Consider the following 144,179-nt stretch of genomic DNA (forward strand, 5'->3'; position numbering starts at 1 on the left):
GTCTCTTCTTTTCAGTTTGATATGGAAAAGCAGATTATACCGAGGACACGGGTAAATCTTCAAAGGGAACAGTGTACTTTATAACTTCATTCACATCACCCTGGCTTCGTTGTTTCACTTTCTCAACAATAAAATGTAAACATGATTTAAGTAACTGCCTATTTTCATTTTAATATTAGCAACTTAGACAGCAGACATGTTGAGGCGTCGTGCTGCATAAGATGAGCGTCATTTTCACTGTGTGGATATTTATAACAAAACGGAGCCGATAACAACTGCCTCCTTTCAATTTCAGTGAAAATACGAAACACACCCTCTCTTTTGCTGAGTATCAGTTTTAAGAATCGATAATGGCCATTATAAAAGTATAACATACAATAAGTTTATACATTATAGGAAATAAAGGCAAGCGATCAGTCAATATACAGAATGTACGTGGTTACATTAATCATTAACTTATCTTTGCGCTCAGCCAAAACACGTTACCTGAGAACAAGTAATAGATTCCAATGCCCAAAGTCAGGGAATATGTCGTTAGATAAAGACAACAAGATAAATGAAATATCCCGTTTAATAAATATAGTGAGATTAGATCCAGCGGGAGATGCTTGATGAGAAGTCCGACTAGCAGAGCTCTCATCTGGGTAGATGGGCTGAGTGTGATTAAATGTTGAATGTGATGAGTTTTCAACAATACTAAATTGAAACTTTATTTTTTTACATGGTTTAATAATTTTTTGTTATTAAAATTGAAGTTCCTGTTTCAAAGCTTACAGATAGATGGCTAATTTGTATGTCATTGACACTTTTGGCACTTTTTTGGAGTATTTTCATAAGTTTTGTTTTTTCCTGTAAATGATTCAATAAATACCGTACCGTGACATTCATACCGAGGTATTACCGTACCGTGAAATTCTGATACCGTTACATCCCTAATATATATATATATATATATATATATATATATATATATATATATTTATATACACACACAACAGTTCTGTCTGGTTCTTGAATCTGATTGACTAATGCAATATCTAGTCAGTAACAGCACTCGTACAGCCTCTTCACCCTTCACGCTGGTGTATTACTCCACCCACATACAGCGAAAAGCATTACATTATTACGGTCTGCAGTATTTCTCTGTTGCTATTAGGATATCACAATAATCAACTTCGAAAAAAGCAACGCAATCACCAGCACACTGCTTTTGTGTTTGCGATAAGGAAAAACGCTAAACACGTGCGGACTTTGCTTCTTTCTTTATGCCAACACAACACTCATTCCTGATATGCGAGTAAATCCGTGTAAATACAGCACTTTAACATACAAAAGAGAGAGGTCAGCTTAGAATATCACTTACCAGGATACCTGCTAACATGTCTCTGAAAATCAGGGAAACCGGGTGTTTGGGGGTGAGGTCTCTGAATAACTATGTTGAGAACCAGGATAGAATGTAACGGGTTTTGGGCAGGCGCTACAATCAGGTACAGTACCAAAGTTGGCGATCCGGGGGTGTTTACAGACTGTACCAAAAAAAAAAAAGTGTGTGGGGTGAAATTACGGGAGTTTTCCGGAAGAAATAAACAACGTGATGGTTGCAGTAGATTGGTCTGAAATATGGGATATTCCCAGGAACAATGGGAGTGTTTGCAGGTATGCTTACCAGTTTAATAATGATTTGATCAGCTGTAGTTGGAAATCAGACTGTTATAATCTTCTAAACGTAAGGGCTTATTATGCAGTTCTTTCGCCTTCTTGTGGATAGAAATTGTCAACCGCCTTTCATCTACTACACTATGGCCGACTAATGGCCGCTAACGAGCTCTCTCACAAATTGTAAATATTTTAAAATAGGCACTATTCTTAGAAATGAACTGCATAGTTGTAATCTAAACAACTACATTCTCAACAAAAAATCCTCAAAAGAGCATTTTGTTTACATTTACATTTTGTTGTCTAACAGCAGTAACATTTGTCAAACTGTAGTGTCTCTCTGCTTGTTGCTGGCTGTGTGTGGGCGGAGTAATACACAGATGGTAAAGAGGCTGTACGGGTGCTTAAATATCTCATGGCTATCAGCCAATCAGATTACAGTACCAGACAGAACTGTTATATATTATATTAGGGTTGCAACAATACAGTTAGCCCACGGTTCAATACATACCTCGGTTTTTCAACACTGTTTTCGTTTCGGTTCTCATGGCTTGACATGTTTTTTATTTATTTATTTTTATTTATTTCATAGGTAATAGGAACAGTAAAAGGTTTAGAAGAAAAAAATAATAAAAACGATTTATTGCAATAATCATTTTGTTTTACTTAAAAGCCAAGAAAAGTACACTAGTTGCTAGTGTATTGAATAAAAAAAAAATAACAACAGTGAAATCTCACAGCTGCTGTTAGCCCATGTACAAACTGGGGAACACATAAAATCCTACATTTTTGAAAATAAACACATGTGAAGTTAATAAAGATAAATTTGCCATTTCAAATAAACATATTTGTACTTAAGTAAACATAAATAAACCATCTTAATTATGTCGGTGCTGAAAAATGTGAGACTGTAGTCTGTAACGCGGATCGAGTGCTTTTATAAGATGACAAAAGTCCACATCTTTAATCACAGAAAATAATAATACATCTTTAGCAATAAACACCCGCACTGCCTTTGTTATTTTTATGTGTCTTTCGGAACCAGTTGGGTAGGTTTGCTTTAAAGATTCTGGGTGATGGTGCTACAGATGTGCAGTCATGGTTATACGTGTGAAACAATGCTTGCTGTTTTGTCCACCGTTTTTTTTTTCTTTTATTGGCATTATGCTTACCGGCAAAACCTAAAATGTCCTCACACCGCAGATTTGAAAGACACCGGCCTTCCCCGTACTGTTGCCTCACTTTGCTGGCGCTTCCTTGTACTGTTGCCTCAAGGATCATCAATCCATAGATTTTCAATGATGTTCAGGTCTGGGGACTGGGATGGCATTCTAGAACATTTGTATTGTGTCTGAGCATGAATTCCTTGGTAGATATGGAACTGTGCTTTGCGTCATTAGCCCCTTTCACACAGTGATACCGGTAAATATCCGGAAAATTTCCGGAACGACTTTACCGGTATATTCAAAAAAGCGCTGTTTACACAGGCGAGGACGTTACGGAAATTGTCCGGAAAAGAGCATTCACACATCCATTCCAAAATACCGGTAAATTCTGACATCATTCACCAGAAATGAGCTTTAAACGGCTGCGCTTGTATTTGTAAACATTTGACTAAATTACAAACTCTGTGGATGATCAATATTGTGAACAACTTTCTCAGGATCACTTTCGCATGTCGAGATGTTCATAATAAGTGCGTGTGCAGGCGCTCACAGGCTGTTTCACAGGCACACGCAAAGCTTGAAGGTAAACAAACAACGGCTTATCATAAGCATTTCATCGATGATTATTTATACAGTTGGCATTAAGAAGAACATATAAACGTGATCTGACTAACTTCTAGCAGCTAAATGTGTCTGGAAAAATATTCAAAGGCTTTTATTCTCATAAACCGCGCGGACGTAAATGCGTCTGACTGTTGTGATTGGCTAAAGCAGACGTCTCACGTCAGCACGTTCTAGACGTGCACGCGCTTATTACGGCAATCTTCCTTCTGCATTCACACAGCGCAGCATTCCGGCAAATTGCCGGTAATGTTACAACTTCTCTTTCCGGAAAATAGCCAGAACGAATTTACCGGTATTTTCAAAAAGGACCTTTTCACACATACAACCTTTCCGGAAAATTGCCGGTAATTTTCCGGAAAGGTCTGTATGTGTGAAAGGGGCTAAAGTCTTGCTGAAGCATCCAATCCTGCTGTAATTTCAATCTCTAGACCTAAGAATCTGCCGATACTGTGTTGAAATCAATGCCACTTTCATGACAAGATTTCCAGTACCTGTGTTTGCCACACATCCCATTATATCAGATTTGCTATGAGAGCATTATTAAAGAGCTGATTAACTTGAACTAATGTTCTATTGATGTTAGTTCATAATGCTGAGAGACTCTCACCTGAATGTTAATCAAACCTTTCTCCTGTTCCCTTTCAGCAGCAATTACTGTTGGAGCATATTTATGTATATCTCAAGCCACGAAATGTCAAGTAAATGTGTGGGTTCATACATTTAATAAACAGCTGCCACTACAGCAACTATTAAGGTCAAGAGTATGAATCCTAGCTAAAGGGAGAAAAAAAAAGAATCATTTGTGCTTGACATATTTATTCTTTGGATAAAGCAAAATGTGTTGCTGTTGCTCAATCACTATAGAAATGGCCTCGCAATATCAAGGTCAAGAGTTTGAATCCCTGGTAATGAACTGATGAAATGCATGCCTTGTGTTCAATATGTGTAAAATAATCTCATGTTATGAGAGCCTCCTTTGCACTAGCAGCGACTTAAATATGTAAAAATATGCGTAAATTAGCAGTTTTCCATATTTTGTGATTCATTTTTATTTTATTTTCCCCCCATATATTTATGCGTTTGAATTACATCATGAGCTCTTGATGTTTCTTTCAAAAACTTAACCTTGACTTTTATGTACATTTTTAATAGATTAAAGTAATACATTGTCAGTGTTGGTGTTTTATATTATGCTACAAAAAGCTTAAGCTGCCATTTACTGCACTGTTATTGTACAGATTTATTTCTCTATATATTATTTATTAGACATTCTATTATTTAAAACTACTAAATAGTCAATTGAAATCACATTGTTACATTCTACAGTGTAATTTTCAACATCAAAAGTCAATGAGAGGCCAATCAAGGTCCCATGATGCAATACACAACCGTAAATAAACAGAAAACACAAAACAATGAAAACTGATAACTAACACATTGTTTACGGCGCACCTTGAGGTTGGTTAGGATGTTTATGATAATATTCAGTGAGCGAATGAGTTTCAGGAGTTTACACTTAGCTGATGATTGGTTATCATCTTTATTAATTTAACACAAGTAAATTCTCACAAGACATGTAAATACAGAAACGCCCTGCGAATAATGCAAGCCAAAACAGAAGTGTGTCCGAATGTTGATGAAAATGGAAATTTTGAAAGATTCTCAACTTATAACAATAAATTGTTTTGAATTTACAAATTGGATTTGAGCATTTATGAATTGTTTTGAACTTACGAATTGGATTTGCGCATTTATTAATTGTTTTGAATTTACAAATTGGATTTGAGCATTTATGAATTGTTTTGAACTTACGAATTGGATTTGCGTATTGAAGAATTGCTTTGAATTTATGAATTGGAGTTGCATATTTATGAATTGTATTTTGAATTTACCAATTGGATTTGCATATTTATGTACAGTGTTTTGAACTTACGAATTGGATTTGCACATTTATGAATTCTGTTTTTGAAATTTCTGAATTGGATTTGCATATTTATGAATGGTGTTTTGCTTCTAGGAATTGAATTTGCGTATTTTTGATTTGTAATTTGTATTTACAACTTTGATTTGAGCATTTATGAATTTTGTTTTGAATTTATGAATTGGATTTGAGCATTTATGAATTGTATTTTGAATTTACGAATTAAGATTTGTTTTGAATTTATGAATTGGATTTGCATATTTTCGATTTGTATTTTAAATTTACAAAATGGAATTGCGTATATACAAATTATGTTTTAAATTTACGAATCACATTTGCATATTTACAAATGGTGTTTTAAATTTACAAATTTGATTTGCATATTTATGAATAGTGTTTTGATTTTACAAATTGAATTTGCGTATTTATGAATTGTATTTTGAATTGATGAATTGCATTTGGCCATTTATGAATTGTTTTGAATTTCCGAATTGGAATTGAGTATTTATGAATTGTTTTGAACTTACGAATTGGAATTGCATATTTATAAATTGTTTTGAATTTATAAATTGAATTTGCATATTTATAAATTGTGTTTTGAATTTACGAATTGGAATTGCGTATATACAAATTGTGTTTTAAATTTACGAAATTGATTTACATATTGATGAATTGTATTTTGAATTTACGAATAGGATTTGCGCATTTAAAAATTGTGTTTTTTAGAATTTCTGAATTGAATTTGCATATTTATGAATAGTGTTTTGATTTTTCAAATTGAATTTGCGTATTTATGAATTGTATTTTGAATTTATTAATTGGGTTTGACCATTTATTCATTGTTTTGTATTTCCGAATTGGAATTGAGCATTTATAAATTGTTTGGAATTTATGAATTGGAATTGAGCATTTATGAATTGTTTGGAATTTATGAATTGGAATTGCGTATTTACAAATTGATTTGAATTTACAAATTGGATTTGCGTATTTATGGATTGTATTTTGAATTTATAAATCGGATTTGCATATTTACGAATTGTTTTAAAGTTACAAATTTGATTTGCATATTTATGAATGGTGTTTTGATTTTAACATTTTAATTTGCATATTTATGTTTTATATTTTGAATTTACGAATTGGAATTGCATATTTATGAATTGTATTTCGAATTTCTGAATTGAATTTGCATATTTATGAATGGTGTTTTGAATTTACAAATTGGAATTGCGTATTTATGAATTGTTTTGAATTTATAAATTGTAATTGTGTATTTATGGATTGTATTTTTAACTTACGAATTGGATTTGCATATTTATTAATCCTGTTTTGAATTTTCAAATTGGATTTGCGCGTTTATAAATTGTTTTGAATTTACAAATTAGCTTTACCTATTTATGACTTGTGGTTTAAATTTACTAATTTGATTAGCATGTTTATGAATTGTGTTTTGAAATATGAATTGCGCATTTATGAATTGTGTTTTTGGAATTTCTGAATTGGATTTGCGTATTTAAGAATGTGTTTTGACATTTTTACAAACTGGATTTGAAAAAAAATTTTTTTTGAATTAACGAATTGGAATTGTGTATTTATGAATTGTGTTTTCAATTTTTTCAGCCCAAATAATCCACCAAAAACAATTAGTGATAATTAATGGTTCATAATTTCTGTTGGTCTGCACAATTTGCAGTGCATTTCTGTACTTGTATGATGTTTTCTCAATTTGTTCATTTTTTTATTTCCATATGTACATTTAAGCTCTCAGATACAGAATAAATATAAAGTTTGCAAAAATGTACAATTCTATTCATTTCCTTGACAGATTAGTTCACTGCCACAAAAACTCTTTCAGTGCATTAGTATCTCTTCCCATTCTATTCTGCCGTTGAACCATAGTCTGTGACAGGCACTTTTTTTGTGGGTGAGATGTCCAGATGACATTCTGCCCGAATAGACTGACGAATGTCAGAGCGACAGCACCTCTCATTCTCCATCTCTGCCTCCAGACGCTCACATGATCATATTAAAGTCAATATCTCAGGAATCGTCCTCTGTCAAAGCTTCACAAGGTTTATGGCAGACAGTTTGATTTTCTTTCATATGAAATGTTTGTCTGATTGTGTAAGTTTTGCACTTTCAGATTCATTTGTTATAATCCAGCAAGTAATTTTGTGTGTTTTAAAAAAAAAAGTTGTATATTTTAAAGGGCACCTATTTTACCCCCTTTTCAAGATTTAAGATAAGTCTTTTGTGTTTCCAGGATGTGTCTGTAAACAGTTTCAGCTCAAAACACCCATCAGATTATTTATTAAATCTTTCTGAAGTTTGTAATTTTCAGCTTTGAGCATCTTGTAGCTGTTGTTGTTGCCTGTGCCTGTGCCTCTCCAGCCACCGTTAAGGAATTGACATTGAATTAATTCGCTAATAATGCCTTTTACAAACCAACTTTTTTTGCATGTTCAAAAGATATCTAATAGACATTCAAACATAGACATCTTGGCTAAAACAAGTGAACCTGTGCTGTCTGTAAAAATGACGGCACAGTGGCTCAGCGGTCGCCTCTCAGCAGGAAGTTTGCTGGTTCGAGTCCCAGCTGGGTCAGTTGGCATTTCTGTGTGGAGTTTGCATGTTCTCTTCATGGTGGTCTGGGTTTGCTTTGGGTGTTTTGCTTTCCCCCCACAGTTCAAACACGTGCTATAGGTGAATTATTCATTCATTCATTCATTCATTTTATTTTCAGCTTAGTCCCTTTATTTATTCAAGGTCGCCACAGCAGAATGAACCACCAACTTATTCAGCACATGTTTTACGTAGTGGATGCCCCTCCAATTGCAACCCATGTCTGAGAAACATCCATACACACTCACTCACACTCATACACTATGGATAATTTAGCCTACCCAGTTCACCTGTGCAGCATGTGTCTGGATTGTTGGGGAAACAGGAGCAACCGTAGGAAACCCACGCAAATTCAGGGAGAGCATGCAAACTCCACACAGAAACGCCAACTGACCCAGCTGAGGCTTGAACCAGCGACCTTCTTCCTGTGAGGCGACAGCACAACCTACTGCACCACTACGTCGCCTATATATGAATTAAATAAACTAAATTGGCTTCAGTGTATGAGTGTGTAAGTGAATATTAGAGTGTATAGGTGTTTCCCAGCACTAGGTTGTGGCTGAAAAGGCATCTGCTGTGTAAAACATATGCTGAAATAGTTCATTCTACTGTGGCAACTCCTAATAAATGGAGTAAGCTGATAATAGGGACTAAGCTGAAGGAAAATGATTGAATGATTGTCTAGTCACCCAATATTTTACTTCACGTGTCATTCATTCGTCTACTGGATGATGTTTTTGTTTTTAGACTAAATAAATGCAAGCAAATGCAAGAATGACAAGCAAACCGCTAACAGAGAGCAAGTCCAGCAAATTGCATTGCGATTTTCTTCACGTGTACTTTACTTTTAAAAACCTACGTCTTTACATTGACCTATTAGGAACTTTGATTAGTTTTCATGTTTTATCTTTGCTTTTTTAATCTCTTTTTGTAGCTCTTGTTTTTATTATGCTGTATTACACTGCAAAAAAAAAGCTTGAAAAAAGAGTTTTTGTCTTGTTTCTAGCCCAAATATCCATTCATTCATTTTCTTTTCGGCTTTGTCCTTTTGTTATTCAAGGGTCGCCACAGCGGAATGAACCGCTAACTTATCCAGTATATGTTCTACGCAGTGGATGCCCTTCCAGCTGCAAAATCCCAGAGGAATGTTTCCAGTACCTTGTTGAATCTATACCACGAAGGATTAAGGTAGTTCTGAATGCAACAGGGGGGGTCCAACCCTGTACTAATAAGGTGTACCTAATAAAGTGGCCGGTAAGTAAATTTATGTACATAGCAAATGTAAACACTTAAATATGTCACAACAAACTGTATTTTGGATGCGATTTTTAACAAATGTGTTTATAAACAAACAGATGCAGCATTGGTGAGCATAGCAGATGTTAAAAGTTCTGAATGAATAGCTTGTGCATATATTTTGGTAAACTTCATCAAAGCTATTATAAGATAGCGCTGCAAGTTCTTAAAGGTCACTGCAAATATAGCAGCGTGATTCAGTCGTGAGTCAAGCCTTGCTGAGATGAATAGTCTATGAATGTTATCAGTATAAGAGCAGCAGAAACACTGTGTTCCTGCTTAAACCTTCACACCCTGGTCTGCTCAGGTCAGCTACGCCTCAAGACAAACTCCTTCACATTCACTTCAGTCCGCAAGAGGAAAGAAAGAGAGAAGCGTACAGTATACAGGATTTCAGACTAGATCATTTACAGATGCTCTGAAAGTTCTATTCAAGTGCGTACTTTATTTTTACTTTAAAGTGAATAAATACTCTCTTAAGCGATGTAAACATTCAAGTTTACTTTATTTACATTCTCCAACCACTTTATTGGGTACGCCTTACCAGTACCGAGTTGCACCCACTTTTGCCTTCAGAGCTGCTTTAATCCTTCATGGCATGGATTCAATAAGATACTGGAGATATTCCTCAGAGATTTTGCTCCATATTGACATGATAGCATCACGCAGTTGCTGCAGATTTGTCGGCTGCACATCCATGACGTGAATCTCCTGTTCCAGCACATCCCAAAGGTGCTCTATTGGATTGAGAACTGGTGACTGTGGAGGCCACTTTAGTACAGTAAACTCATTGTCATGTTTAAGAAACCAGTCTGAGATGATTCACGCTTTATGACATGGTGTGTTATCCTGCTGGAAGTAGCCATCAGAAGATGGGTACACTGTGGTCATAAAGGGATGGACATGGTCAGCAACAATACTCGGGTAGGCTGTGGCATTCACGCGATGCTCAATTGGTACTAATGGGCCCAAAATGTGCCAAGAAATCCCCAACACAATTAGACCACCACCAGCACACAAGGCATAATAAATCCATGCTTTCATGGTGTTGATGGCAAATTCTGAACCGACCGTCTGAATGTCGCAGCAGAAATCGAGACTCATTAGACCAGGCAACGTTTTTCCAATCTTCTATTGTCCAGTTTTGACCATGTCTACATGCCTAAATGCATTGAGCTGCTGCTATGTGATTGGCTGATTAGAAATGTTATATTTTCTTAAATTATCAAAAAGTTAAAAAAAATCATGTTTTTACCAAAATGTACTCTTATTATTATATCTATGCACCTAATTATTTTGTACAAACTCAATCACCCTTTCGATGTTTAATTAATCAAATAACAAATCCTTCCCTTCCCCCTCGAAAGAAACTTTCTTCACTTCTGGTCACATGGAGTCCTGGGACAATCTGTCTTTGAGGGCGGGGCTTAAATCCTTTAGGTTAGAGCAATCAGTAATTTGGGGCGGGGCTATACCTTCTTTGGCTCGAAGCAATCAGTCCTTTTAGGGCATAACTATAAGTTTTTCTAGCGCGTGGCTATCTTTTATTTGGGGTGGGGCTATAAGTGATGTAGTGTGGAGCTTTAAAATCTTTAGGTTAGAGCTATTAGTCATTTAGAATGGAGCTATCTGTAATTTGGGGCGAGGGTATACATTCTTTAGGTAGGAGCTATCGATCTCTTTAGGGTGTGGCTATCAGTTAATTAGGGCGTAGTTATCAGTCATTTAGGGCAGGGCTATCAGTGATTTAGGGCGGGACCATCAATTGTTTAGGATGGGACTATCAGTGATTTAGGGCAGGGCTATACAAATGATTTATGTTGAAACTATCAGTCATTTAGGAGGTGGCTATCAGTCATTTAGAGCAAGGGTATCAATATTTTAGGGTGAGGCTATTAGTATTTTAGGGTGTAGTAAAATGTAGCTCCTTGTTGTCATAGAGTATCTAAAAACATCCAACGTGATTCTGGTGGGCAGTAATCCTCCACAACTGAGTACAAACTGTCATTCAAATCTTCCTCCATTTTGTTAGCAGCACCCATCTTTCAACGAAACGATGAGTTTGCGTGCACCGTCGCTTACATTTTTTTATTACTTCAAAAACTGTTTAAATCAGTTTCTGAAAAAGGACAATGGATTATATGGATGATTTCTCCAGGCTCCACCTACTCTTCCTCCATCAGTGTAAAGACACAAACAGTCAGTAAGGCTTAGAGTAGCTGGTTGTTTTCTGTGGTTTTGTTATCTGTTTGTCAGGACTCAGCGGTGGCTGTGTAACCTTGAAGTTATTCTTCCTCTTAAATCCCTATGTATATGGTAATCTCATTTTTCCTTGCTTGATCTCCCACCTCTTCTGTGGGTTTTGTGTTTTTTGAGTTCGGGCTCCTCAGTAGGTGTTGCTCCACAGAAACTTTAATCTTTTTTTCTTTAAAAAAAAATCGCTATTTTATTGAGTAATGCTACCTTGTTTGCCCACCTTATTTAGTCTACTGGAGAGACCAAAGTGCAGGTTTCATTAAAATTGTTTCATGAGGTTCTGTTTGATTTTCTTTTAAACACCAGGATAGCCATGCACACAAAGGATTCAATGATTTGTGAACGATAAAGAAAACATTTTAAAAGCAAATGCATTCAGAATACAAGCGGTGTATTTGGAACAGCAGTAAAGCAAACAAAGCAAAGTTGTGTATATATATATATATATATATATATATATATATATATATATATATATATATATATATATATATATATATAGTGCTGTCAATAAATAAAAAAAAATCACTAATCACACTTTTTTTGAAAATTAATCACATTTAAAAGACTGAAACTTGTAATTTTGGCTATTCAAATGTAAAATTAATGTGAACGCAAGACAAAAACTATTTAAATTTAAAATATAATTGTTTATTTAAATTTTTGGTTTACTTGTAACACAGATTTCTTCATGTAAACAACATACCCACAATAAACCATCAAGATCCTGGCTTGACAGCCATATTTATTACAGAAATTAAAACACAGGCATGTTAATGCCATTTGAATTCCAAAACAATCAATGCCAATAAAGAAAAAAAATATATATTTCCAAGTTGGATTCTAAGTGGACTGCAAAAAATTCCAAAATACAGGCATTACAGATATGGAAAATGGAAAATTGTAATAATAATAAAGTATTGAATACAAACAATTGTACTCATTGTAAAGTTGTATTGCTGTGAGTTGAGAACATTAATTATAAAGTAGAAACAATTTAGCTTAGTCCTCCTTTACATTCATCCAGTTGCTAAGACAGTCCAGTCATTGACATTATTGGCGGACAATGTGGACCTTTTCTTTTGAATGATGTGAGCTGAGAGTGCAATACAATCTCAAGCCAATTCAAAACTTTTTGATTTAGTAGCTATGGACAACCACGTTTAGACAGGTTTGTTGCTAAGAAACCCACACACGCATGCACGCGCACACACAGTCACACAGACCAGGGCCGTGCACAGGGGGGTGGCCCAGTGGCTATGCACTCATTTTCTGAGGTGCCCCTCTCAGGAGGTACTGAGAAAGGTCTGTGCTCTGTGCACGGGATTGACACACACACACAATGCGCGTAATGACAGTGCAGCCGGAGCGACTCCATCAGATTCAACACCCATGATCACGTTCATCAAATTTGCTTAAACTAAGCGTTCTTAAGTATGGCTGTATTTCACAAGGATTCTGACACAATAACGAGAAGCATACGCTTTCGTTGCGTTTAAGGAGGAAACACGTCAAACATAATGAAACATGGAGGAAGGCATGGGAATGCCCTGTCTTTGACAGTTCGCGACTTCATCTTACACTTTCTGAGTACATTTACATAGACAAAATACTTTGATTTTTTATTATTATTTTATTATTAAGATAATACTCTTATTAGGAGTCTACCATGTCAGCAGCAATTTTTGATTACAAAAGGACCACCGAGTCACGAAATGCGGAGGTATTTCTCTCAGTTCACCATGCGGTATCAAATTCCATTAAATCAGAAGTCGAAAGTTAAAAATGAAACACCCAAAATTGCATGAAACTCTGGAGAGCCTGGTGAAGCACCATTAATTTTTTATACTGAAACTTGCCTTCAAAAAGTGCTTCCTTGGTCTTACCCATATTTCTTTGCATATTAAATACACGTCGACCACAACAGGAAATGAAAAAAACCTGCAACTGCACTAATTGCGTAATTTTTTTATTGCGTTAATTATTTCAAATTAATCACATACGTTAATGCACTAATTTTGACAGCAATAAACTTTATTCATTCATTCATTTTCTTGTCGGCTTAGTCCCTATTTATTCTTTCGGGGTCGCCACAGCAGAATGAACCGCCAACTTATACAGCACGTTTTTACACAGCGGATGCCCTTCCAGCCGCAACCCATCTCTGGGAAACACTCACACACACCCATTAACACACACGCTTATACACTACGGACAATTTAGCCTACCCAATTCACCTGTACCACATGTCTTTGGACTTTGAGGGAAACCGGAGCACCCAGAGGAAACCCACATGAATGCAGGGAGAACATGCAAACTCTGTCAATTGAGCCGAGTTCAAACCAGCGACCCAACGACCTTCTTGTTGTGCGACCCACTACCTACTGCGCCACTGCGTCGCCATATATATATATACATATACACGCAATCTCACGGCAATTCGTAACTTTTTGATTTAGTGGCTATTTCGTATGAATACATACAATCTAATTAGTACAATTTAGTACGAATTGCTCATCACCTAATGACGGTTGTGGTTAGGGGTGGGGTTGGGTGCCACGCCTACTTTTTAAAATCGTTCATTTTCGTATAACTGAACTGAATTAGCCACTAAACTGACAACATGTAAAATACTTACGTTTCCTCGTGAGATTAGGCTGGTTACAGCTTTACTTTGAGCAAGAATGACTTCAACTGAACTTTTATGTCGTACACGATACCCTTGGTACCCTTTAGGCAATGGAAACACAAGCCTGATAAAGTTGACCCATACCAGCCCATATCGTACCGTTCTGTACAAGTCAGTAGAAATGGGCCAATAGTGGTAACGTCCACACAACGTCAAGCTGTAACATGATGAGACGTTGATTAAGTTTGAATGTTGTACACTGACGTCGACCTGACGTTGGGTTCTGACATCAATCCGATTTTCATTTCCAAACAAAATGCAATGTCCCACGACGTTTGGGTACATGGTCTGATATCATGTTGACGCCTGTGCCTGCTGGGTACAGTTGAATTTAGAATTTTTTGCCCCCCTGTATATAGTTTTCCCCTAATTTCTGTTTAATTTCTGAAATTTTTAAGCATAGTTTTGATAACTCTTTCTTATAACTGATTTATTTTATCTTTGCCATGATGACAGTACATAATATTTGCCTAGATATTTTTCATGACACTAGTATTCAGCTTAAAGTGACATTTAAAAGCTTAACTCGGTTAATTAGTCAAGTTAGGGTAACTAGGCAAGTTAATGATAGTTTGTTCTGTAGACAATCGAAAACAAATATAGCCTACAGAGGCTTATAATTTTGACCTTAAAATGGTTTTAAAAAAATTAAAACTGCTTTTATTCTAGCCGAAAAAAATAAAACTAAGACTTTCTCCAGTAGAAAAAATATTATCGGAAATACTGTGAAAAAAATTCTTAATCTGTTACACATCATTTAGAAAATATTTGAAAAAAGAAATGTATCTGGGCTAATAACTTTAACTGTATATGCAAAATTTTAATACATTAGTATGTTTTCATTATTCTGACAGCATCTCTGCTTTTGTAGCACCTTTCTGAGGACTTAAAAAAAAACGTTAGCTTTTTTTGCTTTCCTTAGATGAACGACTTTGTGAATTGATGCTGTAATGAGCTCAGAAATGTGTATGTGTGTGTGCGTGTGTGCATACAGTAAGTGTGTCATATACCGTGTTTTAGTGCAGTATTGGATTTCTTGCTGCAGTCTTGTTCATTTCTTCAGGTGTTCTGCTGACTCCTGTTTTGCGTTCCCACAGGAGACACACATACACACACAAACACACACACAGCTGTATATTGAGTGAAAGCCGGCAGCGTCCATCACAGTTAAACAGCACATCTAATGAGGCGTGAAAAGCAATTGAGACAGAGCTGTGCTTTAAATGTGTCCACGTCTGACTCACTTCAGGCCGAAAACACAGCATTTCACAGCGCTTCATTCTGAAACAACCTTGGCTCAGGCGTCCTTTCACAAAACAAGGCTTGCATCCGGCTTGTTTACTGTGTGTTTCTGACAGGCATGTGTTCTTGGGTTATTACTTTTTGCATGTTTGAGTCATTTGCGTTCATGCAGGGTTGTTTTTTAAGGATTAAAAGCAGCAAGTGCTGGAAGCACCATGTGTTGATTTGATTTGTAATGTTTTATTTAATGCATGTCAAGGCAACAACAGTATAGTGGTAGTGAAAAATCGTACTCAAGTGAAAGTATTACTTGTTAAATAAATGGAGTGTAGGTAGAGTAAAAGTATCTGTTGTGCACTGTTAGAAATTTTTTGTATAACTTATTAGCAGCACTGTTTCCAGCAAATTACCACAACTGCCTGTTTACAGTAACTTACCTGTAAATGTGTTTTACAGTGGCAGATCCCTACTGCCATTTAATTTTACAGTGAAATAGCCGTACTGCAAGATCTTTTTATGGTAAAGTCAAGCAGCAACATCAAACTCTCCCACGTGAAGCCAATACAGAAGTAAATGAAACCGCAATTCATTGACTGGCCTCTGGGGGCTGGCTCCAGGAACTCCAGATGTCCAGTGACTGCAATGCTAAATTGGCCAATTTTGCTGCTGATAAAAACATGTTTACAGGCTGATTTTGGTGTATATATTTAATATTACTCATCATGACAACAGTTTTGAGTTGTTTTATAACTCAATTTCGTTTTCATTTAGTTATTCTAGGTCTGCATAATTAAGGGTCACTTAGGTCAAGCTGATTTTGGCTGATTCCGGCTGATTAGCCGCTGAACTTGGCATATTCATAATATTTTTGTTTTGTTTTATGTGGCTTTAAACAGTCAGTCGCTTTTTTGAATTATTTCCTGCAATTAACAGATCATATGGCATGCTGTGTGCACTTAATTGTACTCACAAACCATTCAAGTTGTTTTCATTTCCCAGGTGAGTAAAATTATACACTTATACACAATCTCTATAAATGTATTTGCTTTATTTATGATCATTTATGATTTATATTTTTCTTTAGACCTGTAATGCACTCCAGAATCTGACAGATTGATTAGCTGTAGGCTCTAGAACAGTCATCTGAAGCGTTGGAAAAGCCTGTCTAAATTAAATGCTAGCAGCCGTCTGTAGCTCACGCTCTGCCTCTTTACCCTCTTTTGATCACCCCCAGTCAGTGCGATGACACACAAACAAAATGGCGACGGCTGGCCACGCCTACTTGTAGATTCATTTGCACTCACAGATACTACGTACATATTTTTTTTACAGTCTATGATTTACACCAGGGGTCACCAATCTCGGTCCTGGAGGGTCGGTGTCCCTGCAGGGTTTAGCTCCAACTTGCCTCAACACACCTGCCTGGATGTTTCAGGTATACTTTGTAAGACCTTGATTAGCTTGTTCAGGTGTGTTTGATTAGGGTTGGAGCTAAAATCTGCAGGACACCGGCCCTCCAGGAACAAGTTTGGTGACCACTGGTTTACACAAAAATAATGTTGGGTTCCACACAATTCCTGGAAGTTGTCCCAACACAAATCGTTTAAGTTAATTTAGATGTTTTTACAAATTTAAGTCGACTGAACATAAAACAATTGTGTTATCTCCACAAAAATCAAGAATTGTGTTGATTCAGCTCGTTATAAATAAGTAGTTTGAACAAGCAGCAAAACGTTTTTTTTTTTTTTTTTTTTGAGTGTACTCAAAGTACAAAAGTAGCCCTTTTAAAAGTAGTTAAGAGTATTATGCTGTGAAATTAATTCCACTGCAGATGAAAACTTTTTCTCAGAAAACATCTTTCTAAAGGTGCCGTTGACTTTAAACTTTCCCTGGGTATTGATACCAACCAAAGAAATCCATATATGCAAATAAAACAAATCTAATTAGTTTACAAATTAAGCTATGTGTAATAAAACGAAATGACGCAAGGAAAAGATATTGAACACACGAAGAAAGGAAGATGTTGAAAGGCAGTGAAAGCCCAGACAGCAGCTGAAATGTCTCAGTAGTTCTTCAGCAACCCTCTGCCTTTCTGCAAGACAATGATCCAAAACACAGCCAAGGAAATGCTCAAATGTTTTCAGAGAAAAAAAAATCAAGCTGTAGAATGGCCCAGCCAATCACCTGACTTGAATCCAATATAAAATATAAAGTAAAGCACATATTTGATATACGAGACCCACAGAACCATCAAGATTTTTACACTCTGTTGAAGTCTTTGAAAAACTCACCTGAACAATGCATCAGACTTCATTCTCCATATGAGAGCCGTCTTTAAGCTGCCGTCACTAAAAAAGCCTTTAATATAAAGTATTAAATACATTTTAGTAGTTCAGCACTTTCTCCTTCTGTCATTCCATTATTATTACACTCACTTTTCAGATTTGTTTGTTTTCTTTGTTTTTATGTTTGTATTATTTGGTTATCATCAAACTCTGGTTCCAATCCATGTCAACAGCTCCTTTAGAAACATTATTTCCAGGAAAAAAAAAACACGTCGAATGAAGTGTTCAATAATTAATTCCCCCACTGTTTATTAAACTCTGTGTTGCCACACTGGAATCCACTGCAATTTGCAGAGTAAACATCATATATGAGAAAGCATGATTTATGAATGCACCATTCTCAGCAATGACATCAGCAGCTTTGTTTCATTAATAAACAGCAAATGCCTCGTCTTCATATTCTCCTAATGACGGATGCTCTTGAACAGCAATCATATGTCTGTCGGATCCTCCTGGATGAAGCTTTTCACTGCGCAAGCTTTAGACATGCAGCGTTTCAGCGACAGGCCATCAATACTTAGTTTACGAGTAGCAGCGTTTGAGCTGAATGACCTTTTTCTGCACCCAATGGAGATGAGTGAGAGAGAGAGGGAGTAGATGGGTATAAATGGATCATTGTAAATATACTGATTATTATTAGTTATTTGTACCATTGTAGTATTTATTCTAAAATGTACAGTTTATTCTGATAATTTTTTCTGCAGCTCCGCTCTTTATTTATTTTCTCGTAGCCCCGTGAGCAAAATACAGGTTAACGATGACGTAATTATCATTTGACCTCAAACAGCGGCACCATAGTGAATATAATAATTCAAATAATTAATATTAATGAATATTACTCTTGCTCAATGAAAATCAGATGATTTACTACATTAATAAAGCTGACATAACTTGATCAGAAATCTAAAAAGGGGAGAAAAAGAGCCATCAATAGAAAGTAATACTGTGCAACACTTATTCTTCATTGCAAATGCTCTGGCATGACAGCGCCATTGTGGTCCAGTGGTCAGCACGTTGTGATGCCACTGACCTGAGTTCGAACCTCTACTGAGTAATTATTATTACATTTTTTTTAAATATAATATATATTAAATCTAATATATATTTACTATATATACATTTAAAGTCGGGGCTTATAATTCCAACTTTAACTGTATATATAGATCTCCTCTCCCTCAGTCATCTTTCCATCAAGCAAATTTCTCATTTTAGCCTAATTGGTTGGTGACGTCACTGACCAGAGCGAGAGGTGGCAGTAAAAAAGTTAGTGGTCGACCACTGAAAAGCAGGAAAAAATCATCATTCTGCCCATCATATGGATTTACTTTCATCTCCTAGACACCTGCCTCAGCTCTGTGACTGTCAGTGCCGTCACTTACTGATCAGCGTTCGGTAAATGTAGCTTGTGTGGAAGCTACTGCGCTACTCGAGTAATAAAATAGCTTCACTTGTGAAAAACCATTTTATTTGGCAAGTTACAACTCTACCGCCACGCTACTGAGAAATGTAGTTAAGCTAGTAGTGATGTTACTGTCCAACACTGTTTTTGCACTGAACTTATATTTGTGGCCTTCTCGGATTTCAGGGTGAATTTATTTTGAAAATTTTCAAAACAGAAAACCAATCAAAAGCATCAGAATAGCACCACTTTAATAAATGATACACATCATGCATATCAAAAACAGGTGTTACGCCCCGTCTAGGGGTAAGGACGTAACATGAAAGGGAAGACTACAAACACAATGCTGCTTAAGAAAATATATAAAGATTTTTATTTTCACAATGATTTTTTTTTTCAAACAAAATGAATCTCTTTTTTTTTTTTTTTTTTTTTTACTTCAGGAGCTGACCAGGCCAAAACAATAAACAAAATCTAAATTTAAATCCCCGCTAAACTCCCTATTTTCAGCAAAAAGAAAGAAAATAAAATACACTCTCTTACCTTACTCCCTTGTCCACAAAAACAATCAATTAAAGAAGGTACAAAAGAAAATGGCGTCAAGCTCCCTACTTACTATGTACAAATATTTACAATCAGCAAACAACAAATCCAAAAGGGGGCAAAACAGCAAAGTAGTCATTTAACAGGCAGAGGTCAGATTTTCAACACCAACAATGCAAGAACTAAAGCACTTAATACTTTCACAGATCTTTCTCAAACACTTAGACAAACTCCAATTCAACAAATCTTACAAACAAACACACACTTTCTTTCTGTAACCATAAACACACCACTACCAACCACAAGTGAGCTCAAACAGCTAAACAGGAAGTGACAGAGGAAGAATTTATAGGCAACCAGGAGTCAGCTGACAAGGCATGGTGTGGCATCAATTGGAGCAGGGACAGGACCAAACAAAGGAGCAAGCAGCTACTTGCTGCAGAGAGACACAGAACACTTCCCAAAAATAAAAAAAGAGCAGAATTAATACATAAAGGGACATAACACAGGCAAAGCAACAGATTAATATTATTCAACATATTTAGATGTAACCCCATTATAAATCTTTAACATTTTCAAAAGTAACTGTAATTTAATTACACATTTTTTCTCAGTAACTGTAACGAAATACTGTTACTTTTATTTTGTAATTACATTACGTAATGCCGTTACATGTAACTAGTGACTCCCCAACACTGCTTATTCTACAATACACTATTTATACATTATACATATGCTGTAGTAATTTCTAAAGCAGTGGTTCCCAAACTTTTTGCCTGCACACCCCTTTCTAATAACTGACACCTGTCAAGCACCCTTTTTTATGATTTTTAACTACAATAACTAAATACACGTAGTTTCTGAATACGTGAATATGTGATTAAAATAAAAATAATACATACGTGAATTTAATGGACAAGCTTTTATGAAATTGACAATTTTCATGGCGTCATTAAGTACAGACAAATTTCATCTGGCATGTTTTTCAGGCATCTGGCATGTTTTCCTAAGGTGTGTGTAAGATTTTTTTTTTATTGACGTTTTTTTGTTTTTAGGAAAACAGTACCTCCAGCAGAAAAGCATTTTAAATTGTCAAGAAATCTGTGTTTTTGAAACTAATGAAGACAGCAGGAGTCAACAAAGAACATATTTTAGAGCAGTAATCACAACGCCTAACCATATTTTTATCCAAGGTTATCATACAGTCAGAATCTTGTACAGGCCCATGCCTACATTGCAGATTTTGCATCTCCAATCCATGTAAACCCGAAACCAATGTAATTGTCGCTATATTTGCGCTTCTTATTTCAAAATTTTTCCCTCTCTAGCATAGGCCTAATTATCTTCATCAATACATCTCTGCTGGATTTCTCTGTTCCCGCCTGCGCCTCTTCACCGCGTTCGTTATCCTCCGAGGCCATATATTCAAGGCCTCTGCTCATCTCTATAGAAGAGGTCGATGCAGATGGTTCATCCCTACTGTCACTTGATTTCTTTAAAGTGCCAGTTTTTAATTAGGTGTCTATTATGATAATTATATAGTAAGCAAAAAAAAATTACAAATGTACTATCACTATGCTACTGTGATGCAGACGTGAAACAGCAATTTACAATTTATTATGTTATTTTTTTTTCTCTCTCTTTCAGTGAATTTTTTTTCTCTCAAAAATATGACATGTGAAGTTTACCCAAGTAAAATGCATAAAAATAATAGATTATATTTTCCGCCATTACAAACATTGTCTCGCGCACCCCTGGTGTTCAGACTGCGCACCCCTAGGTGCACGCACCCCAGTTTGGGAACCTCTGGTCTAAAGTATACTACAGTATTTAGCAGTTTACTTATTAGTTCTAATAGTTAATTCTACAGTATGCAGATGCATTCATGGAAATGTTTTGTAATGTAGACATACAGTATAATACACTTTACTATAGCATGGTTCAAGCACACTGTAGTATTTAATATAAATTACTATATTTTAAGCTGGGCATTTGCTCTGTCATCTTTAAAATATATATATATATATATATATATATATATATATATATATATATATATATATATATATATATATATATATATATATATATATATATATATATATATAAATGATATAAAGTGTGGAAACCATAAAGCTACATGGTGAACATAAAATTTAGGCTCACAAAACTGGTATAATGTATTTTTAGTTTATTTTTTTGCTAAAAGAGCGCATCAAAAAACATGAAATATAGAAAAAAAAGTGGGCTCATACTGTTAGTGTCTTTGGATTTGAACACAAAAAAAGATACTTAAAAAAATTTTTGAAACTCATTTACTTCCACAGTATTTATTTTGGATGGACTGTAAGAGTCTACCAGTTTCCAACATTCTTCAAGATATCCTCTTTTATGTTGAAATAATGATGAAATAAACAGGTTTGGAATTACGCGTGTAAATGGTGGGTAAATGTTAATTTTTTGGGTGAACTGTCACCTTAATTGACTCGCATCCCCCTGAAACTCCTCATCATGAGTTAATGAGTGTGTTAAACTCTGAGGTGTTTGTCTGGAGGCTTTTCTCTTCGCTCTTCTGGTTTAATCAGAGCAGAAACTCGCTTTGGATCAGATTGACTGCAGGGCCAGAAAGTAAACAAGCTCCTTTTGTTGCTTATTTACTCCGTTTGTCCTCGTGTTTGGGATGTGATTTTCTGGCTCCTGATGCCCTGTGGGGTTTTTCTACTGGCCCCAAAATGTGATTTTACTGATTATTTTCTAATGCGACTATCATACGTCAGTCTTCATTTGAATGTATTAGATATACCTCTACTTGAACTGTGGTGAAAAATAGTTTGAGAAATCAATTCTGAGATTTTCAGAATTCATTACTATTCTCTCTTGAATCATCTCATACAACTTTCATACACCAGGCATGTCCAAACTAGGTCCTGGAGGGCCGGTGTCCTGCGAAGTTTAGTTCCAACACCTGGACTAGCTAATCAAGCTCTTACTAGGTTTTCTAGAAACATCCTGCAGGTGTGTTGAGGCTAAAATCTCGAGAACACCGGCACTTCAGGACTGAATTTGGGAACCCATGACTATCAGCAACCATCCACCGTTAAAAACAGTAGCTTAGAGCGCCATCTGCTGTTGAAAACTAGCCTTGAGCGGCGTCTGCTGTTAAAAAATAGCCAAGAGCACCATCTGCTTTGAAAAACTAGCCTAGAATGTCGTCTGCTGCTAAAAACTAGCCTTGAGCCCCCTCTGCTGTTAAAAACTAACCTAGAAGGTCATCTGCTGTTAAAAATCTCTATCCTAGTGTAGGGATGTCCAAACTCGGTCCTGGAGGGCCGGTGTCCAGGAGAGTTTAGCTCCAACCCTAATCAAACACACCTAAACCAGCTAATCAAGCTCTTACTAGATATACTAGATACTTCCTGGCAGGTGTGTTGAAGTAAGCTGGAGCTAAACTCAGCAGAAAACAGCCCTGTCCTATAGCATTGTCTGTGGTAAAGAAAATAGATTAGAACTTTGTCTGTTTAAAAACAAGCCTAGTATGTCATTAGCTGTGAAAAACTAGCCTAGAGCACCATCTGCTGTTAAAAACTATCCTAGAGCACCATCTACTGTTTAAAACTAGCCTAGAGCACCATCTGCTGTTAATAACTACCCTAGAGCACCATCTGCTGTTTAAAACTAGCCTAGAGCGCCATCTGCTGTTAATAACTACCCTAGAGCACCATATCCTGTTTAAAACTAGCCTAGAGCACCATCTGCTGTTAAAAACTAGCCTAGAGCACCATCTGCTGTTAATGACTAGCCTAGAGCGACATCTGCTGTTTAAAACTAGCCAAAAGCGCCACCTGCTGTTTAAAACTAGCCTAGAGCGCCATCTGCTGTTTAAAACTAGCCTAGAGCAGTTTAAAACTGGCCTAGAGGGACATCTGCTGTTTAAAACTAGCCTAGAGCACCATCTGCTGTAAAAAACTAGCCCAAAGCGCCGTCTGCAATTTTATAACTAGCCTAGAGCGCCATCTGCTGTTAAAAACAAACCTGAAGCACCATCTTCTTTTAAAAACTAGCCTAGAGCACCATCTGCTGTTAAAAACTAGCCTAGAGCGCCATCTGCTGTTAAAAACTAGCCTGGACACCATCTGCTGTTAAAAACAAACCTAAAGCACCATCTTCTTTTAAAAACTAGCCTAGAGCACCATCTGCTGTTTAAAACTAGCCTAGAGCGCCATCTGCTGTTAAAAACTAGCCTAGAGCGCCATCTGCTGTTAAAAACTAGCCTAGAGCGCCATCTGCTGTTAAAAACTAGCCTAGACACCATCTGCTGTTAAAAACAAACCTAAAGCACCATCTTCTTTTAAAAACTAGCCTAGAGCACCATCTGCTGTTAATAACTAGCCTAGAGCACCATCTGCTGTTAAAAACTAGCCTAGAGCACCATCTGCTGTTAATAACTAGCCTAGAGCACCATCTGCTGTTAAAAACTAGCCCAAAGCGCCATCTGCTGTTTAAAACTAGCCTAGAGCACCATCTGCTGTTAAAAACTAGCCTAGAGCACCATCTGCTGTTAATAACTAGCCTAGAGCACCATCTGCTGTTAAAAACTAGCCCAAAGCACCATCTGCTGTTTAAAACTAGCCTAGAGCTACATCTGCTGTTAAAAACCAGCCTACTGCACCATCTGCTGTTTAAAACTAGCCTAGAGCACCATCTGCTGTTAAAAACTAGCCTAGAGCACCATCTGCTGTTAAAAACGAGCCCAAAGCGACATCTGCTGTTTAAAACTAGCCTAGAGTGCCATTTGCTATTAAAAACTAGCCTAGAGCACCATCTGCTGTTTAAAACTAGCCTAGAGCACCATCTGCTGTTTAAAACTAGCCTGGAGCACCATCTGCTGTAAAAAACAAACCTAAAGCACCATCTGGTTTTAAAAACTAGCCTAGAGCAGCACCTGCTGTTTAAAGTAGCCTATAGTACTTCATATATTTAAAAAACACATAACTTAAGCTTGCATATAAGTAGCCAAATAGTACAAAAGTGTACATATTGTAATGGAACCACTGACAGCCAGCTTTCTGAGGCCCATTGGAGTTCCCGCAGCAGTGTCGTATCTTTGCTTATAGGTGGATTCCGACTTGTGCCGAGTTCAGACTTCATGATTTTCAAAGTACACTGCAAGATGGATAGGCGACAAGGGGGTTTCACACTGCATGACTTCACAATAGGAAGAATCGCCAACAACTTTGTCCAATCTACGTCTCACAGCCAAGAACACCTAGTATATCTTTTGTTATTAACTACATGAGAAAGAAGCCTTTAGTAGGGTAGAAAATGTACATATTTGCTCACCTGTGTTTAAAGGGAATTAGCAAATTTTTATCGACTGTTTTTTTATCGACCCTGTTGTGATATCGCTCTGATGACACGTCAGACAGACACGGGTGCTCCTGACAAATTTACGCTAGTTTTTCCTCCATTTCTTGGGTCCAAATAAACTGAAAATGAGCGCTTTTACCCCCCCCCCCCCCCAACCTCCCACTGGCCTGCAGATACTCATACTAGTGGATGCTGTTCTCTGATTGGCTGTAGGTGATCACAGATGTTATTTTCAGTCAAAACTCATTTCAAACGCCATGATTTCAACTGCTGACTGCTTTAGATATTTAGCATGCCAAATATCTTACGGGCATAGGTGACTCGTCAGCAATTTTCTCAGATCATGTCTTTGATTGTTCACACTGTGTGATCCTTTACTCGTGTGAACGAACACCAATTTGCTTGTAATTTCGGGAATTTGTCTGTGATTTTTGTTTTTAAAATCTGCCTGCGAGTCAAAATCGGGGCTTGAATCATGCAGTCTGAACTCAGCATATGCAGTCAGTCATAATCCCGCAGATGGTGGCTTTGTGCCAGTGTATCCTCAGCCAAGCAAATGAAACAAATGTCTGAACCGGTGGATCCTTGAGTACTAATAAGATTACTAATGCAACAACGCCCAACATCAGTAGGGCAAAGTTCTCAGTAGGGTAAATTTTATTCTCTTTTGGGAATATTGTATTTATGTTAATGCATTGGACAGACATTTTAGCAAAATGTGTATTCGAATTGCAATATTTAATTAACATTTGACCCTTATTTTCATACTTAGCCTTTTGTTTATAAAAAATATAGATTCTTGTTCTTTTTCATATAAAACACAACAGTGGTATTATGTAAACAAGCTGTGATTAAAAGGTTTATTATTGTTAAAATCAACATATTTTTAGAAAGTTAACATCAGGACTGATGCTAATGTCAAGAAACCTGCATGTGTTTGCGTGTGTGTGTGAGAATGTGGGTGGGGGAGGTTGAAGTTCAGATTGTTGCCGTGGTAAATAGATCGCATGACCTCATCATTTCTTTGCAAATCATTAAGAGAAATTAATTACATCCTTTGGTCTTTCTCTCCTGCTCTTTCCTCTCCCACTCAGACAGTGAATGTGACCTTGGAGATTTCCAATATGATAAGTTTTACAAGCGTTTAATAAACCACTGAAGTTGGGTTCTTAAAACAAAAATCTATTTTCCTTTCTTAAAAGATTTGATCTTGGTTCAAACGAAATTATTAAGGGATTTAGAATGTTTTGTTAAACAAACCCTATGTAAAAAAAAAGCATCACAGAAATACTTGACCAACTAGAAACACTTAGAATTAACTTTCATAAGTAAACCCTTTTTATTATTTTAGACAGGTATTTTGTGTCTCCAGAATGTGTCTGTAAAGAGTTTCAGCTCAAAACACCCTTCAGGTTGTTTATTATACCTTTCAAAATATTAAATTGTCTGCTCTGAACAACCATGTAGCTTTTTTGTTATCTGTGCCTTTAATGCTAGATCTTTCTGCCCACCATTCCCATCCTATCAGAGTGTGCCTCAATTTCCATCTCGGCTGTGTCTGATAAATGAAGTATGAAGAAAGTACATGGGGGTGGGACTATAAGTACATGAAGTACATGAAGTAAGCAGATCTCACGTAACGTTTGTGAAAAATACTACAGTAAGAACTTTCCCAATGATTATTTGATGTATTTGTTGTGGTTAATTCATGCCTTTTGATGAGTCATACACAATGTCATTACAAAGATCACACACAGACACACACACACAGCACATGTGTTTAAATTTGCACTGTTTTGCTCAGCAAATGTGACAGGATACACATTAATATTCACTGCTGTATGGATATTCTAAAATAAATCTGATTTAACGTCCACAAACCGGGATTGAAGCGTCTTCTTTTATAATTGTACTGATATGCGTCCGTTGTATTAAAGATGGTAAAATCGATGTAGTTAATTACAAAGATGCACTGATTTAAAAATGTGTCACTTAAGTGATGATGATGATGATGATGGTGGTGAAAAATTAGACAAAAAATTGGACCTGCACCCCCCAAGACTTGACTATTGCAAATCTCTTTATGTGGGTATTAGTTAAAACGCCCTGAATAGATCGTAATTAGCACAAAAAACGTGGCTGCAAGACTTCTGACAGGGACTCGCAAGTACGAGCACATATCCCCAGTTCTTTCCTCTCTGGGCTGGCTGCCTGTTAGGTCACGGATTGATTTTCAACTATTAATCTTTGTTTTTAAAACCTTAAGTGATCTGGCACCATCTTACTTTTCAGACATGCTACATGTATATAATCCTGGTAGGTCACTGAGGTCTTCTGATGAATTTATTCTTTCTGTACCAAGGTCCCGGTGTAAGCGAAGTAAAAATAATTATTCATTTTATTTGTAAATGGCGCCTTTCTAGACACCCAAGGTCGCCTTACAATAAGCATCAGCAGACATGCTAAACAAATTAAACATTACTAAAAACAATCATTGACCAAACAAGTTAAAACACAATAGCGAATATAAAAGAACATGATTAAAAAAATTGTTAAGTAAAAGCCAGCTTAAAAAGATGGGTCTTTAGACGTGATTTAAAATTGTGAAGACTACACAAATTATTCAAAGATAATTCTTTGGATTTACTCAATTTTTTACATTAAGTGGTTGTAAACAATTTATTTGGGCTGAATTTATACAAAGAAATTAAGTTGAACATTATTAAATTTGTTTGTTTAAATTCAACACAAATAAATTGTTTGCACCAGTTCTGTAAGCAATTTTTTTTCAGTGTTGGGATCGCGCTTTTGCTGTTATCGCCCCAAAACTCTGTTTTTAAAAAGCGTTTGAAACTCCATCTTTATTCCTTAGTATTTGAGCCTGTTTAATGTTGAGGGGTTTGCCTTATGTTTTAATTGTTATGTATGTGATGGAGATTTTATTTTAAGTATTGACTGTGTTCAGCACTTTGGGCAATGTTGTGATGTAAAAAATGTGCTATATAAATAAACTAACTAACTAACTAACTAACTAACTAACTAACTAACTAACTAGTGTAAACAGGGCCTTAGACAAGCCTCTTCCATTACTGCTTTTAAATCTCTTCTTAAAACCCACTTGTTCAATTTGGCTATTAGCACTGTGTAAGATGTTTACATTTTATGTTTATTTATTTGTATTTTAAAGTATGTGCTACGCTTTGTTTTAGTCTCTATTGTCAGCACTTTGGTCAACGGTGTTGTTTTTAAGTGCATTATAAATAAAATTGAAGTGAATTAAGCCTGTGGAGACTCAACAGGTTTCCTTGGGACAGGGAGGAGGAAATTCAGAGTGTCTCGCTATCTTGTCCTTCAGGGAAAGTTGTTTGTCTCCAGGAGCGGTCTTGTCCGAGGAGTGTCAGGGGGAAGCTAAAAGAGAAATTGGTTTTCAAATTTGGGTCAATATATGCCAATTTCGCAGATATCTAACGTCTATCACTGTTTTCCAGCTCTTGCAATGCCGCTAGTTTCTCTGCGATGTTTCTAATTATGCCAGGGTCACACTTTACAATAAGGTTCATTAGTTAATGTTACTTAATGCATTTACTAACATGAACAAACAAAGAACAATACATTTACTGCTGTATTTATTCATGTTAGTAAATGTTAGTTAATTAAAATACAGTAGTTCATTGTGAGTTCATGTTAACTCACAGTGCATTAACTAATGTTAACAAGCATGAGTTTGGATGTTAATAATGCAATAGTAAGTGTTCAATTATGATTAATAAATGTTGTACATGTGTTGTTCATGATTAGTTCATGTTAGTAAATGCATTAACTAATAAACCTTATTGTAAAGTGTTACCGTTGTCAGCATATGACTTGCTGTATTTTCATCTTCATTGTAAAACATTTATCCATTTTTCATGTGCCTGGTTTAACACTTGTAATGTTTCTAAAAGATAATAACACCAAAAATTAAAGAAACAAAAAGCTGAATGAGCAGTTCAGGTCTTTGTTAAATTACAGGCATGTAGTATTGGCAACACTGGAATCAGTCTCAAAGGAAACAATGGCAGCTCAAGTGTGAGAGCGTGAGGTTAAAGAAACTTCGACTCTTATCTGAAAGCCACACACGTCTTTTTTCCAGACTGTGTGCTACTCGTTCATGCATTTCAAATGAAAAGCTCCTAAATTCACCTGATTACCTGAGTGTTCCTGCACGCTGACGCCATCAGCGCTTGACATTTCAATTACTGCACTGGTGGAAATCATAATCAATTAAAGATGCATTTTAATGAGCTGCCGAAGCACCTGAGCTCAAATGCAAAAACAAAACCTGAGATTTACCAGAGATTACATGAGCATCTCCTCCGAGCACAACAGCTGCTTTACTGTCAGATGTAATCACCATTTTGCAATCCCATTTCCGCCAGTTCTGATTCCTGAGATATGAGGGAAAAGTGGTTTCACCTGCCTGACGTTTTGAAAAATTAAAAAAACATTTCCACTTTAAAGTCGGCTTTAAATTGAAGTTGAAATTTTCCTTCTTTTTTTTTTTTTTACCATATTGTGATGTACATGAGGACAGTGCATGATTTCATCCTTTGGTAACCGATTGGATCATTAGAAGATGGGAGTTTGTAACAAAATGATGGAAGAGTGATGAATGGATAAAAGCAGGGTAGAAACTGACACCACTTTAAAGGACTAAAAGCTGCACCCTAAAACACCAATAGCCCCTCCCTAAAGGACTGATAGACCCGCTCTGAAGCACATATAGCCCCTCCCTAAAGCACTGATAGCCCCGCCCTGAATGCCTGATAGCCCTTCCCTGAACCACTGATAGCCCCACCCAAAAGCACTGATAGCTCCACCCTAAAGTACGTTTAATCCCACACTAAAACACTAAAAGCCAGACCCTAAAGAACTAATAGCTCCATACTAAGACTGATAGCCCCACCCTACTTGACTAATAGCTCCACCCTAAATGACTGATAGACCCCCTCCAAAGGACTAAAAGCTCAACCTTAAAGCAGTGATAGCCCAACCTTAAATGACTGATAGCCCTGCCCAAATTTATTGATAGTCCCACCCTAAAGGACTTATAGCCCCACCCTAAAGGACTGATAGCCTTACACTAAAGGAGTGATAGCTACACCCTAAAATACTGATAGCCCCACCCTACATGACTGATAGTTCCCACCCTAAATGACTGATAGCTCCACCCTAAAATGCTGATAACCCTGCCCTAAATGACTGATAGCCCCACCCTAAATTACTGATAGTTCAACCCTAAATGACTGATAGTTCCACCCTAAATGACTGATAGTTCCACCCTAAAATACTGATAGCCCCACCCTAAATTACTGATAGTTCAACCCTAAATGACTGATAGTTCCACCCTAAAATACTGATAGCCCCACCCTAAATGAATGATAGTTCCGCCCTAAATTACTTAAAGCTCCTACCTAAACCACTGAAAGCCCCGCCCTAAAGGACTAATTGCTCCACTTTAAATTACTGATACCCCTGCTCTAAAAGACTGAAAGCTCCACCTTAAATAACTGATAGTCCCACTCTAAAAGACTGATAGCTAACTGATAACCACTGATAGCCCAGCTCTAAAGGACTAAGCTTTACCTTAAATGACTGATAGCTCTATCCTAAAGCACTGATAGCCCAACCCTAAATGACTGATAGCCTCACCCTAAATGACTTATAGCCCTGCCCTAAATGACTGATTGCCCCTAAAGCACTAATAGTCCTATCCTAAAGGACTAATATCCACCTCTTAAAGCACTGATAGCCCAACCCTAAATGATTAATAGCCCCGCACTAAGTAACTGATTGCCCTGCCCTAAATGACTGATAGTCCCATCCTAAATAGCTGATGACTCTACACTAAAGCACTGATAGCCCCTAAAGCACTGCAGTCCCTTCCTAAAGGACTGATAGCCACCTCTTAAAGTACTTATAGCCCCGCCCTAAATCTCTGATAGCCCCACCCTAAATGACTTATAGTCCCACCCTAAATGATTGATAACTCCACCCTAAATCTCTGATAGCCCCGCCCTAAATGAATGATAGTCCCATCCTAAATGACTTATAGCTCCACGCGAAATCTCTGATAACCCCGCCCCAAAACACTGATAGTCCCACCCTAAATGACTAATAGTCCGACCCTAAATAGCTGATAACTCTACCCTTAAGCACTGATAGCCCCTAAAGCACTGATAGTCCCATCCTAAAAGACTGATAGCCCCGCCTTAAATATATGATAGCTCCACCCTAAATGACTAATAGTTACACCCTAAATGACTGATGGCCCCGCCCTAAATGACTGATAGCCCTACCCTAAATGACTGATAATCCCTCCCTAAATGACTAATAGCCCCACCCTGAATGATTGATAGTCCCACCCTAAATGATTGATAACTCCACCCTAAATCTCTGATAGCCCCGCCCTAAATGAATGATAGTCCCATCCTAAATGACTTATAGCTCCACGCGAAATCTCTGATAACCCCGCCCCAAAACACTGATAGTCCCACCCTAAATGACTAATAGTCCGACCCTAAGTAGCTGATAACTCTACCCTTAAGCACTGATAGCCCCTAAAGCACTGATAGTCCCATCCTAATAGACTGATAGCCCCGCCCTAAATATACGATAGCTCCACCCTAAATGACTAATAGATACACCCTAAATGACTGATGGCCCCGCCCTAAATGACTGATAGCCCTACCCTAAATGACTGATAATCCCTCCCTAAATGACTAATAGCCCCACCCTGAATGACTGATAGTCCCACCCTAAATGACTGATAGCCCCGCCCTAAATGACTGATAATTCCTCCCTAAATGACTAATAGCCCCACTCTAAATTACTGATAATCCCTCCCTAAATGACTGATGGCCTCTCCCTAAATGACTGATAGCCCCGCCCTGATTGACTGATAGTCCCGCCCTAAATGATTGATAGTCCCACCCTAAATGACTAATAGCCCCGCCCTAAACAACTGATAGTCCCACCCTAAACAACTGATAGTCCCACCCTAAATGACTAATAGTCCCACCCTAAAGACGTTTCATGTGACCAATATTGAAGAAAAGTCATTTTGTGGAAGGAGGGAAGGTTATGGGATGTGATAAATACATAGCAAAAGGGGCAAAACCTGCCGGAACTTCTACTTAAAATAACAGCACACATTAGAATCTTCATCAGCCAATCAGTCTCTACAGATATATCCAACTTTTAATCAGTGAGAGCTGGAAGAGATGTTCACTGCTGTCAAGTTTTTGCTTCAAATCAGTCACTAATGAGGCATCATCTGAGTTAGGAAGACAGTGATTTGGAGCAGATCTAATAGGAAGAGTGACATATAAGCTGTTGGTGACAGACGATGCTGAATGCAGGAGACAGGATAAAGAGGTTCAAGGACATTCAAGGTTATGCTTGATTAGTTGTGCCGCCGGTGTGAGTGTGTGTTTGTGCATACGCTGCTCAGCCTGTGGCGTATTATCTCTCAGGGGAGATATGTATACATTACGTAATAACGTCCTTCCCCACAGAGACACGCTAATGTTTTGATAATGAAAGAATTAGAGTGTAAAACCATAGTGAATATGTTGAGGTCAGATTAGATGTTGAGGTGATGTTGGTCCTGTACAGGTTTTATAAATGCAAAGGGATAGAAATGCATGCATTTTTTTGGGGGTAATTTTTATCAGTTTGAGTTCTTCAATAAAACTTACCAATTTTAAACCACAAAAAAACTAAAAAATGAACAAAAATCCAACTAATTTATTAAAGATTTTTGTCATAGAAACACAAAAACTAATAAATGTTAAAATATTTATATTTTAATAAAAAAAAATGTGTATTTTATCCATTTGAACTCTTAAATTAAACAATTATTTAAAGAAAAACAAAATAACTTACTAAAATATATTTAATAATTTATAGATTAGGATTTATGTTTATGGTTTGCTTTGTTTTTATAGAAATACAAGACAGAAATAAATGTTGAAATATTTATATTTGAAAACAAATTTCTGTCATTTTATTAATGGGGTATATGCAAACAGACTTTTAAATTCAGTCTGCCAGTCATACTCAAGTAAATGTACCATTACTCGCCTAAAAATGTAGTGTAGGTAGAGTAAAAGTATCTGTTGTAAATACTCAAACTATGAGTAAAAATAGCCCTTTCGAAAGTATACAAGAGCAGTGAATATTACGCTCTGAAAAGCTGATGTGTTCACATGTAATTTGTAGATGTGTGTAAACGTAATATTCTGTAGTGCATTTAGTTTTTGCCCAGCAGGCACACAACATCATAAGACTTTAATATAAGGTTAGAGTTGGGTCGTGACTTTAGGTGACCAAAATTCAATATCAACGTCAAATGACCATAATATTTGGTTGATTTTAGGTTGTTAGAAAGTCACCAAAATCCAATGTCAAGCCAACATCTTAAACCAACGTCATATTGACGTCAAACACTGACATTTATTCATCAGGTATGGCAACCAAAATCCAACATCTGATAGACGTCAACACATCTTCAAGCTGTAACATCATTAGGCATTGATATTGGGTTGGTTTTAGGTTGGACGTTGGAGTTCTCAACCCCGATTTTCATCTCCAAATAAAATGCAACGTCCATATCGTTGGGGTACAATGTCAGTCTGACATCATGTTCACGTCCTTTGCCTGCTGGGTGTTTAAGGCCATTTCAATCATCATACAGTAAACATACGTCATCTTTTCATCTGTGACATGCATCTAAACAGTCTCTGGGTCAATGCGTGTAAAGATTTTGGACATCTTCTTGAACAATTTTGATGCCTCTGAACAGTTTGCTGCAATTTTAAATCGCCCATGTCTTGAGGTAGTTCATTATGATGGGATTTACCTTCTATGTACGATTCGATTGGACAGGACTGATTTTTCCAAAACCTTAATAGACAGTTTAATTTAATCGGTTTAAATTCTTAATTAAACACAATATTATATAAACACAAAAGCCACAAATAAGGTTTATTTAGCTATACTAACACTGGCTTGCTAACTTTTAGATAGTTTTATAGTTTATTTTACATTTTAATTAATTGATCAATTATTTGTATACTCAAATTATCACTAAAACTACTAATAATAATAATTATAATAATAAATAATTTAATAAGTTATTGTATAAATAAATGAGCGACACAGTGGGTTGAGTTTAGCCTCTAAAAAGCTTCTTAGCATGAATTTGACATGTGGATTGCTGTAGCAAAGTAATTGACGACTCAGATGAGGGTGGCACGGTGGCTCAGTAGTTAGCACTGTTGCCTTACAGCAAGAAGGACACTGTTTTGAATCCCGGTTGGGTCAGTTGGCATTTCTGTGTGGAGTTTGCTTGTTCTCCATTTGTTGGTGTGGGTTTCCTCCTAGTGCTCCGGTTTCCCCTACAGTCCAAACAAATGCGCTATAGGTGAATCGAGTAAACTAAATTGGCCTTAGTGTATGTGTGTATGTCCTGATCCTCCCGATTGGGGGTTGAGCGTTGGGCTAACAATTCACCTCATAAAAACTGGATGTTACAAAACCCCAAGATGGTGTAGCTAAATATCATCTTGGATATTTAAAAAAAATGGTCCTGGGAGTAAGTATAAATGAATGAGTGTCTTTTGTGACTGATTTAAAGTCAATTTGCCAAGAGAAAAACCTACTTCATAATTTACCAATCCAAACAATTATTCTATTGTCATATTTTATTCAGTGGATTGATGCAATTGATGAGCACAACCACAAACTACTGTTTGGACCCTTAAATAATAATTTCTGAAGTTATACAGCTTAGTAGAATAGAAGGAACATGGAAATACATTTGAAATAAATTTGTCAGTGTGGCAAGGGGGCGTGGCCGAGAGCCGTGGGAACGGAGTGAGGTCACCGCGTAAGTCGATACACCTGCGGTGCGCACCTGCCTCGGATCCCACGGAAGGAGCTCTGAGTCTAGACGATAAAAGGAGGAACGATGGACTGTAATGAAGTTCACGGCCCTTTGGCCGCCGGGAAGAAGGAGGCGGAGAACCGACGGAGCTTTAAAATATTTATTAATAACAGTGACGGCAGCTCCTCACGGAGACTGCCGTCTAAACCAAAACAAACGGACGGCAGCTCCTCACGGAGACTGCCGTCAAACTGAAAGCAAAAGTAATATATGTCCAGGCCTGGTTCTCTCTCGGCTTCCTCTGCTATCGTTCCTCCTTTTATCATCCAGAGCTCCTTCCGTGGGATCCGAGGCAGGAGCGCACCGCAGGTGTATCCACTTACGCGGTGGCCTCACTCCGTTCCCACGGCTCTCGGCCACGCCCCCTCGCCACAGTCAGTAATAATTGTTTCTTCATCTATTTAAAATTTTTATTTGTTTGCAGTGAGTGATCTAGATGAGCAAGATAAGATGGATTTGTTCGCAATGAAAATGCAAAAAAATGGACTAAGAATATCTGGAGTGTGTCCTTTCATCTGTAAGTGTACGTGCGTGTGTGCGTGTGTGCGCGTGTGCGTTTGATTATGCAATCCTGATTCCAGTCCGATAAGAACAAGGCAGCCCTCAAACCTCTACCCAATTACATTTGCACAGAGTTTCAAAAGGCAAATGTTTCACGCATGGATCTTCAGTGCTTTGATAGGTTTCCCCTTTGAATGAGGTATAACATGCATTGGCTCTGGCCTCAGTTAACACTGTTTAGCCGGCTGGAAAATTAACAATACTGGTCTGAGACTTCGGCTGCTGGGTTGTTGTTGGCACTGAGCTGCTCTTCTGTAAACCAGTTTCCACTTTCACTCAGCTCTTGAGCAGCACTAGAATGTGTCCTCAAAAAGCAACCTGCATGCTTTTATAAAAGTGATCAGCGATACTTCAAGCATCTGATCTTTTTTAAACTGAAGCATATCATATTATTTGTAGTTTTGAAGAGGATAAGATGACAGATGTAGCTAAGTGGTTAGCACTGTCACCTTACAGCAAGAAGGTCACTGGTTCCAGTCCCAGCTAGGCTAGTTGGTAATTCTGTCTGGAGTTTGCATGTTCTCCCCTTGTTGGTGTGGGTTTCATCCGGGTGCTCCCGTTTCCCCCAGATATGACTGTGGAAACATTATACCTACACACAGTTCTGTCCAAACAGCTTATAAAAGATTAATTTTATCATAGGTGTCCTTTAAAATTAAACTTTATTATAATATATACAGTGCATCTGGAAAGTATTCATAGCGCTTCACTTTTTCCACATTTGTTTATGTTACAGCATTATTCCAAAATGCATTAAATTAATTTATTTCCTCAACATTTTACACACAATACCCCATAATGACAATGTGAGAAAATTGTTTTTGAAATTGTTGAAAATGTATTTAAAATAAAAAAGCTGAAAAATCACTTGTACGGAATTATTCACATTCTTTGCTCAATACTATGTTGATGCACCTTTGGCAGCAATTACAGCCTCAAGTCTTTTTGAATATGATGCCACAAGCTTGGCACACCTGTCTTTGGGAATTTTTGTGCATTCTTCTTTGCAGTACCTCTCAAGCTCTATCAGGTTGGATGGGAAGCGACAGTGTACACCAATTTTCAGATCTCTCCAGAGATGTTCTATAGGATTTAGGTCTGGGCTCTGGCTGAGCAACTCAAGGACATTCACCGAGTTATTGCGAAGCCACTCCATTGATATTTTGTTGGTGTGCTTTGGGTCATTGTTCTGCTGGATGAACCGTCGCCCCAGTCTGAGGTCAAGAGCACTCCGAAGCAGGTTTTCGTTGAGGATGTCTCTGTATATTGCTGCATTCATCTTTCCCTCTATCCTGACTAGTCTTCCAGTTTCTGCTGCTGAAAAACCTCCTCACAGTATGATGCTGTCACCACCATGCTTCACTGTTGAGATGATTAGCAAGGTGATGAGTGGTGTCTGGTTTTCTCCAAACGTAATGCCTGGCATTCACTCCGAGGAGTTCAGTTTAAGTCTCATCAGATCAGAGAATTTAGTTTCTTATAGTCTGAGAGTTCTTCAGATGCCTTTTGGCAAATCTCAGGCGGGGAGTGTCTTCCGTCTGGCCACTCTACCATACAGGCCTGATTGGTGGATTGCTGCACAGATGGTTGTCCTTCTGTAAGGTTCTTCTCTCTCCACAGAAGAACGCTGGAGCTCAGACAGAGTGACCATCGGGTTATTGATCACCTCCCTGACTAGGACCCTTCTCCCCCGATCACTCAGCTTAGATGGCCGGGCAGCTCTAGGAAGAGTCCTGGTGGTTAAACATCTTTCACTTATGATGACGGAGGCCGCTGTGCTCAGAGCAGCAGAAATGTTTTTGTAACCTTCGCCAGCCTTGTGCCTCGAGACAATCCTGTTTTGGAGGTCTACAGACAATTCCTTTGTCTTCATACTTGGTTTGACTTTTGCACTGCACTGTCAACCCTGGGACCTTATATAGACAGATGTATACCTTTTCAAATCATGTCCAATCAACTTATTTTACTACAGGTGAACTCCAATTATGCTGCTGAAATATCTGAAGAATGATCAGTGGAAACAGAATGTACCTGAGCTCAATTTAGAGCTTCATGGCAAAGGCTGAGAATACTGATGTACATCTGGTTTTTATTTATTTATTTATTTATTTTTTATAAATTTGCAACAATTAAAAATATATATTTTTTCACATTGTCATTATGGGGTATTTTGTTTAGAAATTAAAATAAATAAATGAATTTAGTTTATTTTTGTGGAAGGCCGTAACATAAAAAAATTGTGGAAAAAGTGGAGCGTTATGAATACTTTCCGGATGCACTGTATATATATATATATATATATATATATACAGTTGAAGTCAGAATTATTAGCCCCCCTTTTATTTTTTATATTATTTTTTTTATATTTCCCAAATGATGTTTTACAGAGCAAGGAAATGTTCACAGTATGTCTGATAATGTTTTTTCTTCTGTAGAAAGTCTTATTTGTTTTATTTCGGCTAGAATAAAAGCAGTTTTTAATTTTTTAAAAGCCAATTTTGGGACAATATTAATAGCCCCTTTAAGCTAATATTTTTTTCGATAATATACAAAACAAGCCATCATTTTACAATAACTTGCTTAATTACCCTAACCTGCCTAGTTAACCTAATTAACCCAGTTAAGCCTTTAAATGTCATTTTAAGCTGTATAGAAGTGTCTTGAAAAATATCAAGTAAAATATTATTTACTGTCATCATGACAAAGAGAAAATAAATCAGTTATTAGAAATAGGTTTTTAAAACTATTATGATTAGAAATGTGCTGAAACAATCTTCCCTCAATTAAACAGAAATTGGGGAAAAAAATAAACAGGGGCGCTAATAATTCAGGGGGGCTAATAATTCTGACTTCAACTGTATATATATATATATATATATATATATATATATATATATATATATATATATATATATATATATATATTTATATTTATATGACTAGCAATATGTGCTAGCAAAATAAAGATTTTCAATTTTGACTTCATAGATTGATTTCATTTTATACGGCGCGAAAACAATGACAACAATAATCTTTGATTTGAATCAAAGATGTGTCACGGTTGTGGATCTATCTGCTCTTCTATGATGTGTCTGCGTGGTGCGAATTGTTTATTTGTGTTTGCGGTGTGTGTCTGCGTTTGTCTCTGTGTTTGTGTGAGTCGCGTGGCTGTCGGTGTTGTTGTTGTTTTCATGTTATCAGCTGGGCGGTCACATGATCATGGTCATCGGTCGCCTAGCACCGCTCAGCTGATTATTGCGCTCCAGGTGTAGCGCATTTACTGTGGCTATAAATGTTCAGCGTTCCTGTCTCACCTTGTCAGTTCGTTGTCCTCACTTGTCTCTGTGTCCTTTGTCAGGCTCTCCCCGTTGAGTTCGCTGGTTAGTGTGCTGGTTGAAGTTTCTCCTCCGATGATCTTTTGATTCGCTCTGTTGACGGAGATTGGAGTGCTCCCCGATGAACTTTTGATACGCTCTGTTGACGGAGATTGAGGTTCTTCCTGATGAACTCTTGATTCTCTGTTTACTGTGAATATTTGCTTCTATGACCTTCGACTTCCAGCCACCCAGTCTCTCTGTGTTATCTTTGTGTGCGTTAATAAAACTGTCACTTGCACTTGGGTTCCTTCGTCATCTTTGAGTTGTGACAGAACGAACTGACCACTATGGACCCAGCAAGTACATCGGAAGTTCAGGAGATCCTGTCTCGCAGCATCGCTCGCCTAGACCATCAAGACCAACAGATGAAGGTAACCAGTCAGGCCATTCAAGCGCTTGTTAACCAGGTCTCCGAACTCACCACTCAAGTCCAGCGTCTCAGCACGGGTCTCGCTGCCGGATCCGCTCAGCCACCTCCTCCTGTTAATCCACCAGCCAGCCCAGCTGTTATCGAAACCCGCTCCACCGAACCACGACTACCTCCGCCGCAGAGTTACGCGGGCGAACCCCATTTATGTCGAGCCTTCCTGGCAAAATGTTCGCTATACATCGCTCTCCAGCCCTCGTCTTTTCCCAGCGAGCAGAGCAAAGTAGCCTTTTTGATCAATCTGCTAACAGGTAAAGCGGCATTATGGGGAACAACGGTTTGGGAGAACAAGAATCCCTGTTGTAACACCTTCAAAGCCTTTTCAGAAGAACTTAAAGTGGTGTTTGATCAAGCGGCTTCGGGCAGAGAGGCGTCCAGAAAGCTGGCAGAGCTCCATCAGGGAGATCAGAGCGTTGTGGACTATTCAATTGAGTTTCGTACGCTGGCAGCGGAGTGTGGCTGGAACAGCGAGGCGCAGTGGGACATGTTTTTTCATGGATTAGCGGAGCACATCAAGGACGAGATCTACGCGCTGGAGTTGCCGAAAACACTCGAAGGTCTCATTAATCTGGCTGTTAGAGTGGACAATCGTCTCCAACGCAGACATCTTCACAAGGAGCCCCGTCTTCAGCGCCTGGCTTCGCAGACCTGTTTTCAAGAGGCAACGCCCCCTGAATCGGAGCCCGAACCCATGCAGATGGGAAGGTTTCGTCTTTCTGCTGAGGAGAGACGTCGTCGCCGTTCTGGGGGTTTGTGTATGTACTGTGGAGTTGGGGGTCATTTTGTGGCTTTTTGTCCGGCCAAGAATGATAAGCCATCTATGGGTAAGAGTTTATTGGTGGGTGAAATTATGCCTAAAAAGAACTCTGCTAATATGACTTTCTTACCTATTAAACTGTGTTTTAACTCCACTTCTCACACATGCCACGCCCTCATCGACTCCGGAGCCGAGGGGAATTTTATTGATTCTAAATTAGCGAACAGTCTGAAGATCCCTATTTTTCCTCTTTCCTCTCCAATAGCGGTGCACGCTCTTAGTGGATTGTCTCTTCCGACCATCACACACATTACTGCTCCCATAAGACTCATTACTTCTGGAAATCACACTGAACTCATTACATTTTTTCTCACTGACACCATTAATACTTCTGTTATTTTGGGACATCCGTGGTTAGTCTTACATAAACCTCACATTAATTGGGGTCATAATGCAGTTTTTTCCTGGAGTGAGAGCTGTCATGAATCTTGTTTATTGTCTGCCTGTCCTAATGTTCCTTGTTCTGTGTTTCAGGAGGAGCAGGTGGATCTGTCAAACGTGCCTCGTGAGTACCACGACCTGAAGAGAGTGTTCAGTAAGTCTCGGGCTGCTTCTCTACCTCCTCACCGTCCCTATGACTGTGCTATAGATTTATTGCCAGGTACGTCTCCGCCTAAGGGCAAGTTATATTCGCTGTCTGTTCCAGAGAGGGAGGCTATGGAGAAATATATTTCTGATTCTCTAGCAGCCAAGATCATCCGCCCGTCTTCTTCACCGGCGGGGGCGGGATTTTTTTTTTGTGAAAAAGAAGGATGGTTCTCTTCGTCCGTGCATTGACTATCGAGGGCTGAACAGCATCACGGTTAAGAATACGTATCCTTTGCCGTTGATGTCTTCAGCCTTCGAGCGCCTGCAGGGGGCGAACTTTTTCACAAAATTAGATCTCCGCAATGCTTATCATTTGGTTCGCATAAGACCCGGGGATGAGTGGAAGACCGCGTTTAACACCCCTAGAGGGCATTTTGAGTACTGCGTTCTGCCCTTCGGCCTTTCTAACGCTCCGGCGGTTTTCCAGGCACTCGTCAATGATGTGTTGAGAGATATGATAGATCAGTTTATCTATGTCTACCTGGATGACATTCTGATTTTTTCTCACTCTCTCCAGGAACATGTTCAGCACGTCAGGCGAGTGTTGCAGAGGCTGTTAGAGAATGGGCTTTATGTCAAGGCGGAGAAATGCGTTTTTCATGCACAGTCGGTTCAGTTTTTGGGGCATATCGTGTCGGTCGAGGGGATGCGCATGGATCCAGAGAAGATTCAGGCTGTGGTAAATTGGCCAACCCCAGATTCCCGTAAGGCCCTGCAGAGGTTCCTGGGCTTTGCCAATTTTTACCGGCGTTTTATTCGCAATTTCAGCCAGCTCGCCGCACCTCTGACTAATTTGACCTCCTCCAAAACACCGTTCAGGTGGTCTAACGCAGCCGAGGCTGCATTTTCAAAACTGAAGGGTTGCTTCGTTTCAGCCCCGATTCTTATAGCCCCTGATCCTTCTCGGCAGTTTGTGGTGGAGGTCGATGCGTCCGAGGTGGGGGTCGGAGCCATCCTGTCCCAGCGCTCTGCCTTGGACGGCAAGATTCATCCCTGCGCGTATTTCTCACATCGTTTATCTGCTGCAGAAAGAAATTACGACATTGGTAATCGAGAGTTGCTGGCCGTCAAGCTTGCGTTGGAGGAGTGGCGACATTGGTTGGAAGGTTCTGGGGTGCCTTTTATCGTTTGGACCGATCATAAGAATCTTGAGTACATCAAAGCTGCCAAGAGACTAAACTCTAGGCAGGCTCGGTGGGCATTATTTTTCGGACGATTTAATTTTTCAATCTCGTACAGACCTGGTTCTAAGAACATCAAACCTGATGCGTTATCTCGTCTTTTTGATCGCTCGGATCGTACGTCATCTCCAGATCCGGTGCTTCCGCAGAGGGTTTTTGTGGCGAATATTTCTTGGGAGATCGAGTCGCGGGTTCGCACAGCCCTGGATGGGGTAACGCCCCTGATCGGATGCCCGCCGAGTCGATTATTTGTGCCAGAGGATCTTCGGTCCGACGTTATCCGGTGGGGTCATTCCTCCAAGGTAGCCTGTCATCCGGGGGTGAGTCGCACATTATTTGTTATTAAACAAAGATTCTGGTGGCCAGTAATGGCTCGTGATGTGCGCGATTTTGTTTTGGCTTGCTCTGTCTGTGCCGCTTCTAAGACTTCCAATCGCCCACCTGCTGGACTCCTTCAACCGCTGTCAGTACCTTCGAGACCCTGGTCACACATCTCGCTAGATTTTGTTACGGGTCTTCCATCTTCTAACGGCAACACGGTGGTTTTAACCGTGGTGGACAGGTTCTCGAAGGCTGCTCATTTTGTCCCTCTGCCCAAATTACCTTCAGCCAGAGAGACAGCGGTTGCTGTCATTGATCACGTCTTTCGCATTCATGGCCTCCCGACAGACGTGGTTTCTGACAGGGGGCCTCAGTTTGTCTCTAAATTTTGGAGAGAATTCTGTCGTTTATTGGGGGCTACTGTTAGTCTTTCTTCTGGTTTTCATCCCCAGAGTAACGGTCAGACCGAGAGAGCCAATCAGGATCTTGAGCGCACATTGCGATGTTTGGTTTCGCAGAATCCTTCCTCTTGGAGTCAGCAACTTTCGTGGGTGGAGTACGCACATAATTCGTTACCAGTGTCGGCTACGGGCCTCTCTCCGTTTCAGTGTAGTCTAGGTTACCAGCCACCAGTTTTTCCCAGTCTGGAATCCGAAGTCGCGGTCCCCTCCGTTCACGCCTTTGTCCAGAGGTGCCGCCGCACCTGGAACAGGGCCAGACAGACCCTCCTCCAGGTGGGGGAGCGCACTAAGGCTAAAGCCGATCGCCACCGGTCTAAGCCTCCCGTTTACGTTGTCGGTCAAAAAGTGTGGCTTTCATCTAAAAACATTCCTCTCCGCACCGTTTGTAATAAGTTAGCTCCTAAATTTATTGGCCCTTTTACTGTCACTAAAATCATTAATCCTGTGGCAGTCCGCCTCAAATTACCTCCAGCGTACAGGAGAATTCATCCCGTGTTTCATGTATCTAAAATAAAGCCCGTTTTTCATACGGCAATTAATCCGCACACACCAGTTCCCCCCCCGCCGCGCCTCGTAGATGGGGAGACTGCTTATTCGGTTAAGCGCATTCTGGACTCTAGACGGAGGGGACGAGGATTTCAGTACTTGGTGGATTGGGAAGGTTACGGTCCTGAGGAGAGAAGTTGGGTTCCGGCCGGGGACATACTGGATCACTCTCTTATCGATGATTACAATCGCCAGGTAGGCTCGTCTGGGGACGCCAGGAGGCGTCCCTAGGGGAGAGGGTAATGTCACGGTTGTGGATCTATCTGCTCTTCTATGATGTGTCTGCGTGGTGCGAATTGTTTATTTGTGTTTGCGGTGTGTGTCTGCGTTTGTCTCTGTGTTTGTGTGAGTCGCGTGGCTGTCGGTGTTGTTGTTGTTTTCATGTTATCAGCTGGGCGGTCACATGATCATGGTCATCGGTCGCCTAGCACCGCTCAGCTGATTATTGCGCTCCAGGTGTAGCGCATTTACTGTGGCTATAAATGTTCAGCGTTCCTGTCTCACCTTGTCAGTTCGTTGTCCTCACTTGTCTCTGTGTCCTTTGTCAGGCTCTCCCCGTTGAGTTCGCTGGTTAGTGTGCTGGTTGAAGTTTCTCCTCCGATGATCTTTTGATTCGCTCTGTTGACGGAGATTGGAGTGCTCCCCGATGAACTTTTGATACGCTCTGTTGACGGAGATTGAGGTTCTTCCTGATGAACTCTTGATTCTCTGTTTACTGTGAATATTTGCTTCTATGACCTTCGACTTCCAGCCACCCAGTCTCTCTGTGTTATCTTTGTGTGCGTTAATAAAACTGTCACTTGCACTTGGGTTCCTTCGTCATCTTTGAGTTGTGACAAGATGTTTAAGAAAACCAGACTAAAGGCAAATGTGTAAGACTACAATTATTCTATAAAAAAACAAAACAAAAAAAGACACATTTAAAGACACAGATTAAACATTACCACATTTTCCAACAAGTATTAAAAGAAATGCTATTAATAGTTAATTTACGCTATTTGCTGAACAGGTTTTACACCGCCTGACCTTAATGTCCAATCTTGATCCTTTCTCCTGAAACCAAACCACTGTTGCAGACTGTTATAGTATTTCTTTTTGAATTATTAATGTCTTCAGGGGTCCCAGGAGCCTCTCTAGACTGCCGAGAAGATCTTAAACATGTAATTCATATTTACAATTACATTGCACGATGAAGTCATGCTCATAGCAGTGGGATTTTAGATCATTTCTCTGCATGCTTCTTGTGTTTAAGCGTTCTCCGGAGACCTACATATTTGTGATAGTCTGCAAAAATAAGAGTTAATCTATGCTTAAAGTGGACCTATTGTGCAAAAATCGCTTTTAAAGGAGTTTGAACACAACTGTGTGGCAAAAGTGTGTGACTATAACCAGCTTCTAATGGTAAAAAAATGTCTTAATGACTTTTTTTTTAATCACACTTGATGAAAACAGCCTGCAGAAACACTTCGATCGACATTCTCCCTTTGTATGGGTCATCAGACGGTGAAAGCCCCGCCCACAGGTGATGATTTCTCCCTCATTAGCATAGGACATTAGTCTTGTTATAAATCTGCCACTATGTTGACACCTAGGCATTTGTAGCTCCACCCTCTTTTGAAAATCTCATTTGAATTTAAAGTGGCAGTCACCAAAATGTCACCACAATTAAGATCAAAGGCTAAAAGGCGCAGATTCAAAGAGTTATAAAACATTATTTGTGTGGTATTTTCAGTTGAAACTACACATACACACTCTAGGGACATCAGACTTATTTTACATCTTGTAAAAAAGGATCATAATAGGTTCCTCTTTAAGAGTATAGCTGAGTGCTGAGTGAACAGTAATGCAATATTGATTCGTCAGGAGCAATGATATTGACTTGACTTGGTGGCAAGAGTTGCTTCTGACACTGATGTGAGTAGTGCAAACAAACTAATTGACAGACTACCTGGAAAGTTCACGTGTCAACCAACAATCTCACTAAAGCACTTCAGCCTGTGCAAGCTGGGTGCCGGATAACCATATTAATGCTATTAGCAGACACATTGTTATGCATAATATTCTTGGCATCTGATGCTTATGAATTTATGGTGTCTCTGAGATGTAACCTAACTATAATTCACTAGCTTCACTGTTTATTTTATGGCCATGCATGTCTGTGGTTATTATGAATCAGATTGTACTATGTGTTATGAAAGGATGGTAAATACACAAACACACATTGCTATCAACACTGCAGTAGGTAAGTAGGGTTAAATGCATCATTTAGAAAAGATTAGAGGGGCAGTTTACACAAAAATGAACGTTTTGTCATCATTTTCTCACCCTTCGCTTGTTTACATTTGAGTTTCTTTCTTCAAACCAACACGAAAGAAGATACTTTGAAAAAATACTGGTAGCTACAATGACTTTAATAGTATATGGAAAAACTGTATTTTTCCCTACTGTGGAAGTCGATGGGTCCCAGTACCAAGCATTCTTTAAAATACCTTATGTAAATAAAGAGGTAATTGTTGTTTTTGGGTGAACTATCCCTTTAAGATGCATTGTCACTCATGTGAATTCAGTAAATTAATCCATTTTAATGCAGATTACTACTCAGTTAGTCGTTGGTTTTGATATCAGGTCTACCAATAATGTCTAATTATATGATCTATAAAGATTAGTACCCAAAAAACGATTACTTTAATTTACATTATTGCATAATATTTTATGACATTGAACATAATAACTGTCCATGCATCTTTTAAATGTAAGCTTCTTTGTTGTTGTTGTTGTTGTTGTTTTATTTGTAGCTAAATTGTACATTTTATTAGCTAAATAAAAGAAACTTATAAGCTTTTGCACGTATCATAACTTCATTACTAATAAAACATCTATCTATCTATCTATCTATCTATCTATCTATCTATCTATCTATCTATCTATCTATCTATCTATCTATCTAGTCAACAGTTAATTACTAAAATAAACAAACACTGGATGGATGGATGGATGGATGGATGGATGGATGGATGGATGGATGGATGGATGGATAAGTGGGTGGGTGGGTGGGTGGATGGATGGATGGATGGATGGATGGGTGGGTGGGTGGGTGGGTGGATGGATGGATAGAGGGCTGTAAAAATGATGTGATCAGTTAGTCATGACAGCATATGTTTTTGTTTATTGTAACGTAATCATGTTCTAATGATGACAGGTTTAAAACTCTCTTTAAAATATCTCCATTTTGAGTTTCTTTGTTCTGTTGAACACAAAAGAAGATATTTTATGTATTAATGAAAGCTGAAAACCTGTAACCATCGACTATCATAGTAGTTAAACTAATACTATGTATTTTCAGGTTTTCAGCTTTGTTGAAGATAAAATCTTTTGTGTTCAACAGAGGACAGAAACTCATAAAGGAGATATTTTAAAGAACGTTTGAAACCTGTCACCATTAGAACATGATTCAATTAGTTTAATACGTCACAATGAACTAAAAACATATGTTGTCATGACTAACTGATCATATAATTTTTACATCTATCTATCTATCTATCTATCTATCTATCTATCTATCTATCTATCTATCTATCTATCTATCTATCTATCTATCTATCTATCTATCTATCTATCTATCTATCTATCTATCCAAGCATTTATTATTTTTTTCAATTCATGCGTTATGCGCTTTACGCATTTATAAAGCTTAATTGCAGATTTCCATTGTGACCTGCCCTATATAACGCGTTAAAATTAACTATATGCGCGTTCTGCCCGTTATTACATTTATCACCCGGAGGCTCCATCCTCATCACTTTTGCATTAGTTTCTCTTTCTCTTAATCGTGATTTCGTCCTTTTCCACATCACGAACTGAATAAACACGCGCGGGGTCTGTTTAGAGGAGCGCTGAAGATTGCAGCAGCGACCTCCGATCTGCCTGACGAGCCACTGACGCTGCGCTTTCTATTAAACGCATAATAAGATCCAATAATAACAACAATTCCCGTTTGTCAATTCCTCAACCTGTCTCCACGCGCTCGCGGATGGTTTTAAGGTGCTGTTACGTCATTCTAGGTGGAAACAAAGCCGAGTTGAGCTTTCTGGGTTTCATCAGATGGAGAGAGAGAGCAGCGCCTTCACCAAACTCCCCCCGCAATCCGGATGGGATACAGATGAAGAGAGGCCATTCCTTAGCATTCCCAATGGTCAGAAGGACTAGAGGATGTACGATGCTGAAGCCGTGCAACCGCAAAGAAATGCCTATGGATTAATAATGCACTTTTGAGTTGAAGCATCTCTGTTTAGTTTTTTTTTCCCCTCCCGCGCTGTCGATACTGAGGACAGCAGATGGGACCGTTTAATAGGTGTGTGTGTGCTTTTAATTCTTGCATTTTCAAATTTGTTTGGCATGATTTTAAATAACATTGTGTTGTGTTTGACAATGCGTTTATTAAGCTTTCCTGTTTCTTTTTTGACCATCAATTTTTCTTCTTTTCGAGGTTTGCAGCAGATAGGATTTTATACATGCATACTTGCGCTGCAAATTGATTTACAGTCATATTATGCAACTGAAACTGCATAGCTGCTGTTTCTTTGTGCATGCATTAAGCATTCTGTAGTTTACCCTGTTATGCTAATAGATGAAATGTGTTTCTTTATTTTTTTCCTATTGAAAATTCAAGAATGGAGGGACAGTGGAGTCCAAATCCATAGGTAAGAAAATTACTCTCTGATTGTTCTTGACAGCATTGAGATCAATTTAGAGCAAAGTTAGACTTGTGCTTAAAACGTTGTTTTGAGAAAATGTTGGTAATCTCACGTTTTCATGTTGTACTTTCAGAAGATATCTGGATATTGTCTGAAACTGCTCATATAAATCTGTGTGGCTTGACAAAAAGGCTCTCATTAAATTATCTATTCTGTATAGTTGAACTATTTTACATGTTTGTTTGTTTTTTAACCAAGAGCTCTAAAAATTTATTCAGAAATTAAAATGCACATGGCATATGCATAATTTCACAATGTTATTTAAAATGAATTTGTCAGAAATGTTAAAAAAGACTATATGAACCTGAGTATGGACTGTTCCAACACAATTTGTGTTGTTCAGCATTGCATGAGTTGCAAAGAGCATCTCATGATTTAACTAATTATTGCATCAAGTCAGATAAATGTATTCACAAATGTACTTGTATGACAAAAAAAGTCAGCAAACAGAAGAAATAAAAGCACTGCAATATAGAAACTAAATAAATCAGGTAACATTAATAATTCCCTAATCTTAAGTAGCCTATGTTATGTTAGGTTTATGTCATAACATTTCTTTGTTTTACTTTGTTTTAAAACTTTTGGAGCTCCTTGTAAAGATAAAAAAAAATAATAATATTGGTTAATCAATATTCAGAGTATGTCTGTGTTGGTCACAGACCTGCATCTTGATGTGATTTTTATCGTAGTTTGGCAGATGGCTCACATTTCTTCAGTCACTAATCATTCATCTGTCCCCTGCAGGCTGTCCTTTCTTCCCAAAATCAACAATCAAAACAACAATGGATGCCATGCCAGAGTATTCCCTCTTCCTTGTGAGGATTTTGGAGGAATTGGATACTAAGTACAGTACTGTTTCCTACCAGGACCTTTGTAAATCCCTCTGTGCCAGGTTTGACTTGGTCCATTTGGCTAAGCTGAGGAGTCTGCTATTCTACACAGCATGTTTGGATCCAGCTTTCCCCGCAACCTTATTCAAGGACAAGATGAGGTGCTCGGTGGAGGACCAACAATCCAAGAAGCTCATGGTGGCGGCTGATATCGTTACCATGTTTAACCTCATCCAGATGAATGGAGGGATGGCCAAAGACAAGCTGCCAATGGGTCCAAGACCCAAGTTTCACAAGAACCAGTCATTTGAGTCCTGTCGATCTGACACGGATGTGTATAAATACAATGACAATGACAGGGCGTACAAACTTTTGGACACCAGGGGTCATCACGTATCTCGAAATTCACCCAAATCTGACTGCAACAGCTGCCAGCAGTTTATACCAACCTCAGACCCCAACTTCCTCCTGGGAGTCACCAAGGATCTGAAATGTAGGGCAGCCTCACTGGATAAACTACAGCATCTGCCACAGTATGCCAGTGTCAGTCCTCCTCCGTGCGAGATGCAGAGCACTTACTTCCCCATGGACATCGACAGCGAGTCTACCACAGACCAGGAATCTCTCCACGCCAACCCAGGGATCAAGGATGTTTACGTGTCCAGCGGAGAGCCTTTTACCGTGCACTCCTGTGTGCAAAAGCGGAATATCTTCAAAGAGGATTTCCACAACCTTGTTGCCTTTTCGCCCCATGTGATCACCACGGAGTGCAGAGCGAATCCCAAATCTGGTGGCAATTACCACCACAGGAGGGAGCTGAGCAAGCCTCCCACGTTCTTCAATCATAGTTTTGAGCTGCCATACAGCAACCCTTACTTTGAACCCGTCAACTCACCCATCCAGAACAAAGGGCGGGTCAAGCACGAGAGCCTGGATGACTTGCAAGCGTCCACTTACTTTGGACCCACAACAGTTTCTGAGTGTGTGAGCAACAGGAGGACTTCTACTAAGCATGGCAGACAACCAGCCTGGCCTGTCAAGAGCTTGAGTTTGAATACCGAAGAAGGTCCTGATTTTGAGAGGTCCTTTTTGAACGGCAAAGTGCCAAAGGACAATCACCGTCACAACATTGGCACCATGGAGAATGACCAACACTTTCAGTGTGCAAAGGACAAGCCCACTGCCTCTCCCTCAGGTTTCTCCAAGAAGTCCAATGGAAGCAAAACTAAAGACATGTCTTCTGTTGCTTGCGGACCTGGTATTGAGAAAAGAGAGGTTGGGAGAAGATACAAGGACAAAAGTATCAACTGTCCATCTTTTCAGTCAAGTAATGTGGACAACGGCATGAGTGTCGGGACTCAGACGGAACAACATGAGTCCAGGAAGGTGAAAGATTATCCCAGTCAAAACAAATTTAAAGAGAGGCCACCCTTCAAACACTCAGAGGAAGACTCTGAGATCGTCAGCGACAATATTAGTGACATCTTTCGCTTTCTGGATGATATGAGCGTGTGCGAATCTCTTGGAGTTGTGCAGCCATCATGCTATAACAGCAACGGCTCACTGTCTCAGGTGACTAAATCAGATGGGGACAGCTCGCCTGAACGAAACACTATTAAGATTGGCAAAACAGGGATCAAACTCGACCGACTTTTCCAGTCACTGGAGAACTCTGATGATGAACTCAAAGAGAGTGTTTGCAAACTGGTACTCAGGATTGGTGAGATTGAGAAGAAGCTTGAGTCCCTTTCTGGGGTGCGAGGGGAGATCTCTCAGGTGCTCTCAAAGCTTACTAGGCTGGATGAAAAGATTCAAGAGCCAGAGGTGAATGGGAAATCGAGTGATGGTGGTCTGGTGGAACAGATAAAGACTGATGCCAACCTCTCGCCTCATGTTTTTCAATGTCACACCACTGGCCACAACATGAAGGTGGAAAAAAGTCCAGAGTGGTGTTGCTCGGAAGCTGATGGGAGTGAAAGCCTGAGGGTAAAAGCTTTAAAGAAAAGCGTTTTCACTCGCAGGTCATCCAGGTCACTTAATGAGGAGAACAGCGCCACTGAGTCCAAAGTGGCCAGCATCACCAATTCACCTCGAGACTGGAGAACAGTTTCTTATTCAAGTCACAACGGGGAGGAAGGCAAAGAAAGAGATCGACATAGTGAAGGCAAAGAACGGCATAGGAAATCCCGAGAGGTAAGACAAATGAATTTCTTCTTTGTGTATTTACTATGTGTTGAATTAGATTTTGCACCGTGTTATATGCTAGATTTTTCTAAACTTGTTAGATCACTTGAGACAATACCGTAGATTTGAATCCCTTAGACAGATTACTATTTCACTCAAATGTCTAATTCTTTTATTTTGACCTGAATATATTTCAAAAGGGATGACACTGGGGCTCAGTGGCTAACACTGTCATCTCAATGCAAGAAGGTTGCTGGTTCGAGTCCTGGCTAGGCCAGTTGGCATTTCTGTGTGGAGTATTCTCCCCATGGTCGCATGGGTTTACTCCAGGTGCTTCGGTTTCCCCCACAGTCCAAAGACATGCGGTATAGGTGAATTGAATTAACTAAATTGGCCATAGAGTATGTGTGTGAATTAGTGTGTATGGATGTTTCCCAGTACTGGGTTACAGCTGGAAGGGCATCTGCTGTGTAAAACATATGCTGGATAAGTTGGTGGTTCATTCCACTGTGGCAGCTCCTGATGAATAAAGGGACTAAGTGGATTGATGGAAACCAAAGTTGGATCAAATATGGACAAAATCAATGTGATGATAACAGAACAGATAAACAGATTCAAACACATTCACTTACCTACCTTCTGGTGCTCACGTCAGCCATCAGCACATTGGTTCTCACACACAAATTCTTCCTAGTTGCTTTTCCATTAGCCGGTCAAACAGAGCGCCTCCCAGTGGCCTGGCTAAATAGTGCCGAGTTCACTGTGGAGTGCTCCAGAGCAACTGGAAACCGACTCTTTCATTGTCTTCTGGATAGGGGGGGAAACTTTTTATACTTATCTTTATTTATCTATATATTCATGTTTATATCTTCATACATTAATTTAGTTTGGTTTACTTTGATTAATTGTGACTGTTTGGGGTCTAATGTGTTTTAAATAATGGACTTGAGAACATGTACAGATGTTTGTATTTACCTTTTAATTAGTGCATGTTGGTTTTTGTTAAAGGGGTGGGGCTTCACCTATAAAGGGCAGCCCCAAACAGCGATTCGAGGTCAGTTAACCTGGCAAGCGAGCAAGCTATTGTGGTGTCATATGCAATTTGTGACCTGTCTGTGTATATTAGCGGAATTTCTATATAGTTTATTTATTTATTCTTTTATTTTTAGTTATTTTGTTACTTTGCTGAGTTTTTGGGTTATTTTGGTTTTTACTCTCTACACTGTAAATAAACCATCGCTTTACATCAGTGAGTTGGGCCATAATTATATTTTTGGAGGTTTTTCTCGTTTTACCATACTTTGAGAACCCACTATGAGCCTTCCTGGTTCGTCAACCCCACCCTCAACCATTAGGTTAAAATTTTAAATTTAATTGATAAAATTTACCCAATATTGGATTTGTCTGTATTTAATAACAACAATAATAATAATAATAATAATACATTTTATTTGTAATGTTCTTTTCTTAAACTCAAAGCGCTATTTGATCCAGTTTTGGATTACAACAACCCAAGATTTTTTAGTGTAAGGTTAGTGAGACATAAACAATCTATACTTTGTTGTGATCATCAATCAATCGGAGTAGAATTGCTGAAACTAAATTCTATACACTCTAAGGAATGGTGGATTGTGAAAACCCATTTTTTGGTCAAATATGGACAAACTCAACATTGTGTTATTTGTTGTTTTTAATCGAATTTCAATTGAGTTGAGTTTGAGAATTTGACCCAACATTGAGTTTCAAAAACCCAGCACTTTTGACAGTGTGAGTTTTTTGATGCGTTATGTAACATTTTAGCAAGTCCACCATTATATACCAGTTACTGATTACTGGGCTGTAGCAACTGTTTTATACTATTGGAAGTAGTCATTACATTGTAAGAGCTTGGTTATTATGTAAACGCAAAAACTGTAGTCAAATAAACAAACAAATCATTATGGCAAGTGCCCACATACCTGATTTTAGACAAAACTACGAATGTTACGTCACCTTACGAATATTTATGAGAAAGGTTGTTATGGTTGTCAAATCACTCCTACACCTTTACATGGTTTTCATTGGTTGACACCCCTAGGTTGTTATGCTCAATTACCCTCAATCAGTTCCCGAAGTACACGCAGTCATGTTGTTCTGGAAGCAAGCTAGCTTTTATATCATATCTCTAATAGTACAGCCACAGTCTCTTGCGGTGCAATTATCACCCAATTTACCCATTTTATTCTACATCTATGTGTACTTTTAGCCCAGACAAGGGGCACAGACTGAGCGCAGGGCACAGTAGAAAAGCAGACAAATAATTTTAATTCAATCTCCCTAGAGGAGCAGGGATTTCATGGCAAATTGGTCCTGTAAACTATTCAGCAGCTCTCAAGGTAATATGTTGACATGCCTGTGAGCCGAGGGTTCAGTACTTTGCTGTATTGAAAAGCCTAAATATAAACAAGCTTGAGAAATCCATGAATACTTCAAGATAAATATGTTCCATCATTGGTTCTAGAAGATAGGACTCAAGGTATTGAAAAAAAAAACAGTAAATAATTTTCTCGTTATTACATGAAACTTCACAAAAAGTGAACTGAAAGGATGTCATGACCTGCGTCTTTAGTAAGGCAGGCTGTCTGCAGCGGTCTCTCTGTGGGTAGTAGAATATGGCCTTCATTTCTAATCACATGCATTAGGAACAACAGGAAGAGGAGACCATCTTTTTTCACAGGACTACTTGTAATGTGCTGAGATACATGTTGTTTTCTGTTCTATTCGATTCTATTCTATTCTGTTCTGTTTTATTCTATTCTAATATATTTTATTCTACCACTGTCAGTTTGAATCTACAGTATAATGGTCTGTTCAGTTACATTGTTTTCTTTTAACATTCTATTCTATTCCATTCTATTCTATTCTATTCTATTCTATTCTATTCTATTCTATTCTATTCTATTCTATTCTAACATTCTCAGTTTGTATCTACTGTGTAATTTTTAGTTCTGTTCTGTTCAATTGTTTTCATATTTTTCATTCTGTTTTAATTTTATTCTATTCTATTACATTCTCTTCTGTTTTAATCTTATTCTATTCTGTTTTGGTCTATCATTCTCAGTTAAGAGGGTCACACACCAGTACACAGGCAACGCACTGCAGAGCGACATCTGATTAGTTTTACGTTAAATATCATGCGAATGTGTGCGTCTGGTGTGCTATACTTTTAACTGTCATGTGCGCGCCGTGTCGCGGCACCAAGTGGTGCATCCGGTGTATGACCTGCTTTAGCCTCTACAGTAGTTTTCTGTTGTTTTTTTCTTTCTATTCTGTTTCATTGTTCTCTTCGTATTGCATTCTACTCTATTCTAATCTCATTCTATTCTATTTTATTCTATTTTAGTCTCAGTTAGCCTCTACAGTACAGGTTTCTGTTCTGTAGTTTTTTTTTCAACTCTGTTCTATTGTTTAATTCTTTTTGTTTTCTATTCTATTCTTTTCTATTTTATTCTGTTATTCTACCATTCTCAGTTTGCATTTACAGTGTAATTTTAAGTTCTTTTCTGTTACATTGCTTTCAAACTTTTACATTTTATTCTATTCTAGCACTCTGTTTGCCACTACAGTACAATTTTCTGTTTGTTTTTTCTTGTATTTTGTTCTATTATTTACTTGTTTTCATTCTATTCTTTTCTATTCTATTCTATTCTATTCTATTCTATTCTATTCTATTCTATTCTATTCTATTCTATTCTGTTCTGTTCTATTTTACCAATCTCCGTTTGCATCTTCAGTATAACTTTCTGTTATGTTCTGTTACATTGCTTTATATTTGCATTCTGTTCTATTCTATTCTAATCTATAGTCTATTGTAGTCCATTCTATTCCACTTTACCAATGTCAGTTTGCATCTGCAGTATAATTTTCAGCTCTGTTCAGTTACATTGCTTTCATATTTGTCTATTCTATTCTTCTAATTTTCTGTTCTGTTTGTTTCTTTCTATTCTATTCCATTTTTTCTTCTTTTTGTTTACCATTTTATTCTATATTCTATTCTATTATGTTCTATCATTTACAGATTGCCTCTACAGTATCATTTTCTGTTTAGTTTTTCCTTCTGTTCTGTTACATTGCCTTGTCTATTCTATTCTATTCTATTCTATTCTATTCTATTCTATTCTATTCTATTCTATTCTATTCTTTATCCCTCTCTGTTTGCATGCACAGTATAATTATGTGTGCCACTCTTTTTTACTTTTATTGTTTTATTTTTATTTTTTTTCAACCTTTTTTCTCAAATCTATCCCACAGTATAGCTGTTTATATTTACACAGTATGTTTTGTTTTTATTCATAAATTTATTAATTTTTTTTTGGATTCTATTCTATTCTCATTTACCTTGTTCAGTTGTACTCTGTTTTTATCTTCTCAGAGCAACACTATCCCTTCATTCGTCTTGGGAATATTTTCAGTTTCTTCCTAGTTTTGCTCCTCTGCTTCTCGCTCTCGTCTTCTTGGCTAACTGCCCTGGTTAGAATCCTGCCAGTTCCCGTATCGTCCCTTCTGATCTTTTGGGGAACTTGCGAGTGCCAAATGTTCCTGCCTCTCTGGGACGATCCAAGCTGTAAATAATTTTAGTGAATGATCGCACAGGGAGCCGGTGGTTAATCAAATTTCATTCACATTAATGAGAACACATAACAGCCCAGTGCCTATTACCATTCTGTGGCTGTTCTTTTGTGGTCAGTTTTATTTTTAGGTAAAGTGTGTATATTAAATCTGAGTGTAATATATAATCAACTATTTATGCTCATTTTCATTAAATTGTGGCATTTATTTGTAGGTTCGAAATAGAAAATATATCTCTATTTTATTCTATTCTTTTAAATTTAATATTATATTCTTCTATATTCTACTATATTCTAATATAATATTCTTATATTGTTAATTCCAATGTATTCAACTGGTTTCCATTGGTCAAATTAGTTTTTTTTTTTTCTTTTCTATTCTATTCTATTCTATTCTATTCTGTTCTATTCTATTCTATTCTATTCTATTCTATTCTATTCTACTGTAATCTATTTTAGTATAGTTTTATTATGTGCTACCCTTCTATTTTTAATTTCAAAGTTATTTATTACTTCTCTATTTCAACATTCTGTTTAGTTCTATTCTATTATTTTATTGTTTTGTTATTTGAGTTCTGTTGTTTTCTGTTCTATTATGTTCTGTTCTATTATACTGTTCTTTGTTCTCGTCTACAGTATTATTAAATTAATGCTTTTCTGTTCAGGTGTTTTCTTTGCATTCTGTTCTTCTCTTATTTATTCAATTACAATATAAAGTTTTTATATTTTAATTAAATTGTATTGAATTTTCTTTTATATTTTGTTTCGTTCTATTCTGCTTTTATTAGTTTGCATCTACAGTATCATATTCTGTTCAGTTGTTTTCTTCATTCTATTCTATTCTATTCTATTATATTCTATTCTATTCTATTCTATTCTATTCTATTCTATAATTTTCTGTTCTATTCTATTCCCAAGTATAGTTCTCATATTTTTATTTGTTATATTCTATTGGTTGCTTGTCTATTCCATTCTATTCTATTCTATTCTATTCTATTCTATTCTATTCTATTCTATTCTATTCTATTCTATTTTATCTACATCCTATGTGTTCTACTCTATAACGGTAGTTCTTATATTTTAAACTAATTGTATTGCATTGGCTTTTCTATTCTGCTATTTCTTTTCTATTATGCTCATCTTGGTGTGCACCTACAGCATAATATTGTTATGCAATGTTGTCCTTTGTAAATTGAATTCTATTCAGTTGTTTTCTTCATGTTTTGAATTCTATTCTGTTCTGTCCTACATACCTCTATTCTATTTTGTTCTACTCTCTGCTATTCTATTCTACATTATTTAACTCTTCTCTATTTTATTCCAAAATATAGTTCTTATTTTTTAATCTGTATTTCATTGATTTCTATTTTATTAGATTCCATTCTACCCTTCTCTGTTCTATTCTATTTCAAAATATAGTTCTTATATTTTTAACTTTGTTGTATCCCATTGGTAATTTTTCTATTCTATTCTATTCTATTCTATTCTATTCTATTTTATTATATTCTACTCTATTCTATTCTACCCTTGTCTGTTTTATTCTATTCTTAAATATGTTTTTATTTGGTTTAATTCTGTTGTATTTTATTTGTTACTTTTTTATTCTATTCTATTTTATTATATTTCACCCTTCTCTGCTCTATTTTATTCCAAAGTATAGTTTTTTTTATTATTATTAAACATGTTACATATCATTGGTTACTTTTCTATTCTATTCTATTCTATTCTATTCTATTCTATTCTATTCTATTCTATTCTATTCTATTTCATTCTATTCTATTCTATTCTATTCTATTCTATTCTACCCGTCTCTTTTGTTTACTATTCTATTCTCAAGTATTGTTCTCATATTTTAATTATGTTTTATTCTATTCTATTCTATTCTATTCTATTCTATTCTATTTATATTATATTATATTATATTATATTATATTATATTATATTATATTATATCATATTCTACCCTTCTCTGTTTTAATCTGTTTCAAAATATGTTCTTATGTGGTTCAATCCTGTTGTATTTTATTTGTTACTTCTTTATTGGATTATATTTTATTCTATTCCACCATTCTCTGCTCTATTCTATTCCAAAGTATAGTTCTTTTATTTTTAAACATGTTGCATATCATGGGTTACTTTTCCATTCTATTATATTCTGTTCTATTCTATTCTATTCTGTTCTATTGTACCTTGCTTTTTCCTGATCTATTTTATTTCCAAGTATAGTCCTCGTATTTTTAATTCTATTCTATTCTATTTTATTCTATTCTATTCTATTCTATTCTATTCTATTCTATTCTATTCTATTCTATTCTACCTTTCCCTGTTCTGATCTAGTTTATTTCTAAGTATAGTTCTCATATTTTTAATTATATTCTATTTTATTACATTCATCCCATCTATGTTGTGTTCTAATCTATTCTCAAGTATTGTTCTCATATTTTTAATTACATTCTTTTCTATTCTATTCTATTCTATTCTATTCTATTCTATTCTATTCTATTCTATTCTACCCATCTCTGTTGTGTTCTTTTCTATTCTCAAGTATAGTTTTCATATTTTAATGTTTTATTCTATCCTAATCTAATTGTGTAGTGATTTTATTTGTTTCAATTAGTTGTGAGATTTGGGGGTCTTTACTCACAGCATTTCTGACCAATAGCAGATGGGAATCGTGATTCTGATTCATGACACGCTGGATATTTCTATTACATTTTTGTCTTTTTCATCTCTCATATAAAAGCATCACTCTCATCTATTGAAATCAGCACTGTCAATTGGTCCCAGGCAAGCAGCTCGTCTGCCAAACATCTATTCAGCTGTGAGTGTTTTGGTAAATGTTTTTTCTAGGCTAATGGGAGTCTTACAGTACGCATCTAGTCGCTCTCTCTTTTATTGTATTTCCGTCTAATTCATCCTGTCTCACATGAAGCTGTTACGCCAGTCTTTTTTTAACATGGCTTCTTTATGAGCGTCTCAGTTTAGTGCGTGAGAAGATGCAAAGGAACTGTCATTTCCAAACAGCCACTTTGCACAGCATCCGTTCTTTCTCACAAAGTGTCCTTGATAAAGGGCAACTCAAATAAAAGTGCCAGCTAGCCAAGCGATAAGCTCTTGTCAGTAGTGGTCAAGCTAAAAGCTGGCTTGCGGAGTATAAACAAGCAGTGCTTTCAGTCGCTTCATTTGAAGGATATCTTCAATGAGGTATTAATTAAGACTGTGTATTCAGCTTTGAATTGTGCTGGACAAAGTGTGCTAAAGAAAGGCGCCTTTAATATTGATGAGAACATTGTCAAACTTGCAGTGTCATGTTATTTATTTGTGGTATTATATTATGGGTGTTTATTCTGCTGTGGGGACCTTTATTATATTTTGTGCTTTATAATTTATTACTATTTTGATTTTGATCACTTCATTCATTTTGATCACTTCATTCATTCATTCATTTTCCTTGGGCTTCGTCTCTTTATTCATCAGGAACTGCGGAATGAACCGCCAACTTATCCAGCATATGCAAATGCTCTTCCAGCTGCAACCCAGTATTGGGAAACACCCATACTCGCTCATTCACACTCACTACGGCCAATTTAGTTTATTCAACTCACCTATAGCGCATGTGTTTGGACTGTGTGGGAAACCGGAGCAGCCGGAGAAAACCCACACCAACACGGGGGGAATGTGCTAACTCCACACAAAAAAGCAAACTGGCTTAGCCGAGACTTGAACCAGTGACATTCTTGCTGTGGGGAGATCGTTCTACCCACTGCCCACCCCATAATCCCCATTAACATTTTAATTTTATTTCATTTCATTTTAGTTTCTAATTGATTTATCTGTCCATCCATCTATTCGGCCATTCTATATCCTGTCCATATATATATATATATATATATATATATATATATATATATATATATATATATATATATATATATATATATATATATATATATATATATATATATATATATATATATATATATATATATATATATATATATATATATATATATATATATATATATATATATATATATATTTATCCAATACCACAAAGGATTTTGTACATATTTAGTCAACCATTTTTTTTATTCTTAACAATGGATCAGTAATTCCTATTTTTTATGTAAGTTTGAATTTTTGTTATTTATTTTAATGTATTTTTAATGAATTGATTAATTAATAAAAAAAATATTTATTAATTAATTATTTTATTTTAATGATTTAATTATTTTAGTTTATTTTTATCTATCCCCCCATCCATTTAGCCATCCCATACTATATCCATATTTATTTATTTATTTATTTATTCATTTATTTATTTAATTTTCCAATACCAAAAATTATGTTATTATTTATTTTTGATTTACCTTTTTTTTCTTGACAATGAACCAGTAATTCCTATATGCAAGTTTGAAAAAGTATTTTTTACAAGCACTTTTTAAATTTATTTATTTATTTTTTAAATTGTAAAATTTGTGAATAAATTATTCGTATTAGTTATTTATTTTAATGTATTTTTAAATTAATTGATTACTGGGTAATTAATTAATTAGTTCATTTTTATTTGTTTGTTTTTTATTTATTAATTGATTAATTGATTATTTTATCTATTTATTTTATTTTGTTTTGTTTTATTTTAGTTTGTAAATGTCTAATCTGTACATCCATCTCTTCATCCTATATCCTATCCATATTTATTTATTTATTTTTCCAATACCACAAAAAATTGTTTACATATTTAGTCAACAATGCTGGTTCGCGTCATTGTAGTAATGTTGCTTGATGGATATTTTACTGTAAAAATACTGTATAAAAAATAAACAAAAGAAAAGAAACAAAACTTTAACAATTACCCAGAGTTTCATTATTCTTTGGTATTAGTTTAAAACACTAACACGAGTTTGAGCAGCTGTAATGATGACTCTCGCTTAGCAACAACACTAATAATCATGTCTCACCTAATGAATTTATATTAGCAATAGGCTGTGTAAATCCATTCCTCTGCCACAGTATGAAGAAACAGATACAGTATTGTTATGGCGAGATGATGATGAAATCTGAGCATATGCAGTGAGTCACGTCTTCAGGATGACATTGAGTCTGACCTACAGCACCTATTATTTCACTGCTGCTGTTTTGCTGGCATGGAAAAAAAAACAAACCTCGTCTAAATAACGGAAAGATCGTATTTTTTCTGCTCTCGGTTGGCCTTCCTTCATTTGCATGTGTGCTTGTTTGATTAGTATTTCCCTGCTGGAAGCAAGAGGAGGTTCAACAGTCTCTGGCTTCACTCCTGTGGCTTTTTTTAATTTTCACCTTCGCTCAGGCCAAACAGAACAACACCATACCTTAAATCTGAGTGGAGAAAGTGAAAAAAAAAACGTTTTTTTTTTTTTTTTTTTTTGGAGGAGAGATAGAAAATGTACAGAGAATGAGAAACCAAAATGACAGCGCCGAGAAAAAACTGCTGCAATTATATAGAAATCGTGTACTGTAGATTCAGATAACAGTTATTAACTGCTGGTAGCAAAACTGAAATAGGTCAGTGTGTCCTCCTGGTGCTTTTGAAATGGAGAGGAAACCTTTCCTTATCTTTTCCAGACTTTGGCATTTTGGCTCAAAATTGGTTTAAAGCAATTTGTTCAATGTAGAGTCAGGGAACTGATGCAAAAAAGCTGAGGAATGTATATATGTGTAGATAGAGCTGTGGCAAAAAATCTATAGTTATTTGCAAAATTGTTTCAGAGATTTTTAGAATGCATCACTATTCTCTCTTGAAAAGATAGACAGTGCTCTTGGCTAGTTTTTAACAGTAGATGACACTCTACGCTAGTTTTTAACAGAATAGAGTGCTCTCGGCTAGTTTTTAACAGCAGACATTGCTCTAGGTTAGTTTTTAACAGTAGACGGTGCTCCAGGCTAGGTTTTAAACTGTAGATGGTGCTCTGGGTTTGTTTTTTAAAAGCAGGCATCATTCTAGGCTAGTGTTTAACTGCAGATGGCGCTCTAAACAAGTTTTTAACAGAAGACGGCGCTGTAGGCTAGTTTAAATAGAGCTCTAGGCTAGTTTTTAACTTCAGATGTTGCTCTAGGCTGGTTCAGACGGCGGTCTTGGCTAGTTCAAATAGAGCTCTAGGCTAGTTTTTAACAGCAGATGTTGCTCTAGGCTATTTCAGACGGTGTTCTTGGCTAGTTAAAATAGAGCCCTAGGCTAGTTTTTAACAGCAGATGTTGCTCTAAGCTAGTTCAGATTGAGCTCTAGGCTAGTTTTTAACATGGGGCTCAAGGCTATTTTTTAACGGCAGATGGCGATCTAGACACATTTTTAACAGCAGATAGTGCTCTAGGCTAGTTTTTAAGCACAGATGGGCTCTAGCCTAGTTAAGATAGAGCTCTAGGCTAGTTTTTAAGCACAGATGGGCTCTAGCCTAGTTGAGATAGAGCTCTAGGCTAGTTTTTAACAGCAGACGGCCCTCTAGTTTTTAACATGGGGCTCAAGGCTAATTTTTTAACAGCATATAGCGATCTAGCCACGTTTTTAAAAGCAGACGGCGCTTTAGGCTACACTGTAATCCCGAATAAGTTGACAAAACTCAAAAAATTTGAGGTAATCAGTTACGTCAAATTATTTAAGTTATGAAATTATCTATTTTAAGTAAACAGAAACATTAAGTTTTGAGTTTGTTGTACTCATGCAAGACACTTCACCTAACTTAAAATACCCAAGTTACTCAGCTTATACGTTTTAATTGCAATTAACTTAATTGTTTTAATTTTTCCAAACTTTAAATACTTAGTCACCCAGCTCATACATTTTAATACCAATTAACTTAATTGCTTTAATTTCTTTCAACTTTAAATACTTAGTCACCCAGCTCATACATTTTAATACCAATTAAATTAATTGCTTTAATTTCTTTCAACTTTAAATACTTAAATCACCCAGCTCATACATTTTGATTGCATTTTTTAAAATTAACTTCTCCATCGTCAGTTTCACAAATAAAATTAGCCATTATTTTAATCTTTAAACCCTATAAATCTGTCAAAATAAATCTGTAATTTAAAACACACAGACAATACCATTTTAGACATTTATTTTTAAAGGAAAAATGTCCAACAGTACTTTCAAATTTGTCTCCTATGCAATTACAAATGTCTTAAAACGATAAAAACTATTAGACATAAAGAGATTGAAAATGAACACTATTCTAAAATTAATAAAAATTACCCACAATGTAAATATGATATCAGACATAAGAGCCTCAAGAAAAAACAACTATAAGTTTGATAAAATTTAATAATACATTAATAAGTGTAAAACTTAGTCTTAAGGCATTCGTTAAAAAAATAATAAGTGCACATTCTGTGAAGTGACTCGTTTAGTGTAAACTACACAGAAACTGTATATATATATATATATATATATATATATATATATATATATATATATATATATATATATATATATATATATATATATATATATATATATATCGTTGAAGTTAGAATTATTCGCCCCCATTTATTTTTTCCCCCAATTTCTATTTAACGGAGAGCAGATTATATATATATTCAGTCTTGGTTGAACTATGATTCTGTCATTTACTTATTCCAAACCTGTTTGAGTTTCTTTCTTCTGTTGAACACTTAAAAGGTTATTTTTGACCAAAAAAAAAAAAAAAGCTGAGATTTCCACAGTATTTGTTTTCCTATTAGAAAGTCAGTGGTTACAGGTTGTCAGCTTTACTTAACTTTTGTGTTCAACAGAAGCAAGAAATTCAAGCAGGTTTGGGACAAGTGAAGAGTTAGTAAATGACAGAATTTTACATTTGGACAAACTATCCCTATATATAATAAAATGCATACTTACCAATTAAAGGTAAATAAATGTTTTGAAGTTACTACCCCAGAGACAGTCTTTATTAAGTAAAAAAAAAAAAGCTCTACATTAACTCATTCTTTAAGGTTTCCATGCTACGAGACTTTTTATTTTCCATCATCCATGCCAAGCAAAACTTTTTGCACAAGTTCAAAGTCCTTTACTATATATTATGTGAAGAGCATACATTAATCCATACAAGACAAGAAAGGTCTGGAAGTGTGCTGTGGGTGGTGTCCAATTCATTCTTCAGGACAACAGAGACCCTCAGTGAATGCAGGGCCAATAAAGCATCTTCAGTCAGCAGGATTATCAATCTAAAAATATAATTCAAGGATATTAATGTAAGGACAGTATCACAATGACTGAGCCAATATTATATGATTCATCAACTATTCGTGATTACAAATATGTTATTAAGTAAAAGTTTTCAAAACTTTCATCTTTTCATTAAACATGCCTAATTGTGAAAAAAATGAATGAAGTCTTACCAGGGTGTTCCTAAAGAATCTTAAGTCACGCTCACGCAGCAAGACCAAAAGACCTCTGATAACAGTAGTCCGTCATGAACTGACATCATGCAGTTCCTGGAAATCAAGAATCAATTTTTTTAAAATTATATAAAAAAAAAAAATTCAAATTATATTTTAATGTATACTTTAACACGTGACCCCAAACATACCTGCTCATCATAAACCTTTAAAAGATTAGCCAGGGAATCTGCTGTCTTGCCAGTTTTGGATGCTGTTTGCCTTAAAATTGTCATCAAATGAAATAGGTGGTGGTCCAGTTGTGCAAAGAATTTGTGGGGAAAATTCTCATTTGTAACATGTTGGTACTCTGCAAACAGCAAAAAGAAACAAGAGAGAATTTCATAAAACAAACCCACACCACAAAATATACAATTCTAGAAAAAATGTATTAATATTATTATTATGTTTCATTTACTTATCTATTTTTTACCTCAGATGAAAATCAGGTGTTGATCAGATGTTGAAAGCAGGATCTTCATGTTGTAAACTGAACTAAAGGTCTAGCTGAAGTTTCACTTTCCTTGCTGCAAAAGTATCATTGATAAATACACTGTAATATTTATTTTATCTGGATATGCCAGGCATAGTAGTTCAAAATAAATATTTTACCCACCTTTCACATGCCTCCATTTAAGAACCTATCTGTAGTCAGCAACACCCGACCTTCAATCCTGTATGTACACAAAGTCACAGTGTCATTTAGCTGAGAGTAGTACAATTGCATGATGTCTAACGTTAACCTCCAAAATGGTTAGCAATAGAGCTGATTATCATGTTAGTTGCTTTGATTCGATGAACACAGATTTAATTTAAACAGTATTGAAATTTCTAAAACAGAATAGGACGACAAAGAAATTTAAGGCCTGATTTTAAAAGCTAGAAATAACAAAACTTACCTTATTGTCTAATGATGTAAAAATATATACTAAAATATTTATATTTTTAAGATATAAATATATTTTAAGCTACAAAATTTGCACATCAGAAAACTATGTCTTGTTTACCACGTCTTAAATATTTTGTTTTGTTATTATTTTATTTAATAACATAATTTTGTATTAATGTGTTATAGATATGCATACTTTGTTTTTTAGGCTGTTTATATTCTCTCCAGAGTAAACATTTTAAAAAATAGATTGAAAAAAAAAAACTTTTATCATACCTTTAAAATACATTTGACCTAAATGACATTTAAACTCATTTAACTGATCGCATTAATCAGGTAATCATTGATATGCAGAGATGTCGTCTTAAGCGCGAGGAAATATTAAGTGTTGATCAGTGCTGGTGATTGAGGTAAAGTTAGTTTTATATTTACACATTCAGACTTTCTCCTTAATAATATAATTTCAGAAAGATAATTTTTGCATATTCTTAATGGTGAAATCATATTAGCAGCCAATGACTTTCAAAGTACAACATTGTTCAGTGAAAAAAAATAGTGCATTTAGTGTAATATTGTTTTCATGTCATACTTGCATGTGATTTCAGAACGAATAGACAAAGTACCATGGTAAACAATTTATGGAGCGAGTCACAAGTTGTTACTAAATGAATGTATGAATATAAAACCAACTTTACCTCAATGTGGTAGTGTAAATTGAAGCTCTGCTCTTTACCTGCTCAGGTGAGGAGCGCAGCTTAAATGTTCACCGTCAGGCTATCCTCATACATGGATCAGCAAGCAATGTGACAATGTGACAGAGTTAAGTTTTCAGACTACGTTTTTGCGCGTCATCAGAAAATACCGTTTAGTGTTTAGGCGGAGATCATTTGAGTTATGATTAACGTTACGTTTCTTGCGCCTTTCGTTTCCGAAGTGCCTACAGATCGCGAAGATAATACCACATTTACATACTGGATGGAGTTCAGCGCAGCGCCATGACATGCGGTTGTGAGAGCGCGCGTCTCCATGACAACTTCAGCACAGGCTGAGAAAAGGCATACTCGCGCCAAGATTTAAATTTTTTTGAAAAATGTAATCTGCCGATTTTAAATATTTTTGTCTTTATCACACTCTGTTAAAATTCAGAGTTAACACATTACAACTAACGCTAACGTTGCACTGATTCTAACTTTTTAAACAGTAATGTTAACGTTAGTTAGCAACAAGTGAGGCTAAACATGTTTTCTGTAATGTACGACATGTAAACGCACCCTGATTAACTCTACATTACATTGAACTGTTACTGTGATTATATTAATTAAAACATACATTTAATATTTCTTGGATTTGTAAATATTTTACTTACTGTAGTGTGAAGCGATGCCGATCCGCCATCTTGAAAAAAACGAATGAATCATGAGCACGTACGTGAACCTGGATGACGTCAGACGCAAAATCACTGGGCTGACAGATTTTGAGTTAATGAAACTTTAAAGAGACATTTTGTATAAATTAAACCCAGCAGAATTGTTCACCTTACTTGAAAGATTAAATTTTTTCAAACTCAAAAATAAGAAAAAGTTCTAAATACTCATCAAGGTTAATTAAGATAAACGAATTTTAATGATTTAAGTTAATAGAACTCAATTCAATTAATTAGTTACAACATTAGGGTTTACAGTGTAGTTTTAACTGCTGATGGTGCTCCACGCTAATTTTTAACATCAGACGGTGCTCTAGGCTAGTTTTAACTGCAGATGGTGCTCCAGGATTATTTTTAACAGTAGATGGTGCTCTATGCTAGTTTTTAAAACTGTAGATTGGACTCTAGGTTTGTTTTTAAAAGCAGGGGTTATTCTAGGCTAGTTTTTTTACTACAGATGGCGCTCTAGGCTAGTGTTTAACTGCAGATGGGGCTCGAGGCTAGTTTTTAACAGCAGACGACACTCTAGACTAGTTTTTAACATGGCGCTCAAGGCTATTTTTTAACGGCAGATGGCAATCTAGCCAAATTTTTAAAAGCAGACAGTGCTCTAGGCTAGTTTTTAAGCACAGATGGGCTCTAGGCTAGTTCAGATAGAGCTCTAGGCTAGTTTTTAACTGCAGATGGCACTCTAGGCTACTTTTTAGATAGTGCTTTAGGCTATTTTTTAAAGCAAACTGGGATTTAGGCTGGTTTTTAACAGCAGATGGCAATCTAGCCAAGTTTTCAACCACAGATGGCGCTCTAGGCTAGTTTTTAACTGCAGATGGCTCTCTAGGCTACTTTTTAGATAGTGCTTTAGGCTATTTTTTTTTTAAAGCAAACTGGCATTTAGGCTAGTTTTAAATGCAGATGTTGCTCTAGGCTATTTTTTTTTTTACATCATATGGAGCTCTAGGCTAGTTTTTAACAGCAGACAGCTCTAGGTTTGTTTTTAAAAGCAGGTGGCATTCTAGACTAGTTTTTTACTACAGATGGCACTCTAGGCTAGTGTTTAACTGCAGATGGTGCTCTAGGCAAGTTTTTAACAGCAGATGTTGCTCTAGGCTATTTTTTAACAGCAGACAGCCCTTAAGCCTACTTTTTAACATGGTGCTCTAGGCTGGTTTCAATTGCACATAGCAATGTACACTAGTTTGTAACACCAGATGACACTCTAGGCTAATTTTCAACTGTAGACAGCACTCTAGGCTAGTGTTTGTTTTACTGCAAATGTTGCTCTAGGCTAGTTCAGATGGAGCTCTAGGCTATTTTTTAACAGCAAATAGCGCTCTATACTAGTTTTTACATGGCACTCTAGGCTAGTTTTTAACTGCAGATGTTGCTCTAGGCTAGTTCAGTTGGAGCTCTAGGCTTGTTTTTAACAGCAGATAGCGCTCTATACTAGTTTTTACACGGCGCTCAAGGCTATTTTTTAACGGATGTCACTCTAAGTTTTTAACAGCAGACAGTGCTTTAGGCTAGGTTTTAAGCACAGATGGTGCTTTATGCTAGTTCAGATAGAGTTCTAGGCTAGTTTTTACAGCAGATGACATTTTAAACTAGTTTTTAACAGCGAATGGTGCTTTAGGCTAGTTTTTGACAGCAGACAGCACTCAAGGATAGTTTTTAACCGCAGATGGCTAGTTCTAGGCTAGTTCAGGTGGAGCTCTAAACTAGTTTTTGATAACAGATGGCACTCTAAGCTAGTTTTTAACATTGTGCTCTAGGCTGATTTTTAACATGGTGCTCTAGGCTAGTTTTTAACATGTTGCTCTAGGCTGGTTTCAACTGCACATGGCAGTCTACACTGATTTATAACACCAGATGGCACTCTATGCTTGTTTTTAACAACAGATGGCACTCTAGGCTAGTTTTCACTGCAGACCGCAGTCTAGGCTAGTTTTTAAAAGCAGATGGTGCTCTCGGCTAGTTTTAAACAGCAGGCAGCGCTCTAGGCTAGTTTATAAGATGTCGCTCTAGGCTAGTGTTTAACAGCAGATGGTGCTCTAGTCTAGTTTATAACAGCAGACAATGCTCTAAGCTAGTTTATAACAGCAGATGGTGCTCTAGGCTAGTTTATAACAGAAGTTTTACCATAGTGTTTTGGGCTATTTTTTAAAAGCAGACTCCACTTTAGGCTAGTTTTTAACTCCACTCTAGGCTGGTTTTTAACTGCAGAAAGTGCTCTAGACTAGTTTTAAACAATGAATGGTGCTGTAGACTACTTTTTAACAGCAAATTGCACTCTAGACAAGTTTTTAACAGCTGATGTCACTCTGTGCTAGTTTTTAACAGCAGACGGCACTCTAGACTAGTTTTCAGCAGACGGCACTCTAAGCTAGTTTTCATGTCACAAGATTAATGTATACAGCTCACTATGAACACTGTTGTAATTTTTGTATGGCGAATAAACAAGTTAAGTCGATAATAAGTGAGTCATCAAGCCATTTAATCTATATTTGTTTACAAAATGCATATTCATCCAGTAATAAAATAAGTGTAATCTTTATAAGTTAATCGAGTTGTTTGTCTGAGATTTGTTTAAAAAATTTTTTATTCATCAAAGTCTTTATGAGTGAGTCAATGAACAATTAATCACCTATATTTATGAGTGACATTGATTTTTGACTGCTAATACTTTTCAGGTGTGATGTTAATCGGTTTACTTATTTACTTATACAAATAGGCATGAGGACAGGTAAAACATTATATTTATAATGATTACTAGATTTGAGTTGTTTATATATATTTTTCAAAAATATTTTAATAAAAGCTGCATCAGCCTCTTATTATTAAGGTTTTTATTTTAGCACACTAATGGTCCTTGTTTTACAGAATGACGCAGTTCACGATAATCAACGCTTCACGCTGTATAATCTGCAGCTCCTTGGTTTCCCTCAGGACTGGAATCAGCTCCTGACTCAGACACTATTCTTCATAAAAGTCAAAAGTCTGCAGTCATTCCTGCAAGCACAACACTGGAGTCCAGCTTGTACTCTGTGTGTGTGTGTGTGTGTGTGTATATATATATATATATATATATATATATATATATATATATATATATATATATATATATATATATATATATATATATATATATATATATATATATATATGTATGTATGTATGTATTGGCAGTGCCAGCATGATTTTTGCTGAGACATATAGCTGAAAGTGTGTTTACATTCAAAATTTAGGCATTTTAACCAACAGTAGACTTACATAGGCTTAATATTAATGTAGTTGTTTTTAAATCATATGTTTGAGAATAACATTAATAACATGCCACTCATATTAACTTTTATTCTACATCTACAGAGTCAAGAAAAAATCATGACCTCGATTTTAAGCAAAAAAAACCAAAAAAAAATCGTGATTCTCATTTTAGCCAGAGTTGTGCAGCCCTATTTCCAACTCTCCGTTCAGTTGGCATGCCGTGCTCTCAGATGCATCCAGCATTCTGATGGGATCAGCAGAAGATGTAAGGTGACCTTTCCTCCATTTCTCCCCCACAGGCGGAGCGTCAGTATGAAGCTCATCAGGGCCACCGCTCCTCAAAGCCGCCCAAGGACTCCTACCTAGTGGAGCAGGTGTTCAGTCCACACCACTTCCCTCCCACTGTCAAGACTCACGTGAAGGGCAGTCCTCTTTACACGGACCTGCGTCTGACGGGCCACGCGGACGGGAAACGCTCACAGCCCTCCTGGACCATCGAAGAGTACAAACGCAACTCAGGAGACAAGAACAAGCTCAGCGCAATGGACCTGCAGGTGAGCCTGAACTCGCTCTATTTATAATACATGATCACCTGGCCAGATTTACACTGTTTTTTATTAGGTTCAGTTAACATCAGAGTTATAAGCATCCCCCACCCCCCAAATTATTAGCCCCCTATTTCTCTTTAATGGAAAGAAGATTTTTAAACATAAAAGTTTTAATAACTTATTTCTAATAACTGATTTATTTTATCGTTGACATGATGACTGCTATATATTTGACTGGATATTTTTCAAGATACTAGTATTTAGCTGAAAGTGACATTTAAAGGCTTAACTAGGTTAATTAGGCAAGTTATGGTAATTACACTCTAAAAAACATGGGGTTATTTTATCTACCCAAATCTTGGGTTGAAGCATTTGGGTAATTTTTGGGGGTTATTTTCAGAGTCTTGGGTAGTGTCAACCCAGCTCTTTGGGTCAAATCAACTCACAGCAGGGGCTGACTGGGATACCACATATTATGTGCTAATTAGTTTAAATGCAATCAAAATAGTGTTGCATAAACGCAGGTTCCTTGCGTTTTCAGATGATTAAATTAAGATTTATGCTCATAGCAGCCTTTAGTCAAACCTTTTTGAATTAAAAAATTTATTTTCTACCACCGTCTGTACACCTGTAATGAAAGCTGGACATCACCCAACGTACTTCAGTGACGCCTAGTCAAAACAGCACAATTGCTGGGTCATCTTTCGTGGACATTTTTGGATCAAATTAACCTATTATTTAAGTAAAAATAACCAATTATTGGGTAGAAAAAACAACCCATTTATGGGGTTAAAAATAATAACCCAATTACTTGGGTTAATTTAAAACCTGATGTGTTCTGTCCCATATTTACCTAGCAGTAGGGTTAAAAACAACCCAATTTGGGTAGTTTTTAACCCTGTGTTTTTTTAGAGTGTAGGCAAGTTATTGTATAACGATGGTTTGTTCTGTTGACAATCAAAGAATAATATTGCTTAAGGGGCTAATAATATTGACCTTAAAATGGTTTTAAAAAATACTGCTTTTATTCTATCCAAAATAAAACAAATAAGACTTTCTCCAGATAAATAAATATTATAGGAATTACTGTAAAAATTTCCTTGCTCTGTTAAACATCATTTGAGAAATATATATATATATATATATATATATATATATATATATATATATATATATATATATATATATATATATATATATATATATATATATATATATATATTCAGAAGAGGGACAATAATTTTGGCTTCAACTGTAAATGGAGCACTAGTTACTGGAGACTAATTTTAAAAATGCCAACCTTAATTGCATCTACACTGTAAAAACATTCGTAAGCTAGCTGTTTTCCATGTTTTGTCATTCATATTTTTATTTTATTGTGTTTTTCCCTGTTTATTTATGCTTTTGAATTGCATTATGGGACCCTAATGCGGTGGCCAAAATAGCTTAACATGCTGCAATTTAAGAAAACACTTGCAATTACAAAAAAACACCAGCAAATTAAGAAAAAATTCTCATCGGCATGACAGCATACACTACCTGACCAATATCTTGTCATCGATCCCAGTTGTAAGAGAAACAAATAATAACTCGACTTCTAGTTGATCATTTGGAAAAGTGGCAGAAGCTCGATTTTTCCCATGAATCCTCTGTTAAGCTGCATCCTAATCATCACAAATACTGCACCAGCATGGAGCCAAGATTCCCACTGAAATCAGTCAAGTTTGGTGAAGGAAAAATCATGGTTTGGGGTGACATTCAGTATGGGGTTTGCGAGAGATCTGCAGAGTAGATGGCAACATCAACAGCCTGAGGTGTCAAGATATTTGTGCTGCCCATTACATTACAAACAACAGGAGAGGGCAAATTCTCCAGCAGGATAGCGCTCCTTCTCATATTTCAGCCTCCACATTAAAGTTCCTGAAAGCAAAGAAGGTCAAGGTGCCCAAGGATTGGCCAGCCCAGTCACCAGACATGAACATTATTGAGCATGTCTGAGGTAAGATGGTGGATGCATTGAAGATGAATCCAAATAATTTTGATGAACTCTGGGAGTCCTGCAAGAAAGCTTTGTTTGCCATTTCAGATGACTTTATTAATAAGTGATTTGAGTCATCGCAGAGATGTATGGATGCAGTCCTCCAAGCTCATGATGTATTCAGACACAATATTCATTCTTTTTCCACTGCAGCATGACTTTATATCCTATACTGGACATTATTTCTATTAAGTGACAAGGCTTTTGTCTAAGCAGAGTCAGAGCTTACTGTCCTAATTAAATCATTAAAAATCAAGGCATGATCATATTTTATTGTGGTAAAATAAGTGTAATCTAGAGGCCTTTGCCTTCATATAAGCCACTTCTGATACCAAATGATCAACTGGTAATCAAGTTATTACTTGTTGTTCCTAAAACCAGGACAGATGACAAGACTTTTGTCAGGTAGTGTAATGTTGCAAATCCTCACAACGCAAACACACATAAAAAAAAAAAGTGCTACACTTTCTCACAACTCACACAAATTAAAAAATTGCCTGCATTTTCTCACAACACATGCAAATAGCATGGAACATTGGACCCATGGATTTTTGATTCTTCATTCACAACTCGCCTGAATGGTTTGTCCATAAATTAGACTGATTCAGTTCAAGAGATTATTGAGTGAACAGCTGAATGAATCACTAACATGAATCCCTGATATAAAAGAATTACTTAATTGTTTTCAGGTGACATGGTGGCTCAGTGGTTAGCACTGTCACCTCACAGCAAGAAAGTCGCTGGTTCGAGTCGGTTGGCGGTTCTGAGTGGAGATTGCATGTGTTGGTTTCCTCTGGGTGAATTGGATAAAACTAAATTGGCTGTAGTGTACGAGTGTGAATGTGAGTGTGTATGGGTGTCCAGTACTGGTAGGGCATCCACTGCCTTAAACAAATGCTGGAATAGGTGGTGGTTCATTCCGCTGTGGCAACCCTTGAAAAATAATGGGACTAAGCTGAAGGAAAATGAATGATTGAATGATTTGTTTTCTGAAAATTCATTGACAAACAACACCCAAACAGGACTGTGCGCTGTGAAATATTAAGGATTTCTTCTAAAATCACTCGTTGTTGGCAATTACAGCAGACCATTGCTCAAATGAGCGTGACCTCACTCTGATTGTAACCTTGCCATTTTTTTTTTTTTTTTTCGAGGCTTTGCTGTGTGTTGGATTAGCTTCAAAGGCTAAGGCTCATGGGAATAAGAGGCTTCGATTTTTCTTTCAATCAATGCATCTGTGCCACATGCCGGCGGTGCAGCTTTAAGGTCGTCAGAGCAGTAGGTGACCCTCGTGTGCTATGAAATATTAATGATCCTTATTAAAATCACTCAGCGTCGACAGTGCAATTACTGCAGGCCCTTGGCTTCATTTCAGTGGTGAGACCAAATGCTGTTTGCAGCCTGGAATCTGTGGACAAAAAGCAGGATTGCGTCGTAAAACTTTTCTGAATTATGAGTCAAAACAATTTTAAATTAATCGACTGAAACTGTTCTGAGTGATTTACTAGATAGACATTTGCATTTGCTTTGGCTTTATTGGATCATTTTAAGAGAGTAATTTGAATCCCTGATTCAATTAATCTGTATTTGTATAGCGCTTTTACAATGTGAATTGTTTCAAAGCAGCTTAACATAGAAGTTCTGGTAAATTGAAACTGTCAGTCCAGTTTTCAGAGTTGAAGTTCAGTTCAGTGTGGTTTCATTTTCATTGCTGAAAGTCCAAACACTGAAGAGCAAATCCATCGATGCGCAGATCCAAACCAAGCAAGCCAGTGGTAACAGTGGCAAGGAACAAACTTCACCAATTGACGAAAGTAAAGGAGAAAACCATGCGAGAAACCAGGCTCAATTGGGCACGACCTTTTCTTTTTTGACCAAACTTCTTGTGCAGAGCTACAGTTCAGGTGCTGGAGGCTGGAGAACGCTGAATGTCCACCGCGGAGAGATTTCATGTGTGTATATAGGTCACCGACGGATGTTCAGAGTGGCCCTTCGGGATCCAATTCAGTGTGGAGACTCGTCTGTTAATGTGGTCTTTCAGAAATCAGTCTCATGCTCTCCACTCCTCCATAACCACCACAGCAGCTGCTCAGGATACAGCCTGGTCCAAGGTTATGGAGACCTCTAGAAGACCTCTATGGTTGTCATCATTTCTTTGTATGTGTTGTCCTTGAGGTCCTCGATGGTTGGCATCATCATCTTTTCACATGTCTTGGATCACATCAATGGCGCTGCACAATCCCTCAGGATGAGTATCCTCAGGTGGAAATGGAGAACAAAGAAAATATTTCATGGTGTATTTCAACAAGAGTTATTAAATACCAATGCAAAAATGAAGTGATATGAATGACAATCAGTTATATAACCAATCATAAAACAAACATGTAAAGCATGTCACTGAATCCAAAGGTAATTCATTTTTCAGGTTGCCATACCTGACAAATAAATGTAAGTATTTGACGTCAATATGACGATGGTTTAAGATGTTGGATTTTGGTCACTTTCTTACACAATCTAAAAATCAACCAAATTTTAACATCATTTCTCGTCGTTATGGGTCATCAATAAAACATCCTTATACTCTGGCTAGACAATGAATTTTGGTCACTTGACATCACAACCTAAATCTAACCTAATATTAACATCTTGTGATGTTGTGTGCCTGCTGGGCAATAACTAAAGGCACTACAGAATGTTACGTTTACACACACATCCACAAATTACATGTAAATGCGTCAACTTTTCACAGCGAAATGCTCAATACTCATTACGCTTAAGTATTTTGGAAAGGGCTACTTTTTACTCATACTTTGAGTAATATTTTCAACAGATACTTTTACTCTGCTTGTGCTACTTTTTTAGGCAAGTAATGGTACCTTTACTTAAGTATGATTTTTCAGTACTCTTTCCACCACTGATTACATCAGAATGAAAGTATAATTCCTTTTTATATTGACCTAGAAAAGAGCAACTTTTTATTTTCCATCCGCCTTGGCACACAGTGTAACAACAGAAGAATCAAGCTTTAAAAAGAATAATTATCCAACTTTTTTGTTTTTGAGCAACATGCTAATGGTCTAATCCGATTCAATGACTTATGCTAAGCTAAGCTAAAAGTGCTCCCGCCAGACCCGGAGATTAACTGAATTGTTGACCCATCCACCCCCCCCCCCCACCCCTAAAAAAATGGGGTATTCGTTTTAAAAGACTTAAGATTAGTCCTTTTATACAATGATAACTATAAATCCTTTCTTTTTTGAAATGGATCAAAGCTCACAGTTGTCTTTTTCAGATGATACTTATCTGTCTTTAGACATAATCGCATGCTTTTGATAGAAGGAGCTCACAACAAAAGGCTTTAGAATCAGACATGAGCATCTCTCAAACAAGACCATAATCTACGCTATTTTATTGACTCTCCCTAGAGAGATATTGGCTTTGAAATGGACAAAAGCAAATGGCGGCTTTAAAAAACGAGCCTTCTGAAAAAATAAGAAATAAATCGTTGACCTGCTCCTTGCTCACGCAGCATCTGTGCCCTACATCTTCACACCAAATGTGCCTTACATCTTCAGCTGAAACGGGGTGGTGTGTGTCTCTCATTTTGCCCATTTGCAAGGTCTGTAAGTTTCCTGAAGGCTTGCTTAGCCAGGCATAACGTGAGAGAATGTCAGGAAGACAGGAGACAGCTTGAGAAATGTCACGTGCCAGTGGTTCTTAGTGACCCGGCACAGAGCATTCAAACCTTCAGCAACAACAGGAGACTCACAAAGAATAGTTTGGATTTGTGCAAAAACTGTAACTCGAGGCAGATGAAATTATTTGCATTTAGTATTTATTTACATTTAAAACCAGCCGTTTATTTAAACAGTTTGACCTTTTTCTTCTTTCATTCATTTTATAGTCACAAGAAATTTTGGTAACACAACAATAAGGTTGTATTAGTTAATGTTAATAAATGCATTTACTAACATCAACAAACAATGAACAATACATTTATTACAGAATTTATGTGAGATAATGAAAATACAGCTGATTATTGTCAATTCGTTAACTCACTGTGCATTTGGAAATTAATAGTCCATTAATAAATGTTGAAGTATGATTAATTAATGCTTTGCAAGTATTGTTTATAATTAGTTGTAAAGTGTGACTGAAGTTATGTTAATTTCTGTAATTTCTTAGGTTTGATTTATCCTGTAAGATAAGCTTTATTTCTACATGTCTACCAACATTTGTCTCTGAAAATCTCTGAATCTCTGAGGTTACAAGGGGTTTTAGGCAGCCTTTGTAATCGGGTACTTTACCAAAGTTGGCGACTCGGGGTGTTTACAGACTGTACCAAAAAAAAAAAAAAAAAAAAAAAAAAAGAGAAGGGGGGGTGGGGGTGGTATGTGAGTTTTCCGAAAGAAATAACAAAACGGGATAGTTGGGGGAGATTGGTTTGAAATACTGGATTCTCCTGGGGAAAACGGGAGTGTTGGCAGGTAAGGTCTACCTCAAGCTGACTATAATTATTATATATTTTTATGATTCTAAATATCAACCCAGGCTCATTCTGTTTACGTACCTCTATATACATTTCTGAAGATTGTGAAATACGTCCCAGGAGGTACTTTTTTTTTTGTAGTTTTTGTAGTTTTTGTTTTCACGAATCCACCAAAGGTCGCTGTGTTCGATTTTTGGGATCTCAAATATCTCTCACGAGTGCCATTTGCACTTGCTGTTCTCATGTAAATTAGGCCACTGTCGACTGACTGACTAATGGAAAGATTGACTGACTGACTGATTGACTGACTGACTGACTGACCTATCGACTGGTCAAAATCAATCCAAAAAAATAAAAGCCCTCTCCTGATTTTTACCACATTCTCACCCTGTTATTTACTTGTTTATTTATTTATTTTTTGGCTCTTTTTTTTTTTTTTTGTTGACCTGCTTTCTGAACCACGTCGTCGTGGTCAGCTCCTCTCTGCGTCTCAAGTCCACCGACATACATGGTGAGCTAACTGGGCAAACTGGTAACAGTGGGAAAGTCATCCATATGAAGGTAAGCGATCATCTGGTAAGCTGGTAAGCGAAAAAGAATGGTGTCATACTGCCCGGTAGCGTTCATTTTAAAGCTGAAATTCAGCCTTTTGCACTTCTGGTTACATAAATCACGATCTCCATGAATGTGTATAGGGCTACGTTTTCAGAATGAGCCTATGTTTCTAAATATATGTATGACCTGCAATATTAAATCTAACAACACATTAATTTGAGGCTTTTAGTACTTAGTTTACCACATTTAAACGCCCTAATGTGAATCAAAATACCATGTTCTTAATCTATAAATAAGTGAAGACAAGTTTTTATTTATTTAAAGATATTGCTGAAGAGATGGCGCAGTAGGTAGTGCCGTCGCCTCACAGCAAGAAGGTCACTGGGTCGCTGGTTTGAGCCTCGGCTCAGTTGGCGTTTTTGTGTGGAGTTTGCATGTTCTCCCTGCGTTCACGTGGGTTTCCTCCGGGTGCTCCGGTTTCTCCCACAGTCCAAAGACATGCGGTACAGGTATGAGTGTGTGTGTAGATGTTTCCCAGAGATGGGTTGCGGCTGGAAGGGCATCCGCTGCGTAAAAACTTGCTGAATAAGTTGGCGGTTCATTCCGCTGTGGCGACCCCTGATTAATAAAGGGACTAAGCCGACAAGAAAATGAATGAATGAATGCCTGTATACATATTATTAAAAGTTTATAATTTTTCAAAAAAATCATAAATAAATAAATCATGTTTAATAAATAATAATATATTTGAGATGATATTACAGCTAATAATATTGCATTCAATATTTTATTTTATTTTACTTCTATGCAACCCAGGCTCAGCCTGATTATGTACCCCTATATACATTTGTGGAGAGCTCCAAATACGTCCCAGGAGCTACGTTTTTTTTTTTTTTTTTTTTTTTTGCTGTTTTTGTTTTCACGAATCCGCCGGAGGCCGCTGTGTACGCTTTTTGAGATCTCAAATTTCTCCTGCAAGTGCCTTTCACACCTGCTCTTCTCGCATAAATCCAGCAGAGGCCGCTGTTGACTGACTGACTGATCAATCAACTGACCCACCCTACTCCTTCCCTAAACCCAACCAATAGTATTTATCAAAAGCACATAAAAATTAACAGAAAAGTAATGGTGTCATACCAGCCCGTAGCGTTTGTTGTAAAGACGAAATGTAGCCATACCAACACAATCCCACGGCAATTCGTAACTTTTTCATTTAGTGGCTAATTCGTATGAATTTGTACGATCTAATTCATACAATTTAGTACGATTTGCTCATCCCCCAATGACGGTTGGGGTTAGGGGTGGGGTTAAGTGCCACGCCTCCTTTTTAAAATCGCACCATTTCGTACGACTGAACTCGAATTACGAATTAGCCACTAAACTGGCAAAACGTAAAATACTTACGTTTTCTCGTGAGATCAGGCTGGCCATACATACTTCTGGGTACATAATTTGCGATCTTCAGAAATGTATATAGAGGTACGTTGTCAGAATGTTGCTCCTATGTGTTTCATTTAGCTAAGATAGCTACATATTTGTCACAATTAATCGTTTGTTTTGTTTTGTCATGCTTTTTTCCCATTGCTTTGCAAAACATATTCCAAACACACACTGTAGAATCGTTTACCTTTGAAGCTGTACGCTCAATCTATCAAGTGTGCGTTTACATCTATTAAAAGCTAAACACCAGATGAACAGTCTGTTCGATGAATTGAAGCAGAACCAGTTGCCATGCTAATTAGCAAGAGAAGGCTTCATAAGACAGTGAATCACAGGTTTGTCGCAGGAGAGTTCAGTACTGTTGAGTAAGCACATCAAAAATGCGTTATCTACAAACTAACATTCATATTCCCTGGAAATACACAATCCAGCTCTATTATGGCTTAATTAGTCTCCAGCTCACAGATTGTGTTTCGAGAAAACGGAAATGTTAACGGAATTCATTACCATTAATGATGGTTTTAATGTCGAGGCTTTGGTTTATTATCTCTGTAATGTACTTTTGTTTAAATTAGGCTAATTGTGCTTTCATTTATTCTGGTTATGGTGAATTAAAATCAAACATGGAGCAACTAAAATTCATTCATTTTACTTCGGCTTATTTATCAGGGGTCACCACAGCGGAATGAACTGCCAACTATTCCAGCATATGTTGTGCACAGTGTATGCCCTTACAGTTGCAACCCAGTACTGGAAAACACCCATACACACTCATCAACACACACACATATACACTACAGCCAATTTAATTTATTCAATTCACCTATAGCGCATGTGTTTGGACTGTGGGGGAAACCCGCAGGAAACCCACACCAACACGAGGAGAGCATTCAAACTCACTGCCATCTGCCCCAGCCGGGACTCGAACCAGCGACCTTCTGAAAATTTTAGCGACTAAAGTGAATAACTGATACTTTATTTTGTACAATATTTTAGTTATTGCTCTATCCAATCCCACTGCACATGTATTTATTTTGATCACACTTTTTTTAAGGAACATTTATATTATGACTCCTGATTTGTCATTGATTATTTGAGTAGTTTGGTTTAGGTATAGGTCATATCTCTTGTTTTTCCCAGAATTCTCCTGTATTTCACAATTCTATCCCGCTATCATCCTATAAAGGTATTTTCCTGTACTTCTCCTGTATTTTCAATCTTTCGAGGAAGGGTGGCAATAAATATCAAAGAATTGATCCTTCCTATAGGCAACCTATAACGCCGAACCACCAGGGGATGCCCCTTGCTCCTAGATGTGAATGTGTTCTGTGCTTTCATTTTATTTAGGCATGAAAGCACTTTGAAATATATAATAAAATAAATAATAATAGGATGATGATAATAATAATAAAAATCTAATAAATAATAATAATAATAATAATAATAGGTGACGCAGTAGCGCAGTAGATAGTGCTGACGCCTCACAACCAGAGGGTTGCTGGAGTCTCGGCTGGGTCAGTTGGCGTTTCTGTGTGGAGTTTGCATTTTCTCCCCACGTTCGTGTGGGTTTCCTCCGGATACTCCTGTTTCCCCCACATTCCAAAGACATGTAGTACATGTGAATTGGGTAGGCTAAATTGTTCGTAGTGTATGAGTGTATATGGATGTTTCCCAGTGATGGGTTGCAGCTGAAAGGGCATCCGCTGCTTAAAACATGTGCTGGATTAGTTGGTGGTTCATTTCACTGTGGCGACCCTAGGGACTAAGCCAAAAAGAAAATGGATGAATGAATGAAAGAAAGAATAATAATAATAATAATAATAATAATAATAATAGGTATAATAATACCTAAACATGTCTATCTTCTTTATAAACGGTGGATTTTCTTTCAAACAAAACAAATTTAGTCCTAAATGAGTGTTAGAAAAGCAGATTTCATTATAGAACTGCATTTTTAAAGTGGCACCTCTGTTATTTAATGTGATCAAGTGAAAAATCTAAATGAGAGAGGCATTCGCTGCTCTTTAATCAGAATGTTTAAATTATATAGTGAAGAAAAGCTTAATGAAATTTAATAATTACATTTTTCAATTGATCTATGCTAAGCTAACAGTGCTCCATATTGACATGATAGCATCACACAGTTGCTGCAGATTTGTCAGCTGCACATTCATGATGCGAATCTCCCCTTCCACCACATCCCAAAGTTGCTCTATTGGATTGAGCTCTGATGACTGTGGAGGCCATTTGACTACAGTGAACTCATTTTAATGTTCAAGAAACCAGTCTGAGATGATTCACGCTTTATGACATGGTGTGACATCCTGCTGGAAGTACAGTAGATAGTAATCATTTAGAAGTTCATAAAACCAGCTGTGAGGCTAAACTACAGATACACTGTAAACGTATCTCTTTATTCTGATTGGTCGATTGGAATGTTGTTACAGGACTAATAAAGATGTTAATCCGGGAACATGTCCTACTTGGTGAAATTTATTTGGCGATGTAACTATAGAAGAGTCAAGCTTCAAATAACAAAATTATTGAAACTTTGTTTTGAAGTGCTTAAGCGAGATGCTAATGGTCTAATTTGATTCTATGATTTATGCTAAGCTAAGCTAACAGTGCTCCCATCAGACCCTGAGAACACCTGAATGGATTAAAGGTGGTAAAACTAACCAGTTTAACTCTATAGGGCAGTAGTTTTGCACAAAATTGGGAGTGTTTCTTTAAGTATTTTTATGAAAAGAAAACAGCAATTCTGGTCACCTTTACAACTAGTGATTGCCGTGTCCTTTCTCTGTGGCAGTTTTTCCACACAAGCAAATCGGATTATCTTTGTTGCTCACTGCTGGTATTGATATAAGATTACGGTGAGCTTATTTGAGACAGAGCTGGCTAATGCGTTCAGTGTTCGTGCCGTTAAATGTGTTTGGCATTGCATGAAAGTGTCATTGGTGATGGCCATCGCTGACATTAATGCCATCTGATATTCAGAAACAAGGCATGTGTAAAAATGGCAGGATTTAACACGCTTTGGGTGCAAAGATGCCTGGAGGAGGGTGATTAAGGGCATGGAAAATGGCATCATTGTCTCAGCGGTGGCAGATCGCGTGCTTCTGATATTATGGATGCTCTTTGACGATGGCATACTGTTTGGGCAAATCTTTTAGTCTTTTTCTCAGTTTAGGTGTAATCTTTAAGAAAACTCTTAAAGAAGCTCTTTAAAATTAACCTTCATTCATTGATTTTCCTTTGGTTTAGTCCCTTCTTTTTTAGTAGTTGCCACCGCTGAATGAACCGCCAACTATTCCGGCAAATGTTTTGCATAGTGGATGCTCTTCCAGCCGCAGCCCATTACTGGGAAACACCCATACACTCTCTCATTCACACACACTTGTCATTTAGTTTACCCACTTTACCTATAGCGCATGTCTTTGGACTGTGAGGGAAACTGGAACACCCGCAGGAAACCCACGCCAACACAGGAAAACATGCAAACTACACACTGAAATGCCAACTGACTGAATTCAGTAACCTAATTTCTGTAAATTATGTGCTTATTACTTTAATTAAGTGATTAGTTGAGTTTATTTTACAAAAAAAGAGTAAACCTGTTGCCCTTACATGATTCAGTTAATCAGAAAAAATTATGTATTAAATATATATATATATATATATATATATATATATATATATATATATATATATATATATATATATATATATATATATATATATATATATATATATATATATATATATATATATATATATATATATATATATATATATATATATATATATATATATTTTTTTTTTTTAATCTAATTATTTCTTCAATATATGTTTATTAAATGGTTTATTTATTTATTTATTTATTTATTTAGACATGATATAGTTTTGTAGTAAATGTGATCTACGGGAAGATGTGCTATCCGATGCTAAATCTTTTTCTCTGAAACTAAAAAATGTAAAAGTTTGCATAAAAGTGCCCATTGATTCTGGAATCTAATTAGTAATAATGTTTATTTAATTGTTGAATGTTTAATATTTGTAAATAAATAAATTAAATACCTTAGTCATTACTTATATTACAGGTTTATTAATTAAGTAATTATTTATTTATTCATGTTAACATAAATAATACCATAATTCATTAATAAGTATTAAATATTTAACATGCATATAGCTAAATATTTTATTAGTTAGTTAGTTAGTTAGTTAGTTAGTTAGTTTGTTTGTTTGTTTGTTTGTTTGTTTGTTTGTTTGTTTGTTTGTTTGTTTGTTTGTTTGTTTGTTTGTTTGTTTATTTGCTTGTTTGTTTATTGAGTAGGGCGTGAAGTAGTAGGTGAGGTAAAAAATGGATAAAAACTGTTGATCCCATATACAGTAGAAGTCAGAATTATTAACCCCAATGTTCATTTTGTACCCCAATTTCTGTTTAACGGAGAGAAGATCAAATTTAACACATTTCTAAATGCAGTAGTTTTAATAACTCATTTCTAATAACTGACTCATTTTATCTTTGCCATGATGACAGTAAAGAATATTTGACTAGATATTTAGATTCTATAGATTCCTCTGTACAGCTTAAAGTGACATTTAAAGGCTTAACTGGGTTAATTAGGTTAATTAGGCAGGTTAGGGTAATTAGGCAAGTTATTATATAATGATGGTTTGTAGACTATTAAAAAAAAATATACAGCTTAAAGGGGCTAATAATTTTGATCTCTTAAGCGGTGTTTAAAGAAATTTAAAACTGCTTTTAGCTGAAATAAAACAAATAAGACTTTCTCCAGAAGAAAAAAATATTATTTGACATACTGTAAAAAAAAAAAAAAAAAACCCTTGCTCTGTTAAACATAATTTGGGAAATATTTAAAAAAGAAAAAAAAAATCAAAGGGGGGCTAATAATTCTGACTTCAACTGTATATACTGTTTGGGCAAATCTTTTAATCTTTTTCTCAGTTTAATCACAGTCTTAAAGACTGACCAGCTGATTCTATGCTGAATTTACCCAGTATTAATATATATATATATATATATATATATATATATATATATATATATATATATATATATATATATATATATATATATATATATTTTTAATAGTCAAATTGTGTTATTTGAGAATAAACTGACGTAGATCTAATACATGTTACCTGAAACCATGCAGACAGATGGAACACTAATTTGATAGTATGGAAAGTGGAAATGACAGTTTATTTACCTTTGCTTTAATTGCAGGCTCACAGCAAGCCATCAGAGCTCTCTTTCATTTAGTGTATCATTTCTGAGTGACTTCTCACGTATTAGCTTTGACTCTGACTTTTGGCATTAAAGTTGTGCTAATTATAAGCCACAGAGTCTCAGAGCCCCTGTGCAGGGACACAATTAAAGAGTAAACATTCCTGTTCAAAGGCTTGTGCTGACCATTTCCCATGGAGACATTGATTTTCTGACTGCCTGAAATTTCTGATAAAGCAAGCTACTCAGTTAAAAAGTGCTGCCAATATTTATTGAGCTGAAATAAACTGTCTGAGGAATGAGGTTGATGGTAAGTCACACTTTTGCCTTTGGCCTTGTAATATCAGAGATATATGCATCAGAGCCTAATCACCCTGCAGCCAAAGACCGGTTACTCACTGAAGCTAAGCAGGGCTGTGCTTGGACAGTACCTGGATGGGAGACCACATGAGAAAACTAGGTTGGAAGTGGTAATCAACCTGTGTAAGTCCTAATGCTCCAGTATAGTGAAGGGTACACTATACTGTCAGTGAGCACTGTTCAGATGAGACGTTAAACCGAGGTCCTGACTCTCTGTGGTCATTAAAAAACTTTTCGTAAAGAGTAGGGTGTGACCCCAGTGTCCAGGCCAAATTCCCTCAATCGGTCCTTACTTATCACGGCCTCTCAATCATCCCCATCTACCGAATTGGCTCTATCACTGTTTCTTCACTCCAATAGCTGGTGTGTGGTGAGCGCACTGGCACCGTTGTCCTGTGGCTGCCGTCGCATGCGTCAGCATGAAGTTGCAGGCCCGGAGACCCAACCGCACGCTCAGACCTGCTCGCTCAGACGGATCAGACCTGCACTTCCAGACCTTCCAGTGGCACCTGCTGTTTGAAAGATAGACTAACCTGAATTCAGCTGCTTATAAATTGTAACCTAAACTATTTTTCTATCATAAAATACTACACTATGATTGAAGACATCATTATATAAAATATTAAACATACTAGATTTTGATTTATTGCATTGATTCTGTTAAATTTTGAATCATTGTATTTGTAAATAGATATTGTTCAGTTACTTCAGTTTTTTCAGACATTTATAGTTTTTTTAAGCATTTATCGGTTTCGTATTGAGTTGAGGGAATTAATATTATCTTCAAATACAATAAATTTCTTCACATACAATAAATTATACTCTGGGTAATTTTCTCACAAGAAACTTTATTTTTGTGTTATTTTTCATGAGGTTCTACAAATCATCACCCTGTAAACAATGCAGTGAAAAATGATTAGATTGATGATAATGTTTCTACGTAGAAAATAACATCAAATAAAATAAATGCTTTACATTCTTGTTGGGGAGATTTTTCATTTCTCGAGCAAAAAACCGTCAAAATATTTGCAGCCTTTGGTGCACTTTGTTAGTGTCAACCCAAGCTCATTCTGGAAACGTAGCTCTGCGGATATTTCTGGAGACCGCGATTTACGTGGCCGGAGGTACGTACGGACGCGTTTAGTTTTTTTCGAGCGAACGCTGCGGGGCGGTGTGACGCCGCTCTGCTCCTCCTCTTCACGCACGCCGGCCGACGGCTCGCCTCCGAGTGGAGGGCTTTCCTGATGCAACCAGTTTGTCCACTTAGCTCACAGCGTTGCGCCGGCGGAGCGGAGGATGGAGGAGGAGGAGCCGGCCACGGGGACGACGACCGGGATCGAGTCGGGAAACAGCGGTTCCAGAAATCAGGTAAGATGAAAAACGGAATCCGAAAAATAAGGGTGAGAACGCGGCGGGATCTGAAAACGCAGTTGAAATCGAAATCGAAGACGAGGGCTTTTTTTTTTCTGGACGGCTTTTGCAAACCGTCGCTCGGGTTTAGGGAAGGAGGAGGAGGAGGAGGAAGAGGAGGGCAGCCGGGTCGGCCGATCCGGCGGCTTTTCGTGCGAGAACAGCGCGGGGCGCGAACGGCGCACGCTCCCGAGAGGTGCCCGAGACACGAAAAAGCGCACACAGCGGCCTCTCGCGGATCCACGAAAAAAAAAAAACGCTCGAATACGTACCTCCCGGGATGTATCTCGCGGTCCGCAGAAACGTCCGCGGGGCTACGTTTCCACAATGAGCCCGGGTTGGTTAGTGTTGGCAGAGATCACCTTTTTGAACTGTAATATCAATCTGGGAAAAAATACACATCACAATCAAATTATGATTGCTTTAACCTAAACTTATTTGTAATCATTACAGAACTTATTTATAATTGTTAAACTGTTATTGTCTTTGGTAGAACTTTCAGATAGATAATACAGTAATAGACCTACATAGCACTAAAATATCTTTCAAATAATAATTGCCTTATATATTATACATTTTATTTTAACATTTTTACTTTAACGTTTTTTTATTTTGCCAGAAAACATTGCTAGAAAATTGTTCCAGAATGGTACAATAACATAGAAAATAAAAGCAAGCTGTAAATCTTTTGGCACTATTTTTGATCAAATAAAACACTGAAATGATTGTTTGTTAGTGAAATATTTTACACCACATTGATTTATGCCATAAAACCTGGTCATTTTCAGGAATCGCTTTAATAATCAATAACCTTACTGGCGTGTCTGATGTTGCTACTTGCTAGGAAGTGCTTGTCTGAGCCTGCAGTTGGGTCCCAGTACCTGCCGCTTCACCCAACCAAAGCAGGTGGCACTGTCGAAAACGATAGGTCTGAGCGTGCAGTTGGGTCTCCGGGCCTGCAGCTCGTCGCATGTGCCGTTGTGCACACTGGTGGTGGTGTGGAGAGACCCCGCTCATGATAGTGAAGATGTATGGCCATACACTAATAAATGCACTAAATACAGTAAATACAGATTACATTACATATGCTTCACTAGCTATGTTTCCATCCAGAGATGCTAATTATATTTGTGTGCAAAAGTGGAATATTGCATAAAACATTTATGAATAAAACATTGTTTTTATACAGTGAGTCAAAGAGAACTAAATTATCACGGTCTAATGAACCACGAAATATCAAATATCTAATTTGCTGAGGTGGAAGAATTACATTTTTACGAGGTGTCCGTGGGGTTGTAAAATGTAGTAAAAGATAGTAAATGAAATTAGCCAAAATTTAGGGCAAAAAGTATTAAAAGTAATAAACATCATCTGACGAGGAAGTACATTTTCAAGGCCAATTATTAAGAGAAATTTTCAGTTTGTACTAAATGCAGGCCTTTATTCGAAATTTTGCGTGTTTTCTGAGAAGGTGCCTGAATTTCGATGCGTTGCATTCACTGCGTGTTCAGCGCAAATGTACGCTAAATGTAAAATCGAACACTGTACACATCATCCTCAAAGAGGCTCGCCTTTAATAAGTTTAAACTGAAACTGCGGCTCATAACAAAGAAATGTGCCAGTAGTCATCGTAAAAATCCTGCTCGCCTGCTTTTTTCCACAAACACAGAAAAATGTAAATCAGCTCATAACCAGACTGAGCATTTAAAATGACACAAACCCAAACCAAAACTTTTAAGGAGTGATAGAAGTGAGACTTGTCTTGCTTTGTTTTGTCCATTTTTTCTTGAGATGTATTTTATATTTATTTACTGATGACTGCTTTGCAGCTTTCAGCCTTGAATTGAATGATTTATTCTAATCTTTCGTTTGTTTTGTAGCAGAAATATTATTTATTAAATTGACATGCGTATAAAAACAATAATGCAAAATAAGCATTTCTTACTGCAGTGCTTCAGTGTTTTTTGATGCTAAAATCCCTGCTAAAAAAATCACAACAACTTAGTGGCTGTATATCATCAAACTGGAAACCACCCAGCACCTCTTTTCATGTTTTATCAGAAATGAAAGTTGTTTTGCCCCTCTCAGCTGCTCTGGCTATTTTGGTCCGGTGGTTTTCATCTTCCATGCTGTCATACCTGAACGTCTCTCTTTCTCTCTCATGCTCTCTTCTTTCTCATTTCCCCCTCACTCGCTCACTGTGTATTCAATTAAAATGGCAATATGATGAAAAATTCCATCTCGACAGAATGTGTTGCTTCAGTAATCTGTCTGCAGTTTGCGTGCCGACTGGACAGGAGCTCCATTCATCTTCCACAACCTTCGTTTCAGCATAATCACAATCCTTTTTTTTTTTTTTTTTTGGCCGCAGGAATTTAGGCTACGGTTGTGCAATATGACAATATATGTGACAGTATATATATATATATATATATATATATATATATATATATATATATATATATATATATATATATATATACAGTATATATATATATATATATATATATATATATATATATATATATATATATATATATATATATATATTTATTTATTTATTTATTTATTTATTTATTTATATGTGTGTGCGTGTACAGAGCTCAGTATGTACACCCCTCACAAATCTCTCATTTAAATTAATATTTTTTACAGGAAGCTTTACAATATTATATTTATGTATATGCATTAATAGTCAGTACTGAAGGCAAATCTGCAGCTAATCCAACTAAGACCACGGTCCAACAACTAGTACACCCAAATTTACATGTTAGAGGAAATATTTTTTAAAAAGTAAAAAAGAGCAAAGAAACAAAAAAGTTTAGAAAATGTTGTTACAGTTTTGTAGGTTGTAATTTTATTTTCCAATATTTTGCATGAATTTAAATGCAATAACGTTCTATTTCTAAAGATTTTTGGTGACTAAAATATTATTTTAATAAATGTGTCTGTTTAATAAATCTATTTTGTTCAAATGTAGCAAAAATATGACCTATATTGAACTGAGAAATGGATAAAAAATATAAATTTTCAAAAATGGGCTGTACTCATTTATGCTTTTTTTTTTTTTTTTTTTTTTTGCTTTGGTTTGGTTTGTTTAGAGTTTTAGTTTGTTTTGTTTTGAGTTTTGTTTTTTTGTGAGTTTTGTTTAGTTTCTTGCTTTACTTTGTTTTTGAGTTTTCGTTTGTTTTGTTTTTTTGCTTAGTTTTGTGATTTGTTTTGAGTTTTGCTTTGTTTTTGGTTTGTTTGTTTGTTTGTTTGTTTGTTTGTTTCTGTTTTGAGTTTTGGTTAGTTTTTTGCTTTGCTTTGCTTTGTTTTGTTTTTATGCCTTCAACTTGAGTTTTGGTTTGTTAGTTTTCTTTTTTTATGTTTTGTTTTGTGTTGTTGTTTTTTCGCTTTGATTTGTTTTGAGTTTTAGTTTGTTTTGTTTTTTGATTTGTTTTGTGATTTGTTTTGAGTTTTGCTTTGTTTTTGTTTATTTTTTTTGTTTTTTGAGTTTTGAGTTTTGGTTAGTTTTTTGCTTTGTTTTGTTTTGCTTTGCTTTGTTTTTTTTTTTTTTTGCTTTCAATTTGAGTTTTGGTTTGTTAGTTGTTTTATGTTTTGTTTTTTGTTTTGTGTTGTTGATTTTTTGCTTTAGTTTGTTTTGAGTTTTAGTTTTTTTTTGTTTTGTGCTTTGTTTAGTATTTTGCTTTGTTTTTGTTTTCTTTTGTTTATTAATTCATTACAGACTGCATTTGGATTTCAGCATTTGCCTTCAGTACAATCAACACAAAGTTTAGCAGTTAGTGCTAAAGACTAAATGCAAATATTCTCATCCAAAATAAAGGTTTGTTTAATACCTGATTTATTTTTATCTTTGCCATGATGACAGTAAATAATATTTTACTAGATATTTTTCAAGGCACTTCTATACAGTTTAAATTGACATTTTTTAGATTATTTTAGATTAGATTTAACTTTATTCTCACTACAATGCAACGAAATGCAGTTTAGGTCTAGCCAGCAGTGCAATAGTAGCAAGTGCAGGATACAGGTATAAGTTATAAAGTGCAGTTATAGAAAACACTATGGTGATATTTACAGATGAATGTATTATGGACATTATTCATTAGCTATGAACAGAGATTTACAATAAATGAATTTATGTACAGGTTGTTATTAATAATCAGAAGAGTGCGGATAAATAAACATAATTACAAATGTATATGTGCAGTGGGTATGTAAAGTTCAAATAAGTGAATCGGTGCAATGTAGTGCAATTAATATGTGCAATTTTTAAATGTGCAAATGTTAAATAGTGCAGTGATTGTGAAGAGTATAAGTTAGAGTAGAGAGGGGGTGTATTTGGGGGGCAAAAGAGTCAGTGGGGGGCAGAGTTCAAAAGGGAGACAGCTCTGAGGAAAAAGTTGTTCCTCAGTCTGCTGGTTTTTGTCAGGGGGAGCCTGAAGCGCCTACCGGAAGGCAGGAGTGAAAACAGTCTGAGAGCAGGGTGAGAGGTGTGGTGAAGAATTCTGCGTCGGCGCAGACAGAGTTTCTTCTGGATGTCCTCTATGGCTGGCAGTGTGGTCCCTGTGATGCGTTGGGCAGTTTTCACCTCCCGCTGCAGTGCCTTACGCCCAGAAACAGAGCAGCTTCCATACCAGACTGTGACACAGTTTGTCAGAATGCTCTCTATTGTGCAGCGGTAGAAGTTCACCATGACGGCTGATGAAAGCTGGTTCTTTTTAAGTTGCCTTAAGAAAAATAGGCACTGGTTAGCCTTCTTGACCAGGCTGGAGGTGTTGGTGGTCCAGGAAAGCTCCTTTGAGATGTGGGTCCCCAGAAACTTGAAAGATGAAACAGGCTCAATGGCCATCCCATTGATGTGGATGGGATCATGTGAGCCTGTTCTTCCCTTCCTGAAGTCCACAATGAGCTCCTTGGTCTTGTTGGTGTTAAGGAGCAGATTATTGTCGGCGCACCAAGTGGCCAGATGCTGTATCTCCTCCCTGTAGGCCGTCTCACCTTTGTTTCTGATTAGACCAATCACTGTGATGTCATCAGCAAATTTGATGATGGTGTTGGATCTGTTCGCAGGCCTACAGTCGATGGTAAAAAGGGAGTAGAGGAAGGGGCTCAGCACACAGCCCTGTGGTACACCAGTGTTGAGTGTGAAGGTGGTGGTGCAGATGTGGCCTGATCTAACATGCTGAGGTCTGTTAGTCAGAAGGTCCATAACCCAGTTGCAGAGAGACGTGTCGATATCCAGGTCTCTAAGTTTGATCAGTAACTTGGAGGGTATAACAGTGTTGAATGGTGAGCCGAAGTCAACAAACAGCATTCGTGCGTAAGTGTTTTTATTATCCAGGTGTTTGAGTACAGACTCATGTGCTATGGAGACTGCAGCTTCTAGGCTCCTGTTGCCACGGTAGGCAAACTGATATAGGTCCAGTGTGGATGGCAGAAAGTCTTTTAGATGTGCTAGGACCAACCGCTCGAAGCACTTCATGATGATAGGTGTGAATGCTACAGGGGGGTAGTCATTGGGTTGACTGATTGAATTTACAGAATTAAACTATTTCATGATAAATAACCTTATCCAAATTTGAGATGACTTTTTGTTCTAGGTTTTTTATTTTGCACGTACAGGAAGTGCTGACACTCTTTTCTGTTCTTCTCTAGGTCCAGGAATCACTCAACCCTAACAATCTGGAGTACTGGATGGAGGACATCTACACGCCAGGCTATGATTCGCTGCTCAAACGCAAGGAGGCGGAGTTTCGCAGAGCCAAGGCGTGTAAAATTGGCGCGCTGATTTTCGCGGCCGCCTGCACTGTGATACTGGTCATCGTAGTGCCCATTTGCACCATGAAGTCTTGAGGTTTCTATCTTTATTTTTTCCCCGCCTGTCAGACGGTGTCCGTATCAATGTATTTACAGACACTGGAACAAACATTCGTGGAAATCTGTGCTTAGGTTTCAGCCACCGGCCTTAGTCTTTCCTAGAATGTCGATTGAAATATATCACAAAAAAAAAGAGTTAAGGATTGCAATTTTGACGTGTTTTTTTTATTTATTTACAGTAGTATTTATAACTTGATAAATTATGTAGTAGATGGCCTTACTTGTAGGCTCAAAGATGCACCCTTGTTTTATAGTCGGGAATATAATATACTGATATGTTTATGTATGTTTTTTTTTTCCTCTTCCTGGTATTACAACAAAAACTAAAGGTAAAGCTTTATGTTTAAGCGCATTATATTTTTTACTTTAATTATGAGAATTTTAACGAGAGTTATTTTTTTGATGAATACGCCGACAGAATGTTTTAACAATGATTTGGATTTATCATTGGAAATTGCTGGAATGTTTGGGCTCGTGCAATGCCTTTTTATAAGGAATATATACATACATATATTCAGATATAGCGCAATGATTGACATCACGTGCGCATTCAGTGAACTTTAAAGGAATGTTTCACCCAAAAATATTAATTCTGTTTATTATACATTTACTCTCATGTTGTCCCTCAAACGTATGATTTTTTTTGTTGTTGTTGTTGTTGTTGGTTTTATTACTCACATTTTCTGCAGCCATACTACAAAAAACACTTATATGCGAAATGCCTGTATATCAGCACTGGTAGGAGGCGTACATTGGCTCGAGGCCACAGGCCTAGTGCCTTAGTGTCCCAGCAGTGCCGATATACAGCTATATCGCACTGCTGCGAGTGTGATATTGCTTTTATACAACAGTACGACAGCAGTATTGTGTATATAAAAATGAAAATCAAACACTGAGATTCTAAAAACTCTTTTGTATGAGGAACTACTTTCTTCCGCCATTCATTTACATCTGCAGCCGACATCAGAACAGTAGAAACCGTTGCTAATTCACCAACATCCCTTTAGAGCTAGTGTTTGAATGATTCTCTAATGTTATATCTAAAGTGATGAAAAAACAGCAGATTTTGGTCACATTTTAAGATTGTAAGTATATATATATATATATACTGAAGATTTCATATTCGTATGCTATTGTGACGAAAAAATACACAATTCTTCAAAAATGATACATCAAAATCATACAGATTTGAGAAAAAAAAACATGAGGGCAAGTAAATAATGACAGAATTGTATTTTTTATGCAGTTTTGCTTAATTTAAGGGGTTTTGATTGTACAAATGGGTTTTGAGGACAGTAAAATGACTCTATTACTGCTGTTTAATTGAATTGTTTGAATAGTAACACGTGACTTTATTTCCTTCAGATCGGTTGCTTATCAATGCCAATACAGCTCTTCAAAACTGACTATATCATAGTATGTAGCTGCTTTCTCTTTGATTGTGATCATACTTTGCCTTGTTATGTCATAACAAATCATAATATACTTGAATTGCCAAATCACTAGCTCAGTTTTTTTTCTCTGAACGTCGAATGTTTATTTTTCTTGCACTTATTCTCCATACCAGTGTTTTGAACACCCGAAAAATTGGACTTGACAAGGAAAAACTGTGAACTTCCCTTAATGATGTTCACTTCTGGCACCCGTAGTATAAGTGATACTTCTGAGAAGTCAAGCTGTGGGGCCGTGAGTGAAAACCGCCTGTTAGTCAGAAACAATATTTCAGCTCTTACACTCAGACGATGTTAGAAAACTAATGAGCTGCCTTGCATGTCTGCCGCCTACATAGGCAGCATCCTAATTGAATTAAGTGTCTGACTTGGAGTGCTCTAAATAGGACGCAACTGTGAGCATCACTCATTCAGTCAGTCCAGTGGAGTTTGCCATAAGCTGCCTGTACAGTACAGTAAAGTACAGTTGAAGTCAAAATGTTTAGCCCTCCTTAACCAACCCTAAACCCACCCGTCACAGTGCTAAAAATATTAATTGTCATACAGTGTCATAAAAATGCTACTATAATTGATGTACATATCGGCCGCATATCCGATCTAAACTTTACCCACTGTACCCAGAGTGTTGGAAAATTTTTACCCTGGCCTGATATTTTTAGTCATCCAAAACTTTTGTGTACATGAACAACAAAACGCATAGAAAAAACAGTTGCTTTGAAAATATCTGTGTCCATGTGGACAGGGCCTAAATCTATAGGCCAGGGGTCACCAAACTTGTTCCTGGAGTACCGGTGTCCTGCAGAATTAGCTCCAACCCTAATCAAACACACCTAAACAAGCTAATCAAGGTCTTACTAGGTATACTTGAAACATCCAGGCAGGTGTGTTGAGGCAAGATGGAGCTAAACCCTGCAGGGACATCGGCCCTCCAGGACCAGGATTGGTGACCCCTGCTATAGGCCCTATAATCCCAGTGTTGTATGACACAGCAGAATATATTCATCAATAATTGGAAATTTCTTTCGAACCCAATCAGTGCATCATTGTACAAAGTGAGCTTCTGAGCAAACTCCAGAAAAGTCTCCATATGGAGATGGAAAGGTCACACAAATGTATTCGACACACCACAGCCAGTTTTATGTCTTTGTTGTGTGTGTGTTGTGCAAAAAAATGCACACAAATAATGCTTTATTCATCGATAGTATGTCCCTGTAAATATCAATAATGTGAAAAGGAGCAAATGTTGTTGGTATCACACTGACCCATGGCTTTCAATTTACAGAAGCTGCAGTCAAACGTATGTTGTTTTTTTGTGAAAATTTGGGCTGAAGCATGTGTTTCCAATGAGACGGTGTTGCTTTTAATGGTGTGTTTACACTTGTATTTTGGTTCTCATGTACTTAATTTATTTATTTATTCATTTATTTATTTTATTATTTTTTTACATAAAGATACAGCGCTAAGAATAGCGTTTATGATGATATAAACCAACCAAACCTAACACTGTTTGCTTGACTGAATGCTCTAGCTGAATATACATATGGGTGATGGTATCCCGGCAGGCACCTACATGGCAAAAAAAAAAAAAAGAAACTCACTAAAAACCATGTAAAAATGCTAACCGATTTGATGTCAGTTGACTACCCAGATCGACATCAAAAAAATGATTACAAAATTGATCTGTCATTGGTTTTTTATGTTTTTTGTTTTGCCAATCCATACAAAATCCATTGTAATTTTGTAATTAGCATTTAAAGCTTTCAGAGGAATAACTCTTTTATTATAGTATAATACTTTTTTGGATCGTTATTTTGATGGTTGAACCTAGGATCCAGGAGGAACAATGCGGTTTTCATCCAGGCCGTGGTACACTAGACCAGTTCTATACCCTCACCAGGGTGTTCGAGGGTTCATGGGAGTATGCCCAACCAGTCCACATGTGTTTTGTTGCCTTGAAGAAGGCATTTGACCCTGTTCCTCGTGGCATTCTGTGGAGGGTGCTCTGGAAGTATGGGGTCAGAGGCGATCTGTTGAGGGCTGTCCCTGTATGAACAGAGTAGGAGTCTGGTTCGCATTGCCGGCAATAAGTCAGACTTGTTTCCAGTGCATGTTGGACTCTGGCAAGGCTTTGAAATGCTGTCCATAAAAATTATGAACAGAATTAGTGACAAAGGGCAGCCTTAGGCTGGAGGGGGTCGAGATCGGGGTCCACAGGATCTTATCTCTGTTATTCGCGGACGATGTTGTTTTGTTGGCTTCATCGAACAGGGACCTTCAGCATGCACTAGGGCGGTTTGCTGCCCAGTGTGACGTGGCTGATCTGAGAATAAGCACCTCCGACTTCAAGTCCATGGTGCTCTACTGGAAAAAGGTGGTTTGTCATCTCCAGGCTGGAGGAAAGTCCTTACCCCAGGTGGAGGAGTTCAAGTATCTTGGGGTTTTGTTAACGAGTGAGGGAAGGATGGAACGTGAGATTGATAGGCAGAGTTTGGGTCATGACTGAAAGGACAAGATCTCAGATACAAGCGGGTGAAATGAGTTTCCTTCACAGGGTGGCAGGGCGCATAGATAGGGTGAGGAGCTTTGTCACCCAAGAGGAGCTCGGAGTAGAGCCGCTGCTTCTCCACATCAAGAGAAGTCATGTAAGGTGGCATGTCCCACCAGGAGGAGACCTCGGGGAGGAACCAGGACATGCTGGAGGGTCTACGTCTCTTGGCTGGCCTGGGAACGCCTCGAGATCCCCCTGGAGGAGCAGGAGGAAGTGTCTGGGAAGAGGGAAGTCTGGGGATCTCCCCTAAGACTGGTGTCCCCGTTTCCCGGAACCGGAAAAGCGGTCAAAACAAATGAAAAATGAATGAATGAAAATTTTGGTGGTCAGAAGGGCATCAATGTGTGGACGTCAAATAGATGTCAAGCTTTTGACATCAAAGAGATTTGCAATTTTGACAAGTTTTTTCGATCTTCTTATAGCAACAAGGTGCCCATTAGGACCTTTATCAGTTGCAAACTTATGAAGAAGGTATTAAATATATATATATATATATATATATATATATATATATATATATATATATATATATATATATATAAACACAGCATAAAGCATGAGGGTATAAAAGACACAGCCAGAGCACCTGTATACAACAATTTGCAATGGTTGCCCCGCCTCCAAACTCTTCTGATTGGTCCACTGCTAAGGAACTAACAGTGATGAGCAGCGCTGCTTGTTAAAGTCAAAGTTCTTCCAAATTGACATGGTGTCTAAAAAAAGCAGCATTCACATGTCAATTTTGTCAATGACAATGTCTATTTGACATCCACACATTGATACCCTTCTGACTACCAAAATATTCATAAAAAAAGGCATTACCTTATTCTTCATGTATGAGCAAGTTCAGACATTGGAATCTTGAATCTGGCTCAAGACTTCCGGTCTCATTTACCTCCATTGATTTTCATTCATTCATTCATTCATTTTCTTGTTGGCTTAGTCCCTTTATTAATCCGCCACAGCGGAATTAACCGCCAACTCGTCTAACACGGTTTTACGCAGTGGATGCCCTTCCAGCCGCAACCCATCTCTGGCAAACATCCACACACACTCATACACTACAGACAATTCAGCCCACCCAACTCAACTGTACCACAGGTCTTTGGACTGTGGGGGACATCGGAGCACCCGGAGGAAACCCATGCGAACGCAGGGAGAATATGCAAACTCCACACAGAAATGCCAACCGAGCCGAGGCTCGAATCAGCGACCCAGCGACCTTCTTGCTGTGAGGCGACAGCACTACCTACTGCGCCACTGCGTCGCCCATTCCATAGATTTTTAGATATTAAAAACAGCTTGTTACGCTGCTTGATGTTGCAAATTGATATTTTCTCATTATATTATTAAACTTTTTTATGTATATTTGTTTTTTGCAGTTTTTTATTTTAAGTAATTTCTCCCATAGGCAACTAATCGGAAGATTCAATCCCAAATACAAGCGCACTTCCCCATCAAAAAGTATGGTCAACAGTGTAAGAAAGATTTGGTTCATCTGAACGCTTCAAATACAAATTAAAATGGATTTTGTACCGCTACAAAGGACATAAACCACCTCGTGCTTCAAAAGACCCGAGCGTAATGGTCAAACACATCCATCAATCGCATGTTTACATTGAAAATGTGAAAAGGCAAAACACATTCTGTGTGAATGGCCCTCTAACAGAGCCAGTGTTCTTTTCAATCTAACAAAACATAGAAGTGTGAACATGCTTAAAAGAAAGTTCATTTGCACAGAAGGATGACATTTTGGTTCATTTGTTTGTTCACTTGAGTTGCTCTAACAACATTGTTTTTTACTATGAACGGATTTCTGAAATGCACATCCAAATCCATATTCCAATTACCGCTGTAGTTTTGGAATTCAGAGATTTATGGAGTGAATCACCAAATAATGATGCTTTTGTCATTTACTTGCTCACCTCATGTCAATCCAAACCCATATGATGATTTCTCAATACAGTAACAAAAATCTGAAGTTATATGATGCTTTATATAGACATATTTAGGCATTTTTTGCTTTTATTAACATCAAATAATTCCAAGTTTTCATAATGTCAAATTAATAATGATCATTTATAATATAAATGTACAGTTTAAGTCAAAATTATTGGCCCTCTTGTGAAACTCTTTTTCAAATATTTTCCAAATGATGTTTAACAGAGCAAGGAAATTTTCACAGTATCTCCTATAATGTTTTTTCTTCTGGAGAAAGTCTTTTTTCTTTTATTTCGGCTGGAATAAAAGCAGTTTTAAAACCATTTAAGGTCGATATTATTAGCCCCCTTAAGCAATATTTTTCGATAGTCTACAGAACAAACCATCATTATACAAAGACTTGCCTAATTACCCTAACCTGCCTAGTTAACCTAGTTAAGCTTTTTAATGTCACTTTAAGCTAAAGACTAGTGTTTTGAAAAATATCTAGTCAAATATTATGTGCTGTCATCAATGCAAAAATAAAATAAATCAGTTATTAGAAATTAGTTACTAAAAATGTTATGTTTAGAAATGTGTTGACAAATTATCTCTCCGTTAAAGAGAAATTGGGGACAAAAAAAATATATAGGGGGGCTAATAATTCAGAAGGGCTTATAAGGGCCAACTCACACTATGCCATCCGTACCGTGCCCAGGCCCGTTTCCCGGATCGTTTGAGAAGTGTGAGTGCGCTGAATCGGGCTCAAGCACGGTTCACTTGGCTGGCCCTGGCCCGGTTGGAAGAGGTGTGCCTGAGCGCGGTTCACTTGGGCTTTGGCACGGTACGCTTGTGTGTGAGTGCAAAACGCGCCAAAGCCCGAAACTGAAAGCGAGACGTGACTTTTAAGGGGCTGTTTCATATGGATTTATTAATCATTCTTACTGTTCAGTGAACGCAAACTGCCGTAGTTTATTAAAGACGAGAACTCCTCACTTCACGACAGCTGCGCGGCTTCAGCAGACCTCCTCATTCCTGCAGCACGAGAGCTTTATGATTGTTTATGAGCGCCAAAAGTGGCGGATCTGTTCGGCGAAATATCTGACTGCGTGTCCCCGCATCCCTAAGGACTGTTTGGCGAAATGTCTGACGGCATATCAAACGACTGAAACAATATAACTAGAGAAATCTCCACTGTGCTGCTGAGTGAGAGAGCGCTTCTCACTGAACAGCGCAGCAGCGATGACGAAAGCGTGCCGAAGCCCGTTTGTGGTGTGAGCGCGGGCCGTCGAGGGAGGGGGGAGGGGGGACAAGCGTGCTTTGGCCCGGTTCGAGGCAACTGTACCTAGTGTGAGTACGGCCTAATTCTGACTTCAACTGTATATATTAAATTTCCAACACAATCTCACGGCAATTCGTAACTTTTTGATTTAGTGGCTAATATGAATTCGTTCGATCTAATTCGTACAATTTAGTACGACTTGCTCATCCCCAATGACGGTTGGGTTTAGGGGTGGGGTTAGTTTCCACGCCTCCTTTTTAAAATCGTACAATTTCGTACGACTGAACTCTTACGAATTCGCCACTAAACTGGCAAAACGTAAAATACTTACGTTTTCTCGTGAGATCAGGCTGAAAATTTCATTGCATTGTTTAATAAACTTATACCAGCATATGGGTTTCTAAACACATGATGTGGGTAAATAATGTTCGTTTGGGACGAACTCTCTCTTTAATTGACCTGAGGAAGTAATATGAATGTGATTTTTCTTCTTCTCTGATTGACTGAATGTCTGCTGATCTGGCCTTGGACACAGGATCTGTGTGTAGTAGCAACGCTGTCGAACCATGTACATAATTTCAGGTTCGAAGCGCATTGTGTGAACCAAGTGTAACTGGAGTCATATTCTAATAAATCTCTTATTGTTCAGACTGTTGAATGTGCATTGATTTCTTTCTTTGCATCGTTTTTCTGTTTATAAAATATGTACGCAAAATTAGTAGCCCCCCTGTGAAATGTGAATTGTTTTTTTTATATTTTCCAAATTATATTTGACAGAGCAAGTAATTTTTTACAGAATTTTGTATAATATTTTTTTCTTCTGCACTGAAAAAAGTGTTGCATGCAGAACTGTTGCAAACAATTTATTTGTGTTGAATTTAAACAAACAAATTAAGTTTAACTATGTTCAACTTAACTTGTTTGTTGAAATTCAACACAAATAAATTGTTTACAACCACTTAACGTAAAAAAAAAAGAGTAAATCCAAGGAATCATCTTTGAATATTTTTTAAAAATATAATAAAAACATTTTAACCACTTTAGTCCCGATTTATGTTCCAAGGTTCTAAAAAATTTACAATTATGTTTTCACAGTTCTGTGGCTCCTATAAATGAGACCAAATTATAATAATAAAAATTCAACACCCTTTAACTATATGAAGAGTTCAGATGCAAAACCCTCTAAATCCATCAGACCTCTTTTCTTGTAATTGAGCATTTTCTACAAGGCTCCTCTGATTAGTTTCAGACTGTTTGTTTTATATATAATAATAAGGTTATTCGCTAGTAAAAAAAACAACAAAAAAAAAACGTTTTTTCATAAATGTCACTTCAGTCAATTATGATTTTTTTAAGTAGATTTTCTTTTGCGTCAAAACCAGCTAAATCCACTTGTGCTTTTTTTTTTTTTGTGCAAAAACCTTTAAATCCACCTATTGGGACAGTGTATTGTAGTTGAAAATCACTAAAAATGCAAATATTTTACCAAACGTAAAACACATTACACAATGCAACCAAAATTAAAAATACATAAATCTGTCAGGTAAGTGGTGGTTCATTTCACTGTGGCAACCCCTGATAAATCAGGGACTAAGCCAAAGAAAAATAAATGAATGAAATCTGTCGAGTAAGTGCATTAAGCCAATAACATTAAAACTGACATTAATTAAATCTTAATGATCTGTTGTCATTTCTGATATTTGGGATTTAGATTTAATGTACATAGAACAATGTAAACATCGCAAACTAAGCTTGTCAGATTCAAATGTAGATAGTGTAAAATGTACAGTGCAAAACATTCTAAAAACTTTTTGTAAACATTAAAATGAAGTGAATAAAAACATATTGCCCTTGCTATCTACCTCATAACTCCATCTAAGATACAGTTGCAGTCAGAATTATTAGCCCCACTGTTTATTTTTTCCCCAATTTCTGTTTAACACAGAGAAGATTTTTTCAGCACATTTCTAAACATAATAGTTTTAATAAATCATTTCTAATACCTGATTTATTTTATCTTTACCATGATGACAGAACATAATATCAGACTAGATATTTTTCAAGACACTTCTATACAGCTTAAAGAGACATTTAAAGGCTTAACTAGGTTAATAAGGTTAAATAGGCAGGTCAGGGTAATTAGGCAAAATATTGAAAAAAATTTGCTTAAAGAGGCTAATAATTTTGACCTTAAAATGGTTTTTAAAAGATGTAAAACTATTTTTATTCTAGCTGAAATAAAACAAAAAGGCTTTCTCCAGAGGAAAAATTATTATCAGACATACTGTAAAAAATGTATTGCTCTGTTAAACTTCGTTTGGAAATTATTTATTTTTTTAAATATCAAAGGGGGCTAATAATTCTGATTGCAACTGTATTTCCATCTACTATTAGCTCAAGGACTTCAAGCTCTTCAAATTCTACATATAAAATTGTTATATATATATATATATATATATATATATATATATATATATATATATATATATATATATATATATATACGTGTGTGTGTGTGTGTGTGTGTGTGTGTGTGTGTGTGTGTGTGTGTGTGTGTGTGTGTGTGTGTGTGTGTGTGTATATACATATACATATACATGTATATACGTGTGTGTGTGTGTGTGTGTGTGTGTGTGTATAAATATATATACATATACATGTATATGTGTGTGTGTGTGTGTGTGTGTGTGTGTGTGTATATATATATATATATATATATATATATATATATATATATATATATATATATATATATATATATACATATACTGTATATGATGCCATTTTTTAGTGTAGTGCAGGTGTAACCGGTCCTGGAGGGCTGATGTTGTCATGATTATGTCATGTTGACCAGCGATCTAACCACTAATCACTGGTAAACATTCATTCTCATATGAACTACAATTCTGCCATGTTATGGACTACAACACAGAGTCATGCCACACACACACAACCGGTTCCAGATCCAGACTGATTACACACAGCTGAAGCTGCTCACACACTGATTATTTGGACTATTTAAACCCCTCTGTTCCACACACATGGGCCGAGCATTGTTTAGCTGCTGCTGCCCAAACGTAAGTGTTTCTCTTTGTTTCCTCTGTTTTTGACTTTGGACTGTTTATCGTGTTTTGATTCTTTGCTGCCTGCCCTGAACCTTTTGCCTGTTTTTGGATTACATTTCTGGATTCTCTACTACACTGTTAATGCTGGTTTTCCACCCTTACCTGTCTGACCATTCTCATTATAAAGCTGCATTTGGAACTACCCCAAACTATGGTTTGCATCGCATCCTTAGGCAACAGTTGTCCAGCAGAGTTTACTTCCAACCCCAATTATACACACCTGAACCAGCTAATCAAGCTCTTTCTTGCTATACTAGAAACCTCCAGGCAGGTGTGTTGAGGCAAATTGGAGTTAAACCATGCAGGACACTGCCCTTCTAGGAATGAGTTTAGGATTTTTTTCAAATTACAACATGTCGAGCTTTTCTGTCATTTGATTCGATGACAGTCATTCACTTTTATGTACTGCAGGCTTTCAATTAGATGAAATACCACAAAAACCTGAGCTTACATGTGATGTCCATTGTAATGGACACAGGGTCCAAAGGGGTTAACGTCAATATTTTTAGCCCCCTTAAGCAATATTTTTTATTCGATTGTCTATAGAACAAACCACTGTTATACAATGACTTGCCTAATTAACCTAGTTAAGCCTTTAAATGTCACTTTAAGCTGAATACCAGTATCTTAAAAAATATCTAGTCAAACATTACTCACTGTCATCATCCCAAAGATAAAAGAAATCCGTTATTATGTTTAGAAATGTGTTGGAAATATCATCCCTCCTTTAAACAGCACACATGAAATATATATTTTCTAAGTATTAACAGTAAAATGGTTTTGTCTTTAACCGTATGTCTCTGTGTTTGTGGATGTTCTCTCTGAAACCCTCGGTCTAAATTTGGAAACTGTAATGATGGTGTTTTCCTGGGAACGTTAAGGTGACAGTGATGTCTATAAATATGTGGAGAGGAGAGGAGCTGCCAATGTTGCTGTCATTATGATGATTAAACTCGCATTTGTAGGCTCTCTTCCAGAACCTGCAGCGATTCAAGGCTTCATAAATGCTGTCCTGATGTGCAGTTTTTAGTGGACACCTTTTTTTAGACTAATAGTAATAATGTTTTATCATGTGGGGCATCTCTGTGGCTCAGTGGTGATCACTGTCGCCACACAGCAAGAAGGTCACTGGCTTGAGTCCCGGCTGGGCCAGTTGGCATTACTGTGTGGGGTTTGCATGTTCTCTCCGTGTTGGCGTGGGTTTCCTCTGGGTGCTCCGGTTTCCCCCACAGTCCAAACACATGCGCTATAGGTGAACTGAATAAACTAAATTGGCTTTCAAGAGTTCACACTTAGCTGATGATTTATAAAAGCTTGTTTGGCATGCTGTCCCGGGAGAGAGCCCCGAGCTCAAGGGCTTCTCGAGCCCAGGGCTTCCTCCCGTTGGCAGACCGAGAGGGGAGCCTGAGCTTGGTGGATCTCAGAACTCCCCTGCTGCGGTAGCTAATGAAACACTAGGGGTTTGACAAATGCTTGATTGTTATGTATGTTGAATGTCTTTGGATGGTGGGAGGAAACCGGAGAACCTGGGGAAAACCCACACGGACACGGGGAGAACATGCAAACTCCTCACAGAAACACCCACCAGTCCTGTGGAACCAGGGCTGGCAGTGTTCTTGCTGTGGGGCTCACAGTGCTAACCACTGGGCCGCCGTGCCGCCTAATCAGAGGTAAAGGAGGAGAATAGGGGAGCAGGGGGGTTTCTTCCAAACGAAGATCAAGTGAACTGAAAACTGTGGCTATTTATAGTAGCTTAGGGCTCATATGATTGGAAGATAGTGATTAGCAAATGCGAGACCGGCTGTGATAAATCATAAGCACGTGATCCTCTCGAAATTAGTTTATGAATAAACTTCACATAGTGTATGAGTGTGTATGGGTGTTTTCAAGTACTGGGTTGCAGCTGGAAGGGCATCCGCTGTGTAAAACATATGCTGGATAAGTTGGCGGTTGATTCCGCTGTGGTGACCCCTGAATAATAAAGAAACTAAGCCGAAGGAAAATGAATGAATGAATGAATGAATGTAGAAGTATTGTTCATAGTTCATGTTATATTAGTCATGTATAAGTTGTTCCAAAGAGTCTTGAACACCTTGATTAGATGCATCAGCTGTGTTTGATTGTGGTTGGAGCAAAACTCTGCAGAGCTGCGGCCCTTCAGGAATTGAGTTCGAGACAGATGATTTAGTGGTTCAATCGTAAAGCAAGATGATAGACCATGTAAACTCTAGCGCCGTCAGGATCAGCAGGTGAGTGCAGAAACTCCATTGAAAATACTGCGGTAAAATAAATGTGTATATTTTAAGGAGATGGCAGGGAAAATAGAATTTAAAGGGTCACGAAACACCAAAACACATTTTTTGAGCTGTTGACAGTCGTATATGTGTCCCACACTGCTAAAAACACTATTAGGACACCTATATTTTATTAAAAAGTGTAAATTGGTTGTTTTTTGCGTTATTTCAAGCAAAATTTGTACTTCCGTTTTGAAACGAATTTTTGAAGCTGCGTCACGGTCATGACATAATAGCGTGTATTCCAGCGTGCAGACTGGACGTCTGTGCCAGAGTGAGTCTTATTACGTCTCAGAGTGTGATGCATTAATGCATGAGTAAGGCTTGGTTCAAACCAATCAGCGCGCTCTATTGTGCAACTTCATTAATATTCATTACTGTCACAGTGTTTAGACGACAGAGACGCCACGTTGTGTTGGCAAAACAAGCGTGAAGTGTTGCTTTTATAGTTTGCTGCCGTTAAGTTTCGTGTTCATTTTCTCTCTGTGAGAGCGCAGCTGGAGTCACGTGTGGATTAACAGTGTACGCGACGCTCAACAACAATAACTTACGTGTCTAAGGAGGAACATTGTTTATCTGAGAGCTGTTCTCATCTGCAAACGCTGAGATCCGGATTCGCTTGTAGTCTCCTCTAAATAAAGACGCGGCTCTAGTTGCTGGTGATTGTCCTGTCTCTACAGATTTGGTAAGTGAGCGACCAGCGCTCTTTGTTTATTCAGTTTGTTCGTATCGAACTAAGTTAACTATAGCATCGAGTGTAAACATGTTAGCACCACAACCAAACTTTAACCTCGTGTAGGGTTTTCACCGCATTTTGTGACCGGAATAACACGCTCGGCTTTCTGACACTACCTGCTGTGTGCATCTAAGTTTCCGGGAAATGCAGAGGTTTTTTTTCTCTCATTCGCCGTGCGCTATCAAACATTGCATGAAAAATACACGCTTAGAGCAGTTCCTCGAATTAAATATCTCGTTTGTCGCAAGGGGCATGAATGAATTCCCTGAATGAAAGAGCCAAACTGCATTTAAAGTCCACCATTTAATAATTTGGCAAATAATTCGACTACAGATGTCCAAGTAGGTTAAACACCATCACTTTCTCCTGTGTGTGTGTGTGTTTTGACTCTGAAACTCGCGCGTGCCCAAATAGACACTCCCACACCCTCCCACTTTAGTTTCTCCGACACTCCCCCCTAAACAGAGCTGGACACGCCCACTTTTCTGACTTTTTCCAAAGTAGAGGTGTGAAAACACCCTGCTGAAACGAGGGGTTTCATGACCCTTTAATGTAGTGCTTTATAATCGGTCTGAGAGCCACTTCATGTGTCAGACAGTGAAGATCACTCAATTTTATAGAAAACAGATCTTTAACGTAACAATTTTGTAATGGAAATATGGTTCACTAGAAGACATTGGGCTGGCTGTCTGAAATTTAAAAGTTCTTGTGCATATACTCCATCTAGACGGTCCTCGCTGTAGCTCACAGCTTGATGACATACTGGACTAAGTACAATACGTTGTGGATTAACATCTACACCTCCCCAAACCCAACCATCACAGTAGCATGGGCGTTAACTTAGTGGGTGTTACCAACACAATCTCAAGGCAATCCATAGCTTTTTGATTGTGGTTAATTCGTATGAATTCGTATGATCTAATTTGTAAAATTTAGTACGATTTGCTCATCCCCCAATGACGGTTGAGTTTAGGGGTGGGGTTAGGTGCCACGCCTCCTTTTTAAAATCGTACAATTTCATACGACTGAACTCGTACGAATTAGCCACCAAACTGACAAAACGGGTTGGTTACAAGATCCACTATGCATGAACCTTCTCTAGTACGTCAACATGATACAGACTCAAGCGAGGACATCTTGGAATCATTCCCCATAAACCGATAATCATGCAGTCGGGAAGCAAATGAGAACGGTTTTGATGTCTTGTTGACTTTCAAGTAACAGTATGATTATAACAGTATGACTGCTCTCAGGTTCAGCATGATATCAGCCCCATACAGTATTCTGGCCTGCTGAGTGGAGCGTATATAAATTTTGGCACAAGCTGGTGTAAAAGCATGTGAGTGTGTGCGCTCTGGTCAGGCATTGGGGACATTATCGAGAGCAGATCTAAACTAGACTGCCAGCACCCGCTGAGACTAGAAAACACTCTTCAGAGGGACTCTGTAATGAGATGCGCGTAAGAGGAGATATTTTAGAGAGATTTTTAAGGACATTGATTGCCACGCTTTCCTGAAAGTGCAAAGTACTGCAAGTTCTGTTCATTAGCGATGGGCGAAACCATTCATTTTTGGAGTAATATTAAGGCCCGTGTCACCAACAGCAAAGAGGTGATAATTCATATACTTCTGAATTCAGTAGTATTAGCCCTCCTGAATTATTAGCCAAATGTAAATCTTTCCCCAATTTCTGTTCAATGTAGAGCAGATTTTCACAACACATTTCTAAACATAATAGTTTTAATAACTCATTTCTAATAACTGATTTATTTTATCTTTGCCATGATGACAGTAAATAATATCAGACTAGATATTTTTCAAGATACTAGTAATCAGCTTAAAGTGACATTTTAAGGCTTAACTAGGTTAATTAGGTAAGTTAGGGTAAAAGTCATTGTATAACAGTGGTTTGTTCTGTAGACCAGGGGTTCCCAAACTTTTCAGCCCGCGACCCCCAAAATGAGAATGCCAGTGACTCGTGACCCCCAATATTCTCTGAGGTGGTGGTTATGGATACAGAAACCTTGTATGCAATGACGCACAAACACCAATAGACCCAAGTCTATTCTTTGTTTTCTTTTTATGTATGTCAGTGCTGTAAATGGGCTAGAAAGTTTAACCTGGTGTTACAAAATCTGCTGCATCTGACAGTATTGCTGTGTCTTTAGTATAATGTAATTACCAGAGAAGTCGCAATCCAATAGAACTAGTAACTATAAGCTACTATACTAACTATATAGTTTATAGTAACTATAAACAACTATTTTTTCTCATCAGTAGGTTATTGATAAAATACAGTAAGTCTTAAGGTTTAATAAAAATTAATTGATTTTTGAAAATCACCAGGCGACCCCCCCTTCATTGTCCCGCGACCCCTCGGGGGGTCCCGACCCCCACTTTGAGAACCTCTGCTGTAGACAACTTTTATTGACTTTTAAACGGTTATTTAAAAAAAATGCTTTTATTCTAGACGAACTAAAACAAATAAGCCTTTCTACAGAAGAAAAAATATTATAGGAAATACCGTGAAAATGCCTTGATGTGTTAAACATCATTTGGGAAATATTTGAAAAGGTAAATAAAAAAAAAATCACAGGAGTTATAATAGTTTTGACTTTATAGTTTATATTTAGTATATTACACGTTTATAGTTTATGTATGTAGTATATAGTTTCTGCTTAAAGTAAATTAGTGGGTATAAAATCAATAACATCTCTTCTCTGATTAGCATGAGGGCGGGATCTATCTGTCAATCACATAAGATCTGCTAATAGCAAACCTCATATTTAACCATCTAATAAATTCCATTTTATTGCTTGATGCAATCAATCCCCATTCTTCATGAGAGCAGTATGAACATGTCTAAAAAAATCTTTTAGGGCAGACAAGAAAACAGACAAGACTGACAGACATAACCCTTTTTTTTATAAACTTTTATTTATGAAAGAAGAAATGTACAATATAAATCAGGAAGTAATCTGTAGAAGACTAGAATACAAGAACATACAATTACAAAGTGTTAAGAACAATAAGTCAAAAACTAAAAGTAATAGAGAGAAAAGAAAAAAGAGAACAAAATAAAGAAAGGGGAAGTGCAAAATTAAATAAAATAAAGAAATACAGAAAGCATTAATTACTAACATACTGGAAGCATGATATTTTCATAAGTTTCTATTAACTTGCAGAATTTTTTGTTGTTAGATAGACATATAGCTTTAAGCAAGGAATCAATTTCATTTAAAAAATGGGCAAATGAGGGAGAGGATTTAAGACATTTTTGTTTGTATATAAAGAATTTAGCATATAATATAAAAGTTATATATATATATATTCTTCATTTTTATTCTTGGGCTGACAGACATAACCCAGCAGCCACCTTGATGTCAAAACGACATCAAATTGACAACAAACATACTGTGAAAAATTGTTTTAGTTGAATCAAATTAACTGTTCTAGTCATCTCAACATACATCAAACAAACTGACTAAAATATTGAGTTAAACTTTGCATAACTTAAACATTGAAGTTGAAACCTGATAAACTTATTAAAGTTAAAGCAACATAAAATATTTGTTGTCTTGAATTTTTGTCATTACATTATCTCAGTGCATGGCGTCAAAAACACATCACAAATGCAAATCTCTTTGATGTCAAAACCTTGACGTCTATTTGACATCCACACATTGTTGCCTTTTTGACCACCAAAATAATAAGACAGACAGTAATATGATATAAGAACAGTTTTATTCATCTGAAGACCTTGACGTTTTGATATCAAGGTGCCTGTTGGGAATGAAGGAGCTCTAATATTTTGCTTAACCAATCGTTTAATCCAGTTTTTTTAAAGGCATCAGTAACGCCTCACAATAACAGCGCATAAATAATGATGTACCAATACATGAAATAAACAACATCAAATTTATATATATATATATATATATATATATATATATATATATATATATATATATATATATATATATATATATATATATATATATATATATATATATATATATATATATATATATCCAAAATAATGTTTAACAGAGCAAGAAAACTTTCACAGTATGTCTGATAATATTTTTCCTTCTGGTGAAAGTCTTATTTGCTTTATTTCAGCTGGAATAAAAGCAGTTTTACATTTTTTAAAACCATTTTAAGGTCAAAATTATTAGCCCCTTTCAGATATTTTTTACTTTTATAGTCTACAGAACAAACCATTATTGTACAAATCATTATACAATAACTTGCCTAATTACCCTAACCTGCCTAGTTAACCTAATTAACCTAGTTAAGCCTTTAAGTCAGTTTTAGATGTCAATTTGATGTCATTTTTACATCAAGGTTGTCAATTGTCAACCTAATCAATTGACATCTAATCATTTTGCATTTTTGACAAAAAAAATTTCACGTGTTTATTGATGTTGTTTTAACATGAGGTGCATGCTGGGTGTGAAAAAACTCTCATTTTTGTTTCACCGATCACCAAAAAAAGAAAACAAAAAGAAATCAGTAACACCTTTTATGACATCAGCACATGAATTTATCAGTTAAGGCATGCGCTAATTATGACCTAGCTTTAACTGACCGAAATTACCCAACGGGCATCTTGATGTCAAAACGACATCTAATTGACATCAAGCATGACATCAAAAACACGTCAAATATACAAATCTCTTTGACGTCTATTTGACATCCACACACTGATGTCCCTTTGACCACCAAAATAATGACACAAACAGTATTATAATATAAGAACAGATTTATTCACCTGAAAACATCCTGATTACAAATTAAAAATTTACATCCCTACTATGCATGTAAAGTACATTGATGTTAAAACGACATTCAATTGGAGAAGGGTCTGGATGCAGACCTGGTGCAGTGCAATCTGAGCTGCATCCAATGCTTTTTAATGGGTTCACCTAACCCCACCCCTAACCCTAATCATCACAGTGACATCACTCACTCCGTTTGAGTGCATTGTGTCTCACATTGCATCGCTAAGTGATGCAATCACAGCTTGCATCATAAAGGCTGCATCCAGATACTATTGTTCAATTGATGTCAAATACATCAAAAATTCAATGTAATTAGATGTCAGTTGACTATTTTGATGTAAAGAACAACATCAAATCGACATCCAACATTAGCCTAAGAAAAACACATCAAAATCGATTCACAAGGCTTACCTGTAATTGATTTTTGATGTTTTTTTTTATTGCCAGTTTTAGATGCCAATTTGATGTAATTTTTATGTCAAGGTAGTCAATTAATCAATTAGCATTTTTGACCTATTTTTTCACGTGTTTATTGATGTTGTTTTGACATCAAGATGCCCGCTAGGTATAAAAGATGTTTCACTATTCTTTTAATCCTTATTTAAAAAATAAAAAAAGCAATCGAGTGTATGAAAATCTTAAAAAGAAACTGCAGATCAAAGTAAAACCCGTGTAAACTGATGTTTCAGCACTGGACGATCCGGCAGATTGGATGCCTGCGTCGTTCTTTTATTTATTTATATATTTATAACTGAACTGCACAGCTAAGCATAGACAGTTTTCTCAAGCAGAACAAAAGCAGCTTGTCAGAAACAGCAGCTGCGAAACGGAGCCACGAGTGATGTAGCAGGCTGGATTTGTGTCTCGCACAACCTAATGCCACATGACAAACAGCCCAAAAACAAGTGCCTTCGCTCAGCTCGCTTGCTCAAACCGATTCAGCTTTTACTCTGTGATGCATTCTCGCTTCGCAACCGAATCAAACAACTGCTTTCTATTAATATTTCAGGACGGACTGGATATAAAAATACAAAGGCGACAAATTTAAGATCATAGCGCTGAAATGAGGACATTAGTAATGGGATTCTCATGGTAACACTTTACAATAAGGTTCATTAGTTAATGCATTTACTAACATGAACTAATCATGAACAACACATGTACAGCATTTATTAATCATAATTGAACATTTACTGATGCATTATTAACATTCAAGTCCATGCTTGTTAACATTAGTTAATGCACCATGAGTTAACATGAACAATGAACTACTGTATTTTCATTAACTAATGTTTATTAACATTAATAAATACGGTAGTAAATGTATTGTTCATTCATGTTAGTAAATGCATTTCTTAACATTATTTAAATGAACCTTATTGTAAAGTGTGACCATTCTCAAGGGCAATCAGCTCATAAATACATCTAAAAAGGGGGAAAGCTGTATAATAATAGCAAAAATAAGAAAATCTGAAATTCTGAGGTCTTAAAAACAAAAAGAAAACTCAGTGATTAGCACTGTCGCCTCACAGCAAGGAGGTCGTTGGTTCGAGTCCCAGTTGGCATTTCTGTGTGGAGTTCTCCTCGTGTTCACGTGGGTAGTGTATCTGTGTGAATGTTTCTCAGTACCGGGCTGTGGCTGGAAGGGTATCCGCTGCATAAAACACATGCTGGAATGGATGGTGGTTCATTCCACTGTGGCAACCTTTTACATGTTTAAGATGTTAAGGTGGGATGATGTAACATTTAGGTGAGACAGTTAGTTAGTTAGTTAGTTAGTTAGTTAGTTAGTTAGTTAGTTAGTTAGTTAGTTAGTTAGTTTATATAGCACATTTTTTACATCACAACGTTGCCCAAAGTGCTGAACACAATCAATACTAAAAATAAAATCTACATCACATAAATAACAATTATAACATAAGGCAAACCCCTCAACATTAAAAAGGCTCAAATACTAAAGAACAAAGATGGCGTTTCAAAAGCTTTTTAAAAACAGGTAGAGTTGGCGTATGTCTGATGTGGGGCGGAAGCCCGTTCCAGAGTTTTGGGGCGACAACAGCAAAAGCCCAATCCCCACTTCACTTACACCGGGACCTTGGTATAGATAGGATAAATTCATCAGAAGACCTCAGTGACCTACCAGGATTGTATACATGTAGCAGGTCTGAAAAGTAAGGTGGTGCCAGATCGTTTAAGGGTTTAAAAACAAAGATTAATAGTTTAAAATCAATCCTTGACCTAACAGGCAGACAGCCCAGAGTGGAAAGAACTGGGGATATATGCTCGAACTTGCGAGTCCCTGTCAGAAGTCTCGCAGCCGCATTTTGTACTAATTGCAATCTATTTAGGGCATTTTGACTAATACCCACATACAGGGAATTGCAATAGTCTAGTCCCCCCCAAAATAAAAGCATGGATCAGCTTCTCAAGGTCATTAAAAGAGAGAAACGACTTTACTTTTGCCACTGGATTTAACAACTGTATTTACTTGTTTGTTAAATTTCAGATCACTGTCGAATTGAAATCCTAAGTTCCTAACAACAGGTTTTTGATAAGTGGAAAGCTCAAAAACCTGATAAACTAACTAACTAACTAACATCAATGTGTGGATGTCAAATAGACGTCAACGAGATTTGTATATTTGACGTGTTTTTGATGTCATGCTTGATGTCAATTAGATGGTGTAATGTGTGGGACAGATCAAGAATGAGGCAAGAATCAATTCTCTTATTTAAGCTTTTTACTCAATGGTTGAAACATTATGCAACAATAATAAATGGGCGGGAAAAAAGAAATAAACATTTATAATTATTATATTTAAACAAAAACAAAGAGTGTAAACCAAATCAAAGAAATTAACAAAATAAAACAATCCTTAAATCTAAAGTCTAGTTGTCAAAAGAAACTCAAATAAAAACCAAGATCTTCAGTGTATACGACACCCGAACTAAACTAAATAAACTACAAAACTTAAAGTACACAGGTGGAAAAACACTCAAACTAATGTAACCAAACATAAATCTAAGCTAAAACAAAAGCGGATAAGTGTCATGACTGTGTTTGTCCACCAGATGCCACTGTAGTTCGCCAGCAACCCCCAGCGAACTACAGTGGCTTTTGAATTACATTTCCGTACATTCTTTCGCACACACCCGGTCTGTCAACTACACTTATTCACAACCACAGCTGTCTCCGTTCTCCTTTTATTACCTGGACTATATATTCAGTCATTCATCCTCTGTTTGTCAGTTGGTCGTTGTCTTCCTTGTGGTATTTGTTTTAAACCAGTATTGTATCTTGTCATCCTGTATCCAGTTTTGTATCTTATCCTAGTTGTCAAAATCTAGTTTTAGTTTAGTCTGTTTGAGTTCCTGGTTTGTTTGTTTCGTTATTTTCTACTTTGGATTTTTGTATTTTTTGTCACTGTTACTGCACTATACCATATTAAAACTGCACTTGGATCCTTCACCCTTTTTGTTCCTGTTTTGATCACTCTAACGTGACAAGTCAGTCAAAGCTTAGTATAGAATCACACAACAACCATCACATTATGTTACATTAAGCCAACGAAGTTCAACAAGCAAACTGAAATAGGGTATATGCCGAGTTAGTGCTGTTCCCATGCTGATACACTTCCGGTGACCTGTTATTGTGAACTTTTTTCCATTTTATACGGTTCCTTATACAGCATCGATGTTGTAATGTCATTAAAATACATTCAGTTGAATAAACTTTAGCATTTATTTGGTTGCTCAAGCGTAAAACGAGACAAAAAGCTGTTTACTCGCTAGCGCACGCAGTGGCGTAGCGCAAAATGCGGAGGCCCCCCTGCAGGGATCGCTGACGGGGCCCCCTGATGAAGGGGGGGGGGGGGGGATACGTCATACGTCAATTTGCATATCACTGACGTCATCACGTTTTACCGTTTCTGTTTGTTTAACAGCCTATGGTTAATAAAGGGGTATTTATAATTGCACTACACTTTATATAAGCATGTTTATTTAACTAAATTTATTGCTGTTTGAATACAGTATGTCATTATAGATGTGTAGTGAATGTGCAGTAATCTCTCATATGTAATAAACTCAGAACAAGTTCAGAAACTGTCACTAAAATATCTGTGATTGTGAACAAGAAAAGAATAAACGGTCCAATTAAATTGTTAAAATAAAGTAGAAGTAGATCGGTTTGACTGTACAAGGGAAATACCTTCACACTGCCTGTGCTAAATCATTTGTCGTCGGTACGCAGAGGGGTGATCTGCTCTCGGGCTGCAGGTGGAAGAGGCTGCTGTACGAGGACTGACTGGGCCGCCTGTCAGTGCTGTGAGGCGGGGGAGGGGCCGGCGGCATCACACGCAACTCGTTTAGAAGAGTAGGGACGGTACAGTATGGACAAATGACAGTCTAAAAAATCTCCAATAACACACAAAAAAGTCGCTAGATTTGTCGCTAAATCTAGTGACAAAGTCGCTAAGTTTGCAACATTGGCGGCAAGCAATCAGAATGAAGTAGTCCACCGCTTGAGAGGTGTTCAGAGAACACAGACCTGTGAACTTTGGTTCCGACCACAGTTGTTCCCAAGAGTTTGATTATTGCGGTTGCCGGTGGATTTTTAATTATTGAAAATCGCGACGACGCGGGGCCCCCTAATCACGCGGGGCCCCCCCGCGGCGTGTGCCCTGCGGGCCCATCCGCTACGCCACTGAGCGCACGTCAGAATCGGCAGGCTAGCGCAGAAGCTCCATTGAATATACTGGGGTAAAATAAATGCTCATATTATAAAGATATGGCAGGGGGAAATGTAATTTAATGCAGTGTTTCTTGTACAATCTGAGACCCACTTTAAATCGGATATCACTCAGCTAGTGGAGATCGCTGATTTTTAAAGAAAACAGACCTTGAACGCACCGGATTTTGCATTGGCATTCAATTCACCGGAAGCGCTTAACCCAGGTTACTGCCAAATTAAAAGTCCTATTAGCATGCTTCGGCATATACCCCATTACCACAGTAAACTGAGATAATAAATCACTAAATAGACAAAGCACTGCACAAATTGCGTGGAGCACGAACGGTACGCCGAGGCACAGCGCACACCACACACTGGTCTGTCAGGGCTTTAAATCCTAGCGGCTCGTCCTGGGATTGGTGGAACCGAAAACGTCATAATGATGATGGACAGAATGGTAAACCAATAAGAAACCTAAGGGCTGAGCAAACGGAGAAGAGGATGAAAAAAAAGACAAAAAGAAAACAAATCATAACACAACCCCAGATAAAATAGGGACCAAGATGATGGAAAATTAATAAAATCAATGAAGGAAGAGCATGCACCCTTCCAACATTTATTGAGTTGTTCATTCATCTGCCTCCTTTCTTGTTTAACATTTTAGAAATGATTCTAGCTAATATTTAACATACATAAGATATTTTACAGAATATTAAAATCAGAGATGGCACGGTGGCTCAGTGTTTAGCGCTGTCACCTCACAGCAAAAAGGTCGCTGGTTCGAGGCCCTGCTGGGCCAGTTGGCCATTTCTGTGTGGAGTTTGCATGTTATCCCCGTGCTGGCGTGGGTTTCCTTCGGGTGCTCCGGTTTCCCCTACAGTACAAGCACATGTGCTATAGGTGAATTGAATTAGCTAAATTGTCTGTTGTGTATGTGTGAGAATGAGAGTGTATGGGTGTTTCCCAGTGATGGGTTGCAGCTGGAAGGGCATCTGTTGCGTAAAGCATATGCTGGTTAAGTTGGCGGTTCATTCCGCTGTGGCGACCCCGGATTAATAAAGGGACTAAGCTGAAAAGAAAATGAATGAATGAATTAAAATCAAAAGAAATGAACAATATAGTGTATTTGTTGATTAATTTGTCAAGAAAATGTTATTTATTATTATGTTTAAATGTTATTATGTTTGACCGTGGCTTTAGAAAGACTTCTATATGCAGTAAATAATGTCTTTAATAATAATGCTTAATAATGCTTCTTTAAATATCTTTCTTTCACAGCCTTGTAAAAGAGGGTTCAATAGACTGCAAGGTCATGACACCCTCTCTGTTCTTTGTTTTCACTAAGCCAGACTTTTATCCATATCACTATGTCCATTTACAGTTGCACTGGAGCGTATCTCTGGCACTGGCATATTACAGTATATAAATCCTTATCAGCACTGGACAGATTCATCACATGCTAAAGCAGTGACCGTGTCAAACGCGGCTGGTCTCAACTTCATTACTGCTATACTTCTGGAAAGATTCTGAACAAGAAAACTGTGGCTGCACAAATCTGGCACTATATATATATATATATATATATATATATATATATATATATATATATATATATATATATATATATATATAGTGCCAGATTTGTGCAGCCACAGTGTTCTTGTTCAGAAACTATATATTTATTTTTATATATATATATATATATATATATATATATATATATATATATATATATATATATATATATATATATATATATATATATATATTAGTCCCTTTATTTAATCCGAATGAACCGCTTATGCAGCAGTTTTAATGCCCTTCCAGCTGCAACTCATCTCTGGTAAACATCCACACACGCACTCATACACTACGGATAATTTAACCTACCCAATTCACCTTTACCACATGTCTTTGGACTGTGGGGGAAACCGAAGCACCCAGAGGAAACCAACGCAAACACAGGGAGAACATGCAAACTACAAAAAGAAACGTCAATTGAGCCGAGGTTCGAACAAGCTACCCAGCGACCTTCTAGCTGTGAGGCGACAGCACTACCTACTGCGCCACTGTGTCGCCTTATAAATAAACAGTTGTCCTTATTTCAAGAACCAGTATTCTATATGTATCTGTCACAATGTGTTTTGTTATGTGGTAAAAACATGCTACAATGCTAAAATATCTATCTATCTATTCATTCATCCATCCATCCATCGCAATGTGTTAAATAAAATAATGCTACAAAAATAATGTAACTATTTTCAACATGTAATGCATTAACAGCATAATATGGTTTATTATTTTAGAAAATATCTTAGTGAATGTTGAAATTTAATCAAGTTAAACTCTGCGGACCTGGTAGAGGGTCAGTGATGTCATAGACATTTGCTTTAAGATTTAAAGGGCCAGCATTGCACCAGACCCCCTTTAGTGGTTTCGTTTGAAAGTGTAGAATCTATATTTTATGCACATATGCATCACTTTTATTTTTATTCTACTGTACAAAAGTTATTTACAATTAAATACACAGTATTTTGGATACCCAAGCTGGGTATTTTACATTGGTTTATTTTCATATTTTTCATATGACACATGTACAAGTTATAGCTCAAATGAAAGCACTGGCCGGTGCTCATACGGTTCTAGCATTCTTTTTACTAAATTATATTCACATATCAAACAGTTGCCGAGTGAATCGCAGTGTTTCACATGCGCAAAAGTGAAAACAATACATTTATGATCAATAAGCAGCCCCAGATAGCACAGACAGCTGTCATCTCTTACCTAATGCTGTGCGCTTCAGGGCCATTTCTCCTCTGTTTTTGAGGTGATGTGCATAAGTAATCCTTTTATTTGTCTGATGTGCTCCAAACACAGTGAATTATGTTTGATCAAACAAAAGAATAGTGAGATATGAAAACAATGATCTTTCCCTGTGGCTTGTATAGCACCTCTCACCAGTTGGAATACAATAACTACTATAATAGATTATGGTAAAGACATTTTTCTTTTTTACTATGATTACAGACATGTGCAGGAACCAGCAAAATTAATAACAGCAGCCTAGACCACACAAAACCTAAAAGGTACACTTTCAAATTTGAGTTTATATTTTAAAAAAATGCAAAAAGCGCCTCTTTTTTCAGGTGTCTGTGTTTATTATAACACAGACAACATATACAGACATTTTAAACACTTTTAATAGTGTTTTATGAAAAGTCAAAGGGTTTTCTTTAAAATGATACCACATTTTTGCATGTACACCTCTGCATGTGGATTTGGGAAGCTTTTAAATTTGGGTAGGCAAAATCCAGGCAGAAATCCCAAAATAACAGCAGAGTAATGAACCTAAGAACTTTATCGCAAAATGTTATCAAGAAAATGACTGTATTACTGTAAGAAAATATATAGAACAGAAAGCTACTATATTTGTTTAAATATTGTCTTTTAGATACAGTTGAACAAACAATGCACTGTAAACATGCAAGTTAAGTGCCTACTGGTATATTTTCACCTTTATCTGGTAATGATTTATGCCTCAAAACACACTAGAAACCAGTAAAACATACTGATTTAGTTGGTTAAAATGTGAAGGTTTATAAAGCTATTAAAGTTTTATTGTATTGGACACCATTATAATCATCTGTGCAGTGTTCCTTTGTTTATTTTCAGTGCAGGGTCTTATTATTATTCAGTAAATGTTTAGATATAAATGGATAACCAGGGATTGATTAATGAATCTTACTGACTGATTCATTAAAATTAACCGACGGATATCTGTGCCATTGGATAATGAATTTGCCCACTGATAGCACAGGATAATATCATTGGCTGTGATATGAATATATGTATAATAATTCAGCAAAGTCAGCTAATTGCCCTGGCCAGATTCCCATTCAGACATGAAGTGGAAATGGCAGGTAAATTAAAGGAGCCGCTGTAACACTGATTATGTTTCTTGGCCTCTGACCGTACAGGCGTAATGAGATGCTCAAAAGTAGATTAGCAGCCATGCGGCCTATACTGTAGATCAGGGGTTTTCAATTAAACAGCCAAAATAGTCCAGAACAAATTTCCCTTTCAAAGTTTGAGCAATAATGATTTATGCTGATTAATGAGACAATATTTATGGGTATGAAATCTAATTGTAATGTGTGTGTGATGTATTTGTTTGAGTATAAGATCTGCAAAGCCTGTCACAAAAGAGATTTATTCTGTCTGACAGGCTCCAGAGCTGCCTGAAACAATGATCCATTGTGTTTTCCAAAGAGTTGCAGCATAAAAAAACACTTACCACTGTGAAATCGCTTGCAAATTAGTTTGTTCGTTGTCATTGTCAAAATCTTGACTCGCGCTTGACTCTAAAAGCATCTTTACACAGTAAAGGCAGCACAGGAACCGATCCCAGAATGGCATGATTATTCAAAAATGTCTATTTGCATAGACCGTTTAATGGGGCATAGTGTCTGTACGTTGAATTCTGAGCAGACGTAGAGCCTTAAATTGGCTGCATAAAGATGTCTTTACACTGTGTCCTAACCCAGTGGTTCCCAAACTTTTCAGCCCGAGACCCCCAAAATAACAACGCCAGGGACTTGCGACCCCCAATATCATCTGAGGTGGTTATAAATACAAAAACCTTGCATGCAATTGCGCACACACACCAATAGACCCAAGTCTATTCTTCGATTATTTTTTTAATGTATGTCAGTGCTGTAAATGTGCCAGAAAGTTGAACTTGGTATTATAAAATCAGTCTGCTGCATCTGACGCTATTGCTGAGTCTTTTATATAATGTAACTACCTCAGGGGTTGCAATCCATTAGAACTAGTAACTATAAGCTACTGTAGTTATATAGCATAAAGTAACTAAATGACTGTTTTTCTCTTCAGTAGGTTATGGCTAAAATATTGTAATTATTATGGTTTAAAAGAAATAAATAGATTTTTGGAAATCACCAGGCGACCCCCTTTTCATTGTCCCGTGACCCCTCGGGGGGTCCCGACCCCCACTTTGAGGAACCACTGCCCTAACCAACAGGCTCATTGCGGATATGTACCCCCGTTTACATTTCTGGAGAGCCAGAGCTACATAAAAACTCTTTAAAATGAACGCTACGAGGTGATATAAGATTGAAGATGGCTTCTGTTTCTTTTCATGCCACCAGCTGACCACTTACCTCTATGTGAACAGATTTTCTTGTGTTCATAGTTTGCCTTGTATGTCAGCGGACTTGAGACGCAGAGAGGAGTTGACCACAATGACGGGGTTCAAGTTCGGCCAAGAACTTTTTCAGTAAGCAAATAAAACAAAAGGCAAAAAATTTTTATAAACAAGGAAATTACAGGGTGAGAATGTGGTGAGATCTGAAAATGTGGTAAAAATCTTTTCTTATATATAATATCTTAATATAATATAATATCTTATATAAAATCTTATATATATATATATATTTATTTACGTGGGCTTGTTTCTATTGGTATGTGGAGGAATGAAAAGTCATGTTACACAGGCTACATATATTTCTGAATTTATCAAAAATGATGTATATAATATGCCATATATGACATAAAGCCTATATTTCTGAGGTAATCTGCCAAGTTTTTTTAATTGTGCAGAGTTGTAGCCCCTTTACTGGACTTACGACGCAACTGTATTTCAATACTGCTCATTTTGGTGGTACTTGGAGAGACATTTGTTTCTGAGGTGGTACTTGAAAAAGTTTGAGAACCACTGATCTAGATTAATCTCACTATAATCTAAGAATTAATCTAGATTAAATTGGCTCATTTGAATTCTGTCGAAGGCATTCAGAATATGTGTGCTACCCAAATAATGACTAATATAAGTCTTTGAGAACGGGTTTCTCATGCCAGGTGTGCATTAGACCAGGGGCTCATCTCCTGGATCAGTGCACGCGACGCGTTGCAGAAATACGTTTGTACGGAACAGTTTTTACACGAGAGCTTTTCTCATCCGGAAATGGAGAAATTCGAATTTGCTGCTCGTCTCCTTTAAAAAAGATGCAGCTCCAGTATGTGTTGATTGTCCTGTCTACAGATTTGGTGAGCGATCAGTACCCTTTCTTTGTCCATTGAGATGCAGGCATGTGCACACATAGGGCTCAACCTGTGCAGTGCACATTGCCTTTTTAGTGTAGGATAGAAAGTGCCCTTTCAAAATGATCGAAAGTGCCCCCGCGACGCGACACACCCTCCGTCCCGCCCTTCATTAGGCGCGCGACAACACCGCTGTTGAGTACGTGCGCTCAATGCCCCCCCCCCCTTTTACAGTACGCACGCGAGACAACACAGCTGATCAGAACCCGCGCGAGAACAAACCCCCCTATCCCCCCTATTTTCGCCGCATTTTGTGGCAGGATTGTCTACACACGCACGGCTTTCTGACCTACCAAGTGCATCAGAGTTACCGAAAAATGCAGAGGTTTTTTCTCTTATACGACGTGCGGTATCAAACATTCCACCATCATAAAACACAGTCACTGTCTTTCTCCCCTGAGTGTGTGTTTGTTTTTCCTCTGTGAAAATCAGCGTGTGCCCAAATGGAAACTCCCAATTTTATTCAAACCCTTCCTATTTTCCCTCCCCCGACACTCCCACCCAAACAGAGCTAGACACACCCACTTTCCTGACTTTTTCCAAACTAGAGGTGTAAAAACACCCTCCTGAAACGGGGGTGGGGGGGGGGTCATGGCCATTTAACTGGAGTGGACTAAATACAACGCCTTATGTTGTTTCAGTCTCCTTAAAAAATTATTATAGTTTTTAATCACACTTTTCTGTACCAATAATGAACAGATTCTTTCTTCTAATCACCTGGTTTGAATCCTGGCCTTCATCGTAACCTTAAACCTAATATCTAATGTATGCTTAGAAATTGAAGTGATATGACAGTGATGCCAGGATGTTATACTGAATATTTGTTTGTTGACCAACATCTATATTCGTGTTTGAGAAGCCTGTTAGACTGCAATATGCACAGATGCAGAGCATGACTAATATGGACGGAAATGGTCAATAATGTATGAATCACTGAAATATATGGTAAACATATTTAATTAGGGATGGAACAAATAATGTACTCACTATTTAGAGTTTATTGTTGAAAACCAAAATAAAAAAAGAAATGTGAATTACATTTATATTAGCAAATAATTACTGACCATGAATTTGAAGTCAAAGGTTGATTAAGTTAATGTACTCGGCAGGACCTTAAAGCTAAACTGAACTGAATTTCTGTATTTTTATTTGTGCTATAAGATGTGTGCAGATTTCTGGATGCTGTGACGCTGTTGGATGAATCATCGCAGGCACTGAGTGGAAAACAAACAGCACCGGAAATGAGTAACTTGCATCTCTGCATCAAAAAGTACAAAACACAGAAACATCACTTGTAAAAAGGGTTCATCTGTAATGGTAGCCTTTAATACCTTAATCGTCTGGAAAATGCAGCAGTGAAATGGCACAGTGTTTGGGAAAAAATGTTTCTGAACACTGTTTTTCCATTCAAAAAATTTAGTGCATCACATTTCACTTATGTAAAACACCAAGCTGAATCTCGTGTATTAAAAAACATTGAAAGATTTGATCTCTTTTGTAACGGAGGCCAGCTAGTGAAGTGCTATGCAGGTAAACCTCGCTTCTCTGACCACATCCTACTGCACCCAACCCGGTCTGAGCTGGGATTGAATAGGTGTTTCTTTACATGGGGAGTCTGTTGCTCTGACATGGACGCTAAAATAAATGGCCTCTAGCATTTACTGCTACAGCACAAGTGGGGGCTGGTCCGGGATGGGAGTGAGGTTTAGGGGTTGAGTGCAATGGAGGTCAGCGAAGTGCTGGTAAAGGTGCTCGAGTGACAGACACTAGAGGCCATGGTCTTACAACTGCCTTACAAAGTAGTGCCAGTTCAATCCCAGCTCAGACATGGCTGGGTACAGTAGGACCAGCGGTTCAAGCTCGTCCTGGATGGGAGTAAGGTTTAGGGGGGTGATTGTAACAGAGGCCAGCTAGCGAAGTGCTATGCAGCTGAACCTCACTCCTCTGACCTCTAAACGTGCTCAAGTGACAGACACTAGAGGCCATGGTCTTTAGTCTGTCCTTGTTAGAGCAACAACTGCCATACAAATAAGCACCGGTTCGATCCCAGCTCAGACACGGTTCGGTACAGTAGGACTGGCTGGTCAAGTGTGGGGGCTCATCCGGGATGAGAGTGAGGTTTAGGGGGTGAGTGTAATGGAGTTCAGCTAGTGAAGAGCTGTGCAGGTAAACCTCACTACTCTGACCTCTAAAGGTGCTCTAGCGACAGACACTAGAGGTCATGATCTGTAGTCTCCTTGTTAGAGCAACCGACTCCCGTTCTAAGAATCGCCGGTTGGATTCCAGCTCAGACCAGGTTGGGTGCAGTAGGATCGGTGGGTTACACTTTTATTTTTGTATTATTATTATTATTATTATGAAACAATTGTGTGTGTGTGTGTGTGTGTGTGTGTGTGTATTGCTATCACTAATTCATATTAGATATTATAATATTTAAAATTATATTACAGTAAACCTTATCTTAATTTATTTGTATATTTGTTGATTTGACAGCTTTTTTTCAGTTAATTGACAATATATTGAAACATTTTTAATTTTAGAAGTAGTTTTTTATTTACTTATTTTCTGTTTTATTGAAATTATATTAAAATGTTAAAGTTTTGTTTTCCTTTTTCTAATTTTAAAAATGCCTTTTTAGTCAAATATTTTTATTTATTGCTATCATGCATTTAATTCTACATTATAATATTTAATATTATATTACACTAAACTGTGTATTAGTGAATTTATTTGTATTTTTTATTTTTTTTTATTTTGTGTTATATATTTTGTATATATTTTTAAGAAATGCATTTTAATGAAACATTATTATTTATTGCTGTCATTAATTTTGTTATATTATAGTTTTATATTATATTACAGTAAATTCTGTCTTAATTTATTTGTAGATTGCAGTTTTAGTAAAAATTTATTTTGTGTTATATATTTTGTATTTTTATATATTTAATATTTTACTGCTCTGTAAATTTCACATTTAAATTTAAAACTTTAGAAGTTTTTAGGTTATCATATAACAATTTAGATGTGCTTTATAATTTTTTTTTGGAAAATTTATTTTTAATGGACTAAATACGAATGTTGTTAATTTATTGTGTCTGTTCTTTGTATTTATATTTGTTTATATTTATTGTGTTTAATATATTCGGTGTATTAAATTTAAATTTAATGTATCTTATGAATTCATTCTTTTTCCTTCAGCTTAGTTCCTTTATTAACCAGTGGTCGCCACAGCAAAATGAACCGCCAACTTATCCAGCATATGTTTTACATTGTGTATGCCCTTCCAGCTACAACCCAGTACTGGGAATCACCTATACACACTTTCACATTCACACCCATACACTATGGCCAAATTAGCCTGCCAAATTCACATATAGTGCATGTGTTTGTACTGTAGGGGAAACTGAAGCACCTGGAGGAAACCCACGCCAACACAGGGAGAACATGCAAATTCCACACAGAAATGCCAACTGACCCAGCCTGGACTCAAACCAGTAATTTCTTGGTGACAGTGTTAACCACTTTTAAGTGCTTTCTTGTTAAGTGAATCTGGAATTATAAGTAATTTTTTAATCTCTTGAATAAATGCTACAAAAATGGGTTTGCAGTTTAAAAATTTACATTTATGAATAAAAAAATCTACATAGAAATAGAGGTTTATTATAAAACAGACGTTAGAATTTAATTAAAAAATATATTAATTGACTTTGGATTCACGGGCGACGCAGTGGCGCAGTGGGTAGCATGTTCACCTCACAGCAAGAAGGTCGCTGGGTCGCTGGTTCGATCCTCGGCTCAGTTAGCGTTTCTGTGTGGAGTTTGCATGTTCTCCCTGCCTTTGCGTGGGTTTCCTCCAGGTGCTCCGGTTTCCCCCACAGTCCAAAGTTATGCGGTACAGGTGAATTGGGTAGGCTAAATTGTCTGTAGATTAGTGTATGTGTAGATGTTTCCCAGAGATGGGTTGTGGCTGGAAGGGCATCCGCTGCGTAAAAACTAGCTGGATAAGTTGGCGGTTCATTCTGCTGTGGCGACCCCAAATTAATAAAGGGACTAAGCTGACAAGAAAATGAATGAATGAACTTTGGATTCACAGAACATTTTATAAAGTAATATTTGAGATAAACAAATTGACATAACGCCAAAATTGGGACACGTAGTTGCATGACCAAAATAAGTGAGGAAGAGTTTCAACGTTATTCTTACAAAAGGAGCAATTTGTGTCAAAATCTGATGCAATTTTTTTCTTAGACCAACATCACAGCTCTTCGCACTCACTCCTGAAGGCTTCTTGCTTGTGGTGCCATCAGCCAATCAGCTTTGTGGTGATGCCATTTTCCAGTGACTTAAAAATGATTAGTCACATGACATTTGTGACTCATCTCATTGGCTCAAAGTTGGCTTCAGCTCCATGTTACACTGAGAACTCATGAGTGATTTTAGGACTGGATTTTAGGCCACTCACTGTTTCTTCACTGAGTGTTTGATGCCAGATGCACACAGAAATGTCAAACACTGGCTGATATCACAGATGATCTGATCACCAGCTGGGAAAACAGACGTGTTGAGATGAAAATCTGAACCCTGAGAAAGAACAAATCTGACAGAGCTTGAAAGGTTAGTGCCATCGATTCATAGAAACAGAGTTTTGTTTGGAGGATTAACTGTGGTATTTGCGTTTTAATTGACTTATTTACCAGATGCTTTAATCACTGTATGCATTTTCTTATAATACCTGTTTGAAGGTTAATTTAAGAGAACTGCTTTAAACACACACTGAAACAGAAATGAAAAGAATCAGTTTAACTTGAAAATAAAAATCAGCATTTTGTTTTGTCTTTAGGCATAAAATTTGAAGTCTATTGGTGGTCAATGTGTAAGAATGGTCTTTTAACTCCAGCGGTTTAAACTGTAGTTTTGCCAAATGACTAAAACCGTATCAGTATGATGGCAAAAACTGTACATTTCTAGTCAAACCATCCTGCATTCTTATACCAAAAACAAAAATAAGGGCAGCATTAATAGCTAATCATGTGGGAGAGTGCTGCTATTATTGGATTGTATTGTATTGCAATCAAGTGTTCATGTTGTAAGGTTGGCCCAGTTGGCCCAATGGAAGTGTCCAATGTGGATGAAGGTTCACTGCCTGTTCCGTCTTTCCAGACTTTCCACAATGTTGATTTACTTTCAATCTCATATCTGACTCCAATTTTAATATGAGGTGGTTTATAATAGGTATATATTTACTTTTCATTTTATCTGACTCATAAAACATTAAGAAGATTATATCAATATATAATTTAAATGAATGTTTGAACCTTTTGTGTTTACTCTTAACTATTACATTTGTTCATTCGGGTGCTCATGTCACCCAGAGGAATCGCCTCGGCCGATAGGATCCCTCACGGTCACACTCTTGTCAGAATGGTTTCCACTGCATTCATTCTTCCATGGCGGGGCACCACGCCAAAATTGATCCTACCACAGCTTTTCATTCAAAACATTCAGTCGTGTTTTTTTTTATAGCGGGTGCTGTGAATTATAACAGCGCAAACTTTTCGGTAGCTGTAGTAGTGCGGTACCTTATTTGTTTAACCCTTTAGGGTTACGTGCTGTCTGACTGACTGACTGACAGGTGTGTGATGCGTGAGACCAGCAAAAAAAAAAAAAAAAAAATGACGTATAGCCATTTTACTTTACTTCAGGACACATTAATACCGCTCTGTAGGTCTATTGGAGTCATAAGTATTCCTAGCAAATCTAATAAATGCTGGAGACATACTTGTTAAATAAACGCACTAAATCGCACTTCAGCAATGTTTAATTGAGAGTGCACAAAAAGATCTGCGCTTGAGCAGCGAAAATTTGAGGGCGTTCAAGAAGTTTTGTGCATGAGCAGAGGAAACATAAGCATAACATAACATACGCAAGCAAAGAGATTTGCATGCTCGTAGGCTAGTACATAAATGCGATCTAGTACATAAATGTGAAATAATGCCACAGGTAGTTGGTAGATCTGTGGGAGTTAGTTAGTTAGTTAGTTAGTTAGTTAGTTAGTTAGTTAGTTAGTTAGTTAGTTAGTTAGTTAGTTAGTTAGTTAGTTAGTTAGTTAGTTAGTTAGTTAGTTGGTTAGTTAGTTAGTTAGTTGGTTAGTTGGTTGGTTGTCTAGGTAGAAAGGTTGGTTGGTTGGTTGGTTGGTTGGTTAGTTGGTTGCGTAGGTAGCTAGTTACATATGTAAATATGTTAGTTAGTTAGTTAGTTAGTTAGTTAGTTAGTTAGTTTGTTTGTTTGTTTGTTGGTTAGTTGCCTAGGTAGAAAGGTTGGTTGGTTGGTTGGTTGGTTACGTAGGTAGCTAGTTACATATGTAAATATGTTAGTTAGTTAGTTAGTTAGTTAGTTAGTTAGTTAGTTAGTTAGTTAGTTAGTTAGTTAGTTAGTTAGTTAGTTAGTTAGTTAGTTAGTTGGTTGGTTGGTTGGTTGGTTGGTTGGTTGTCTAGGTAGAAAGGTTGGTTGGTTGGTTGGTTGGTTGGTTAATTGGTTGCGTAGGTAGCTAGTTACATATGTAAATATGTTAGTTAGTTAGTTTGTTTGTTTGTTGGTTAGTTGCCTAGGTAGAAAGGTTGGTTGGTTGGTTGGTTACGTAGGTAGCTAGTTACATATGTAAATAAGTTAGTTAGTTAGTTAGTTAGTTAGTTAGTTAGTTAGTTTGTTTGTTGGTTAGTTGCCTAGGTAGAAAGGTTGGTTGGTTGGTTTGTTGGTTACGTAGGTAGCTAGCTACATATGTAAATATGTTAGTTAGTTAGTTAGTTAGTTAGTTGGTTAGTTGGTTGGTTGGTTGGTTGGTTGGTTGGTGGGTGGGTTTAGTTAGTTAGTTGTGTTGGTTGGTTGGAAAAGAGCCAAAGCAAAGTTTACCACTGCTGCATCCCAATTCAGATACTATCCATCCAAAATAGCATAGAAAAAAATTAAATAAGTATGTGCATAATCGTAAAATGTTGTAAAGAGTATGCCAAAGGTTCCTGGATGGTTTACTACTTCCGGTCAAGATTTTATGTGTTTAAGCGTCCACACTCTAAATATTTGTGTGCATATGTAAATGTGTATGTGTGTGTGTGTATATATAGATGTAGATGTATGTATAACGTTTATTGTTCATCAATTGTAGTTGAGTTAAAAATGTCAATTAATTAACATTTGTTAATTGATTAGTTGGTTGGTTGGTTAGTTGCTTAGTTAATTAAATAGGTAGCTAGTTACCTAGGTGGACAAGTTGGTTGGTTGGTTGTTTGGTTGGTTGGTTACATAGGTAGCTAGCTACATATGTAAATATGTTAGTTAGTTAGTTAGTTAGTTAGTTAGTTAGTTAGTTAGTTATTAAAATGTTCAATTAATCAAGACTGTGATTTTAGGCCAAATCACCCAGCCCTAATTCAACTCATCTGATCAAAGCGAGTCTCCAGCAAATGATACAAATGATCTGGTCAGCGAGATCATATTTTATAAAAAATCATATTTATAAAAAAAAATCTAAATGTATGATGTTTATTTCAATAGTGCACATGGTTATTCTTAAAGTGAAATTAATCCACTGAAAATGTTGGTAATCTTTAATTAAAAACTGCCCATCTGCCTAACCTTTCAGTTTTTCTGTGATGATGTCAATTCTACAGCATGGACTAAATATTATTAGCCACACCCCTCCAACCATGAGCAACCAATGAGAGGAGGAGCACAAAAAATAAAACCCACCCCTACTCAATATTCCATTTCAGTTGTAAATATGTGAAATAAAAGTCTGAAGCAACTTGAACTTTAAAATGACAAAAACCATCACAAGCCTTTTCCCAGGCATTAGATGTGATTATTAGCATATTTAGCCCCTCCCCAAATAATAGCAATAATGTTTAAATAAAATACGTTCATGACATATACACTCTTATACACGTACTTTGATTTAGGATGTACTACCTCTTATCTTACACATCATTTATAGTGGATAATGTGCAATCGAAGACCAATATTTCAGCTAGTTTCTATGCTAACATATTGGTTTATTTTGTTACTGCTCAAATTATTCAATGAATGATCAAGGCGCTTAAAAATGTGGATGTCAAGGGATGGGAAGGAATTGTTTTGTTGCTTTGGTAAATTGGTGTGCATTTCCTACGTTTAAAATGTGCTCTGGGGGATGTTTATGAGGCGTGACAGTGAAGAGAATTGAAGTTTTAATCTAATATTAGCAGCTGTACGTGCTGTAAGTGCACCTCTGTGTTTAGTGTCTCATTTGATTTTGTGTTGATCTCCGTTATTCTTTCATGAGCAATAATATGTGGCCCTGTGGGTGAAAGATAGCAGAGATATTAAAATCAAGTAACAAACCAATATATTTTCTTTGGAAAATGTGCCCCCACACACATAAACACTATCAGGGTTCCCTCAGTAATTGTGTCCAATATACCTCACATTAGCGGCTCACCCTACAGCTGTGCTTAGTGCACTTATGGGTTCTTATTCCCTCATCTCATCTTTACTGTTGTCCTACAAAACTTTTACATTTTAATAAGGAACATTGAATGGCCCTTTTCTTTCATTAGAAGAGTCCAATTTTACCCTAATCTTGCTTCTTCTCCTGATGTGAGATTTGCTGTATTGTTTTGCATTCAATAGTCTCTTTTACACATACAGACCCTTCCAAAAAATTACCGGCAATTTGGCGTAAAGGTCTGTATGTGTGAACAGGCCCTTTTTGAAAATACCGGTAAAGTCGTTCCGATATTTTCCGGAAAGAGAAATTGTAACATTACCGGTAATTTGCCGGAATGCTGCGCTGTGTGAACGCAAAATGAAGATTGCCGGAACGTACTGACGTGAGATGTCTACTCTAGCCAATCAGGAGAGTCAGACGCATTCACGTCCATGCGATTTTATGAAAAATAAAAGCCTTTGAATATTTTTCCAGACACATTTAACTGCTAGATCTTGGTCAGATAACATTTATAAGTTCCTTCTTAATGCCCACTGTGTAAAAAATGATCGATAAGATGCTCATTGAACTGTTCCTCCATATATTTCCATCGAAGTTGCTCACAATACTGATCCATCCACAGAGTTTGTAATGTAGTCAAATGTTTACAAATACAAGCCAAGCCATTTAGAGGTCATTTCTGGGTAGTAATGTCAGAATTTATCGATATTTTGGAGTGAATGTCTGAATGGTCCTGGAAAATTAATGGAAAATTTGTGTAACGTCCTCACCTGTGTGAACAGAGCTTGTTTGAATTTACCGGTAAAGTCGTTACAGAAATTTTCCGGATATTTACCGGTATCACCGTGTGAAAGGGGCTATTGTCTTCATTATACATCCATCTGTTCATGCATTGTTGTATTCATTCATTTATCCAAGCTATTCATCTGTCCTTTCATCCATTCAGTGATATTACTGTAGCCTTGTTTATTTATTTATTTAGTTAGTTGGTTGGTTGGTTAAATAGGTAGCTAGTTACCTAGCTAGACATGTTAGTTGTTGGTTAAATATGTAGCTAGTTACCTAGACATGTTGGTTTTCTGGATAAGTTGATTGGTTGGTTACATAGGTAGACATGTTGGTTTTCTAAGTTAGTTAGTTAGTTACATGGGTAGCTAGGTACCTAGGTAGATGTGTTGGTTTCTGGTTTAGTTGGTTAGTTGATTGGTTTGTGACATAGGTAGGTGTGTCAGTCAGTCAGTCAGTTAGTTAGTTAGTTAGTTAGTTAGTTAGTTAGTTAGTTAGTTTTTTTGGTTCGGTTGGTTGCTTGGTTGGTTGGTTAAATATGTAGCTAGTTACCTAGGTAGACATGTTGGTGTTCTGGATAAGTTGATTGGTTGGTTAGATAGGTAGATAGATTGGTTTTCTAGGTTAGTTAGTTAGTTAGTTAGTTAGTTAGTTAGTTAGTTAGTTAGTTAGTTAGTTAGTTAGTTAGTTAGTTAGTTAGTTACCGTAGTTAGTTACCTAGGTAGATGTGTTGGTTTCTGGTTTAGTTGGTTTGTTGAGTTAGTTGGTGACATAGGTAGGTGTGTTGGTTTTCTAAGTTAGTTAGTTAGTTAGTTAGTTAGTTAGTTAGTTAGTTAGTTAGTTATATGGGTAGCTAGTTACCTAGATATATATGTTGGTAGGTGTTTTGGTTTTCTAAGTTAGTTAGTTAGTTAGTTGGTTGGTTGGTTGGTTGGTTGGTTGGTTAGTTAGTTAGTTAGTCAGTTAGTGACCGTAGTTAGTAACCTAGGTAGATGTGTTGGTTTCTGGTTTAGTTGGTTAGTTTATTTGTTGTTGACATCGGTAGGAGTGTTGGTTTTCTAGGTTAGTTAGTTAGTTGGTTAGTTAGTTAGGTACTAACTATATATAGGTATATATCTACCTAGGTATATAGTTATATACCTAGGTAGATGTGTTGGTTTCTGGTTTAGTTGGTTAGTTGAGTTCGTTGGTGACATAGGTAGGTGTGTTGGTTTTCTAGGTTGGTTAGTTAGTTAGCTAGTTAGTTAGTTAGTTAGTTAGTTAGTTAGTTAGTTAGTTAGTTATATGGGTAGCTAGTTACCTAGATATATATGTTGGTAGGTGTTTTGGTTTTCTAAGTTAGTTAGTTAGTTAGTTAGTTAGTTAGTTAGTTAGTTAGTTAGTTAGTTAGTTATATGGGTAGCTAGTTACCTAGATAGATGTGTTGGTTTCTGGTTTAGTTGGTTGGTGACATAGGTAGGTGTGTTGGTTTTATAGCTTAGTTAGTTAGTTAGTTAGTTAGTTAGTTAGTTAGTTAGTTAATCACTCTGTCTCCTCTCCACCAATCAGCTGGTGTGGGGTGTGCGGTCTGGCACAAAATGGCAGCCGTTGCGTCATTCAGGTGGATGCTGCGCACTGGTGGTGGATGAAGATGTGTAAAGCGCTTTCAGTGCAAAGAAAAGCGCTATTTAAATGTAAAGAGTTGTAATGTTTCAATGTTACAGCATTCTTTAATTCATTGTCTCTTCATGCATTGTCTTGTCATTTAATCTATTCAATAATATTAGTTTAGCCTCGTTTAATTGGTTGTATTTGGTTGGTTAGTTGGCTATAGTTGTTTTGTTTAGTTGGTTCTAGTTTATTAAAACTGACCATTATGGCCAGCTTATTTGTTATTCAGTAAATTAATTAGTTGTCTAGTTAATATGCTGGTTTTCTGGTTTAGTTAGTTAGTTAGTTGATTAGTTACATAGGTAGCTAGTTACATAGGTAGATATGTTAAATATTTGGTTGGTTAAATAGGTAGCTAGTTACATATGTAGATATGTTCTGTTTTCTGAGTTAGTTTGTTAGTTAGTTAGTTAGTTAGTTAGTTAGTTAGTTAGTTGATTGGTCAGTTGTTTGGCTGTTGTGTTATTTTTGGTTCCATAATTTAGCTGAATTGGTTTGTTCTTTAGTTTGAGACCGATTTGGTGATAGCATTAGTTAGCAATATGCTCCAAAAGAGCCAGTGCACATTGCTTTGATTTGACCACAAGAACAATGTCAGTATTTAATATAAGGATTTTAGAATTTTGTTTAATTCATTCAGGTCATTTTATTAAAGCTACTCCACTACTTTTACTTTTTTTTTATAGATGTTCATTTATACTCAAACCTTTTTTACACTTTAATTAGCCGAGTCAGGATTTCCTCTTTTAATTTCAGAGTTCTACATCGTTTACATCTACCAGCAGGAGTGTTTAAACACACTTGACCTAAATCACAGTCTCGGTGGAGGTTGTCAGAGATAATGGTTAAGGGTCAGCTCACCAGAGACACATGCATAAACATCACAGGGAGACCTTTTGGTAACTGCAGAAAGATAAAGCTTTTTTGGCAGCTCAACAAAGTAGATGACAGACTCCTCAGGTCACAATAACCACATTAGCAATGACCGAGAATGTCACAACACTAGATCTGCAGAATGCTGATGTGTTGCTTTGGAGGCAAATAACATCTTCTTTGTGTTTGGGACTGTTGCTGTCTCTGTGCTTTAGTGCAACTGTAAATATGAGCCATGATTAAAGTCATATTTTAAAAAAAAATGTGTATTCATATAGTATACAGTTGAAGTCAAAATTATTAGCCCCCCTGTGAATTCAAATATTTCCCAAATGATGTTTAACAGAGCAATAATTTTCACAGAATTTCCTATAATATTTTTTCCTTCTGGAGAAAGTCTTATTTGTTTTATTCAGCTAGGGTAAAAGCAGATTTTATTTTTAAAAAAAAAACATTTTTATATTGTTTAAAAAAACAGCAATATATTGTTTGACAGTCTACTGAACCAACCACTGCTAATTAACATAGTTAAGCCTTTTAAATGTTTAAGCTGAATACCGGTGTCTTAAAGTCTAGTCTGACTTTGCATAGACAAAAGTCTTGTCACTCTGTAGATCTCTCGCATGCCCTGACTATGAATGTAACCCCAAACCATGATTTTTCCTTCACCAAACTTGACTGATTTCTGTGAGAAACAATCCGATGACTTGCGTTAATTTTTGAACTTTGCCTAGTTAACCTAATTAACACAGTTAAGTCTTTGATATATGAAATAACCATAAATAACAGGGTTGTAACGGTATTACTGCAATATAATTTTTTTTTCGATATTACCGTAGTCGCATGACTCGGTAAAACTATAGGTCTTCTGAGAAAATTTGCTCAGGCGAATGAAGCGAACGGGAGGTAGCGGAAACTACAATTCCCATCAGCCCAGGCTTGGCCATCATCCCTTGCAGTCTGTTGTCGCTACAGATCCAGTAATGCGGAAATGGAGTGTGCTGCCAGAAGCTGGGATAAAAAAGAGCTGGAAATGATCGAACCTAAAGCGGGTGTTGTCGCCGCGCGCGTACTGAATAGCGGTGTTGTCGCGCGCGTTCTGATCAGCTGTGTTGTCGCGCGCGTTCTGATCAGCTGTGTTGTCGCGCGCGTACTGAATAGCGGTGTTGTCGCGCGCGTACTGTAAGGCTGGGAGGGGGGATTGAGCGCGCATACTCAAGAGCGGTGTTGTCGCGCGCCTACTGAAGGGCAGGACGGAGGGTATGTCGCGTCGCGGGAGCACTTTTGATCATTTTGGAAGGGCACTTTCTATCCAAGACTAAAAAGGGCATGTGCACTGCACAGGTTGAGCCCTATGTGTGCACGTGCCTGCAAGTTGGGGCATAGGACTAATAACAGTCATGGGGACTGCAGAAACACAGCACACTGTTCAGATTGATGCAGACATGAGACCTCTATCTCACTCATGGCTGGTCCTCTCAAGTGGGGGAAAGACAATGCACAACGTTACCCACTGCTGTCAACATGGGCCAAGTCATATCTCTCTGTCCCAGAAACCTCAGTCCCAAATGAGAGGGTTTTTTTCTGTTGCAGGGGACATTGTAAATGCCCAGAGATACCAGCTTTTACCAGATTATATTTATATGATAATTTTCCTTTAAACCCATCTCTATCTAAGTGAGTGAGTGATTAAATGTTGAATGTGATGAGTTTTCAACAATACTAAATTAAAACTTTATTTTTTTACATGGTTTAATAATTTTTTGTTATTAAAATTGAAGTTCCTGTTTCAAAGCTTACAGATAGATGACTAATTTGTATGTCATTGACACTTTTGGCACTTTTTTGGAGTATTTTCATAAGTTTTGTTTTTTCCTGTAAATGATTCAATAAATACCGTACCGTGACATTCATACCGAGGTATTACCGTACCGTGAAATTCTGATACCGTTACATCCCTAATAAATAATAGTAATAACTATTACAATATTATTCAGTCATCATGTCAAGGACACAAAAAATTGTTATTAAAACATTAGCTAAAAAAACAATATCATGTTTAAAAATGTGTAGTACATCACTTGAAATATATTTCAAAAAGAATAATTATGTCTTCAAATGCACATCACTATAGAGAGGGAAAAAAAAACACAAACTCCATTTCACGCTGACTGTATGAAACAAGCCAGCTATACAAAGCTTGTTTTGTGTTTTGTTTGGGCCGTACATGAAAATGCCACATATTCAAATGCTAATGCAAGGCTTCAAGACTGGATTGTGTCGCAGAAAGCCTGGGGTCTAAAAATTACAATGCGCCACATGACGCCAATGTACATGAGTCAGACTTGTGAATGCGTCCAGGTTTGTTTGCTTGTTTTAGTTGCTGTGGTCATGCAGGGTCATTCAGTGCTTCCATTTCCACATTTAATACAGATATGGGGGGGGGGGGGTCGGATTCTTGCAGTCTCAGATACAGCAGAAAGCCAAGATCAGAGATGAAAACACAGTATGCTTCATATTGTTTCCGGGGTCTGGTCATGCTGTGTAGTCGCTGCAACTTAAAGTTAAACAATGTAAACTTTTGTATTGCTCATAGCCTTAGCTGTTCTGCTTTTGCTCAGTATATGCAAATACGTACACACAATACTACCATCAAAACGTTTGTTGTCAGCAGTGTTGGATGTAATTAGTTCCAAAGTCACTAGCTACTGCAATTAAATTATGTTTCCACTGAAAAAAGTAAAGTAAGGGAATTCTTTGGGTATTTTATGTCATTTAAATACAGTTACAATGCTGCTTGAAAGTTTGTGAACCACTTGCGGAATCAGTGAACACAAAGGTAAGTTTAACAAAATAAGAGAGATCATGCAAAATCTTTTATTTTTTTTTTTTTGGAACTGTCCTAAGTAAACTATTTTACATGTAAGATGTTTGTGTATATTTGGTGTGACAAAAACATTGTTGAAATGTTCAAGTAATAGTTATTCAGTTAGAGTTTGCTACATCTGACTATTAAGACCAGATATTTAGTTGCTTGGATAGGTAGGTAGTTTGATTGGTTTGATGTATGAGTTTTGATGGTTTTGATGGATGGATGAATGGATGGGTTTTGTGATGGTTTTGATGGATGGATGGACAAATGGATAGTTTTGATGGATGGATGGTTTTTATTGATGGGTTTTGATGGTTTGGATGGATGGATGGATGGATGGAGGGCGATGCAGTGGCACAGTAGGTAGTGCTGTCGCCTCACAGCAAGAAGGTCACTGGTTCGAGCCTTGGCTGGGTCGGTTGGTGTTTCTGTGTGGAGTTTGCATGTTCTCCTTGCGGTCGCATGGGTTTTCTCCGGGTGCTCCGGTTTCCCCCACAGTCCAAAGAGATGCGGTACAGGTTAATTGGGTAGGCTAAATTGTCCGTAGTGAACGAGTGTGTATGGATGTTTCCCAGAGTTGGGTTGTGGCTGGAAGGGCATCCGCTGCGTAAAAAAATGTGCTGGATAAGTTGGCGGTTCATTCCGCTGTGGCGACCCTGAATTAATAAAAGGACTAAGCGAAAAGAAAATAAATGAATTAATGAATAAATGGATTGATGGATGGATGGATTAATGGTTTTGAGGGATGGATGGATGGATGGATGGATGGATGGATGGATGGATGGATTGGTTTTAATCGCTTTAATGGACAATTAAACAGATGGATAGATTCATTGATTTGATGGATGGATGGATGGATGGATGGATGGATGGATGGATGGATGGATTGGTTTTTAATGGCTTTGATGGACAATTGGACAGATTCATTGGTTTGATGGATGGATGGGTTTTGGTGGATTTGATGGATGGTTTGATGAATGGATGGATTGATGGTTTTGATGGATGGTTTGATGAATGGATGGATTGATGGTTTTGATGGATGGTTTGATGAATGGATGGATTGATGGTTTTGATGGATGGATGGTTTTGATGGATGGATTGATGGATGGATAGATGTTTTTGATGGATGGCTTGATGGATAGATGGTTTTGAAGGATGGATGGATTGTCTTGTTGGATGGTTTTGATGGGTGAATGGTTTTGATGGATGGATGGATGGATGGATGGATGGATGGATGAATTAATGGTTTTTAAGGATGGATGGACGGTTTTGATATGTGGATGGTTTTGATGGATGGATTCTGATGGATAGTTTTGATGAATGGATGGATGGTTTTTATGGATGGATGGATGGATGGATGGATGGATGGATGGATGGATGGATGGATGGTTTTGATGGGTGAATGGTTTTGATGGATGGATGGATGGATGGATGGATGGATGAATTAGTGGTTTTTAAGGATGGATGGACGGTTTTGATATGTGGATGGTTTTGATGGATGGATTCTGATGGATAGTTTTGATGAATGGATGGATGGTTTTGATGGGTGGATGCTTTTGAAGGATGGATAGGATGTTTTGATGGATGGGTTTTGATGGATGGTTTGATGGATGGATGGATTGATAGTTTTGATGGATGGATGGATTGATGGATGGATCAATGTTTTTGATGGATGGCTTGATGGATGGATGGTTTCGAAGGATGGATGGATTATCTTGTTGGATGGTTTTGATGGGTGAATGGTTTTGATGAATGAATGGATGGATGAATTAATGGTTTTGATGGATGGTTTTGATGGGTGGATGGATGGATGGATGGATTGATGGATGGATGGATGGATGGATGGATGGATGGTTTTGATGAATGGATGGTTTTGATGGATGGTTTTGATAATTGGATGGATGGATTAATGGTTTTGATGGATGGTTTTTAAGGATGGATGGATAGTTTTGATGGATAGTAGTTTTAAAGGTAGTTTGATTTTGATGGTTATGTTGGTCAATTGGTTGGATTGTAAGTTGGTTGATATGTAGGTAGGTAGGTAAGTAAATTGGTATGTAGGCAAGTTAGTTAGTTAGTTAGTTAGTTAGTTAGTTATATACCCGACCATAAAGCCCAGTTATGTAGTTTGTGATAGTTTTGTTGATTAGTTGGTTGATTAGGTAGTTAGTTAGGTACTTTGATTGATTTGATGGCTCAGCTAGTTAGTTAGTTGATTAGTTGGTTGGTTGGTTGTAGCTTGTTAGTTTAATATAGTTTGTTAGTTGGTCATAGTTTATAACTGATCATTAAGCCCAGTAAGGTAGTTAGTTAGGTAGTTTTATTTTTTTATTTATTTGTTTTATTTGTTTATTTGTTTATTTATTTTATTATTATTTATTTTTTGGTTGGTTGGTTGATTGGTTAGGTAGGTAGATAGTTAGGTAGTTGGTTGCATAGTTTAGTGTATTTAAGTTTTGTTGGTTGGTTGGTCAGTAGGTAAGTAAGAAGGTAGGTATGTAGCTAGGTAGGCTTAATGGTTTAGGGAGACATGGATAGATAGGTTGGTTAGTGTGCCTATAGAAAACCATCATACCCCTTTGAAATAATTACTTTATTTGTCATTATTTGTCATAGTCTGAAATCAAATCACATTCCAAATAACTTTTTATTACCTTAAAGGGCTTTGAAAACCATTTGTAGCCTAGCCTGTGCATTTCTACAACTTTCTCAAAGATTTTTTGAAAGCACGATGTAATGTGAGTAAAGGTGTAGATTTTCACCGGGTATGATGATTTTATTATGGATTATGGATGAATGGATGATGCAGAAGAGCCTGTATTTGGATACCATACCTGTTGTTAAAGCATAGTCTGATATAATGAAAATATAAACCCGGATTCATGGTATAGCACACGCTTCCTCTCTAAACATTATATTCCTTTTATTTGATTCTTTCTCTAATGCTAATATCTTTCATAACGGCAGCAGTGAAACTCATTTCTGATGCATTAACATACCCCGTGATCCGCCTACACTGTCCATCCTGACAGACTAGCACAGTTCAGTGGATCCTAATGTAATCTTACACCAGCCACTGATGCAAATAACACAAATCAATCAACCTGATTTTAAGTTCAGACCTCCAGGTGGGAGGAATTTAGTTTGGACACATGCTGAGAAAGAAAGATCAAGTTCAATATTGGATTTTTACTTGGTTCAATTCTATTCAATTCTACTTTTGTATTAAAATGATTGCTGTAAATTAATCAGCTCTATTTCTTCCTCATCTGTAAGTTTGCTTATTTTAGTTGTGTAGTGATGTATAGAGATTATCTTCTATTTTATTATAACTTTTCTGCTAGTTTAATTCACTATGAATTTTTGCGTTTTCAAAATACTTCATTGTGTGATTTAAGAGCATTTTTCCTAATAGGAATATAAAAATGGTCCACACAAGGTCAAACTTTACTGGTATTGCTATACTCGTGAGGGCATGTGGTCCCCATCATGTAAAAAATGCAAAAGTAAACACACACCTCTCTCTCTCTCTCACACACACACACACACACACACACACACACACACACACACACCTCCACACAGTGACTTTTATTAACTGTAGCGTCTTTGAGAATGGATCCAGCCATTCGTTAAATAGGACACAAGTCTGCGTGTGCGACTGGAGACGAATAAACAGCAGATATTTCAGCTCTGATGTTTGCCTTCATAAGTCACAGTGTTCAAACCGGCTCCTCTGGCGAGACTTTGCTTACTGAGTTCATTAGTTTTCAGCAGAAAATTACTGGAAGGGCAGTTTTATTTGTGCTAGTAAATGCAGCAGAATTACATGTCTCAGGGAAAAACCGACAGGAAAATAATGATGCAGTCATTGCCTTTTCAGTGAGATGGCCTGATATATAGAGGAGTTACATGATGTACACTTTCATCTTTACATATGGGTATGAATGAGATGAAAATATTATTGACTATTAAGTTGCAGTAAACCACCTGTTGTTGTGCAGGTTTCACTGGTAATAAAATAGAGATCACAATCCTGGATACTTTATTATTAACTTGAAATCTTCCTCTGAAATTGTAATTACTTTTCAAATCTTTCTCAAATGATGAGATTTAACTTGTTTTTAAACTAAATATTGTTTATAGCTAATTTCTAATAACTAAATTATTTAAATTTTTCATGATGACAGTCCATAATATTCCATAATTTACTTTGCCAGATATTAGTATTCATCTGCAATGCATGGGCTTAACTAGGTTAATTGAGTTAACTTGACACATTAAAATAATTAAGAAAGTAATTGAAGAAGAGAGGTTTGTTGTCGCCAGTCAAAAAAATATATATTTCTTAAGGGAGCTAAGACTATTTACCTTAGCGGTTTTTACAATCATTCAACCAATTAACAACAACCAACCATCAAACAAACATCAACTAACAAACCAAAATCAACCAACTAACACCATTTAACACAGACCAAACAACACCAACTAACCTACAAACACCAACCAATAAACCAAAAGCAACCAACACCATCCAACACCAACCAAGCAACCAACACTAACCAACCAAACAACCCCAACCAACCAACCAAACACTAGCCAACCAACCAACACTAAACAACCAACAACAACCCACCAACCAATAAACCAAAATCAACCAACTAACACCATTCTACACAGACCAAACAACACCAACCAACCAATAAACCAAAAGCAACCAACACCAACTAACCAAACAACCCCAACCAACACACCAACACAGACCATACAAAACCAACCAACCAACAAACACCAACCAATAAACCAAAAGCAACCAACACCATCCAACACCAACCAAACAACCCCAACCAACCAACCAACACACCTACCAACCAACCAAACACTATAAAACCAACCAACTAACACTATACAATATACTATAACCAACTAACCAACACACTAACCAACCAACCAACCAACAATAACCAAAACCAACCAACCAACCCAACACAACCAACAAAACACCAACCAACCAACCAACAATAACCAAAACCAACCAACCCAACACCAACCAACCAACCCAAAACCAACCAACAATAACCAACACCAACCAACCAACAAAACACCAACCAACCCAAAACTAACCAACAATAACCAACACCAACATCACACCAACCAACCAACAATAACCAACACCAACCAACAATAACCAAAACCAACCAACCAACAATAACCAAAACCAACCAACCAACAATAACCAAAACCAACCAAGCAACCCAAGAACAACCAACAAAACACCAACCAACTTACAACAATAACAAACACCAACCAGCCAACAAGCTGGTGAATCAACCAACAAACAAGAACTAACCAACAATAACCAACCCAACACCAACCCACAAAACACCAACCAGCCAACAATAACAAACAACAACCAACAAACAAAACATCAACCAACCAACAACAATAACCAACACCAACCAGTCAACAATAACAAACGACAAACAACCAACAATAACCAACACCAACCAAAAAAAAAAAACACCAACTCACCAACAATAACCAACACCAACCAACCCACACCATCCAACACCAACCAACAAAACACCAACTAACCAACAATAACCAACACAAACCAACAAAACACCAACTAACCAACAATAACCAACACAAACCAACAAAACACCAACTAATCAACAATAACCAACACCAACCAACCAACCAACCAACCAACCAGCAATAACAAACACACAGGGGTGATAGCGTTCCGGCACCACGCCGGATTTCCGGCGTACTGTGGCTGCGGGGAAAAAAAAAAAATCAGGTTCACGGATATTGATCTGTCATTTCTCTAGATTCACAGAATTCACTCACTGCTGAAAGCGCGGGATTGGTTTTTATTAAGTGCCATTTTGTGTGCTCGTGAATCATCTTTTGAGTGTAGACGCCATGTAAATAAAAGATTAATTGTGTAATTTAGAGAGCTTTATAAATTATAACGGATCTTTGTGAGATCTCTATGAACTAAGATTAGTGACGCTTTTTAGTAATAATAAGAGGAGCGTGCTTTGCACTTTCCAGGCTATAATCCATTCAGAATTTGTATGAAACTTTCGTTTTCGGCACATATACGCTGATATGTTTTGGGAATGACATCTGCATATTTACGCTGGGTTTATTCTCGAAATAACGGTGAAGCAATAGACGGGACAAAAATATATTTCCCCCTTCTCCTTAAACAACTTAGTGTTTCAGCTATGAAATAGTTCAGTTTTGTATGTAGCCTAATGGCAAAGTGTTTATATTTAGTTTCGTTTTTTTTATTCAGCTTATTTAGAAAAACGTTTGGAGCAGTTTTTATTCGTTAAAAATAAGTTTTTTTAACGAACAGCGCCCAGCGGAAGACCATCATTGTCTGTTTGATCAGTTTGCCTTCTCAGATCATCACGACTTGCGTAAAATAAAAGATATAAAACAGTTCAAGTATAAAACAATGGTAGCTTAAACGTTAAAGAATGTGTGCTATTAGGCGCATAGTTTGCTTATAAAAAGCTTGCAGGACATCGAGGCGCCAGAGCAATCACTTGCATTTTTTCAGTGGGAGCAATTTAAAGTTATCCGTTATTTTTGCTCACAAAGTACGAGTAATACATCAAAAAACGTTACAGCGTTTTTATAAAATAAAGAAAACCAAAATTATGCGCTTTCTGTCGTCTGGTTTTTGAACAGGAGCGCTTAACAAAATGAAGCAAAATGTATATGCCTCACAGACATAATTAAATATATTTATAGAAAGCTTTAAATTATTACTTAACGAAATAAAACAAATCGAAAACAAAAAAACTCCTTCATGTAATCCGTAAAGATGAATTTCTAAAGGCGAGTCCAAGAGGAGATTGCCAGTCAGGATCTTTGCAACACTGACTCAGAATAAGTTTATTAATAAATAATTAAGATATGTCCTTACTCTTTCCTCGACACATTCATTGTTATTTGTTTTTGCCGGTGCTTGGGGCGAGTTTTAGCTTATTGTGTGCGCTTGAACGCGGATTCACAGTAGCAGTTTTAACATGGAGTGACACGACATCTGACGTAAAGATGACACTGGCACATGCCACTGAGTGTAGTGACACTTCCGGTGGCACGTCCGGTTTTCCACTGTCATGTGTCACTCGCTAGTGGCATGTGTAGTGACCTGTGTCACTCAGAGTGTCGCGCTGCAAGTCACTGCAGTGACATCGACACCCGGCGAAGCTTATGACATTAATTAACACGAGCAAAACCATATTTAATCATTACGCGACTTTTAACCTAATTTATCGCGTCGCAAGTTAGTTTATTTGCTGAGCTACTCCACGATGTTTTAATTTAAACGCATTTATTTTATGTATTCGTAGTCATACTTCCGTACGTAATATAGTCATTTGACAGTACATGTCAGTCAAATTTATTGTGGAATGCTTATGTATGGGAGGGGTTACACTTATCTGTTGTACTGTATATTATTGCATCCTGGCAGTTCCTTTGTTCCCTACAATATGGACTTCTCTATGTTTTTAATTCATTCATTTACTTTATTATTTAACTTATTTTCATTTTAAGGTATTTTAAATAATATCCTTAAAGTTATAATAAAATGCATGTTGAAAACTCATAACATATATGCATGTAAGATAACAGGTGTCATTTGCCTAATGATTTTTAAATATTAAAGCAAAGAGACTTATAAGATTAATGTGCTTATAACGTGCTTATACTGACACCTACTGGCACATGTCACAAGATCACTGACACTGGCATGTGTCACTGACATTACTGGCATGTGTCTAAAAAGAGCCACTTGACAATAATGATGATCAGGGTTACACATAGGCTGTTAATATATTTGGGCCCAGGGGCCCACAAGTTATGTGTTAAAAGTGCGTTGCATTCATAATACCCCCACCCCTACTCACCTCAGGGGCAAGGAAAAAAGTTCAGGCTCAGGAATTTTTTTCACTATCAGCCCTGAACACAAACCAACAAAACACCAACTAACCAACACCAACCAACCAACAATATTCAACACCAACCAACCCAACACCAACCAACAAAATACCAACTAATCAACAATAACCAACACCAACCAACAAAACACCAACTAACCAACACCAACCAACCAACCAACAATAATCAACACCAACCAACAAAACACCAACTAATCAACAATAACCAACACCAACCAACAAAACACCAACTGACCAACAATAACCAACCATCCAACACCAACCAACCAACCCAACACCAACCAAAAAAAAAACACCAACTCACCAACAATAACCAACACCAACCAACCAACCCACACCATCCAACACCAACCAACAAAACACCAACTAACCAACAATAACCAACAATAACCAACACCAACCAACCAACCCACACCAACCAACCAACAAACCCAAACTTTTAAACATTTTAAAAAGGAGGCACCCAACCCCACCCCTTTTCCCAACCGTCATTGGGTGATGAGCAAATCGTACTAAGTTGTACGAATTAGATTGTACGAATTAATTCATAATTCAATTAGCCACTAAATCAAAAAGCTGCAAATTGCCGTGAGATTGCATTGATTATTTCCTATAAACCAGGGGTCACCAACATGGTTCACAAGTTGCCCGCGGGCCTGTTCTAAAAATAGCTCACCATAGTACCACATATAAGTAAGCTGCGTCTAATATTTTTATAGGTATTCTTTTTAAATCACACTTGCATTGGTGTAAATTTGAAAATTACTTTAAGTTATATATCAAAAAAAACTTTAAAAACAATTTTAGACAA

The 144,179-nt window shown here is 37.0% G+C and overlaps 2 protein-coding genes and 3 long non-coding RNA genes across 6 annotated transcripts in view; 3 read left to right on the top strand and 2 right to left on the bottom strand.

Annotated features, from left to right (window-relative positions):
* Positions 1-12,257: 12,257 nt before the first annotated feature.
* On the bottom strand, positions 12,258-17,613 carry LOC147843032 (uncharacterized). The gene is made up of 2 exons (XR_015495388.1): positions 13,955-17,613; positions 12,258-13,762 (listed from the first exon to the last, which is right to left on the bottom strand). It is a non-coding gene; the product is annotated as an uncharacterized LOC147843032 (long non-coding RNA).
* A 29,649-nt stretch (positions 17,614-47,262) lies between these two features.
* Positions 47,263-92,581, top strand: minar1 (membrane integral NOTCH2 associated receptor 1). The gene is given in 5 exon segments (NM_001423843.2): positions 47,263-47,741; positions 48,060-48,090; positions 48,889-51,167; positions 70,053-70,307; positions 91,509-92,581. Coding segments are annotated over 3 exon segments (2,694 nt in total). The 5' UTR covers positions 47,263-47,741; positions 48,060-48,090; positions 48,889-48,926; the 3' UTR covers positions 91,707-92,581.
* LOC137496147 (uncharacterized) lies at positions 63,728-64,843 on the bottom strand. 2 transcript variants are annotated; one of them, XR_015495019.1, is made up of 5 exons: positions 64,797-64,843; positions 64,614-64,707; positions 64,333-64,490; positions 64,142-64,237; positions 63,728-63,967 (listed from the first exon to the last, which is right to left on the bottom strand). It is a non-coding gene; the product is annotated as an uncharacterized LOC137496147 (long non-coding RNA). The 2 variants fall into 2 exon arrangements; XR_015495020.1 differs by having other exon boundaries at positions 64,599-64,707.
* Positions 92,582-125,138: 32,557 nt separating the features above from the next.
* Positions 125,139-144,179, top strand: part of zfand6 (zinc finger, AN1-type domain 6) — a 131,860-nt gene continuing 112,819 nt past the window's right edge. Inside the window, exon 1 of the mRNA XM_087258870.1 lies at positions 125,139-125,334. The gene's annotated coding sequence lies outside the window, so the exon portion shown is untranslated. The remainder of the gene's footprint in view (positions 125,335-144,179) is intronic.
* LOC147843033 (uncharacterized) lies at positions 130,202-132,949 on the top strand. The gene is made up of 3 exons (XR_015496664.1): positions 130,202-130,611; positions 130,669-131,940; positions 131,990-132,949. It is a non-coding gene; the product is annotated as an uncharacterized LOC147843033 (long non-coding RNA).

The sequence above is a fragment of the Danio rerio genome, chromosome 7 (genome assembly GCF_052040795.2).
Source record: "Danio rerio strain M-AB ecotype USA chromosome 7, GRCz13ab, whole genome shotgun sequence".
NCBI lineage: Eukaryota > Metazoa > Chordata > Actinopteri > Cypriniformes > Danionidae > Danio > Danio rerio.